A 132,500-nucleotide genomic window follows, 5' to 3' on the forward strand; every position below is an offset into this window, starting at 1 on the left:
CTAGCTATTTATCCTGCCTAGTAATGCATTACAGCATTAATCCTTGATCTGTCCACTGCTTAGTGAAGCTAATGTGGGCGGGGCTTGTTTGAGGTGACCGATAGGCATTTTAGAAGTAGGCCTAGAGAATAAAACAGAATTCCAGACTCAATTCCAAATGTTGTTTGATTTTTAAATGTCTACAGTGCATCAGAAATTAAAACCTTACCGTGAAACTGATTATGCACAACCTTATAGACGTTATAGATGCCTTTAATCTGATTGCGGTATGTCGGACAGTTGCCATCGTCAAAATCTACCTGCAAAAGAGAACAACGGATTGTGACGTTTCTGTTATGAAGAAGTCAGGATACAAATGTCACGTGTCTGGTGTCTGAGTTCTGCTAATGAACTAATAAGAAGACTGAAATAAACCTTAGCAGAACAATTTTTTTATTTTGTATTACTTGTATTCCTTGTGCTGTTGATTTGAGGGCCCGTATGAGTCGCTGCGTGTCACAGGGTGCGAGGTCACCGATGTCCACATGTCTGCACTGCAGTCGGACAGGGACGGGACTCACTCTCCAGGACGGATCGTTCCGGATGTGAGCCGTGTCATCCGTGAATCCCGGAAGCTCTTCGCTGAGATCCAGACGAACCTTTCGCAGGATTCTTAACTTCAGGACCTTATGCACAAAAAGAAATACAGAATTCTATACACTCCTAAAGTTTTCCCAAGCAACACACAACTGCACTTGGTATTAGGTGATTAGCTGAGATGTGAAAGACGAGAACACCTTGTCCACCTCTGGCTGGAACCTGGAGCACAGATCGGACAGAAACTGCAGAGCTTCAGTGCTAAAGAGGGTCTCAAACTCCATCTGCAGCCCTGGAGGTGGAGGCTCCACTTCTACGTTGTATGGTACCTGTGTGCCAGTTTAGTTAGAATACTGGAATATTCGCATACTGTTCATTTTCCACCACAAACATACAAAAATGTATTTGATGCTTTTTTTGTGTATCAAATGATGATTTCTAACCTAAGAATACACAAAACCTTTAACAAAGTTTAACATTTGTAAAAAATTAACTGAATTTAAATATAAAATGTTAAATATCAACAGATTGGGAAGATTTACCAGCATTCTCCTCAGACACCCGGTTGCTCTACAGCTGGACTTTGGTAAAGGTCATCGCACGGACGGCTGGCTAAAAAAAAAAAAAAAAAAAGACAAAACAAACATTACAGCTTACTCAGTTTTTTCTTTTTGTTTTTATGAATATAAATAATTTAATTGTTGAAAAATATTTATGTACAGTAGGTGTTCCAGGCTTCATGTTTTCACTCAAATTCACTCAATTTATCTTTAAGGAAAGAGGAAGCATAACAACAGCAGTGAAAAATGACAAGTTCTGCTTCAGATCACTGTGAGTGAATAACAGCAAAGTCCCAGATATTAAAATACCGTTGATGTTTTAAAAAATTATGTAAAAAAAATCTAATAAATAGTAGTAATAATAGTAATAATAATAGTAATAATAACAATAATAATATCAATAATAATGATAGTAATAATAATAACAATAATAGTAGCAATACTACTACTACTACTACTACTACTACTACTACTACTACTAATAATAATAATAATAATAATAATAATAATACTACCACTACTACTACTACTACTACTACTACTAATAATAATAATAATAATAATAATAATAATAATAATAATAATAATAATGAAACATGGAAAGATAAATAAAAAGATACCAAAAATGTAGTAAAAGTTCCAAAAGTTTTATAATAACAAAAACAACACGGTGCTATTTAAACCCTCGCGAGATTTCCGCGTGATTGTAAACTCTTTGTATAAACCCGGTGAAGTCTCGCGAGATTTCCGCGCTGGTTCAGGACGTGGCTAAAAACCAAAACAGTGCAGCAGCAGAAACAGGAGAAGCTCCAGAGATGTGGAGTCAGTGTGGTTCGGGCAGGAGAGCTCCGGAGATTACTCACACATCATCTGTTATGCTTTAGTGTTGCTGTGTGTTCCATGGTGCTATTATCGCACTGACACGGTTAATCTTCATCATCATCTTCATCATCATCTCTGACTAACACACAGACATGGAGTCTTCTCTGGAGTTCAGCAGCTCTCTGACCAGCTCCACACTGCCTCCTCCACGCACCAGGATCTTTAAGATCATAGTGATTGGAGACTCTGGGGTGGGAAAGACCTGCCTCACCTACCGCTTCTGTGCAGGAAGGTTCCCGGACAAAACAGAGGCCACCATCGGGGTGGACTTCCGGGAGAAGGTGATAGAGATTGATGGAGAAAAAATCAAGGTGAGAAGGAGGGAAGAGGAATGGGGAGGAGACAAGAGGAGGACAGAGGAGGAGGGGAGACAATAGGAGGGAAGGGGAGAAGGAGGCGGTGGGGGGGGAAGGGGAGAAGGAGGGGGTGGGGGGGAAGGGGAGGTGAGGATGGGAGAGGAGGAGAGAGGGGGAGGGAGAGGAGAGGGGGGGAGAGGAGAGGGGGTGAGAGGAGGGGAGCGAGAAGGAGAGCAGAGCTCAGCTCACATCTTTTTTATCCAGGAATTAGGAGCTTCATTGCATTCTCTCTCCTCTGACGTCACCCCTAGTCTCTGTACCAATGACGTAACCTTTACTAGTAGCTGTGATGTAATGTTTTGTTTTGCAGGTGACCTGATCCAGGTCAGTCTATTAAATATCATCATAACTGTTCAGCCGATAAAGGTCTAAAAATGAACATGAACATGAATTATGTTCAGCATATTATCTTAAATCCAACCCAGATGCAGTAGTACAGGGATCAGCGCTGAGGCAGGGGCTTGATGTAAACAAGTCACGTGTAGATGAGAGGCAGGTTGTGTTCAAGCCTCCCTCACACATGCCTTTCTAATGCAGAGATAGTGATGGAGAAAGAAACGATGGATCAGATATCAGAGAAAAAACAAGAACAAACGTAATCAGTTGCTTTGGAGCTGAAAATGTTTATATATAAGGAGACACGATTGTACTTATTGTATTTATTATTATTATTATTATTATTATTATTATTGTCATATTATATCAGTAATATTTCAGTAAAAGATTTTAGCTGAAAATAAAGTATCAGTTTCAGATTGGACTCAATATAGGTATTAGATTGGTACTTAGAGAGATCCAGCTTGGTTACAGTGAGGATGTCAATATGGGGTCAATATGATGTCAGTATGATGTCAGTATGGGGTCAGTATGCGGTCAGTATGGGGTCTGTTTGATGTCAGTATGATGTCAGTATGGGGTAAGTATGGGGTCAGTTTGATGTCAGTATGGGGTCAGTTTGATGTCAGTATGGGGTCAGTATGATGTCAGTATGGGGTCTGTTTGATGTCAGTATGATGTCAGTATGGGGTCAGTTTGATGTCAGTATGGGGTCAGTTTGATGTCAGTTTGATGTCAGTATGGGGTCAGTTTGATGTCAGTATGGGGTCAGTTTGATGTCAGTATGGGGTCAGTTTGATGTCAGTATGGGGTCAGTTTGATGTCAGTATGGGGTCAGTTTGATGTCAGTATGGGGTCAGTATGATGTCAGTATGGGGTCAGTTTGATGTCAGTTTGATGTCAGTATGGGGTCACTGAATCTCTCTTTTTAATTAAAAAGACTCTCTGCCGAGGCAGTTTGAGTGCCGGTTTGGAGCCTAATTTAGAACCAATTCTTTCTTTTTCGACACCCAAAGCACCGGCTCTGAACCAGGAAAAGTGGTTCTTATGTAGCACTGAAATGATGTTGGTCTAGAGTTAAGAACCGCTTGCGTCAGGGGCTGGGGGCTGGGCTGGGGGCGGGGTTAACATTTTAAAATCATTTTAAATCAAAATTCGACACGTTTGGATGTTAATGTAGGTTCACAAAGCCATGAGCATTAACAGTAAAGCAACATCTGCCATTGTTGATGTTGTGTTTGTCGCTGCTGCGCTAACGTTGCTGTATACAGTGACATCAGACTCGGCTCTGTGATGCTCTCAAACCGATGGAAAGGCAAACCGGTTCTTAGAAGGTTCGCCACTGGAACCAACTTTGAACCAGCACTGGCTCTGAACCAGCACCCGGTTCTTTCTGGTGGAAAAGGGGGCATCTGTCTCTCTGCATTCTGCATCACTGCAGTGTCACAATATTCACTCTGTTCCTTGTCCCACTTTGGTCCATCTATCTTTTCCTGAAGCCTCTTATTACTCTTATGTCTCTATTGTTATATAGCTCTTTCTCCTTTATAACACAGTATCACTCTCTTTGTTTACTCTCTCTCGCTCTCTCGCGCTCTCTCGCTCTCTGTCTGTCTGTCTCTGCCATTTCTGTCTCTAATTTCCACCCACTCACTCACCGACTCTATCTCTTTCTCTCATTCTATTCCATACAGTTCTGTTCTATTCTCTTTATGGTCTATGCTCTGCTCTGTATTGTTTTTTTTTCTAGTAATTTTCTTTGTATAATCATCTTTTGTTCTATTTTGTTCCACTGGGTTCTGTTCTGTTGTATCTGATCAAACTCTGTCTTTTCTTCTATAATATTATATAAAAGGAAAACAGTAAAGGAAAGAATAATGGATTTTTAGAGACCTATTTGCTTAAACAAGTTTTCATCTGAAACTTTGTGTGTGTAGGTGTGTGTGAGTGTGTGTGTGTGAGTGTGTGTGTGTGAGTGTGTGTGTGAGTGTGTGTGTGAGTGTGTGTGTGAGTGTGTGTGTGTGTGTGAGTGTGTGTGTGAGTGAGTGTGTGAGTGAGTGTGTGAGTGAGTGTGTGAGTGAGTGTGTGAGTGAGTGAGTGTGTGTGTGAGTGAGTGTGTGAGTGAGTGTGTGAGTGAGTGTGTGAGTGAGTGTGTGAGTGAGTGAGTGTGTGAGTGAGTGTGTGAGTGAGTGTGTGAGTGAGTGTGTGAGTGAGTGTGTGAGTGAGTGTGTGAGTGAGTGTGTGAGTGAGAGTGTGAGTGAGTGTGTGAGTGAATGTGTGAGTGAGTGAGTGAGTGAGTGAGTGAGTGTGTGTGTGTGTGTGTGTGTGTGAGTGTGTGTGTGAGAGAAAGAGAAACACTTCCATTCCCCTCAGATTGTGGCAGATTGATGCATACCTTTCTTCTGAAGCACTTGGTTTTATGTATAATGTATTTGTTTATTTTGTTCTCCTCTCCACTCTTTCAGGTCCAGTTGTGGGACACAGCTGGTCAGGAGCGTTTCCGTAAGAGCATGGTGCAGCACTACTACAGAAACGTGCATGCCGTGGTGTTTGTGTATGACGTGACGAGTGCGGCAAGTTTCCGCAGCCTCCCAGCATGGATCGAGGAGTGCCGGCAGTACGCGCTCGGCCATGAGGTGCCCCGGATCCTGGTGGGCAACAAATGCGACCTGCGCCACGCCATTCAGGTGAGCACCGAGGTGGCCCAGCAGTTCGCTGATGCCCACTCCATGCCTCTGTTCGAGACGTCTGCTAAGAGTCCACAGGGAGAGAGCAACGACAGCGACCACGTGGAGGCCATCTTCATGACGGTGGCACACAAGCTGAAGTCACAGAAGCCGCTGGTGCTTAGTCAGCCGGCCAACACGGTCACACTGAGTGGGCAGGGCCAGGAGGAGGAGTCACGCGGAAGCTGGGCGTGCACCTGCTGGAGGGGCTATTGAGGGACATAGGGGCTTGGCTAAATCACTCAATATACTAGACGACTTAAAGGGAAGTAGAGTCAAATGTTTAAAGGATACGAAATCTCCAAAGTATCCGTGAAGGTCAGAGGTTGCCAAACAAACGGCTTGGTTAAGACATGGGATTAGAGGCTGATTAACTGCATCCTAGGCGTGATTGCGATGCTAACTTCTGTGAACTGAACCCTACACGTCTTCTGTGCTCCATGGAAAATCCTTAACTCGAGGATGAATCTCAATTTCAGATCAACATCCAGACTTGAGTTCTACCTTTTAATGAAAGACGGCATAAAAAAAACTACTCGGCTTATTAGACTTTAACTGATTAACCGACACAAGCATGCAAACTCAATACCTTGAAAATTAGACTAAGCTAAACAGATAAACACTATCAGAAGAAGAAGTAGGTGTTTGCCAGTATTTATTATTTTTTTGGTCTTTGTACTGTAATCCTTGAGATCGCTGCACTAGGAAAATAATAAAATACGCTACTGCAATACGCAAACGTAAAAATCTGACCGTTCATCACAGGTCGCGTTCGAGTTTTTTTGTGGCTGGCACTCGTTATTAAGCTAAGAGCACTTTGTTCCGTGTTACTGTACCGTGTATGTAATGACCAGAAATGAGTTTGGCTTTCGCTGTTTTTTTTTTGCTTGGGGAAAGAAAAAAAAGAAAAAAAAAGAAAAACAACAGTTGCCTCCAATAGTCGTATCATCGTGACGCCTAAAACTGAAAGTATTGCCAAGTGTAGAAGCTGTGCAGTAGATCTCTAGATTAAATAATCGATCTCGTTAATTATGGACCATAATAATAGTTATGATAATAACAATAATTTGGGATTTTTATTAAGAATAAAAAACAGGATTTTTAGTGAGCCCTCGTGAGAAATAGCAGCTACATTGTTGGTGCCCTGTGAGAATAAACACATCGCCGTTTACGATATAATCACCATATTTAATAAAATCCCATCTCACTGGTCAGCATTTCGCTTGTAACAATCCTATGTGGCTTATTCATAGGGCTGAAAATGCAAACATAAATAAAAAAGCTATGCTGCTTTCGCATTGGGACGACAAAATAAAACGCCTCACTGCTAAGTCGCTTCTTCCGTTCGCAAAGTTTCGTTACTGTCACGTACAGAAATTCTGATTCCCAGTCGGCTGGCGTCTGAACGTTAATAACGATCCGTGTAATTAATGTAATCGATGCTCCCGATCCTAATGTTGTGTTAAAACAGGTTTTCATTGCTACACCTCACTCTTGTGGTATTCGCCATGATGGAATATTTTCTAGCTGTAACACGATGTTGACGTTCCTCAGCGTGGATGTTAGGTCAGGAGCTGATGCTAAGTTTAGTTAGACTGCCTTTTTTTTTTTAACGCCACGAGGTCCTTGAGACGCTCAGTTTGTCCGTACAGTCTGCCATGATTCTTTTTAGCGTGATGTATACAAAGAAATACTTAGACTTAGAGTTAGATTCAAGGTCAATGCAAGGTCAAGGACAAACATCGAAGACTTCTCGGAACCGAAGCGTCTCTACCGAGTTCTCCATGTTTCTGCATGTAGTTTACCGGCACATCTACCAGAAGCCGTTCTTGACCATGATTCGGCTTCCTATAAATACATTGAAATATATGATTCGTAGCTAGCTAATACTCGCTAGGTCACGTTTATCGTCCGTATTCCCATATTCTTTAGCCTTTAACCTGTTTGCTTTCCTAAAGTATGCATTCTTGAATAAGATTTAAGCCTAAACGCTATATAACATAAAAATACGGACGCCAACCGTAAACCTGCGAACGATCTCGCTCGCGTTAACGTCTTTAACGCAAAAGGCCACGAGAGACATCAACCTGTCATTGAAATTGCTGCTAAAATCACCAAGAAGAGACACGGACAACATTTTATGATGTAATTATAATTCGTATAAACTGCTATACTGCCGTATTTCTAACAAAAAACAAACAAACAAAACCACGACGTACCACGAGCCTTCGGAAAGACGTAGAGACGTCACAGGTACCACAAAAGTGAGCCGTTTGATATCAAATACAAAATAAAATAATAAAAAGGTTTATAATAATAATAATAATAATAATAATAATAATAATAATAATAATTGAAACACACGGTGACGCCTATCATAATTAACGATTAACACCGGGTCTGTATTTCACACATGGAAGAAACGACCCCTCAGATGTAACCATGGCAACAAACGTAAACATTAAGCGTCAGGACAAAAATGCTAGCGAGAGTAAATGAAATAAAATGACAGCTAGCCCTAGTTATTTTCATATCATTCAGTTACGAGTAAGTAAATACATATATACAAACGTGTGTGTGTGTGTGTGTGTTTTTTTAAAGAACTAATAAAAACAAAGCAAAGCTAAACAACGTGTAAAGACTCGACTTTTAGGCACGTGGCTGACCTGTAGCCTGTAAAGTGTGGCGTACTGTAGGACTCGAGTGTGTGTAACGCACAGGGTCTGTGTGCATGGCGTGATCATATTACTAGAGCTGCTGGATAAAGTATCAGCGTCTCACTCAGCCTGCAATCTTTCAGGATGACTAAGACAGCAAATGTGTGTGTGTACTGTATGTGTGAGTGTGTGCGCGTGTGTATGTGTGTGTGCAGAGTGTGTGCGTGCGTGCATGTGTGTGCGTGCATGTGTATGAGTGCGTGTATGAGTGCGTGTGTGTGTGCGTGTGTGTGTGCGTGTGTATGTGTTAACACGCAAACGTTTTCCAGATTTGAGTCGTTGCTGTTATTTGTTTCTTTATATTTTTGCTTTCGTACTCGCATTTTCCTCTCAGCGCATTTCTGAATAGCTGTCGGTGCCACAGCAGGTCCTGTGGTGCGCACTTCAGAAAATCCTCAGGCGTGGATTATTATTATTTTTTAAATAAACTTGGATAATTCTTTGGTCTCGAGTGCTGTCGTGCTCTGCTGCGAGTGAACAGCGACGTCTTTCTGACCGCCTCGAACGTCCACACGTTTGTTTTTGTGTCGCAATTAAATAAAGCGTGTGTTCGACGGAGGCGCATTAATGCGTTCACGGCGCGTACCGTCGAGAGCGCAAGCTTGCACACACTTTATGGGACTTTTGTTTTATTGTGTGTCTACAAACGATACAGAATTCCAGACTCGCCAAGCTATATGCGTCTGCATTTTAACACCAGAGTCATCTAATAAGAGATATCACTCGGAAATGCGTTAAAACGCCAATATTAATCAATCCGTATGTGGAAGGAATGATTGACGGCGGTGTTGGTGTTTTAACTCACCGATATTAACACCTACGGTCTTCAGTCAAACAAACAGTGCTTTTGTTTTTCAGGAAATGAGAGAAGAAAATCAGATGGTTTGGACACAAATTTGTCAGAATGGCTTACAGTAAAGTGTCAGGGCTGACACTGGTAATGATAATCAAGAAAGATCTTCAATCTTTTAAACATCAGATCAACAATAAAAACGGCAGCCGTATGAAATTGTGTTAGTTGAAAATGATAAAGAATGTCAAAGAAAACAGGTAAAGGCGAAGTGTAAGGAAGTCTCATGGGGGCCAAAATTTACACCCGAGAGCATCAAAAAGCTGAAATCTCGAGCCATAGGAGTTAAAAACTTAATCTTTAAGACACTTTTAGACTGATATTTAGATTTGTTTCACTATTATTATTATAAAATATATTAATATTCTACTCTAACTCTAACCTAATTCTCTTAAGTTTAATTTAATGGTGTGCAAACTTTTGGACTCTTTTGACTTTTGAAGACGATCTTTAAGCTACGGTGCTTCGGACAGACTGGGTTGTGTGTCTGCGATTCACGAGTTTGCTTTAAGTTTTGCCAAAAGTGGTTGATTTTGTTTATTGTTTTCCTTTAATATCAGTTTTTACTGTGGTAAAGGAAATCAGGCCTCTCGCATCCTCTGGGATGATTCTGTTTCTCAGGATGTTTAGAACAGATTTATGTTTCATCCTCAGTAATGTTTTCTGACTAGCTGAAAGCTTCGCCAACAATCGGGAAAATGGGTCCGTCGCATCCTCGGCTCGTGTCTGATTTCTGCCACAGGACAAACCGAGAGTGTGAAGTCTAAAGTCTGATTATTGTGTTGCAAACTTTGTGTTTCAAGGAACGATGCTTGAATTGTATTTTTTTTTTTTTAAAGATGGAATAAAATGCTACTAATTTCATGTGTGTTGTGATTGCTTTGTGAAGTGATTTTCAAACAACACTGGAAGATTTAATGTAAGAAAATAAGGAAGGAAGTAATAAAAGGAGGGAAGGAAACAGTATCAGAAAGAAAGAAAACGGTAATCGTCATTACGAAAGAAAGAAATTTACTTAACCCTTTGTGATTTGAGACTCTTGTATTAAAAAAAATCTCCATCGTTTCATTTTTTCACACTTTTTACTGAATAGATTTTAGATTTGGTTTAATCTCCTTATAGACATCGTCTCTTTAACACCAATAAATATCTCTGCATTGTATTTATCTGAATATATTAGATTATTATGTGAAGGTTTTTTTTTTAAACCTTATTACATACAATCAGTTTATTTATTTATTTACTAACATTACCTACCGTGTGGATATAATTGTACAAAATATGTAAAATGTCTAGCAAACTTCACTAAAAATCAAAGACAATTCATTCACATGTGCAGATTCTAGTTCATGACATCCGAGAGAGCACGGTTAGGATTAAATCAGTGCAAGTTTGCACATGCTTAGGCCAAAATATATAAGACCGATACAGGGATTTGCAAAAAAAAAAAAAAAAGGGGGTGCATTTAAAACTTCTGAATATATTAAAAAAAACATAGGGGATACAAACTTTTGCCCTTAGCTGAAAATGACAAGGTTACAGCTTTATTAATTACTGCATCTGTACAGATAATAAAGTCAGACGACGTGCAGTGGGCTTAAAGGGAAAAAATGGCTCAAAGCTGTGTATCCAGGTAAAAACTATTTATTAAAAAATTGTTGTTTAATTAACAATATATTTACAGGCTTTTAGTAATATAAATTAGATAAATTAAATAGGATAAGAAAAAACATTGCATACAATAAAATGGCACTTAAACTTCAGTCAGTGAAAAGAAGTGCAAGGAAACGTACAGAACTGGATTTAGGAAGTTCAGGTTCTTCTTTTCTGAGCATGAACTCGATGAAAACACCTGGAGTGTGTAATTCAGTGCCTACGTGAGACTGCTGTATGGAGGAAGTGCAGAGAGTTCCTGATCCTGTTCAGGGCAGCGCTCCATAAACGACACGGGAGAGTTCAACACTCGTTCATCTCCACCTGCAGCAAATACGCATGTATACGCATGTATACACACGTACACATACACACACACACACAGTAAATAAACAAAATAATTGATCATGAAAAATATCTATAAAGCACTTTTAGATTTCTGGATAATACTTTTAGATTCATAATAAGATTTATTTCTGTATGTATTTATTTACTTATATGTATTAATTTTTTCATTGATTTTTTAAAATATTTCTTTATTAAAATGTTTACTTATAGCTTTTTAATAAAAACAAACAAAAAAAATTAAAATGTAATTCTAGCTGTTTTATTTGACTGTTTTTAAGCTTGTCAAACTGCATTTTTAATCTCACACACACACACACACGCACACACTCCTCACCGTGCCATGAACAGACCGGATCACCTGAAGCACTTGGGTCATTCTGAGGAACAAGCATCTCCTAACACACACACACACACACACACACACACCCCAAGATTTAGGATACAGCATCTCAAATACTGTTTAGGATGCATTGTAGGTGAATTAGGACACAGCAAAAATATTCAGATATACTGTGTGTGTGCGTGCTCACCATGCCTGTGACTGAATCATAGCACCCACAGATCGGCAGACTGCGACACCCCACGTACATGATGAGGGAGGAGAAGACGAGCGAGCCGACTCCTGATAACACCATAGTGCTGTTTGCTGCTTTAACCATACGGCTCAGGACAAACTTCTGCTCAGGACGCACAGACAGACGCAGATGCACAGACGTGCACAGACGCAGACGTGCACAGACGCAGACGTGAACAGACGCAGACGCGCACAGACACGACAGACATGCACACGCAGACACACACAGTGTAAAATTACAGAAATCCAGGCCGTTGTTTCTATACAGAAAACCCAATGTGGAGTTTGTATGATGCAGGGAAGACCGTACCACTTCAGTGATGTGATTGGGGTGGAAAAGTTCATCATCTTCTTCTCCATAGCTGAGCGTCACGCCGGCGTAAACAAATACGATCACAGTGGCGACGTAAGAGACGACGGACGACAAAATCATGACGGTAACCTGAAGGAACAGATACGAAAAGAAGTGGGCCAAAGATGCATGTGACTGATGAGGTTATCGATCCTGAGGTCAGACATTCATTTAGTTGGAAAGTTTGTAGCTCATCCATAGATTCTAAATCCTCCCCACTAAAAGTTCAAACAGATTCAGAGACAGATTTACAAAGAACAAATCAGATCACGTAAGCATTTACTGAGTGACCCAACAACTGCCCTTAGACTTCCACTTGAACCGAGTTTGGATTTGAGTAAACAGGGTTTCTAAACTTTTCACAGACCTGGGATACATTTTTTTTTTTACTTTTAATGTTAAGATTTATGATGTTTTATTAAAATATTTATAATCACAATTTCCTTTAAAACCACACTAACAAATGTAGAAATATAATAATGCACATTATATTGCAAAGCATTACCGTTCTAAACCGCATTTAGGAAATTTGACATGCTCTTTCTGATTCCAATTAAAACTTTGAATATTCAAAGAGATCTTTTTAAAAAAATGGTTGATAATTGTTCTAAAAATTGTGGAATATTTACTAGAAAAAAAAAAGACATTTAAAAAAATGCTTTCCTCTGTGTTCCAAAATAAAAACAATAGTTAAGTATTTGCATATTTGGGGGGAAAAAAGCAAGAATAAGTATAAAATTCACAACCTTGTTGTGTCATAAAGGGGAAATTAAAGCGAATACGTGCTTGAAAAAGCCACCAAGTACGAAACTAACCAGCGTTGGGTTTTTCCTTTGCGAGGCAAAAAGTGCGAGCACTCCAGGGATGGCCATCATCTAAGAAAAAAGATAAAGAATCACAGGTACGAAGTCCAAACAAAATCGAAAGCTGGCACATGCTGTTAATGATTCATAAGGCAGGATGTGATGTAGAGTGATCGACCCATTAGCTTGAAGTGACCAGACACTTTCGCTCACCGTTCCTGCCCACAGAGGAGCTCTGGTTTCACTGAGAGTCGTGCTCATGCGGAATCCGGCGTCTATAAATCCACACACGACGCACAAGCTGGCACAGGCAACCTGTAGGATTCCCCACACCACCATCACCTTCTGGTTCAGGATGAAGTACCTGTAGTGCTCCATGCTCAAGCCTACACAAACACACCAGGAGGTCTAATGACACCAGATTTAACGACCCATAGATCCCTGTTTATCACATATCTTTAATATGCAGCCAGATTTAAGGAAAGCTTTTATTATGTAGAATCTGTGTACTAGTCCTCCCACGTGCCCTGGTGATTAGTGTTAGAACAACAACAACAACAACAATCAATACTCTATAACTCTGTAGTACATTAATGTGCTGCATTAGAAAAAAAAAAGAATAAATATAAAATAGATTAAAAAATGTAAAAACAAAACAGACTATTAAACTACAACCGCGTTTCTTTTATTTATTGTTTGTCCTTTTTAGGATGTAGAACAATAAATGAATAAGGAATTAAAGTCCCGCACATGATTTCTGCATCTTTTTAGTGCGTCACAGGCTAAAGTTAAGGACATAATGATTGGAAACTAAAACTACAAATAATAACAAAATAAACGCGTAGAGTGTTTTTACCTTCACTGTCTCACCACTTCCGGTCTTCTGGTCCAGCGCGTGCAACTTACCTGCAGGCCGCGCAGGTGCATCACACAAACCACGCCCCTTCCCTATTTATTAGCTGGTAGAGTGGGCGGGGCTTAAATGACAGATGTTTAATCCATTAAAATAAACTAGTGACCAAACTGTGACTTTAATAATCGCTTTGTTACCTGACAGACATGCAGACATTCGCACCTTGAGGTCATTAATGAATACACACAGGATAAAGACCTAGTGTTTGGGTGAATCTTCGCCTACTGTAGCCTTCAAGGCTGATAGGAGTGGAAACAAAAAGTTATTGTGTTGTTTTATTCACCAACATATACATTCTGAGACGCTTTAACATTTATGGCATTAGGCAGACGTCCGTATCCAGAGTGCTTTACAATCTTATCTTATTTTTAATTCCAACTTATGTAATTAAGTGTTAAGGGCCTTGCTCAGGGGCCCCAACAGTGCGAGCTTGGTGAAGCCGGGATTTAAACTTAGGACTTTCCAATCAGCAGTCAAACTCCTTACCCACATGCTCTTCTTCTCACTACGGATGTGACGCACTTATTGACGTAACAGACGTGTTGTGAAGTCTAACGAGACGTTTCAGCCCACAGACCTTTAATTCGCTGGATGTTTTGTGTAGCGTTCTGTGTAGAGACAGTTGTGTGTGGAAATCCCAAGGAAGCTTGATTGGATGACTGCATTAATAAGGAGGTGTACAGCTGAAATATTTACAGTACTATGAAATAAAAACTACCGTGATCGTGTTTTAATGTTTTATTGATAAATCCTGGATTAGAGATATCCTGCATATCAAAGACCTGAATTCATTTCTTATTGTGATCTGCTACTCATTCTGCTCTCTCTTTCTCTCTCTCTTTCTCTTTCACATGCAAACATAACGTGCTTTCACACTTGTCCGTTCTCTGATTAAAAGCAAAGGCAAAAATAAAACATTACATACAGTGCAGTTCTAATACTGTTTTTAGAAACATAAGTAGAATCTAGTGTTGCGGGTTAACTCTCAGACCTCGAGTGCGAGTAGACTGAAGCTAAAGAGACAATAACTGTAATAACTGCAGTGCAAATACAAGAGTATGACAACTGCGATAACTATGGGAGTTTTAACCACGTACTAACTGACTGCATTTCTCGTACTCGTCGAGGTTAGCGTGGCGGCAAAGAACGCCTTCCGGGTTCGCTAGTGCATAGTTCTCACTTCAGATGTTTCATGGAGCTGATTCACATCATGCTGTGCTTCATTCACTCTTCACATTACAGCGTTCATGATACAGTCGTTCAGATCTGTACACATCGTAGCACCTTCGTAACAAACTTTTCTGCAAAAGCCAACATTTCACCGCCGATCCAACGAAAAAAATAAGGAGAGCAGCTAAAGAGGATGTTAAAGAGAAAATGTTAAAGACACAGTTGTTTAGATAAGAGCAGGGCAGTAAAAGAGGCAGATTTAGGTGTCGCTTGGCATGATGCAAAAAGGGGTGTTTTTTTTTTGCTTTTTTTTTTTTTTGGAAAAGGGTTAACAATAGTCCTTGGCTCTTCTTTCAGCTTCTCGTTCCTGAAACTCGCGCAGTTCCTGTTTGTACCAGTCAGGAGCCTCCGGACCTGATTTCCCAGAAGGTTCGTGGTCGTAACCGTAAGCGACCGTGAGTTCCTCGTCTTTCTGTACCGCTCTGATTGTTCGGACGCACTTTATCGGCCCGAAACGAGGATGAACAAACCTGACCAACAACATCAGAAACAAGGTGAGTATATATTCAGGTACAATAATCAATATTGTATTGTATGTATATAATATAATCAATAATTTGACCATAAGTTGCTAAATCTAATGTTGAGTTAAGTAATAATTAAGTAATACAGTGACAATGAGTCTATGTGAATGCCAAAAAAACCCCACAAAAATTTGTTCTAAATTTTGTTAAAGTAATAGTTCTTGGTTCACTGCATGCACAAAGATTTAACATTATATTTTCAAAATAAAAGCCAGAAAACCGCACTGTAGTGAACAAGGACAAGACATATTTGCTAGTGAAAAGTAATTGAAAATTGTGTTTCTGCTAATTAATCGCTAACCGACAGCTTTGAGGTAAATCTCCAAGTTATTATCGAAAAAACCATTTAAGATTAATATTTCTCCCGGAAAAGCTCTTTAATTTTGACAATTTGTGCTATACCTGGTTGGAAATCCAAAATTAAATGAGTTTTAATTAGACTTGTGATCTTTATTTCTCTTTTCATAAATGCTTAAAATTTAAAGTCCAAAATTTAAACTGCTTTTGGATTTCACGATAACAGAAAAAAAACCCCAAAAAAAAAACACTTTCGGCTCATGCGATCGCACGACTCTATAATAGGCCTCTATAATCAGAGCTGCACGCTTTTTTTTTTGGATACTGCGACTGATTGGAAACCAGTATGTTTGTTTAACAGGACATTGGAGATCAGTGTGAATGGATTTGTTTAGATGGATACGGGATAAAGAGAGAACGTGTCCGTGTAGATGAAACGGACAGCTGACGAATGAGAGGAAGTGCTGCAGATCCAGCATGGTAACCAGAACACTTATTCGGTCTCAGGGACACATTGTTTTGCTTTACAACAGGCCATATGGCCAGTGACACCTTGAGCTGAGGAACAGAGTGGTATCTGATGGATCAGGAGTGCTTCTCAGGAGGAGAACATCAAAACAGAATATTACTGGTGTCAGATCATTTCCCTTTCTGCGGATAGACCTCGTATACTGACGTCTTCAAATCCTGCCTGTGATCCATAAAGCTTAAGGCGCTCGGTTGCATGTCGTCTTGTTACATCAACCACAGTCACGTTTGAGAATCCTGTGACTGAAATCATGTTACCACTTTATCAGCTGCTATTAACACGCTATTATGATCAAAGTACCGTGATATCTATACTACTTTTACTAAAGCCTGGCTGTAAACAGTGTGCAGACTGCACATTTTACATGAGCAGTGCGAATGTGATTGCAAATGTACATCGTACACCTTGCAAATCTGGTCCAAGTAGCTAAAGGGAAACTTTTCTCGATTGCTGCGGAATCCGGGTCACGGCACCGTTTGAACAAGATATTAGGATCGTTGTATGGTTGTGCTGGAGCTCCAAACAAACAATATTTTCTTAAGAGTCTTAAAAATATGCTACTTAAAATGCACTACGTTGTTTTCACACGACATTTTTATGCTCACGGGTCGTATTTGCAGTTGGGGGTAAATGAGTGATTGACTTTGTGCCCAAGCGATGCACAATAATTCTCTGTATGGTTGAAGGGCTCAGGAACATCAATCACTGTCTCCTCGTCTAATGAAATGGTGTTCCCATTCATGGACCAATCACGGGCGTCCACCTGGCAACACAAAACATACGATAAACAATTACTACTTTTCGTCAGTGGGTCAGAAGGTGTAGAGGAAAAATATTTAAAGGTGCAGTTTTTCATTTTTTAAGAAACGTCTGTGATGTGAACCACGATGACAATATAAACCATCGCCTGCACACACACACACACACACACACACACACACTCTCTTCTGAAAATTTGTTTGCCATGTGTACTGGACTTTAAAGAAAAGAGCTAAATGGAATGGAGATCAGATTTTCTGGGTCAGAAAAGTGGAAAATCGAAAATTTCTTGAATTACAGATTCCAGATCCAATCAAATACAACATTCCCAAGTTTCTTTTTTCTTTTTTTTTTTAAAGATCAGATTAAATTTTACCACAATAACATTTTCACATTTTTGACTTGAGATGTATAAAAATATTGTAAATTTAAGCTTTTAAAAATGACAATTTTTCAATTCATTTGGAAAAAAAAAACATCAAAAAAAATAATTTTAATTACAGACATAGGCACCAATACACACTCATGGATGGTTATATTTCTATATTATAATTATAATGTCAGGCTTACGAAGTGTGACATACAGTTCGGACACAAAATCTCACACGAACACACCTCCGAGTGTGTGATTCGCACTCCATTGTAAAAGGCCATGATTGTGTTGGCATCTGTGTCAATTTTGGCGAACAGGCCTTCTCCTGCTCCAGACATCAGTGACTGCCCCACATACACACTGTGGTAAACACACACACACACACACATCCATGGTGTACTTGTGTGAAGTACCATAATCAGCAAACGTTTCACAAGCCTGCCAGCTGTAAGAGTTAAAAACTGTATACACACAGTAATACCTAAAGATACTGAACATGTATTGCAATATTTATTTAATCTATTTCTAACTTAGGATAAATTGCCAATACGCTGGAACATATCCATGTGTTTAACATCTTTATGTGCATTTCAATCTAATGGCTAAGAAGAACAATGTGCACGTCGCTGACTGGATCGTTAATCACGTTAAAACCATGGACGATTGTTCTCCCGGAGCCATGCAGTTAAAGTCTGTACAGGGCGCAACTGATAACGAACCAAACCACAGCTTTGATTCATGACATAAAAAGAAATCATTTGCGATTTGCGAACTACAGCTACATGGAAAATCCTTTAAATCTGTCATTTATATTTGAAACAAACAAAACAAAAAAAACCTCACTTTCTTGGGCTACAGTATTTATATATGGTTTAATCTGAATTAGATGATTGTGGATTATACCAACCGCTGACTCTCATAGGGGTCGAGCAGTGTTTTGTGAGCAGCGATACAGGAGGAAGTGGATTTGTCATAGGAGTAAACAGGACCTGAGAGAAACAAAAGATCTTATCAGAGCTGTAAACTTCAGTCTTTGTTCAACATATTATAGTCATTACGTTGTGTTAACGGCAAAGCTTATGTGAAGGTAAGGACTGAAGACGACGCTTAAGGTCAGGAAACGGTAACAGTACGAGGACAAAAACTACATTTTTGCTGGAAAAACAGTTTCCGGGGGTTTGTAGCGGTCAGTTAAGGTTTCGTTAGTATCTGAGATCACAACGTAATGGAACTGGATGGGTGATATAATTTAAGAGGTGATATATGATTCCAAATATCTGTGACAGAATTCAAAGGAGTCCTATAAGAGTCTGATGGTGACCTCATGTGAGATTAATGGTCATTTAATGGATGTCTGGAAGTCTTTTTAAAAATGGCACACCGGGTAAATATTCTATTAGGATCCAATTCGATTTGTGGATTCAGTGTTTTCAAGCTGAAATATTAGAGCTGAAGGGAATGCGGTGTTACTGACTGTCAGGCTGAACGGTGAAGTGAGGTCTGCCGTTCTCCTGGTGGGTCAGCGTGGCCAGTCGAGCCTCGATGAGCTCCCCGTCCACAAAGCTCCCGTACAGAGCCGTGCGTCCATCGGGGTAAATGTAAGCTACTGATTTGCCCGTCATCTCCCCATCCTCGTTGACATCACCCACCACACAGCCTCGGTCCTACACACACACACGCGACAATCGTCTGATTATAGATCGGTCAGAAATGCGACTAACATCAACACCACCTTCTTCATAACTCAGAAGCAGAGAACAAGAGTTGCATGAAAACAAGCGAAAAGGTACCGGGTAGTAAATCCAGCAGACGCCACAGCGGATGTTGTCCCTGTACTGGCCCTTGAAGATCAGATGTTCGTCCGGGTCGAACTCCTGCGCGGGACCGTTGAGATCTCCGTCTATGTAGGTGCCGTGCAGCACTCCACCGTCCTCGTAGGTGTACACACCCTGCCCCTGAAGTGCGTCGTCCACGTAGAAGCCCTCGAGTGTGCTGCGCGTGAACACAAACAGGAAAAGAAATTATTTCTGTTTTTACACAGCCTACTTGGGCCAATAATTTTATAGAAAAGTTCCAGAAAAGCTCAAAATCAAATCCGTTTCTCTGAGCTCTCTGAGATTCCCCGAGTGCTTGTTCACAAGAATATAAGATCTAAGGGATAATAAAGGATTATACCTGATAATAAGTCGATATTGCCGTAACATGACGCTCAAATCATCTCAAAAACTCCTAGTGCGTCTCAGAACCGCTATAACGTTATACTGTATATATAACTATACTATACTGTATATATAACGACTGGTTTACGATGAATATACAATCTTATGTAATTATATATTTTACTAGCTCTAGTTTGAGAAATAGTTTCAGTTAAGGAGTTTCTTCTTAGTTTGTAGTTATTAAAGTTACTACATGCTCAAATCCTGCCAAAATTTGTCTAAATGCATATCGACGTTTTCCTATAGCTTCGGATTCGGCCGAGCTACCAGGAGTCGGTTAATTATCCAGCATCGGATGCGAGTTGAAATATACAGGAGGTGAAAAAATCAGCCATACAGCCATAGTTGTCTTCTGACTATAAGGTTTGATGAGAGCGTGATGTTTAGAGGTTAAAATTCCTTTACTTGAGCAAAATTAAAGCTTAGTAAGTTAATCATTATATGAGGATGTTACAAAAAGTAAAAGGATTTGCAAGGAAACTCTCGGATATAACAAAGGAGTATGAGACAGAGTAAAGTTTGTTGGCCTGCTCATGATGAATGATTGAGTTTTTGCCAGACTAGCAGTATATATTACATATGACTCATATTACATCTACGCTGTCTGTGAGAGTGTATGTGTGTCTATATAAGACTCTGACTCATCTGAAATATGAGTCATGATCATGTCTGAAAAGCTCTGGCTCGTGGAATTGTCAAAAATAACACGGAGCTGTAAATCATCGGTAAGCGATGTTTAACACCGAGTTGTGCGGCCTCGTACCTGCCGTCGAAAAAGAAGAATTTGCCCTTTCCGTTCTTTTCTCCGTGGACAAAATGGCCTTCGAAGCGATCGCTGGAGGAGTAGGTGACGGTACAGAAGCCATGGGGGAGCTCATCGTCGTCTAGTGGGCCTGTGGAATCACGACACGGTCAGTTAGCACACGAAATTCACACACACATTCCCACATGAAACAAACTCTAGATCTAAAAACTGCCCACGGACTGCACCGTTTGTCAGAGACGAGCGGGATAATTCGGCGTCTGATCGTTTACCGTTTCTTGATGTCTGATTCATACACATTAGTAACGGAAAGAGTAAAAAGTGTTAAAAATGACCAATGTTCTCTCCTGGTAACAGATTGTGCTTTCAGTCACATTCGGTTAATTAGCAAAGTTCAAAAATTTTAATGCTAACAAAAGTATCAGCAAAAATGTTCGCTCTCCCGTTATAAGGAAATAACCGCTCGTTCTTAACCGTTTTATTCCTCTTACACTACAACAATTATCCAATGCTTAGAATTTTACATTTATTATATATTGCATACTTCTTTTTTTTAACATATGGTCATATTACAAAGAAACGTCAAGGAACGTTGTTTCATCTATCCGGAAAATTACACTGACTGTTACAAAGCGTTGACACTGGAGACTTCTTCCAGATAAACAGTAAATGAATACAGAAAGCTTCACCGTATCGACTGGACCGTTCACACGGGTTCTCAGATTGTTATGTGATCATTATTGTCATTAGGTTTAGATTATTCAAAGGCCACAATCCGTGACCGTGCGAATGAGTCGTTACTATAGAAACAGTAACACATTGGAACATTACTTTCGGTACTTTAATAAAAAACTGAGATTTAAATGGATCAGATTTGAGATTTTTTTTTTAAACAGTTCTTTTTAAATAAAATAAACACAAGGCACTAGAGTATGTTTTTCTACGAGGCTTCAATATGAATGGAATTGTGAGTGAACACACACACACACACATACACACACTCACTCAGATAGATACATACACACTCACGTACATACTCTTATACACACACACATACATACTCACACACACACTCACACACACTCACTCAGATACATACATACATACACACTCACATACATAATCTCTCTCTCTCTCTCTCTCTCTCTCTCACACACACATACACACACAAACACACAGATAGATACATACACACTCACATACATACTCTTACACACACACACACACACACACACACACACACACTCAGATACATACATACTCACATGCACACACACACATGCACACACACAAACACACACTCACTCAGATACATACATACAAACTCACATACATACTCTTACACACACACAAACACACACTCACTCAGATACATACATACTCACACACACACTCACTCACTCAGATACATACATACTCACAAACACTCACATGCGCACACACACACACTCACATGCACACACACACACACTCACATGCACACACACACACACACTCACATGCACACACAAACACACTCACTCAGATACATACATACTCACACACACTCACATGCGCACACACTGACATGCACACACACAAACACACACTCACTCAGATACATACATACACATTCACATACATACTCTCTCTCACCCACACACACTCAGATAGATACATACACACTCACACACAAACACACACTCACTCAGATACATACATACTCACACACTCACACACACACTCACATGCACACACACACAAACACACACTCACTCAGATACATACATACATACACACTCAGATACATACTCTTACACACAAACACTCACTCAGATACATACATGCTAACACACACTCACATGCACACACACAAACACACACTCACATACATTCTCTCACACACACTAAGATAGATACATACACACTCACATACATACTCTTACACACACACACACACACACACACACACACACACACACACACACACACACACACACACAGACACACACACACAGACACACACACACACACACACACACACACACACACACACACTCAGATACATACATACATACATACATACTCTCACACTCACACACTCAGATACATACATACTCACACACACTCACACACTTACACACTTACACACACATACTCACACACTTACACACACATACTCACACACACACATACATACATACATACATACACATACTCTCACTCACACCCACACACACACACACACACTCTCTCTCTCTCTCTCTCACACACTCACACACACACACACACACACACACACACACACACACACACACACACACACACACACACACACACACACACACACTAAACAGGTGTAAACAAAACAAACAGCGTCGCATTTTGTGGATAAGGATGATTACATTACCTTCTACAACCTCCTCCACATTGTCGTCGTCGCTGTCCATGTTTTATTTGAGGTTTATTGAACACAAACAGCTGTAGTTTTGCTCTCAGTCCCGTCACTGAGCCACACAACACAGAGGAACCGTTTGTTACGGCGTGCGCGCGCACTCCATCTACTGCACAGCCGCCATGTCGAGTGTCACTCAGTACAGAAGTACAGAAGAAGTACACTAGAAAATCCCCGGATGTTAGTCAACGGAGTATAGGCAGAGCACGCTCGCGCTCTGAGGAGACTGCTTCCGTGTGGTGAGATCACTCGGCTCGCGCTGACAGGAAGCCGCGATTATCACGTCATATTCAGAGCCAAATTGGCTGAGTAATGATACTGAGAGCGGCGATTTGGATGAGGTCAACACCCCCTCCCATCAACACACACACACACACACACACACACACACACACACACACACACACACACACACACACACACACACACACACACACACACACACACACACACTCACATACATACACTCACACACAGACACACACACTCACATACACACACTCACACACACACATATACTCACATACATACACTCACACACAGACACACACACACTCACATACACACACATACACACTCACACACACACACACACACACACACTCACATATACTCACACACACATACACACACACACTCACATATACTCACACACACATACACACACTCACATACACACACATACACACAAACTCACATACACTCACATACATACACACACACACACACACAGATTAGTGGGTTACAGTTCACTGTAACTACATCACATCATTAAAATACATCAGAATCTTAGTGTGCTTATTACTTCTTACACATTTATGTAATATCAGACGGCTGGATATGAATTAGTTTATGAGAAATATACATTTTTGTGTTTCAGAACATTCACTCAAAATTGTTACCAGAACACATCCCCCTATCAAATATTTTCCACAAGCCATTTATTTGCTATACAGGTCAAAATTTCCTGAAGATCATAGGAAGAAGAAAACCAAATGTATTTTCTCAGTCTTTTGTCTTTGTTTTTGAATGATTTTGTGAACTGACAGACAAAAGTGCAACCACAGAAAATTAATTATTAACAATGAAAAACTATTAAATAATAAAATAAATATTACACAATAAATACATCTGTAATGCTGATATGCTACTTAAGCACATTTTTGTGTTGGTGTGCATGTTAGTGCTTTACTCAAAAACTTCAACCATGTTACTTTTGATACTGATATTCATTCAAGAGCAAGAATTTATTGCAGTAATGCTGGCCAGTTGCGTACATGGTAAATCCCTCCCAAACGCTACTGATAAACAGTACATAAGCAAACATTATTATTATTATTATTATTATTATTATTATTATTATTATTATTATTATTATTATTATTATTGAGATTTATATTAACATGCTTGTTCAAATACTTTTAATTTTTTACTTAATAAATCATTGTTTTTACAGTAAGACCGCTTTCAAAGTGACATATATGGTTCACACTCTACATACACTAAGTGAAGTGAAGTGAAATACAGCTAAGTACGGTGACCCATACTCAGAATTCGTTCTCTGCATTTAACCCAACCAAAGTGCGCGCGCACACACACACACACACACACACACACACACACACACACACACACACACACACACACACACACACACACACACACACACACACACACACACACACGGAGCAGTGGGAAGCCATTTATGCTTCGGTGCCCGAGGAGATGTTGGGGGTTCGGTGCCTTGCTCAAGGGCACCTCAGTCATGGTATTGCCGGCCCAAGACTCGAACCCACAACCTAAGGGTTAAACATTACTCTACGACTTCCCCTACTAATAACGGATATGTTTTATGTAGGTTTATTTGTCAATTATTACAAGTAATCGGTTCAGAAGGCTTTTTACTTTGTGTTTTTTCAATAAACATGACAAGCTGTGTGTTTTTCTCTCTCTTATTAACTTAAATAACAGAGAACCGGATGATGGAAAAGCTGTTTTAACATTAGTCAAGGACACAAGGCTGTTTCATAACATTAAAATCAACTATACATTATGTAAAATGATGTCAAGTTATTCCTACAACCTGTGTGGGAATGTTTTCAGGCTAGGATACAACTCTTTATCAATGTTATAATGTAAGGGATAACGGGGACTAACTTGTCTTGTGGACATTCAACAACATTAAACTGAAGTTTATGAATGAAACGTGTTCTTTAATGAAATAAAAATGGTAAACAATGACAAAATGCTGTTGCATAAGAGGAATAAAACACATTTCTTAATTTCTTACAGCAGAAGTGAAATATTAAACTAAGATTTGTGTCACTAACTTTGAAATAATAATAATAATAATAATAATAATAATAATAATAATAATAATGTTTGCTTATGTACTGTTTATCAGTAGCGTTTGGGAGGGATTTACCATGTACGCAACTGGCAACCCTGTTATACGCTTGTTCAGCATCCTCCTCTGATCAGAAAACCATCTGATCCATTTGAGTCTCTTGATTTGGTGAGTATGATCATTTTATGGTATTTATTTAAACCCTATTAGTTAATATTTAGTATCGTTTGCTATCTTTTTTTTTTATCGCACATCTTTAGTGATAAACCCCTCATCCGCTGTTTACGTCATTCTGCTCTGTGCTAGCTGGTTAGCTTGTGCTAGCGAATAGCTGGATGTTGTCAAACGACATCGTATGAACTACGTTTTCTCACAACTTTATTATCGTTATTTTGATTTAATCACAAACGCAGTCGCTTTCAGGGAAACATTTTCAACGCGTTTTGTTTTGGACAAAAACAAATATAAGCTATTTTTGGCGATAAATCCCGCCTCCTGCGCTACGATTGGTAAGCCTTTCACAAGCTGTCCTCTTATTGGACCCTGGGCTGAGTGATTGTTAGAGTGACTAATCCGAGCGCATGAAATAATGTAATGTTATGTTATGAGTAATGTTCTAATAAATCTTGATGGCTGATTTTCAGTGCACCTGAGAGCCGCAGCCCTGCATCCCAAACAGGAAGACGTTTATTTCACCATGAACTCTGATGTGGATGGTAAACAAGTCATCCCTCATGTTCTCCCTGACGATAATGAGACTGTGTATATGATATGATATATGGGACACAACACCTGTCTCAGAGATGCTCTGTGTTTCAGGTGATCTGGAAAACCAGGTGGAGTTGGAGGAGAAAACAAGGCTCATAAACCAGGTGCTGGAGCTACAGAACACTCTCGAGGGTAAAACATCATCAGTGCTTTCATACGATTTGTGGGAGTCTTAAATAGTTAAGTTCAAGGCCAATTAAAGCAGAAAACTAGGTTTAGAATGTGTTAAAAGAAGTTTGCTTGGATTGAATATTGTATTGGTGTATTGATTTTATATCGATCAGTGTTTAGTCAGATTATACACTACATGGTCAGGAAATGTCTGTGGACCCTGACGTTCCCCCTGACGTTCTCCCTGACATTCTCTCTGACTGACCCCTGACGTTCCCCCTGACGTTCCCTCTGATGTTCTCTCTGACGTTCTCTCTGACTGACCCCTGACGTCCTCCCTGACGTCCTCCCTGACGTCCTGCCTGACGTCCTGCCTGACGTCCTCCCTGACATTCTCCTTGACATTCTCTCTGACGTTCCCACTCACGTTTGGGTTGAATTGGGATGCCTCTCACTTGACCTCTAGTGCCTTACCTCACTTATGTTGTCATGGCTAAATGAACCCAAACCCCTGTGCTTCAAAATCTAGCAGAAATCCTTCCAAAGAAGTGTGGAGCTTATTTATAATAGCAAAATGGAATGAACTCTGATTGGCATGTTTAAAAAAACATACTTCTATAATAGTTATGAACAAACGTTTGGCCATATATAATGCACACACAAATGCAGATAGTCGTGAAACAGTGATCTGTTTCTAAGCATGTCTCATTGTCTGTTTATCAGATCTGTCGTCTCGAGTGGACGCCGTGAAGGAGGAAAACCTGAAGCTCAAATCTGAGAACCAAGTTCTGGGTCAGTACATCGAGAACCTCATGTCTGCCTCCAGCGTTTTTCAGACCACTGACTCCAAAAGCAAACGGAAATAAGGGAAGATTCCTGATTCACCCTGCAGGCATATAGAGTCCATTAACTGTACGCCATGACAACCCGGTTTACTTTATTCACTTGTTAAATTTAACCACATATAAACTACTGTTACATGTTATATTTACAACGCTGCTTTTTATCAGCTCTTAATGTCACATGACTAAATATCCTAATAATACATTCTGTGACAATAAGTGTTATTAATGATGTTGGATATATTTTATTTTCATTTGTTTTCTATTGTAATTTTTGCCTTATGTTAGGGCAGAGTATTAAAACGTTCATTGCTAAATAGTTTCATTTATTTATTGATGCCATTAATTTGTTTATTTTGTTACTATTTTATGTTGTTTTTTTTTTTTTTTGTTTTGTTTTTTTTTATAGCTTTTTTAGTTTCTCCTCAACACAGCAGTGATGAAAGCGTCTGTGAAACTGCCGTGTGCCAAAACGTGTTTTTAGGTAACCTGATAAATTAGGTGAGTTATTCAGGTGATTCTGTTCAGGGAAAATAACCTTTCTGATCCCCTGGTGCTTTTCACTAAGGAGTTTTAACAGGCCTCCATTACAGCTGTGTACACACAACATGTGTTTAACGATTGGGTAATGACATTTAACCACTGTTTGGACTTGTTAGTGCCTGTTTTAATAAATATGTTTTCATTTGATGCTGCGTCTGGTGCTCCTTAATTAATTAACTATACAGTATTTACGTATTATATTTCTCAATCACATACACATACAGAATCACAGATGTGCATATGTTTTTTTCCCACATGATATGCGATCAACCATAATGACGTCATCTACAAATGTAAGCAGCTTAACTTCATAATATACTGTATATTGTATAATATAACAATATACTGATTCACTACCCTATTGCACCAGAGAGCAGATCGAGATGCACTTATCTAAGTAATAATATGTTAATGATCTTTTTTCAGTGCACGAGAAATAGAAAAAAAGATCTATTAACGAAAAAAAATCAATCTTTAAACATTTTCTGGAATGTGGAAATGTGGGCACATTTTAAATCTTCCCAAAGAAGCAGACTGAAAACTTTGATTTTGTATATGAAACCTTGCTTATGCACAGGCCTCATGGTTCAAGGCATTATCTTAAGACAACAGTTCGTGTCATGCAAACAACTGCAAATGAGCTTTTAAATGAGCTTTCAAATGTAAAATTTATTCTAATTTACTGCAGCCATGATTTGAATTCCAAAGCAAACAGAATCGAGTGTGAAGAGAGAAAGAATCGATTATATAATGATTTTGAACTACACAGAATAATTAATAATTTATGATTTATTATGGATTTATAATTCAGTGTTCACCTGGAAGTCTGACTTCTCGTAAGGTTTCTTTCTCATGGCTTCTCATGTCATGTCTCTTCGTTTATTAGGGATCAAAATTTACATCCTGCTGGGTAACAATGTCACTTTTCAAATATCGCATTAGAGGAGAAAGTGAGCCAGAAAGGTCATAAGCACTCTCTCTCACTCATTTTCTACCGCTTATACGAACTTCTCGGGTCACCGGGAGCCTGTGTCGAACTCAGGCGTCATCAAGCATCGAGGCAGGATACACCCTGGACGGAGTGCCAACCCATCACAGGGCACACACACACTCTCATTCACGCACACACTACGGACAATTTTCCAGAGATGCCAATCAACCTACCATGCATGTCTTTGGACCGGGGGAGGAAACCGGAGTACCCGGAGGAAACCCCCGAGGCACGGGGAGAACATGCAAACTCCACACACACAAGGTGGAGGCGGGAATTGAACCCCCAACCCTGGAGGTGTGAGGCAAACGTGCTAACCACTAAGCCACCGTGCGCCCCTAGGTCATAAGCAGATTGTTAAATTAAATCCGGAATGAAATAATAATCACGAAACAAATTTGTGCCTGAAATCTACTAAAGTAAACACTTATCCTTAGTCTTACATGGCTCATAACTGTTCTCTAAAATTCTGAGGTAAAAACTTAAAAAATGAGATAAAATTTTGAAAAAAATACACTTTAGTACAAACATGATGGTTTTTGTATACAAAATGAAATCAACTTTAGAAATTTGTTTTTCTTAATAAAAAAGATTTTAATAAAAATATAATACACAATTCAAAAATAGTTATTTCACTAAATGAAACAAAGATGTGCGTAAGACTAAAAGACCCTGATGTCCATAGCAAGTAAAGAAAGTGGACTAGAACAATAAAAACAGTAAAGTTTGACAATCAGAAAAGTGTCAGAAAAAAAATATCAGATATTATTTAAAAATGATCGTTAGTTCTTCTTAATTAGTGAGTCAAAAAATCATATCATTCTAATCAAAACAAAACAAAACAAAACAGTTTATTCTAATTGGCAGTTTCCTCCTCAGTTTCATCTCTTCTAGTGTTTTTGTTTATATGAAATGAAAAATTAGAACTTTAACCAACAACAAAATCTACACACACTCCTGAAACTTGGATTCTGAAAGTATTCCAGTATAAATTTGGGATATAATTTACATATTACGTTTTTTTTCGTTTTTGCCTGGTTCTTGTTGTCTGTGGTGAATTTTGTCTAGGGGTCAGATTTGCTGTTAATAAAAACATAAATTACGCTTACGGTTTTGAGATTTGAAGAAAAACCCCCTGAAAAACCCGAAATTCAAATATAAATTTAATTGAAATCTAACACTTTTCAAGTACTTCACATTAGCCTTTAGCTAATCTGTCACCTTCTTCTTGCTCAAGTGAAGTAAAGAGATGTTTAAAGTCAACCTAAACTGGAACGATCCTGTTTACCTTTTGTATGTTGGCTGCTAGCAGTTGCGATTAAGCTAATGTTAGCATAACCTAACTACTGTAGCTAGACCACCTGTGACATCACTGTAAAACTAGCTATTTAACTACTTTCATCTCCTTTTCTTTGGGAATCCGGAACGCATTGAATTCATCTCTGGAATTCATCTCTGGACAAATTTTCAAACCTCTAACCTGTAATTTACATGAATTTTTTTTTATTTTTTTTGCTATTTAAAAACAAATACTTATCTTAAAATGTTCAAAACTAAGAAAAAGCATAAAAAATCTAGATATTTAACTACATCACAGGAAGGAAAAAAGAAATAATTTAATGTGACGTATACAGTACAAACGACTGCAATTTATATATTCGTATGTATAAATAAATTCATTTAAAGTACCTCAAACTTATTTTCACTGATACATATTGAACTATTTCCTTCTTCTCCTTTCTGTTAACTTCTTTCACGGGATCTCGGATGAGTGGTTTCCTCTTGGCGGGCTTGCTGTTGCGACACTTTCGTACTTTAGGGTGTGTTTTATGGAAAGGAGATGTACTATAAGGTTAAAGTGGAGCGCTGTATGCATATGACATGTAAACAAGGAGATTTGTTCATACATGAAAAGTTAATTTTTGCACAAATCTGATGCCAAGGACCAAGAGAGAGAACAAGAATTGAGGGATGTGATGTAATGTAACATAATGACTTGGGTTTTGGAACGATATTCCGATCAATATCCTTGTAAAACATCTCCAAAAATATATATGTATGTATATATATACTACGGCTCTTATTGTGCAAATGTAGGTGTGTTTGAGCAAAGACTCAAACAACTGCGTATAACAAATGACAAGGTTCAAGGTTTATGCCTCTGTTCCTCAATTTGTTTTTTTGACCACCGGGGCGCTGTTGCTCAGAGAAAGGCAGATGAGTTGCCTTGGGTCTGGGTTCCTCTCGTCTGGGTTCATTAAACTTGTATGAATATCTATTAAAGGAGAGAGAGAGAGAGAGAGAGAGAGAGAGAGAGAGAGAGAGAGAGAGAGAGAGAGAGAGAGAGAGAGAGAGAAGCAAAAGAAAGAGAGAAAGAGACATACACACACAGTAATAGAGTAAGAGAAAGAAAGAGAGAGGTTGCGGAGAGAAAGAGGGAGACGGACAGACAGGCAGAGAGAGAGAAAGAGACACAGAGAGAGAGAGAGAGAGAGAGAGAAGCAAAAGAAAGAGAGAAAGAGACATACACACACAGTAAGAGAGTAAGAGAAAGAAAGAGAGAGGTTGCGGAGAGAAAGGGAGACAGAGAGACAGGCAGAGAGAGAGAGAGAAAGAGACACAGAGAGAGAGAGAGAGAGAGAGAGAGAGAGAGAGAGAGAGAGAGAGATACATGCACGGTAAGAGAGTAAGAGAAAGAAAGAGAGAGGTTGAGGAGAGAAAGAGGGAGACGGACAGACATGCAGAGAGAGAGAAAGACACACATACACACACACACAGAGAGAGAGAGAGAGAGAGAGAGAGAGAGAGAGAGAGAGAGAGAGAGAGAGAGAGAGAGAGAGAGAGAGAGAAAGAAAAGATGGCTTATTGCTTTTCCTAACATTTAGCTGTGCTGTCTCTCTTTTCTGTTTTACATAAAATTTGTTGGATCTACTGTAAGGTAAAGGACACAAACATGTCACTCACTTCACTCAGGACAGCCCAGGCTTCTGAACTGCTCTGAACATAGAGACGCATGGCTTGTAAGCCACCTAGCGCTCCGTCGACTGGTCCCTCTGCTATTCCGTTGATAAAAGAGCCTGCAAACAGACAAAAACACAAAAAGTAATAATTATAAAATACGAACAGACCACAGATGAAGCATTACATACTAATGACCCACAATTTATATGATAGAGTTGTTGAATTGTATTGAGTTGAATTAAATATTCGTTATCTGTCAGCAAAATGAAGCATCAGTTAACTGGACAAAGAATTTTTCCACATAGGATGAAAAATATTTATAGGCAAAATTAGTATCACAGTCGTTAACCACTTCCTTAACTTCCTTAACATTCTTTGTTTTATTGATGGTTTATTACAGTTTAATGATGACAAAAGATTACAAAATTTGCAAAGAAATAAAAAAAAAAAAAAAAAGAAAAAATATTACACAACAATATTATTTTTTTAACCTGCTGCTATCAAATTATAATAATAATAAAAAAAAAACAAAATGAATGAAATAATTCTGCAAGTAACCAGAATTTTATTTATTTATTTTATTTTATTTTAGAACTAATTATCTAGAATGCAGGATGTTTTTACGGCTCTACACGAAACACACTACTGCATGCTCGATTGACTTTCTGCAGCTGAGTCAATTCAGAGAAATTCACGTTTAAGGTTTAACACTTCCGGTTTTGTTATTGCTTTCTAAACAACAAGCCCATGTGGTCAAAATCAGTGACAAAATTAGGATTAGAATATTCTAGTTTCTAGATTTACACTTTCGTTACAGCACTTTTCAGGCTTAAAATATCAAATAGAAGCAAACACACACACACACACACACACACACACACACACACACACACACACACACACAAACACACGTGCGCACATACACAAGCGCACACATTAATGTAACATTTAATTAAAACAGCTATATATTAATTACGTTCTACACTTTTTACACAAGCGATTACAGCAGCGATTACGGGGCCAAGCACTTTCTGGCCCGGCACTTCAGGTCGACCAGAAGCCATAAGGACATAACACTCTACATGCCCGTGGAGGTTTGACTTGATGTCAATAGGTTCTCTTTCCGCACAGCTAGCATTGCTAGCAGTTTTGCTAAATAACACATGACTAATATTAGCTGTGCCATCTTCTTGCTTGTACACATCCTGTACCACAATAAACGTATCTGCATTATGTTCTCAACATCTGTGTATTAGAAAACCATGTTATTCCATCCATCCATCCATCCATCCATCCATCCATCCATCCATCTTCTACCGCATATCCAGGCCGGGTCGCGGGGGCAACAGTCTAATAATAATAATAATAATAATAATAATAATAATAATAATAATAATAATGATAATAATAATAAGATAAAGCAGAAGCGACCTTAGAAGCTCATGACTTCCAAAACTGATGACGGACTTTTGTAACTCGTGTAACACTTTAAATGCCCGAAAGAGAAACCAGGTGTATGGATTGAAATAACATGCTTCAGTAATAATCTTACTTGTAAACAAACCCAGCTGTTATTATTGTGACATGGAAATTGTAGCCAAAGCTGTAGTATTTTTATCACAGCGGAGAAACATATAATATAGTTGTTTACAATATATACAATATAGTTATTACTGAATGTCCATAAAAACGAGTCTAGAAAATAGTCTAAGAGCTTGGAAAATATTTATTATTTCTTTCTTTTTTTTGTAGATTATACATGTAGATTATATATAACTATTATATGTTAGAATTATTTCACTTACATATGCCTGATTAATATTAATATTAATACGAATTATATTTTAAATAATAAATAAATAAATAAATAAATATTATATATATATATATATATATATATATATATATATATATATATATATATATATATATATATATATAAATAAATTTTTAGTAACTTAGTTATTAGTCACATTTATCACACAGTGAATATGTCAAGGTCAACTTTAAGATGTTGATAAAAAAAACAATCTGTAATACTTTATAATGTATGTAATACATTACTTTATTAATAAACATTAATAAAGCGTTAAGACAATTCGGGGACTTCTTTTTCTTAGTGGGAGGAGCTAAATCTCATGCTCTCGTTTAACTTCGGCCCTGCCGAAAAAGAAGCAGCCATTCAAATCCTTGTGTCATGTAAATATCACCTGGAAGTAAAAAGGGAACACGAACGACCTGAAACAAATTTAAAACAAATGACGCTACCTATTATAGCGAAGCCGTCAGAGGAAGGTTTGCAACACGAGAGCAGACCTTGTTCCACACGCTTCCTCACAGAGACCTGTAATAACACACACACACACAAACACACACACACACACACACACACACACACACACACACACACACACACACACACACACACACACACACACACACACACACATCTCGTTAAAGCTACAGAGTCTGGGCAGGACTTGAAAGTATAGACAAACGATCACAGTATTTGTTCTACAGTGTAGCTTCAGTACAGGAAACGTCCCAAAACCACAGATATGTAGGTTTGTGTCTCTCTCTGTGTAGGAGGAAATTGCACTCAAGTGTAATAACTCAACACACACACACCCACACACGTACACACACACAATTACTACCCTTGTGAGGAACTACTATTGACTTGCAGCTAATTAATACTATGTTACACTCAATCAAAGAGATGTTTGGTCCCGACTGAGATCTAAAAGCACACACACACACACACACACACACACACGAGTAAGCTTAGATCATGGATAGAGTGTGTGAATGGAGTTCTACCTACGTCACTAGGCAGCACCTGTACGGTGGTGTTGTAAAACTTATCTCCATTCGCTTCAATATTTCCACTTCTGAAGCGATACCTGGAAACACAAGCACACACACACACACACACACACACACACACACACACACACACACACACACACACACACACACACACACACACACAATAAACTATTAAACATGACAAGACAACCTCACTGGGTTTCTGCAGTAATGACGTGTTCATGGCAGTTCTGAGCAAGCAAACAAACTGATAATAGATCATAGATAAGACCAATTATTAAAAAAGTTGCACCAAGCAAATAACTCTTAGGGGCAAGAAAGCCATGGCATGACCGTGTGAAAGCCTATGAAACACGAACAGCTGTAAAATAACCTATTTTGTTATATAAACACTGTGTTAACTTTATCATCATTAAAGCTCTTATATGTAAGATATTTCTGTCTTCCTATTTGTTATAATACGTATTAATTATACTTTTTTCTCTGTTAACCAAATGTTTATGAAGCATCATTTATTTTATTTTATTTATTTATTTTATAATTTTCACGCTTTATTTCTCATTAATAAATAATTATTTTAAAAATAGCTAAATTCTAAAAAAAAAAAAAAAAATTAAATATAAAATAACACCAAAAATGAACAAGAAAAAAGGAAACTCTTTCTCAGTCAGGGTTAAAAACAAAACAAAACAAAAAAAAGACACCATTACAGCTTCTTCGATAAAGGTATAATTTATAAGATCATATAAATATAAGAGTTTAAATATCTCTAATATCGAAAAATCTATAACACATACACAAGTGTGGTGAGTTTTTATGAATTATAGACAGCTGTAAAAAGGAGTAAAAAAGTTTCTATTTGTCTGTCTGTCTATCTATCTATCTATCTATCTATCTATCTATCTATCTATCTATCTATCTATCTATCTATCTGTCTGTCTGTCTGTCTATCCATCTATCTATCCCTCTCTCTCTCTCTCTCTCTCTAGATCTATCTATCTATCTATCTATCTATCTATCTATCTATCTATCTATCTATCTATCTATCTATCTATCTATCTATCTGTCTGTCTGTCTGTCTATCCGTCTATCTATCCTTCTCTCTCTCTCTCTCTCTCTCTCTCTCTCTCTCTCTCTCTCTCTATATATATATATATATATATATATATATATATATATATATATATATATATATATATACAGTATATTAATATCATATTAAATCTTTAACTGTTCCTGATGTAATGTTTTTTTAAATTTTGAGACAAGTTTAATTTGTTTTTATTTTCTTGAACAGAATATAGATAAAATTTTAGTACCAGAATAACAGAATTTTTTTTTTTAAATAAGAGACTTTTTATTTGTTTGTAATCTATTCGCATCAACAACACTCTGTATATATTGCATTTTTAAATTGATATTGATGAATATATTCATTCATTACTGCCGTTATATCGAGGTTTAAATAAATACTGATGTATATGTAAGTGATTACACAAACACTTCTTAAAGTCAGAAACATTCTCTGAGAAACCCAGAGATTTATTTCTGCTGTTGCAAGCAGCACACATCCTGTACCCACGGATGTCATTGTTTTACACTTTCACTGCTCTTTGTGATCTGCTAAGAGAAACACTACCCATGCAATGCCCCTTTTGGGTTTCCTCTTGCTTTCAGCTGAAAAGTCATACGAAATGTCTGATCTCAGGTTAAGGTTTACTGTAAGTCACACACTCGTTTCAGTAAACGTCTCCTGAGTCTGCTAGGCAAATTTACACAGTTGCTAGGCTTTACTGTGTGTTCACTCTGTCGTCCGGAGAGTGAATTGTTAAACTAATGAATTAAAACAAAAAAGTCTGCTTCTAAAGCAACTGACTTTAGTGCTGACGTGTAAGTAATGCTGTAATGCTGAAGCATTTCCTGTATGATTTTCCAAGAATGTGAGAAAGAGAGAGAAAGAGAGAGAGAGACAGAGAGAGAGAGAGAGAGAGAGAGAGAGAGAGAGAGAGAGAGAGAGAGAGAGAGAGAGAGACAGAGACAGAGGGAGAGAAAGGTCATGGTGCTGATCTCAAAAGCGCTTAATGTGCAATCTGTAAAAGAAACATGTTTTGCCTAGACGGTGATTTATGAATTCATCAGCAAATTTATCAGCATGACAAAATATTAATATTTTGTGCAAAAAGCATTTTTTTTATTAATCAGCCCTCGTGTCTTTTTAAGTCTATTTAAGACATTGGAAGATTTTTTTTTTTTACATCGTGCACGTTTGCAAAAATGCAAATGAATGTAAGATGATGACGATGATGCAACGTAAGTTAAAATTGCAAAAAAAAAAAAAAAAAAATGTTCATCGGTGACTTTGAGAGCTAGTGTTTTTATTCCACACTGAGAGAATGGCGTCATACGTTTTGAGATGTTTATATCTGAACATTAAGTAGTCCTTGCTGTTCAGCATTATACTGAAATGTAATCTGTGCTCTTATCTATACACCAAGGAAACGTCTTACTGGAGCGCTTAAGTCAGATCAGCTAAATGAAACCATATTACTTTTATTGGACCAATTCAAACTGATAAACTGCAACTTAGTGTAGATATTTTATGTGTTTGTGACATGGAAAAAAAAGCCACACCTTCTTTGTAATAATCAGCACACCAAGGGCAAACCTGCTACTGGCAATGACACAGACAAAGGCCACGCATATACTGACACAGACAAAGGCCACGCATATACTGACACAGACAAAGGCCACACCTATACTAACACAGACAAAGGCCACACATATACTGACACAGACAAAGGCCACACCTATACTAACACAGACAAAGGTCACACTTATACTAATACAGACAAAGGCCACGCATATACTGACACAGACAAAGGCCACGCATATACTGACACAGACAAAGGCCACGCCTATACTAACACAGACAAAGGCCACACCTATACTAACACAGACAAAGGTCACACCTATACTAACACAGACAAATGCCACACCTATACTAACACAGACAAAGGTCACACTTATACTAATACAGACAAATGCCACACCTATACTAACACAGACAAAGGTCACACCTATACTAACACAGACAAAGGTCACACATATACTAACACAGACAAAGGCCACACATATACTGACACAGACAAAGGCCACACCTATACTAACACAGACAAAGGTCACACCTATACTAACACAGACAAAGGCCACACATATACTAACACAGACAAAGGCCACACATATACTGACACAGACAAAGGCCACACCTATACTGACACAGACAAAGGCCACACCTATACTGACACAGATAAAGGCCACACATATACTAACACAGACAAATGCCACACCTATACTGACACAGACAAAGGCCACACCTCCTTTACTATACTGACACAGACAAAGGCCACACCTATACTGACACAGACAAAGGCCACACCTATACTGACACAGACAAAGGCCACACCTCCTTTACTATACTGACACAGACAAAGGCCACACCGATACTGACACAGACAAAGGCCACACCTATACTGACACAGACAAAGGCCACACCTATTGTAACAGGTCTAGCCTGTTACTAGTTGTTCTATTCCTTACCTATAGGGGGCAACCTTGATGTTGAATGTTTATAAGGGGATAGACTAGTAAAGGAAAAGAAAATGGCTTCCACCCGAGTCTAGGTTTATCAGGGTTTGTGTTGGCTTCAGTGAAAGGCCTCTTAATGGGAAACAGTTGTTTCTATTGCCATTAAGGGCCTCTTGTGTCACCCCCATTGCATACTTAAAAGTATAACATGGACAATGGATTAAAATGGTGACTGGAGAATGCAGCTACCTTATTTGAGGAGGTGGTGATGGATACGCCATAAAGCACTCAGAAGACAACACAATACGGATAAGCTTAACAATTCCTTGCAAGAACCCTTTTGCTTTCGTCTTCAGTGTTGTGAGCCTCTTTAAAACTGGACATCTATCCTAGATAAGACTGCTTTTGTTTTACAGTTGGAATTTCTAAGATATGTTGTTCAATGACTTGTGTCACATTGTAATGTGTACTGTGGTATCATATGCAATGAGGGTAAAGTAAATGAGAGTTCATATAAATAACTCTAAGCAAAGAGATCGTTTTCTGGCTGCCTTATTTTAATGAGTGGTCTGGATCATCACTTATGTGAAACCCCCCCCCAATTCAGATATATAGCTAGCTTTGAGTTAAGTTTGATCAGAGAGGTTATACTATACTGACACAGACAAATGCCACACCTATACTGACACAGACAAAGGCCACACCTCCTTCACTATACCGACACAGACAAAGACCACACCTATATTGACACAGACAAAGGCCACACCTCCTTCACTATACCAACACAGACAAAGGCCACACCTATACTGACACAGACAAAGGCCACACCTATACTGACACAGACAAAGGCCACACCTACACTGACACAGACAAAGGCCACACCTCCTAAACTATACTGACATAAACAAAGGCCACACCTATACAGACACAGACAAAGTCCACACCTCCTTCACTATACCGACACAGACAAAGTCCACACCTCCTTCACTATACCGACACAGACAAAGTCCACACCTCCTTCACTATACTGACTCAGACAAAGTCCACACCTCCTTTACTGAATCTGACAGAAATGTCACTTCTACATTAGCATGCTAACATGTACAGAGGCAACACTTAATTGTCTGTACTAACAGACACAAAACCCACACTTCCTTTACTGCGGCTAACAGGAAACAGAGGGCAAATGTGACTTAAATGTGCATGCGTGCTCATCTTACCTTTTAACCGTTTGTGGTGTATTAAACTCAATAAGAATGTAATCTCCTTGGTTAGGTGTGAAAACCCAGAGGAAGTCTACACCTTGATAAGCCCTGTCCAGAGAATGACTCTCAAAGTGCTTCAAACTGCTGCTCAGCTTGGCAGGAGGGTTCTGGTGGGATTTAAAGAGGACCTGCTTCCCAAAGTCTTTATCCTGTAATATAACACACACACCACACACACACACACACACACACACACACACACACACACACACACACACACACACACACACACAGACATACAGAGGTCAGATCAGCTTTCAGGCAGAATCTGGTTCATAATTCATAACCAACCAACACATTTTTTCCGGGTAATATGACAATGATTCATCGAGAGATGACCAAACCCGACGTGATGAGAAATGAGTCAAAAGAGGAAGACTCACTTTCAGATTCTGTATTTTGCCAGGCAGGGAGGAGTGCACACCCACATGCTGAAACAGGGATGGCTTGAAAGTTCGCTTCAGCTTTGACTTCTCATTATTGCAGTGTTTCTGAAACACAGATACAATTTACATTTACGTTTACATTTATTTTTACGGCATTAAAAGTACTTATCCGGAGCGACGTACAAAAGTGCTTTGAAATCTTTATCAATGAATACATCAGCAATGGTTCACTACGTTACAGACTTAGGATACAATCAACCTAAAACCCTGTTGGGAGAAATTATAGCACAAATATTAAATAAATACATAAAACAAACAGGAAATATAAGAGCTAGTTTAAGTGTGAGGTAGAGGCGGGTCTTCTCTCGTCGTTTAAAGACAAGAAAAGAGTCTTGATGTATATCTAACACTTAACCTCAGAGATGGTGGGACAGTTAAGCAGTGCTAGCAGACCAGACAAATTATATTTATAATATATTTATAAATGCCCTGTGATGGGTTGGCACTCCTTCTAGGGTGTATCCTGCCTCGATGCCCGATGTCGCCTTTTATATCATTTTAATCTTTGTCTACTATTAAACATTTTGTAGTTATATTTATTATGTTCTATAAAGCTGAGACTTTATTTTATAGAGACTTTATTTCGAGACTGTCCGTTGTTAAAAGCGTTATACACACACACAAAAAAAAAAAAAATGAATTGAATCGAATTGAATTGGAAACTCGGTATTTAATATAAAGATATAGTCAACTCCAGATTGATGGGAACCCCGCATGAAAATGTGTAACGTACACATTAAATTATGAAAGACCGAGATAAACTTTAGCTTCTTATCGTACACCTACATGGTGGTGAACATGGCCAGCATGTCTAATAATCTGGTCAATGTGTGAAAACAGAGATTAGCACAGAACAGCTAAGAGCTTGAAACATGAACAGGGCGGTGTTTAGCTCTCAGCATTCCGTGTGTTCGTTAACAAACGTGTAACCAAATATGAATGCTTTATTCAAAACCAACAGATAATGTGTCTTAAACAGAGAAGAGAAACAGATAGGGATCTAGAAATGTCCACATGGCATTTGGTTAAGACTAGAGCAAGCTTATTATGGAGACAAACAAATGTTTCTTCTTCCATGTGAACGATACGTAGGTTAGATTTACTGCATTTGGCAGGCACGCTTATCTGGAACTACTTTTCTCATTTATATTACTGCGCCATTGGCCTCGGGCAAGGGCTCAGAAGTGGGATCGTGATGGTCTTCCAGTCAATAGTCCAACATCTTAACCAGTGAGCTTAGCACTTTCTTTACACTGCTACACATCGCATTTTCACCCTGGATACACCCTGGACGGAGTGCCAACCCATCGCAGGGCACACACACACACACACACACACACACACACACACACACACACACACACACACACACACACACACACACACACTCTCTCATTCAAATGTAAAGATCAAAGATCAAAAAATTCTCTGCGCATCTTTAGATCAGACCAATTACAAACAGAAGCGATGTAGCTGAGGTGGAGGAAGTGTCTATAATTACAGAATTACAGAAGTCTACACCCGCTTTGGTTTTGAATCCAAATATAGATACGGTATCTGACAGAAATGAATGCACCTCTCACACTCCGCTGACACTGTGCTACAGTATAAAGTAGTGAGTGTACGGCTTGTATAACAGTGTAAATTAATGTCTAAACCACTGGCCACTAAAGTGAGTACACCCCCAATTAGCCATTTTCTCTCCCCGGTGTCATGTGACTCGTTAGTCTTACAAGGTCTCAGGTGTGAACGCCGAGCAGGTGTGTTAAATTTGGTGTTATCGCTCTCACTCTCTCATACTGGTCACTGGAAGTTCAACATGGCACCTCTTAGCAAAGAACTCTCTGTGGATCTGAAAAAAAGTATTGTTACTCCACATAAAGGTGGCGTGGGCTTTAAGAAGTTTGCCAAGACCTTGAAACTGAGCTGCAGGACGGTGGCCAAGACCATACAGCGGTTTAACAGGACAGGTTCCACTCAGAACAGGCCTCATTGAGGGAACCATGAATGCCAACATGTGCTGTGACATACTGAAGCAGAGCGTGATCTTCTCCCTTTGGAGACTGGACCACAGGGCAGTAATCCAACATAGTAACGACCCGAACACACCTCCAAGACGAACACTGCCTTGCTAAAGAAGCTGTGAGTAAAGGTGATGGACTGGCCAAGCATGTCTCCAGCCCTAAACCCTATTGAGCATCTGAGGGTCATCCTCAAACGGAAGGTGGAGGAGCTCAAGGTCTCTAACATCCACCAGCTCCGTCATGTCATCATCTAGGAGTGCAAGAGGACTCCAGTGGCAACATGTGACGCTCTGGTGACCTCCATGCCCAAGAGGGTTAAAGCGGTGCTGTAAAATAATATGCCACACAAAATATTGACACTTTAGGCCCAGTTTGGACATTTTCACTCAGGGGTGTACTCACTTTTGTGGCCTGCAGGTTTACACACTAACGGCTGTGTGTTGAGTTATTTCGAGGGGACAGTAAATTTACACTGTTATACAAGCTGTACACACTACTTTATACTGTAGCACAGTGTCATTTCTTCAGTGTTGTCACATGAAAAGATATAATAAAATCAGATACTGTATATCGGTTTTGTCACCTAGTTACTTTAGAAATGATCCAAATGTACCAAAAATGTCATATTGTTTATCTGATCTGTCGGACATGTTCATTTCTGGAGCCTAAACCAGCCACTGACTTATGGAGACTAATAAAAGACCTATAAAATCTCAGCAATGTTGTGTCTGTTGCTCAAAAATCGGAATCTGTCATCAGATTTCTAAAAAAGTATCGGGAAGACATCCCGAGAGCACATTAGTATGGTGCATTTTTCAATTCCAAAATATCCTGCGATTGTTTTATGATTTGTGGAAACTGTCATCTCCTTTAACCTCAGGTCCTGCGATTGTATTCTGCTTCGCTTGGACCCGAGCGAATTGAAGTCAAAAATATCTTACGCTGTCCTTCTCTGGGTTACACACTTTCACCCAGAGGATGTGATCCAGCAGCCAGTCGATGGGTTTATCCTTGTGAAACATCAAAAAAAACTCCACAATAACGGGCAGGTCCGAAGTTCGGAAAAGTTTCCCTGTAAAAGAAGGGAAAGTGTATTGTGTGTCAGGGTGCGTCAGATCCATTCATATCAGACAGCTCCATTTCACAATTGTACTTAACAAGGTGTGACCAGGCATGAGTTTCTTAATATGAATGAAACACAGACGCCATGCTTGTGACTCCATCTGTGACTCTATTACTGCCTCTATGTGTGTGTGTGTGTGTGTGCGTGTGTGTTCATGTTCTCAGGTTCTGTGTCTTAAACAAAACTGGTTCTCCCATAGTATCAGATAGATTTTCTTCTTTCTTAAAAGTAGGATGGAATCTAGCGCACTGATGGTGGAATTATGGATGACATTTAGGTTGTAATTTAAACCTGAAAACAACAGATACAATAGAAGAAAATGTGGGACGAGAAGAGAAGGGAAGAGAAGAGAAGAGAAGAGAAGAGAAGAGAAGAGAAGAGAAGAGAAGAGAAGAGGAACAAAACTATACCTATGAAGCCCAGTTGTGAGAACTCCAGGAAAAGCCACTGCTCCGTGTTTACATTACTGACATGATTCTTTATAGACTCTGTGTATCCTGATTTTGCTACAATGTCATCCTCCAGCTGCAATGATCACACACACACACACACACACACACACACACACACACACACACACACACACACACACACACACACACACACACACACAAATATAAGAAAAAAGGAAATAAAGAAAAAGAGCAAGAAATGGTGTTGCAGTCTGCAAGTTTGCAAGTGTGATGCCATGTTGGTAAAAAACCCTCACTTCAAAAAAAAAACAACAAAAAAACATTTGAAACATTTTGATCATTTAACGGCAGACATTCCATAAAATATCCAACCTATTTTCATTTCTTTTGGTGCTTCTAATGACACAGCACACACACAGATGATTAACTATACATTTTCCACCCTTTGGCCCGTACACCGATAAGACATAAATGACCCATGATTGCTGTGTGTCGTAAGCTGTGTATCCTGCAGGACATCACCTGAACGTAGTATGTTCCCTTGTCTTGAGCGTACAGCATGAGGTAACTGTAGTCCAGGTTTTGTTTAGTCCTCCACCTAAAAATACACGCTTAGTATAAAAATATTTCTCATATATTGACGTGGGGAATGTTTGCAGAACAAAAGAAACAGGAAAAAAAAGGATGCATTGGTTCCATACTTCACTCTCTCTTTAGAGTCTCCGAATGTTTCCTTCAGGTTAGACAAGTTTGGATAGTAGAAAGGAGAAGGTGCGATTACTTCGACCAGTCCGGATTTCACGTCATCTGGAAAACTACACACACACACACACACACACACATTAAAAAATAAACCATATAATTCAGAGATATACTTAACAGCTATAGCTAATTACTATTGTAGATATCTTATTCTCAGAACTGACTTTGTAGTGTTTTGTGTGTGTGTGTGTGTGTGTGTGTGTGTGTGTGTGTGTGTGTGTGTGTGTGTGTGTGTGTGTGTGTGTGTGTGTGTGTGTGTGTGTGTGTGTGTGTGTATCAGGTACAGGGGTGTTGCTGTGGTGAGAAACCATCCACCAGCCACAGTAAAGCTGTGGTCAGAAAGTGACACTAGAGAACACCAGAGGACCAAAAACACACCTCACACACGAAACACAAGACGACATAGTGTCTAATTCAACACCTATGAAGTGGACACACAGAAAGTTTGGAAATTGGGCCTTTATTATTGCCACATATACATTACAGCACAGTAAAAAATTTTCTTCACATATCTCAACTACGGAGGTTGGGGTCAGAGCACAGGGGCAGCTATGATACTGTACACTACCCCTGGGTTAAGGGCCTTGCTTAACTGCTCAACAGTGACAATTTGGCAGTGCTGAGGCTTAAACTGTGACATTCCAATTGAACAACCCAGTGTCTTAAGCAATGTCAGTGTTCCTGGTAAAATCACAGCTGGACATCATATCGGGGTTCCCATTGTGAAGCTTTTTTCTTTTGTTCTCTCTATCTTTCTTTCATTTTCTTCTCGACTAAGATACATCAGCTGCCGCCCAGACAGCGCGAAGATAACACCTTTGAGTAACTTCCTGATATGTGTGAAACCAACCAACCTACCAACCACATTTTTTTCAGACCTCTGCACACACTGCACCACAGGGTCGTGTAACACGTAATACACGCTTGTACGAAGCTATCTGCTATCTGCCCTCTGCCACCTCTACAAGCTCTCAGATAGCCATCATGTGATGAATGTAAAACTGAAATGTTTTTATCTTTAAAAAAAAAAAACAAAAAACAGGGCAGTGCAGATTTAAGGTTCTGGGTGGATGATCGGAAAATTGGTGTTCAGAGTTCAGGCCATGTCTGTCGGGCCCCTGTCAAGGACCTCGGACCAAAACAAAGACATGTAATCCAGACATGTTGAACCAGAAACGTAGCAATCATCGATTCACAGTAAAGCAAATAGAGAAACAGAAAAGGTTTAGTACGCAGGTGTAAATCACTGACGGTACTTCGCTTCATGCTCCAGTGTTCAGTACTCTGGCTATGGCCTCGTCTGGTGGCTCGGAAACAGGGCGGGTGTGTGTGTGTGTGTGTGTGTGTGTGTGTGTGTGTGTGAGACGTGATTCTGGTACAACTGCATTCCTAAAAAGCCATTTAGTGATATTTTTTCTTAGCTCATTACACTGGGATTTTTTTTTTATTTTTGATATTCGATCGTAGCGTTCTTCACGTTTCAACAAAACACATTTCAAGATCAAATTTCACCATTTAGAAACACGTGAGATGTTCAGGAGCTAAAAATAAAACGTGTCTGTGGTACGACGACGGCTAATTTTGCTGCCTCAAGAGCGAATCCTTTCACCAGTTTGTCCCAACACTTGTTTTCTGCAAACTCTACAAGTCTGAGAAAGTGTGTCTGTAAAATAAGATCGATTTCATTCATTCGTTCATTTTCTACCGCTTTATCCAAACTACCTCGGGTCACGGGGAGCCTGTGCCTATCACAGGCGTCATCGGGCATCGAGGCAGGATATACAAAATATAGATATACAAGATATACAAGATATAGAAAATACAAATAAAAGACTTACTCCTTCTGAATGCTGTCTGCGATGGTCTTCACAAACGCACCGTCTGTCTGTGAAGCGTAAAAAAAAATCAGCAGAAAACACTAGTGAGAAATCAAACAAAGGTTCGAACAAATTCGAACGTCTAGAGACTCGCGAACTTTTGATCGATTTAGCGATCTCAAATGGCAACGTACAAAAATCTATACACACAGCTCCGAGGGACGTGTGAAGACTTTTGATACATACAGTACTGTGCAAACGTTTCAGGCAGCTGTGGAAAAAAAATGCTGTAAACGAAGAATCTTCTGTGGATGTCGGCTTTCTCACGTCCTTCTGTCTCTTCATGTAATCCCAGACACACTCGATGATGTTGAGATCATGGCTCTGAGGGGGCCGTGCCATCGCTTCATCACATACTTCCTGTTCTTCTTTACGCTGAAGTTACGAACGACGCTGAAGATAAGAACGACGCTTTACGTCGTTGTACTGCTGCAGAATAAATTTGGGGCCAGTCATATGCCTCCCTGATGGTATTGCATGATGGATAAGTATCTACCTGTATTTCTCAGCATTGAGAACACCATTACTCCTGACCAAATGTTCAAGGAACCTCCACCATGCTTCACTGTTGTCTGCAGACACTCATTATTCGCTCTCCCTTTGACGAACAAACTGCCTTCTGTTACAGCCAAATATTTCAAAATTTGACTCATACTTTGCATACTTGAGTCACTCGGCCTTGTTCCCACGTCGGAGGTATGAAAAAGCCTGCAACTCTTCCATGAAGACCACTTCTGGCCAGACATTTCCGGACAGTATAGCGATCATGTGATGAATGTAAAACTGAAATGTGCAGTTGCAGTGCAGATTTAAGGTTCTGGGTTGATGATCGAAAGATTGGGGTTCAGAGTTCAGGCCATGTCTGTCGGGCCCCTGAGCAAGGACCTCAGACCAAAACAAAGACATGTAATCCAGACATGTTGAACCAAAAACGTAGCAATCATCGATTCACAGTAAAGCAAATAGAGAAACAGAAAAGGTTTAGTACGCAGGTGTAAATCACTGACGGTACTTCGCTTCATGCTCTTGTGACCTGAAATGTTTATGACCTGATAAAAGTGTTCAGTACTCTGGCTATGGCCTCCTCTGGTGGCTCGGAAACAGGGCGGGGTGTGTGTGTGTGTGTGTGTGTGTGTGTGTGTATGTGTGTGTGTGACGTGATTCTGGTACAACTGCATTCCTAAAAAGCCATTTAGTGATATTTTTTCTTAGCTCATTACACTGGCATTTTTTTTTTTTTTTTTTGATATTCGTACCTGGGTCCCACTGGTTTCTGCCAGTTCTGAGCTGATGGCACTGCTGGACATCTGATTTCGAATGGTAATAAGCTCGATGTGTCATTTCATCTGCTGCACTAAGTTTCCTTGTCCGTCCGCCGCGTCTACGATCCTCGACGTCGCCCGTTTCTTTGTGCTTCTTCAATAGAGCTTGAACGGCACATCTTGAAACCCCGGTCTGCTTTGAAATCTTTGTCTGGGAGAGACCTTGTTGATGCAGTATAACTACCTTGTGTCTTGTTCCTGAGCTCAATCTTGCCATGACATGAAACTTGTCTTTCACAACCTCACCTTGGTAGCAGGGTTTGGCTGTTCCTCACCCTCCTATACAGCCGTTTCTGTTACAGTTCATGACTGGGGTTTAACCTACGTGTGACCTTGATGATCCTTAGCACCTGTTTGGTATAACCGGTTGATCATACAAATGACCATAAATCTACGAAATCCCTGACTTTGTACAAGTGTACCTATAAGAATCGATGCAGGTTTGAGGCAAAAAGGTAGTAACACCAAATATCGATTTGATTTAGATTTCTCTTTTTGTTGGCTCACTTTGCATTTTGTAAATTGACAGAAATAAACACTCGTTATTTATATTACTGAAAGCATTCTTTGTTTACAGCATTTTTTCACACCTGCTTGAAACTTTTGCACAGTACTGTGTATATATATATGTACAGTAGTCGTCGAGGTGAACAGAAAGCCGTCCTTTTCACTGAGTGACTAATACTGACATACACGTTACTAAAAATAGCAAAAAGGTTCTGCAAGTTCTGCAAGTTCGCTATACAAACTACTGCATTCCTAAAAAGGCAATTTGTGATATTATTTTTCTTGGCTCATCACACTGGGATTTATTTATTTATTTATTTATTGATATTTGATCGCAGCGTCCTTCATGTTTCAACGAAACATCGTTCAAGATCAAATTTCACCATTTGAAAACACGTGAGATGTTCAGGAGTTAAAAATAAAAGGTGTCTGTGGTACGACGACGGCTAAGTTCGCTGCCTCGAGAGCGAAACCAGTCTGTTCGACCTTTGACGCTCATTTGTTCAAAATAATATGTAGAATATAATATGTAGATATTCTTTACACTTTCTACAGCAGCAGCGCTGACAGTATTCCCAAACTGCACGGTAGATATGTAATATATTTCTGGAGCAAAATACATATTGTAAAAAATAAATAATCATGAGAGGAAAGACATGTTGAGGGAAGTGGAGGGAAAACAGGAAGCTGTAACTGTAACGTTTCAGACAGAGAAGAAGAGCAATTCGGGCTTTCTGGTTCTTTGGAAACATGACGGTTTTTTTTTTTATTTTGTGGTTTTGTCTGCAAGACAGAGAAAAGCAGAAAGAAGGACGAGGAAAGAAAAAAAAACTCTTCAGAGCTGTGACATGAATAAGATAATACAAGGAACAGGAAGAGATTAGCCAGAACTATATACTGTACATAAACAACATTAACTGTATTAAAGGACATTATCATTTTTATCAATTCTTTTTTTTTATATTATTTCAACAATAATTTTTTTATAATATATATATATTTGTTTTAATAGAAAAGGACTTTTGTTTTCAATTAATACAAAATATGTGGTACACATATTTCCGGGCTGGTGTTTGTAAATTGTAAATAAATCGGAGTCGTTATCGATTATTTCTCTACAGCTTATGTTTTATTCATGAACGTATTAACACACTGTATACGGGATGTCCAAAAAGTCATGAACCGAAGACGTCAATCCTGATCTGTTGCGCAAAAATCTGTGATACGGTGGCTGAGAAAATGTACGAAGCGTAAAGGTGAACACAGAGAGCGCATCTTGACTAATAAATAATAAATAAACGATTAAGTATACACGGTTTTGATGATTTGCTGAAAGCTGAAAATAGAAGAAGATGAAGAAGAAGAAGAAGATGAAGAAGAGGTACAGTATACACAGCTTTACTCTTAATGTATATCGGGTTAAGTTTAAGAAGTTTTTCAGATTTTCTCATGAAGCAAACCACAGAGAACCACCGAGCATCAGTTACCTCTGCGACGAAGATGATGATGACGATGTCCGACTTCTCCTCGGGCGTGAGGTCGAAAAGGAGAGAGGTCACCGTGCTCACAAGATAACTCTGTTTCTGTCTGCGTACTGTGGGGATCCCTAACACTAGGGACACTACACACACACACACACACACACACACACACACACACACACACAGGACGAGGACACATTAAATCCTGTTCTACGCAGCTTGACAGCTCATACTGAAGCTCTGCAGCTACGATCTAATTACAAAATATCAGCATGGGTTTAAACTCTGCTTGGCTCTTTTACCTAAAATCTGAGTAGATTTTGATGGTGTTATGAGATTATGAACCACGTGAGGTGTAGTAAACTATGGGATAAAGTCAGATTAATGTGGGTGTGCAGTCAAATACTGTAGGTGTGGTCAGTCTCCCGCTCCATTTTATGTTATACTGACTGACTGCTGTTGTTTATGTTTTGGAGTGTGACATTTAATTCCATATTTTATCCCAGTTGATATGAAACGAACACTTCAGCTTCACTGTAGCTTTTCCTTGGTAAACATTAGGTACAATACAGTGTAATAAAGAACCTTCATGGTTTACCATAAGCCAATATTTGCATGCCGACGATTACCCAAAACCACCCTAGACAAACTTTATATAACGGCTAATTTATTTTGCTCTTGCGCCAATACCCCAGTGTTAAATCAATAAATACGTTTTCCAGGCAAAACCATCATTAAATATTTATACCGTGGCCATATTAGCAACAACTTAAAAATGTTCTTAACCTTACTAATTTTTTAGGAAGCCCTGAGATCAGTACAAGATGGAATTTACATGAATGCTACAAATGTGCAAACAATAATGATAAATATTTATTTATTTATTTATTTATTTATTTATTTTAAAAAAAATGATTCTTTCTCTAAATCGAAGACTTAAGGAAGAAAAACGATCCGTGTCATTGAAGAGAGGAAGGGTGCCATTACTTTTGTAAACAGTGAAAACTTGACACTGTGTGTATCGTGAGGTCGGGACGAACCCGGTACACTGATTCCTCACTGCACGAACAATTTGTCTTTTCACCTACATTAATGTTCCACATGCAGGTCTAATTTTAATATGTAAATAACCTGACTGGTGACATGTTGCCATGGCAACAAATCACGCTTTTTTTACCGAGCCCATGGAAAAAACAGTAGCATCTTGGTGCGGGAATCGACTTTTTTAACATCTGTGACTGACGCAAGCTGGCTCCGTGACGCGTGACTAAAGTCTGAATGATTTCCGCTGACTTTTAAGATTACTTTATTTATAATAAAAATACTTTATTGTTTACTCATAACTCTTCTGTGAGTTTGTAGTCATCCTATGCCGTGCTTCGCTCGGTAGAGTATAGAGGAGCATCATCTAATGAGATCTCTTATTGTTAATCTCTTATCTCTTATCTCTATTGTTTTTTGTCGCAGACAAAACAATCTGAAGCAGCTCGACTTGAGTCAGAAACTGACCTCCACTGCGTCCCTGGCCAAGGTAAACTCTCGGCTGAAGGCTGTCGTCGTTCTTAGAGAGGTGGGGCAGGTACAGGAGCGTGTAGGGTTGTGGAAACAAGAACCGTCTAGCTGGAAGGGAAAGAGACAGAGAGTGAGTGAATAAGTGAGTGAGTGAGTGAGTGAGTGAGTGAGTGAGTGAGTGAGTGAGTGAAGAAGTGAGTGAATGAGAGTGTGAGTGTTTGGGTGTGTAAATGATTGAGTAGGTAAGTGTGTGAGTGAGTGAGTGAGTGAGTGGGTGAGTGGGTGAATGAGTGAGTGAGTAAGTGAGTGAGTGAGTGTTTGGGTGTGTAAATGAGTGAGTAGGAAAGTGTGTGAGTGAGTGAGTAAGTGAGTGAGTGGGTGAGTGGGTGAATGAGTGAGTGAGTAAGTGATTGAGAGAGTGTGTGAAATAGCGAGTGGGTGGGTAATTGAGTGAGTGATTGAGTGAGTAGGTTGGGTGGGAGAATGGGTGAGAGTGTGGGTAAGTGAATCAGTGCATGGGTGAGTGAGTGAGTGAGTGAGTGAGTGGGTAAATAAGTGAGTAGTTATTGAGTAAATGAGTTAATGAGTAGGTGAATGAGTGAGTGCACGAGTGAATGAATGAGTTAGTCAGTGAACAGGTGATTGAATGAGGAAATGAATGAATGAATGAATGAATGAATGAATGAGTTAATGAGTAAGTAAATGAGTGAGTTAATGATAAGAGAGTGCATGAATGAGTGAGTGAGTGAGTGAGTGAGAGTGAATAAATTAGTGACTTAAGTTAATGAGCATGTGGGTGAGTGTGTAAACAAACGAATGAATGAATGAATGAATGAATGAATGAATGAATGAATGAATGAATGAATGTGTGAATGTGTAAGTGAACACGTGAATAAGTGAATAAGTGAAGCTGTCAGTGAGTAAGTAAATAAGTGAAGGTGTCAGTGAGTAAGTGATTGAAAGAGTGAATAGGTGAGTGGATGACTGAGTGAATAAGGGCCACCCTGTCCTCCTGAGAAAGCTCTTACTTACATGAGGAGTTACTCACGGAGTGACCCAAGAACTCCTTTGTGGAGTTGGAGATAGTCAGATTAGCTCCAGTGTTGTTTAGGTTCTTTAGTTTCTCCACCATTTGAAGCAGTTTGTATGATAATTCCTCTCCACGTTGCTCAGCTCTTAACAGCCTCCAGTAAACATTGTGTAGATGGTGGGATGTGTTATCTGGAACAGAAACCAGACCGTATTTAGCTTTATCATGTCCTACATCACGACAACAGTTCATCCTCTTTAAAAGTGTGGCTTACTGTATATAGTGAAATAACAGAACTATGACATTCTATACGGAAGTAATACTATTAGATTTTTTTTAATAGAAACAAGAATAGACACAAACTGTTTTGAACACTCAAGTGTTAAGAGTAATTTTTACTTTGATACACAGTAATTGATTCACTTGATTCACTTGATTCACTTTGTTGATTCCCTCATTGTTTTGTATAAAGTGTCTTGTCTTGTCTTGACTTTGTTGTCATGGACAGACATTGGTTTCTTTCAGAGAGAGTGTTACTGTCTTCCATATACTTTTAGATGAATTTTCAATCTTCACATCATCTGACGAAACAAAAAAAAACAACACAAAAGAACACAAAACAAAAAAAAAAAAAAAAAAAAAAAAAAAAAAAAAAAAAAAAAAAAAAAAAAAAAAAAAAAAAAAAAAAAAAACAAAAAAAAAAAAAAAAAACAAAAAAAAAAAAAAAACAAAAAAAAAAAAAAAAAAAAAAAAAAAAAAAAACAAAAAAAAAAAAAAAAAAAAAAAAAAAAAAACAAAAAAAAAAAAAAAAAAAAAAAAAAAAAAAAAAAAAAAAAAAAAAAAAAAAAAAAAAAAAAAAACAAAAAAAAAAAAAAAACAAAAAAAAAAAAAAAAAAAAAAAAAAAAAAAAAAAAAAAAAAAAAAAAAAAAAAAAAAAAAAAAAAAAAAAAAAAAAAAAAAAAAAAAAAAAAAAAAAAAAAAACAAAAAAAAAAAAAAAAAAAAAAAAAAAAAAAAAAAAAAAAAAAAAAAAAAAAAAAAAAAAAAAAAAAAAAAAAAAAAAAAAAAAAAAAAAAAAAAAAAAAAAAAAAAAAAAAAAAAAAAAAAAAAAAAAAAAAAAAAAAAAAAAAAAAAAAAAAAAAAAAAAAAACAAAAAAAAAAAAAAAAAAAAAAACAAAAAAAAAAAAAAAAAAAAAAAAAAAAAAAAACAAAAAAAAAAAAAAAAAAAAAACAAAAAAAAAAAAAAAAAAAAAAAAAAAAAAAAAAAAAAAAAAAAAAAAAAAAAAAAAAAAAAAAAAAACAAAAAAAAAAAAAAAAAAAAAAAAAAAAAAAAAAAAAAAAAAAAAAACAAAAAAAAAAAAAAAAAACAAAAAAAAAAACAAAAAAAAAAAAAAAAAAAAAAAAAAAACAAAAAAAAAACAAAAAAAAAAAAAAAAAAAAAAAAAAAACAAAAAAAAAAAAAAAAAAACAAAAAAAAAAAAAAAAAAAAAAAAAAAAAAAAAAACAAAAAACAACACACAACACACAAAAAAAACACAAAACAAAACAACACAACACAAAACAAAACAACACAAAACAACACAACACAAAACAACACAACACAAAACAACACAACACAACACAAAACAACACAAAACAACACAACACAAAACAACACAACACAAAACAACACAACACAAAACAACACAAAACAACACAACACAAAACAACACAACACAAAACAACACAACACAACACAACACAAAACAACACAACACAAAACAACACAACACAACACAAAACAAAACAACACAACACAACACAACACAACACAAAACAACACAACACAAAACAACACAACACAAAACAACACAACACAAAACAAAATATTATCAGCTGGAAATATCTGGCATTTTATTCACATACTGCCATTTCAGATCAGCTTTAAGGATGTAAAACCCTAAATAAAGACCACAGGAAGCTTTATTTTATTCGAATCATCCCCCGACAGACAAACAGGAAAGCTGGACCGGTCGAGGGCACAGTGATAAGTCTAATATTCTGTTACACCGTAGCTACTAAACGTGAGGCATGAACACATTTGAACACACGCTTAACAAACCCGTCTTTCAAAAAACATCTTCCTCAACCGTTCACCTGCTTTGTCTCAGGACACTAAAACACTAGTGACCCGCTTTTGCATACATAAGCGCTAGTACACCAGAGAGTAAAACAACCCTCCAAACTAGACAGCATCCTATTGTGTCCCAGCCATCGATGACTGTGGCATCATCAGGAATATCTCGAGACAATTAATCCATGTACCGGAAATAAAACGTTGGGTTTTATATCAGGCCTGGGTACAGTGATGTGTCCAGATACATGTGGATAGACTAGCTGACAATATGGATAGACTAGCTGACAGATCTCAGTATATTGTGGGGGTGGACGTGGCAATGCAAGTGTGCAATGTGCTTATGCAAATTCAACACAAATATTTTCACTGCCTGCTTCGGTCTTCAATATGAATAGCATTGTCTTTATATAGTAAATATTCCACACAATATTCAACACAATCATTCAAATTTTCACACTTTCGCCTTCCCTTTAATTACTTATTCGCAAAAATAACTGTGCAATGATGAAATATATATATATACTCTCTGGTGTAATTTTTTTTTGTGAATTTAGTAGCTGTAGCAATCACGTTTTTACAATCCATGTTATTTTGGTGACATATTTTATGGTTTTCTAGCGATCTTCCTTTTTTTTTGCCTCTAGAAAATTCAATTCTTGTCCAGAATTCAGGCACAGTGACATCGACAGAGTCCGATGTTTATTTTCATAACAGATCAAGATCGGAGAGCTGAAATTCGCTGTATCAGTGACCGCTTCCGTGTACCGATCGGTGATGCACGGACAGAGCGGATCATGGAATCGGTTATAACCCGAAGCGAGACGTATACAGTGTAAACATACATTAAAAGCAAAAGTACACCCCACACCCACCACACCCAAACACAAACACACAAAAAACAATAACTAATGTTTACTCCCAGTTTGGTTTGGAGTGTAGAAAATAGGTACATGAGAACGTAAAAGATCTCATTTAGAGCCAGATCAATAACGGAAACAGAAAACAGAAAGCAGTTTGCAGCCAAAACACTCAAGGAGCTCTTCGTTCCATAAAACACCTGTGCCCCTATTTAGTGATGCCGGTTTAACCAGTCATGTGGCATTAGTGCAGTGCATGAAACCAGGAGTGGAGAGAATATTACAGTAGGTGTTGTTATTAATCATGTGATTCAAGCTACATTTGCATTTCATTTACATTCATAACTTTTCTTGCTCACCTCATAATTCCATGTTATTTTTATAGCGTGTATATTGTCATGATTATTTGAATATAACAGAAAATACCTCGGATATGCGGGTGTGTCCGATTTGTCCGGTAACGTATAAGGTCACATACTTTTATTTGCAAGTGTTAGAGCCGAAAAAAGGAGAAGAATTCGTCTGGCAAAGGAAGCAAGAGATCTGCCAAACTGAAGCGTAGGAACTTTCTAGAAAGCTGAAATCCTTTAGCCAAGGAAGTTTTTCTCAAGGGCACCTCAGTTTTGGCTGGCCCGAGACTCGAACCCACGAACTTAGGGTTAAACTCTCTAACCGTTAGGCCACAACTTCCCCATTATCTTCTTAAGATTATGACAAGGGCAGTAGGGACCGGAGACGAGCTGTAGGGAATTAGGCATAAACAACATCTAGTAAATCTTCTAGTAGACCTTCTAGCAGACCTTGGCCCGGTCCAGATTAGCTTGGTCAGGAGATGAGCATGCGGTGATTTTGAGCCAATGGTTGATGATGTTTTGCTTTTACATATCTTCTTTACTTGAGTTCTGTCTATAAAACCTTGATGTAATCATTGATGGTGGCCCTTCATCTCTCATGCTATATGCAGAGTGTTGGGTCCTGCTGTGCAGCTGAACGCAATAAATTGTGAAACCTTTTTTACTCTTGCCTTACTGTGTCTACCAGTGTTATACTTTATACTTGAAATCTCTCAAATCCCAGAACTTCCCCAACAGTAAATAAGCAGACGGTGTCACACTTGACATCTACCGATTACGTCATTTTTCACTGGCTGCCTTGGATCACGCTGCGTCTAGTTTAGGTTAACGATTAAACATCATTTTTTAATCTTACAGGATCTCCACACGAAGAGTCACAATAATTCACAATAATTCCCCTTAAGAACTGACTAAGCCGTTTACGTGTCAGTGTTTCAAACCTGACTTTGCAATCCAGACATTGCTCAATAATAAATGAGTAGTTCAGATTTGTTGCTGCTGTATGAAAGCTTCTAAATATTATGAAGTGAAAACCTACAACCTTTTTTTTTATCAGCTATAAAAAGCCAAGAGTTTAACTTATAGCTCTGTGTATATTTCATAGCAGAGCATGTTTATTAGTTGCATGGTGAGACAATATTTGTATGATGCTGTTTACAGTAAAATCTGTAACGTATGCAAACGATGACATTAAATGCTTGCAAATGTCTTTTTTTTGTGCTCAGCAGGGCGTACTATAGTAGCAGCTGCACCGTCAGACATATCGTGTTCTACATACAGTAAGTTACTGCACTAATGGATATCATGTCTAGTAGAATGCGCAGAAGGCCGTCTATTGAACTGAACAAGCCGGACTATTATTAGTACACTTATTACACCTGCACACTCTTGCAATCAGCCAATCAGGTGGCAGCAGAAACGCTTGGAATTTTCTTCTGGGAAAACTGTCAAAATCGTGCAGGTTTAAATTCTTGATGAGAGACATCTGGAACACGTGTGAGAACTCACAACATACTGCACCTTTAGCAGAAGACCTCACTAGTTGTGTGCCAGCCTAATTAGGCTACAGTTGACCCAACATATCCTGGTCAATGTTTCCTACTGTATACTCAATATTAAAGTGAAGTGATATACGGCTAAGTACGGTGACCCATACTCAGAATTCGTTCTCTGCATTTAACCCATCCAAAGTGCACACACACAGCAGTGAACACACACACACACTGTGAACACACACACCCGGAGCAGTGGGCAGCCATTTTTACGCTGCGGCGCTCGGGGAGCAGTTGGGGGGGTTCGGTGCCTTGCTCAAGGGCACCTCAGTCGTGGTATTGCCGGCCCGAGAATCGAACCCACAACCTTAGGGTTAGGAGTCAAACTCTCTAACCATTACGACACGACTTCCATCCAATGGGTTAAAGAAGTTTGGTTACTATATAGTACACTACATATGGTGCACTATTTTGACATAGTAAAATCGGATGATAATGTATATAGCATATTGCGCTCTGAAAATCAACCTTAATGAGTAAAACAGAGGTGAGAGTAAGAGGGGAACCATTTGTCTTGTCGTGATGATGTGATGTTAGTTTAAAGAAGTGTGTTGAGGCTGACGTGAGAGCAGATTGTGAATAGAAGTCCTAGGATGAACACAAGACGCTATTCACGATTACAGCAGCAGTTCATCAGGACAAACCTTCCAACCCACGTGAGTCGTGGTTATAAAGTGTATCTGGGTGGTGTAAATCTATAGGGAATGAATCTGGTATGTAACACATCAAAAAAAGGGGATCGCAGCAATCGAGCAATCGCAGCAATCGAGCGCAAGCAGAAGCAGATATACAGTATAGAAAGGTGTTGAATTGGCTGAGCTATGCAATAATACCTAAGGTGATATAAATGTAATGAACACTACACCCTTGTTGAGGAATTCAGTTGTCTGACAGGTTACAAGCTACAAACTGGAATAGACTGGTCAAACTGGTACATTTTAACAGCTACACCACAATTTTAAAATACGCCGCCTTGTGCCTCGCCTGAAACCATTAACTAACGTTTTTGAATTTCCTGTTGTGTTTACTTGTCTATGATGTAATGGTAAGGCAAATTCAGCATCTTGCCCTAACAGTTGGACCTGATTAGGTTATTCACCTGAAATGACATTTAGCTGATTTTTAGTACAGAAACACAATTTTGTGTGATACTGTATAGTGTTTTGTTGCTATTTCCCCAAAGAATCCAGAGCTGGATAGACACACTGTACTGTATAGTCACTGTATATGTTTAGAGAGTTTGAATCCTAACCCTAAGATTGAGGGTTCGAGTCTCAGGCTGGCCACGACTGAGGTGCCCTTGAGCAAGGCACCGAACCCCCCAACTGCTCCACGGGCGCCGTAGCGTAAATGGCTGCCCACTGCTCCGTGTGTGTGTGTGTGTTCACGGTGTGTGTGTGTGTTCACTGCTGTGTGTGTGTGTGCACTTTGGATGGGTTAAATGCAGTCACCATACTTAGCCGTATGTCATGTCACTTTCACAATCTAACATTCAGGACAGTGATAGATGGAGTGCTGGTTTATCAAACATGTAAAGCGTTATAAATGGTATTATAAAGGGTATTAGAACTCTTATGATGTATCAGCTGTCAAAAAGAGCTTCAAAAGTTGTAGTGTTGCTGATTTTTAAATTCATATCACATACTGTATTTTCTATACTCTTCATTCTCTACACATATTGTATCTATCTATCTATCTATCTATCTATCTATCTATCTATCTATCTATCTATCTATCTATCTATCTATCCCTTACTGTACATTCTGCCTAATATTTCACATTCATGCATATATATATATTTAGTGGACTTGTTTATTCAGCTTGCACATTAAGTTTAATGCCATAACCTTGTTACCTTCTACTTGTTGTTTCTTTACAACATTGTCTGTACATCTATCTATTTTCCCATGAGTCCATTAATCATCTATTTAGTGCTTTTAATCATGTCTATCTATGTATTTGAAGCTTCAGGGATTGACCTAGACAGTGTAAAGTGAAACTTTCACGTGTATGTATACAGTATATTGTCATGTCAGTTGGTACTTCCTCTTATTGTGTTTTCACGCTAAATGCTGTCACACGTGTTACCAGACTAACGAAAAGCTACGCCTAAGTCGTTGACCTTTATAAAACTCATGTCATGTCCCGTCTTCTACTGAATACTACACAACATTAAAGATCCAATACGGTGCCGGGCGCAAAAAGGAGCACTGTCGGGCATTATTTAAGATTTAGTATGAATCTTCTCTAACTAAAATTTGCAGTGAATAGAATTCTACATTCTACAGTATAAATCTCACACCTTTATCCAGTAGTTAGAACGGAACGACATAAGAGTGAATAAACGCGAGGTCGCGCGCGTTATTACGCGTTAATGTCTGTTCCTGCAGAAACGTAACCAAGTGCGCTTACCGTCCGTTGTGGACTGTCTAACGGTGAACATTAGCAGGAAGCCTCCACACAGCAGAACTGTGAGAATGATAATTCTCTCATAGCATCTCATCCCAGCCCGAACAGGTGCTCTGATCAGATCTCTGGACCTTCGCGTAAAAATTCGCTCCCACAAGCGAAACTTCACCCTTGCTCAGGATCCACATGGAATAGTAGTCTTCAATGACAACGCGTTACATGCTGTCATGTCTTGTCAAGAGTGTCAAAAGTCTGGTTTGACAAGTGTGACAATAACGCAGCACCTGATGATGATGAGGAAGACGGTGACGTGGTTGTGTAAAGTTTTGTGAAACCGCACCATCCTTCCTTCTCTCCTTCTCTGAGCACTCGGTACAGAAGCTCCTCCCTTTCCACCTGTATTCTGACGTCAGCTTAGTGTTCAGCCTGTACACCAAAACGTAAAGGACAGTGGATGTGTGTAAGGAATATAACACCTGTGGGTTTGTAGCTACAGGAGAACAATCATTCAGTCTGTGGTGTGATGTCCTGATACACAGCACATTAAACATTATACACACTCCTCTTAAACCACTGGGACTTCCTAATTATAACACTCTGGAAGGTATGTGCAAAAATCAAAAGGTCCATAATTTATTTGAGCTGCTCAGCAACAGGACCCAACGCTCCTCGTATAGCTTTAGAAAGGGTGTCATTCATTACATTGATATTTTATAAGCATGTTTCAAACACAGGAACTGAAGAAAGCTAAACATTCTCAATTATTGTCTAGATGCACAACGACTGATCGTCTGCTGTTCAGTATAATCTTAACCTTACCAAGGTCTTCTCCTGACCTTCAAGTATTATCTCTAGTAATAATAATTTCAAGTCACAAGCAACTTCTATTCATAATGACATTCCTTTTGTACAGCTATATCTGTCATACCACTTCATACTGTATCATACTTATATAAAAACCACACTATATATACCCTTATTCAGTTATATGTACAGTACATATTACTACACTTTCTGTATGACCCCATACCATTAATTATTAATTAATTAATTACTCGATTAATTAGTTAATTAATATTTAATTAATTAATCTATTAATTAATTGGTTAGTTAGTTAGTTAGTTAGTTAGTTAGTTAGTTAGTTAGTTAATTGTGGCAAGTCTAGCCTAATGGATAGAGAGTCTGACTCGTAATCCTAAGGTTGTGGGTTTGAGTCTCGGGCCGGCCACGACTGAGGTGCCCTTGAACAAGGCACCGAACCCCCAACTGCTCCCCGGGCGCCGCAGTGGCTGCCCACTGCTCCGGGTGTGTGTTCATGGTGTGTGTGTGTGTGTGTTCACTGCTGTGTGTGCACTCTGGATGGGTCAAATGCAGAGAACGAATTCTGAGTATGGGTCACCGTACTTAGCCGTATGTCACGTCACTTTCATTATTACACTGTCACTTGTAAATAAGCTATCTATGCACTTCTGGTTAGATGCTAACTGCATTTCATTGGCTCTGTACATGTACCTTGCACAATGTCAATAAAGTTGAATCTAATCTAATCTAGCTTCTTAGTAAAAATTCTCCATCACAATAGACACACTGTATAGTGCACTATCTAGGCTAACATTCAGGACAGTGATATATGGAGTGCTGGATTATCAAACATGTAAAGCATTATAAAGGGCATTATAAAGGGTTTAGGATGTATCAGCTGTCAAAAAATATTACAATGAGCTTCAAAAGTTGTAGTTTTGCTGATTTTTAAATTCATATTACATACTGTATTTACTATACTCCTCATTCTCTACACATATTGTGTCTTACATACATCTGCACTATTTTATTCATGTCTATATATATATATATATATATATATATATATATATATATATATATATATATATATATATATATATATACACCTTACTGTACATTCGGCCTAATATTTCACATTCGTCTATGCATGTGTGTGTGTGTGTATATATATATATACATATATATTTTACATGCTGCACACATTTCCATATATACCTATATATTACATGCTGTACATATGTTTAAAGGACAGAAGCTCCTCCCTTTCCACCTGTATTCTGACGTCAGCTTAGTGTTCAGCCTGTACACCAAAACGTAAAGGACAGTGGATGTGTGTAAGGAATATAACACCTGTGGGTTTGTAGCTACAGGAGAACAATCATTCAGACTGTGGTGTGATGTCCTGATACACAGCACATTAAACATTATACACACTCCTCTTAAACCACTGTGACTTCCTTATTATAACCTTTTTACAAAACATTTATTAATGGGCAAAACAAGGAAAGGTTTATTGTTGTAATCCTCAGTGCTTTATAAATAAGACAAAAAAATTACAAAGACAGTTAATCAAACAGGATTTGTGGAAATGTATGAAAAAAAGAAAAAGAATACATAAATAAAATTTATAAAAAAAAAGTTTCTGGACTAATTTAGAAATAAAAAAAACCTTATTAATAAGAAATACAATCAACGATAAAGTGCTGAGAATATAGTGATATCCTTAAGTCCTACCAACTTAATGATGGGCAAATGTACACGGTGGCTTAGGGGCACACCTCCAGGGTTGGGTGTTTGTGGAGTTTGCATGTTCTCAATGTGCCTCGGGGGGTTTCCCCCGGTCCAAAGACATGCATGGTAGGTTGATTGGCATCTCTGGAAAATTGTCTGTAGTGTGTGACTGCGTGAGTGAATGAGAGTGTGTGTGTGTGCCCTGCGATGGGTTAGCACTCAGTCCAGGGTGTATCCTGCCTTGATGCTCGATGATGCCTGAGATAGGCACAGGCTCCCCGTGACCCGAGAAGTTCGGGTAAGCGGTAGAAATGAATGAATGTGTATATATATAGGCCTGAAAATGTAGTTACTCAATATCTAATAAACTTGTATGAACCTTTAGTAGCAGCTGATCAGCCACATCCCAGATGCTCACCTTGTTTTTTGTGTACAAATCCCTCGCTGATTTTGAAGCTTTGTGTTCCCTGGTAACAAACACACAAGCACACAAACACGCTTTACACAACTCATAAGGTGCAGAGGTGTTAGTCCTTAGGTTTAAATCTGTTGCAATGTACACCTTAATTAACTTTGAATATGTTTATTCATAATGTGTTTGCTTTCCAAAAAAATAATCACCTTAATGCTCTGACATCATCCTGGGATTGACACTGGCACTTATAAACTCCTGACATAATGGTGCACTTTCAGATTGAAGTAACTGAAGTAATTTAATTCCAATTACAAATCTGTAACTCTCAACACAATGCCTCGGGATATCTTCCATGAGCGTCACCTTGCGGACATTTCACGTATTACATCTCCAGGACAATTTCTATGATTTATTATCAGCACAGACTTTTCTTCTAGATTTATTATTCCATATACATTTCAGTTAACAGCAAAGAAAGAGCCAAATGTAGTTAAGTTCTGGCACAGATAAAGTTGGGAAAAGAAAGTTATTGAAATTGCATCATGGGTGGAAGAAATATGTACAAAGATATTAAAATAGTGACATTTACTTGTCACGGCTTCACTTTCAGAATATGATTTAAAAATAAAAAATGATTTAAAAAAATAAAGAAAAAAGAAAAGAAAAGAAGACAAATCTTAGGGTCATGTTTTATTATTATTATTATTATTATTATTATTATTATTATTATTATTATTATTATATATATATATATAAACAGTTAGAGGGAGACAGATCATTGCATCAAAAATACAATTGTCAGGTTGTTTTTGTCATGTAAAGGGTCAAGCTGTAACATCTTGGGTTAAATAAATGCTCTAGCATTGATTTCTATCGCTGATGGATTTATTTAGCATAATTTATTAATCTTAAATCAATAATGTTAATGTGGCAGTGAGGGAGGTTTAGAAGAGATAACAAGTCAAATGTCTAATGTCATCCGCGGAGGAAATTATTCTTATTTCCTCTCTTCTGTGTCCCCCGTGGAATATAGTGATAAATGTAGGATCAGTATAATGATACAGGTCAAGAACTTGAGTGAAAGTTCACATAAAACATCAGAACAAAGGGATAAATTGTGGTCTGACTGACTTTGACAGTGGCTTGGTTGTTTCAAGAAAGTTATTTACAGACGTTTTATACAGTACATTCTCTAGAGTTTATACAAATACAAAGAAATATACAGAAACATCCTGTTCTTGAAGAAAGTGGTCAATGGAAAACCTCCAGACTAGTTTGAGCTGCCAGAATGGCTCCAGTAGCTCAAATAACCACACCGTGGTGAGCAGAAAAGCATCTCACACATACTGAAACCTGACAGTTGAAGAAATGACGTATAAAGACATCTAAAGATGAAAAGGATGTGAAGTGACACAGATGGCTGTGTGTAAGAGCAGGCTAATTGTCAGGAAATGCAGACTGGTGCTAGGTAGAGCCGCGCTGTCGGTGCAAGGACATTCCGCGGGATTTTCTGTATGTCTCACTGTGGTTTTGTGCCTACGCCTGATCTGCTCCAATGCTTGTTCCTTTTTTCTCTCTTGAAGCTCCTGCTGACCAACAGTGGATGTCAGGGAGATGTCACCAGGGTGATAGAGAGAGGGGTCTGGGCAGTTCAACCAATCTGAGCCCACAGGTCGGGGAAAGCCAGGCTCAGGGGCAGAGCATTGGTGAGCAAATTGCCAATACTGAGAGCCTTTGAAGAGGAGGAGAGAACCTGATGGTCAAAGAAGACAGAGAAAAGGGCTCATAAACACACGAGAGGATCGACTTGTTGATTGTGTGTATGTGTGAGAGAGTTTTGATGGCATGTGAGAGAGAGATTTTAAATGTGTGAGGGAGTTTTGATTGTGTGTGTGAAAGAGGTTTGAAAATGTGTGTGAGAGAATTTTGACTGTGTGTGAGAGATTTAATTGTGTTTGAGAAATATGATTCTGTGAGAGTTTTGATTGTGTGTGAGAGAGTGTTTTGACTGTGTGTGTATTTTGATTGTGTGTGTGAGAGTGTTTTGACTGTGTGTGTGTTTTGATTGTGTGTGTGAGAGTGTTTTGACTGTGTGTGTATTTTGATTGTGTGTGTGAGAGTGTTTTGACTGTGTGTGTGTTTTGATTGTGTGTGTGAGAGTGTTTTGACTGTGTGTGTGTTTTGATTGTGTGTGTGAGAGTGTTTTGACTGTGTGTGAGAGTTTTGATTGTGTGTGAGAGAGATTTGACTGTGTGTGAGAGATTTGATTGTGTGTGAGAGATTTGATTGTGTGTGAGAGATTTGATTGTGTGTGAGAGATTTGATTGTATGTGAGATTTGATTGTGTGTGAGAGATTTTATTGTGTGTGTGTGTGTGAGTTCTGACTGTGTGTGAGAGAGATTTGACTGTGTGTGAGAGATTTGATTGTGTGTGAGAGATTTGATTGTGTATGAGTGATTTGATTGTGTGAGAGATTTGATTGTGTGTGTGAGAGAGTTTTGACTGTATGAGAGTTTTGATTGTGTATGAGAGAGTTTTGACTGTGTGTGAGAGTTTTGACTGTGTGTGAGAGATTTGATTGTGTGTGAGAGAGATTTGATTGTGTGAGAGAGTTTTGACTGTATGAGAGTTTTGATTGTGTGTGAGAGTTTTGACTGTGTGTGTGAGAGAGTTTTGACTGTGTGTGTGAGAGAGTTTTGACTGTGTGTGTGAGAGAGTTTTGACTGTGTGAGAGAGTTTTGACTGTGTGTGTGAGAGAGTTTTGACTGTGTGTGTGAGAGAGTTTTGACTGTGTGTGTGAGAGAGTTTTGACTGTGTGAGAGAGTTTTGACTGTGTGTGAGAGAGAGTTTTGACTGTGTGAGAGAGTTTTGACTGTGTATGAGAGATTTGATTGTGTGTGAGAGAGATTTGATTGTGTGAGAGAGTTTTGACTGTATGAGAGTTTTGATTGTGTGTGAGAGTTTTGATTGTGTGTGTGTGAGAGTTTTGACTGTGTGTGTGAGAGAGTTTTGACTGTGTGTGAGAGAGAGTTTTGACTGTGTGTGTGAGAGAGTTTTGACTGTATGTGAGAGAGTTTTGACTGTGTGTGAGAGAGAGTTTTGACTGTGTGTGTGAGAGAGTTTTGACTGTATGTGAGAGAGTTTTGACTGTGTGTGTGAGAGAGTTTTGACTGTGTGTGTGAGAGAGTTTTGACTGTGTGAGAGAGTTTTGACTGTGTGTGTGAGAGAGTTTTGACTGTGTGTGTGAGAGAGTTTTGACTGTGTGTGTGAGAGAGTTTTGACTGTGTGAGAGAGTTTTGACTGTGTGTGAGAGAGAGTTTTGACTGTGTGAGAGAGTTTTGACTGTGTGTGTGAGAGAGTTTTGACTGTGTGTGTGAGAGAGTTTTGACTGTGTGTGTGAGAGAGTTTTGACTGTGTGTGTGAGAGAGTTTTGACTGTGTGAGAGAGTTTTGACTGTGTGTGAGAGAGAGTTTTGACTGTGTGAGAGAGTTTTGACTGTGTATGAGAGATTTGATTGTGTGTGAGAGATTATGATTGTGAGATTTAATAATTACAGCTACATTAGTTATTTTTTATAAACCATAACATCATTCTCTCATCCTCACCATCATTGTCTGTAATAATTCCATTCACTCCTCCTTCAGTAAGCTCTGTCCACACCTCACCACACTCTCCACCATCTTTTGCCAACCCCCACACGACTCCTTTCTCAGGGTCCCAGTGCACACCGCGCATCTCTCCGTCCGAGTCTGTGAGATTCAGTGCAGAGAGCGGCTGCGGAAAACCGTTCTGTAGAGACAGATCCTTAAACAGCCAGAACCGAGAACCTGAGAACACACCATGGGTCTGGATTATTGTAGATGACACACTGTACATACAACTACATGTTAAAGAAGCCAGGGAAAGCAACATGAGGACGCTTGGAGAATCTGACCACTGATGAAGATGATGGCGTGATCCTCATGCCTCTCCAGTACGGCCCTCAGTGGGGGCATTGATGTGGGCAGGGCGGCCCAGAGTTTCTGTACGGATACGGCTCTCTGAGACACCAGACCTCCACGGTTCACTCTCCACATACTCAGACCTGAGATTCCAATTGTACTGTATTTATATTTATAGTTCATTTAAAATATTAAATCTACTTTTGAAGAGAAGAAGTGAATTTCTTTAATATTCATTAGTATCAGTATCCTGGAATTTTACCTTTGAAGAAAAACGTTTCCCCTCGAATTTTAGCAACCGCGTCGAAACTGGTGTTGCAGCGATCCAAAGAAGGACTGGATTTAAAGAAAAGAGGGACAAAGTTGAACAGCTATCAACAGCAACAAACGATCGAATACTGTATATATCGAGGGCTTCCACTGCTCCAGCATGGATGTTTATCATACCTGTCCTGGTGACTGTGTGTGTGCCGGTGTATGTGTGTGAGTCTGTGTGTATCTCTGTGTGGATGTTTTCGTTCAGCTTCTGCCTCTGGAGGAGAACTGACTGTCTGTAGATTATCACCCCTCTTTCCTAAACAAAGTACATTGTATTAAATGTTTAATATTAAACTATTGATGAATATATCAGCATTAGTTCTGGTATTATATATCAAGAGAAGCACGTATGGATGGATAGATGGATGGATGAATGGATGGATGGGTGGAGGGCTGGATGTTTGGATGGATTGAATGATTGATGGACAGATGACTTTATGACTGGGTGGACTGACATGGATATATATATATATGGATGATGTATTGGAAGGTGGACAGACAAAAGAAAAAAATAAAACAGTCGGATAGACAGATAGGCAGAGGAATAAATGGCTGGACTGATGGATGGATAGTTTTAAGTGGCAAATGGATGGATGGATTAATAGATAGATGGATACTTAGATGACTGAATAGACTGAGATATATTAATGGATGAATGAATGCTTGTATAGATGCATTTACAAATAGGTGGATGGATAGATGGAGGGATGAACATGTGGGTGGGTAAATTTACTGATTGCTAAATTAATGGATAAATGGATAGATTGGTTGTCTGCTTAATTGATGGAAATATAGATGGGTGGATTGGTTGATAAATGGATTCAATTACAATGGATGGATATATAGATAGATTGATGGACAGATGGAAGGATGGATAAATGGATTAATTGATTGGTTGCAGTTATGTACAGTATTTCTCCCTACACATCCTTCCATTTCTCTTCACTCAAAATACAGAATATTTTCGGTTGTAATCTGATGGTTGTTACCATAGAGAGCGGTGATGTGCTCTCGGTCTGGAGGTCCCAGGCTAAAGTGGAGCGGGTCTTCCAGGGGCCCTTGGTAATACGGCCTCATAACGGACCCCCGCGCCGAAGAGTGGGAGAGTCCGAGAGCATGGCCGAGCTCGTGCACCAGCACCGTGAACACATCTGTACCTTCAGAAGCTGCAGGAACCCAAAGCGCAGTTTTAAGTGAAGAAATTTAAGTAAGCATGTGTTTCAGAGTCTGAAGTTTGTTTGTTTGTGTGTTACCTGGCTGTCTGAATGCCCACTCCTCCTCTGCATCCAGATGGACTTCACCTGCTCTGTCTGGGTCTGAAGGAAAGAAGGCGTGGCCAACAGCTCCACCCACTCCATCAAACGGATATCCATCACCATGTGAACCATGTAAAAAATCAATCAGGAGATCCGCCCCATCCGGGCCTCCAACCTGTCAGGTTTCAGGCACAGGGTTACGAGGAGGCAATTGCTCATGCTGTTTCTGAATGAACAGATTTACAAAAAATTATTTAACATCAATCTGAAAATTGTGTACGGTAAAATATCTGACCTCGTAAAATTCAAGAGCTGTTGGTTCTGCCCACACCTTCAGAGCGTAGAAGACCAGAGCACGGAACGTCTCATGGGACAGAGCAGAGGAAGTGGGGTATGTACGCAATCTGAGAGCAAGAGAGAGAGAGAAAGAGAAAGAGAGTGTGAATGTGAAAGTTGTTTTAAACCACGGTGCACTCCAGGAAACTGATCTTCAGACCACCTTAACTTTAATGTTCGTTTATAGAAGTGAAACCTTCTCAAGTCCTGACACAAACCTCCAGTTGATGTTTCTCTGAGCCCAACTTGATACGTCTCTCTTTACCCTCTGGTCGTGATGTTCACTCTCTAAGTCTGACTCAGAGATCTGGCTTCTCTCTTCATCATCAGGAAGCGAACAGCGAGGAGTCTGCATCAGTCTTAGAGTCTCCTCATCTGAACAAGAGAAAGAGAGATGGAGAGAGAGAGAAGGAAGACAGAGAAGATTGGTCACTGCTAAGAGGTTAAAAAGTGACATGGAACAGAAAGGTATGTGTTTCCTACTCAGTTCTCCAGTATCTTGTAATCCAGCAAATCTCTGCATGGCCTTCAAAGCATGTGTGACTGCAGTCCAGGCCTGGAGCTGACCCGTGGAGGGGTCAGGAGGGGGCAGGTAGCCGTACTTCATAAGCCAATCCTGTTCAAGCACCAGTGGAGGCATCATTAATCTTTTTATAATCATTTGGACATTTAATTGGATGTTATTTGTTTTTTTTTTCATAAGGGATGGATGGATAGATGGATGTTCATTCATTCATTCATTCATTCATTAATTTTCTACCGCTTATCTGAACTTCTCGGGTCACGGGGAGCCTGTGCCTATCTCAGGCGTCATCGGGCATCGAGGCAGGATACACCCTGGACGGAGTGCCAACCCATCGCAGGGCACACACACACTCTCATTCACTCACACACTCACACACTCTCATTCACTCACACACTCACACACTCACACACTACGGACAATTTTCCAAAGATGCCAATCAACCTACCATGCATGTCTTTGGACCAGGGGAGGAAACCGGAGTACCCGGAGGAAACCCCCGAGGCACGGGGAGAACATGCAAACTCCACACACACAAGGCAGAGGAGGGAATCGAACCCCCGACCCTGGAGGTGTGAGGAGAACGTGCTAACCACTAAGCCACCGTGTCCCCCCATAGATGGATGCATTTTTATTAAACATTCGTGATTTATTATCAACAATTGAGTTAATTTATTTACTTATTTTTACCATGCATTTAGTAATTAATTGTAATTAGTCTAATTTCCTCAAATGTTGCACATAATATGAAATATTTATTAAGTCTCACCACCAGCCTTGCGCTCTCGTCCATTGTGGGTGTAACTGAGGGCGTGGTTTCAGGTGTTAATAATGCAATGTGTGGGGCCAGTGGAACAGACACCGCCCACTTACATCCACACAGGCTGAGTGTAAGCACCGTCCACTGTAACACCTTCATACTGACGACATGCAAAACATTTAAGACGAAGGAAAAGCGGCGTCTTCATCCAGAAGGAAATGTTACGGTTTCCATCTTCAGTGGTTCAACGGACGAGGAACAACCATGAACATCTTCAGACTAGAGAATGGGTGAAAATATCGAGAAATATCACATCACTTATATACTTTTACACACTTTATACATATTAGCTGATGCTTTACTAATAAAGTAACACAACACAGAGGACAATATATGGTACGTTACTATGATTTAACTTAACGGTTCCTACACAGACCACTAAGAATGTCGTTTGTTTTATTTCCTCCGTTGATTATTGCGCAAAAGTTTTTGTATTTTTTTTTATTTGTCACCTTATTTAAGTCATATACTGTCTTCGTTTCTGTAGCATTGAGTTTCTGTATTTGTTAGCTCATACATTCATTCGTACATTCATTCATTCAACTCCACACACACAAGGCGGAGGTGGGAATCGAACCCCCAACCCTGGAGGTGTGAGGCGAACGTGCTAACCACTAAGCCACCGTGTCCCCTGTATTTGTTATTGATGTTCATAATTTGTTTCCTAGCTTATGTTTCCCTAGACATAACCCTGTTGTCTTAGTAAGTCTTAGTTTTTTTTTTTATTTCTAATATGTGTCTGTGTTACTAAGGTTATAAACTAGCATCCATCTACATTACATTTACATTTACGGCAGACGCTCTTATCCAGAGCGACTTACAGTTATCTTATTTATACAGCTGAGCAATTGAGGGTTAAAGTCCTTGCTCAGGGGCCCAAGAGTGACAGCTTGGTGGCCCTGGGATTTGAACTCACGACCTTCCTATCAGTAGTCCAACACCTTAAACACTAAGCTACCACTTCCCCATCTCCATGAAGTCATTACATGACATAACACCATGACATAACATCCTAATAGCAGATGATGATGTAACATTTACGGAAGGAGTCTCCGGTGTCAGTGTTACGTAACAGAGTTGTCTGATACTGGAAAATCTACACGACATGGAAATGTGCAGATTAACATGAAGTGTTATGGACATGATGGGTGTTTAGATTTTATTAAATTCAATATACAGAAAATGTTTTATTTCTTTGTATATCATTCACTTGTGTTCACCTTTAACACACACAAGACATATTATATTCTTTATATTGCATAAATATAACACTGATCGATGAAGTGATTGGCACATGGGCTACCCTACATGGGTTCATACCAACTGACTGTCACACACACACACACACACACACACACACACACACACACACACACACACACACACACACACACACACACACACACTCATACATCACAAATCAGTCGCACTACAAATAAAACAGCTTCACCGGAAAAAGATGTTTAAAATTTAACAATAGTATCTTGTTCTTTTCACCCTGCCCTCTTTCGACCCTCAGAGGGGGGCTTTACTACTTCATCTCCCTCATTCCATAACTGTCTCTTTTCACCCAGCCCCTCTCGGGGCTCTTTTCATCCGGCCGCTCTCTCCCTTAATGAAATGACACCAAGTAATTTAATTAAATCCTCACATCCTACAAGCCGCTCTCTCACTGCCCCTTACACCGTGTTGTCTGCTCTAAATTAAATCCACCTTCTACGCCTTCTTCTCCCGTCCTCCGGTTTTCAATCATTCAAATCTTGCCATCTTCAATCCGCTTTACAAGCAAATCTTCCCAGCAGCATTAAAAAGATGTCTTTAAAGGACATTTTTACGATATTGGTCATGTATCCATTACATACGAGTTGTTTGTTGTGACGTAAACCTGAACTTTTTATTATTCATGTGTAAGGGATTCGATCTGCTAAACATTTTCAGGGTTAATTCCTGTTTACATAAAACAAATATATGAACTTTTTTACAAAGTCTCGCCGTTCCGTGTGTCTAAGACCTGTGCCTTGATGTGCCTCAATGTGTCTGGGACCCTTATTGCTTATTTGTTTGCTCTTTGGATCAACGATCGACCTTGTTGCTTATATTCAGCAGTGTTTTTTTGACCGTTGTCTGAATCCTGGCTCATGTTTTCATGCTGTTTGCTGCTTTTTGCAGTAAAAATTCAAGATTTTACATCTTGATCGTCCTTAAAACATCATTAGAACTTCTAAAGTGAAATTCACACATTTTTACCCAATTTTAGCACATTTGATCACAAAGCTTAAATCTGAACAGAGGAAATTGAGGAATTGACAAAAGCTTCTTTTGTTATAGATGTATGTCATTTGCTTATTTCTCAACCCACACTTCGTTATTGCACTCATTCATTCATTTACTACCGCTTATTCAAACTACTCGGGTCACGGGGAGCCTGTGCCTGAGGCGTCATCTGAGGCGTCATCGGGCATCGAGGCAGGATACACCCTGGACGGAGTGCCAACCCATCACAGAGCACACACACACACTCATTCACTCACACACTCACACACTACGGACAATTTTCCAGAGATGCCAATCAACCTACCATGCATGTCTTTGGACCGGGGGAGGAAACCGGAGTACCCGGAGGAAACCCCCGAGGCACGGGGAGAACATGCAAACTCCACACACACAAGGCGGAGGCGGGAATCGAACCTCCAACCCTGGAGGTGTGAGGAGAACGTGCCACCGGTTATTGCACTGTTCAATTCAATTCAATACAAGTTTATTTGTATAGCGCTTTTTACAATTGACATTGTCTCAAACACTAATGGACTGTTACACAAAAACTATGCTCATTTGCACACTTGCTCTTTTTTTTTGCATTGCTGCTCACCATTGTCTAACTTACCATAGTATACATCCATCTGATTTCTGTTTAGAGTAACAGCAATATATTATGTTCATAGTACATATCCTTCTATATATTTCTGTTTATAGTTATAGCCATCTGTATATTACGTCCATAGTACAAATATATTCATCAGTATATTATGTCCATAGTACAAATATATTCATCTGTATATTATTTCCATAGTACAAATATATTCATCAGTATATTATGTCCATAGTACATACACATCTGTTTAAAATAATATATAAATAATATATTTTGTTACATCTTTCTGTAAATTTCAGTTTATAGTAATAGCCATCTGTATATTATGTTCACAGTACACACACATCTGTAAATTATTATCCAATATTACCATTTTATTTAATGTATTTATCTCATGTAAACACTGTATATCCTGCACTTACTGCTATTGCACTCTGGTTAGACCTCAACTGCATTTCGTTGCCTTGTACTTGTACATGAGTAATGACAATAAAGTTGAATCTAATCTAATCTAATCTAATACGGAGCAGTGTAACTTCCAGGAGCAGCATTGCATTGGATTTTTTTGTTTGTTTGTTTGCTTGTTTTTTTGTTCCTGAATGAACGCAATGAAATTGTGTAATGAAACGATAGTTATATCGTGTGCTAGTCGCCCTAGCATGTCAGATTTTGTTCTTGTGTAACTTAATAAAATGTTTTGACCACTACAACCTCAAATCAAATAAAGTACAACAGGCTTCATGTGTCGAAAACAGTTAGCGAGCAAGTAAAAATCGAAGGCTTGCTACTGAACCTTCTACCTTCCGGCATTTAAACAGACGCCGTAGTTATTTATACAACTGTTTGTATACATTTCTTGAATCTGATTGGTCAGATTATTGACCTATAACAGTGGTTCTTTTTCTAATATAATACTGAATTATTGTTCTGTAGTAAATATTCTTGTATGGATTATAAGGAGAACAATTCACACGATCTAAGGTTGAACGATATCGTCGGTGTCATCGCTTACGGTATAACTGTCAGAGAGAAAGATGTTTTCCAACCCGGGAAAGTCATCAGGACGAAAGATGATGCGCTTTCCAGTTACTCAGTGACATGAAAAGCAGCGTTTTTTTTTGTTGTTGTTTTTTTTTAGAGAGAGAGCAAAAAAAGAGGTTGTCGAGAAAACGTCTGAAAGGCAGCGATCCCTGAAGTATGGTTAAAAAGAGCAACACTGAAATCTATTATTTAATAAAGGAAATCTTTAATCGCTGGTGAATTGCTGCCAATTTCAGAAGAATCAAACGTGTCTGATGTGATGTTTCAGAAAAATAATCACCGTGTCGTGATGCGTGAAGTGAGATGATACGAATAACGTCGTACATCCTGAAGGGTTTATTGGTATGTTTAGATTTCCACATATATGGCACATAGCAGAGACATACAGTTAGACACATGAGGAAAACTTAACTAGATGCAGAATAATAATTTAACAACTTAAGTAATCCAGCACACACTTACACTGTGTAACATATTTATAACAGCTGAAAGTTGAACAAGATTTTTTTTTTTTAAAAAAAAGGAAAATAATGATGATAAAACCCAAAAAGCACACAGAAGCGAGCTCTTACCTTCCCTCTGTCCTAAGAACTCTGAGTCTTTTCTTTTTAATTCGCCCACTCTGTCCTTCACTCCCTCCTTCTCCGACTCTCTGAACAGATGTGTCGCTCTCATCTCCTGAGCTTTCCCCCTACTCTCTCACCACCGCACGACTAACACAATAGTCCCTTAAACACCCCCTGAAAACAGGCTGCCCCGCCCCAGCAGGACACACTGGGCAGCTGTGTGTGTGTGTGTGTGTGTGTGTGTGTGTGTGTGTGTGTGTGTGTGTGTGTGTGTGTGTGTGTGTGTGTGTGTGTGTGTGTGTGTGCGTGTGTGTGTTTGCATATGTGTGTGTATGCATGTGTGTGCATGTGCATATGTGTGTGTATGTGTGTGTGTTTGCATGTGAGTGTGTATGTGTGTGTGTGTGAATGTGTGTTCGCATGTGCATATGTGTGAGAGTGTGTGTGTGTGTGTGTGTGTTTGCATGTGAGTGTGTGTGCATGTGTGTTCGCATGTGCATATGTGTGAGAGTGTGTGTGTGTGTGTGCATGTGTGTGTTTGCATGTGAGTGTGTGTGTGCGTGTGTGTTCGCATGTGCATATGTGTGAGTGTGTGTGCATGTGTCTGTTCACACGTGCATATACATGTGTGAGTGTGTGCTTGAGCGCTTGTGTGTGTGCATGTGTGTATTTGCATATGTGTGTGTGTGTGTGTGTGTGCATGTGTGTTCTGTGCATACACAAACACACACATGCACACAAGTGACACACAAACATGCACATACACAAGCATGCACATGCACAAGCGCTCAAGCACACACACTCACACACTTATATGAAAATGTGAACACACACACATGCACACACACATATGCAAATACACACACACATGCACACACACACTCACACATGCCTATACGTCTCTGTGTGTGCATGAGCGCATTTGTGTGTGTTCATGTTTGTGTGTGTGTTTGTGTATGCACATGTGCATATGTGTGTGCACGTGCTTGTGTATGTGTTTGTGGTTTGTGTGTACGCATATTTGTGTGTCCACGTGCACACGAGTGTGTGTGCTTACATGTTTGGGTGTGTGTGTAAATATATCATGATGTGAAAAGCTTACAGTGTGATTATTGTGTTTCTTTTCAGTTACTTTTTCACCAAAAGCCTCTTAACAAAAGGATTAATAACATCACGGATTTAAGCAGATTTGCTGCATTACACTTTAAAATCCTCATCTCGCTGAAATGCACACTGTGACGAGTCGAACAATCGTTGTCTGCTTCGTTATTTGAACTGTAAATTAAAGGGCACTTGACAGAAATGATCGAACGCTGGAGTCGGATCGCAGAGGGAATTAGAGATAAGTACATTTAAGCATGTCAGAGTCTTTCATGCTCTCTTACATGCCATTGGAATTCCAGATGTGCTGTCAATGTCTCTGACAGAGCAGGAGCATGTGATTCTAAAGGGAATGACTTGATCAGAAAAGAACAAGAAAGACAGGATGGTTACAAGGATGTTTGTTTGCCTAATGTCTTCATGTTGTGCCTCTTAAAAAAACTGTATCATAATGTTACAGGAGGCAGATTTTTCTTTTACAGACAGATCTATACTCATAATTGCTGTTTTAGGGAATTAATCGATTAATCGATTAATCAACATCTTCTAACCAATCAGATTCAAGACTAGAGCAGAGTAGTCATAAAACAAACAACAATGATGGCGATGACAGCCGTGATCAACTGATGTGTGTTTTTATTTATTTATTTAACAATGAATTTTTTAGTAGAATCACCAGTGACTTTAACATAACACACATGATAATGTGAAAAAACAAAGTCAGTTTATATGTCAGAAGTCATTTAAACACTAAGAAATTTATATATATAAATTCATTCATTCATTCATTTTCTACCGCTTATCCGAACTTCTCGGGTCACAGGGAGCCTGTGCCTATCTCAGGCGTCATGGGGCATCGAGGCAGGATACACCTTGGACGGAGTGCCAACCCATCACAGGGCACACACACACACACTCTCATTCACTCACACACTCACACACTACGGACAATTTTCCAGAGATGCCAATCAACCTACCATGCATGTCTTTGGACCGGGGAAGGAAACCGGAGTACCCGGAGGAAACCCCCGAGGCACGGGGATAACATGCAAACTCCACACACACAAGGCGGAGGTGGGAATCGAACCCCCAACCCTGGAGGTGTGAAGGGAACATACTAACCACTAAGCCACCGTGCCTCCCTAATTTGAAATCAATAACATCAAAAAAAAATTTATTATATAAATGAAGAAAAAGCCTCTGAGAAACATTTTTAAATTTAACAGTGCAATGTGACTAAAAAATGTTGACCGTTTAAAAACCTGCTTCCTATCTAGAAAATGTCACTGACACTTTTTAAATTCTCACTCACTCATTCATTCACTCATTTTCTACCACTTATCCAAACTACCTCGGGTCACGGGGAGCCTGTGCCTATCTCAGGCGTCTTTGGGCATCAAGGCAGGATACACCCTGGACGGAGTGCCAATCCATCGCAGGGTGCACACACACACTCTCATTCACTCACACACTACGGACAATTTTCCAGAGATGCCAATCAACCTACCATGCATGTCTTTGGACTGGGAGAGGAAACCAGAGTACCCGGAGGAAACCCTCGAGACACGGGGGAGAACATGCAAACTCCACACACACAAGGCGAAGGCGGGAATCGAACCCCGACCCTGGAGGTGTGAGGCGAACGTGCTACCCACTAAGCCACCATGCCCCCCCCCCACTTTTTTAAATTAAAAAATAAATAAATAAATTATTTACTTTTGTATTGTAATTATTGAAACAAGGTTGAAATCAAAGACATGTTTAATGTTTTTTTTTTTTTTAGATTTTGCCCATTCATATAAAAACGTATAGTATATATAATCAGTGTAATTATTTTAAAGGAATATATTTTATGTCATTTATTTACGTTCAAGGTTACAAAGTATGACAGCGTTTAACCACCACAATTGTAAATCCTTCCGTCTGGAAAAAGAGGCAAGAGGCCGCGTTATTGTCCTCGTTGTCCTGGTGACAAGGCTGACTCGGGTCAAAGGTCAGCGCCAACTCGAGGGCCAAAAGGGTCGTGTGCGCTGTATTTTAAGCCTCTTCGAAACAGCAGGAAGAGTGTGTGTGTGTGTGTGTGTGTGTGTGTGTGTGTGTGTGTGAATAGGGTTGTGTGTTAGAGTCCGAATGATCGAAAAGCCACAAAGAGTCATGTGAACTCGAGTCTCCCTAACAACTCTGTCGACTGTTGGAGGAACTCCGCGGTCATATAGACGGTCATTGTGAACGTCACACGAACATGTGTACGAGATCCGACCAGAGCGAGTGAATGCGTAATCGTTCCTGATGTGTAATGATGACTCCAAAACCAAGCATTATGCACTGATTTGATTGAAGATGGAGATGGATGATGTGTTCACGAGTCAGGGAAGGTTCTGGAGTCTCTGTATGAATAGCTCTCTTCTGTAGACTTGGGAAGCTAAAATTTTAGTTCATCTTCTAGCTCATGGCTTCAAACACAACACTGACAATGATTCTATGTTTTGTGGTCAACACTAATTATAACCATAATGGCTTTGATACTCTAGTTGTAGTTTTTCTTAAAAAATAACCAACATTTCTTATTGAAATGTTGATCTTCCCGGTGTTTTGGTCTTTTTTCCATGTAAGACGTAACCTCTTGAGCAGAATGAACTCAATTTATAACTAATTCACAGAAACTTGATGGATTTCCCGCATTATCAAGAAGAACATTACGGGTTCCCAGCACAGGAAAGTCTTTAGGACAGAGCACAACTTTGCACTTTCCTGTTTCTCAACAACATTAGCAGCTGTTTATTTTTTATTTTTTATCTTATTAACTTGAATAAAGAAAGAAAATAAGAGGCTGGTGAGTTTTCCATGGATTGTCCACAACTTTACTAGATACTAAACGGTTAAAGATATGACTTTCTACCTGAAACAAAAAAAACAGAAACAGTCCCAAAGTTTAATAAAAAAGGGCGTTTTTTTTCCAAAGGAAAGATTGCAAGATTATTAAAGTTAATCAAGTAGCAGCATGACCTAAAATCACAGAGACATCACGTATGTTATTTTAATACACGAGAGAACATAGCGAGAAGGAAAATCTCCATCTTATCTGTAACTCACATTGCAGGAGCAATAAAGACATGAGACATGAGCAAAGTTACATGAGATAACTGTGCTGCAGGTGCAACCTAAACTGACTTAAACTCACTTTTACGTTGGAGATCTGATAAAAAGGAAACCATCACATCGCATATGAGGTTGCTGCAACACCCCAGAAAGATTGTGAGCATTGCAAAACGCATTGCAATCAACCATAACGATTAATAAGAAAGTGGGTGAACAATACGTAAAAATTTCCACTGCACCACACATGTCTCTAAAAAAAGTAAACATAGTATTCACAGAACATTTACTATCATAGAGGAGGGGAAAAATGCTTCACAAATAAAATACTGCTGTTATCAATTTTGTCTCGCTCCTATAAAAGCATATCATGAAGTGTTTAAAACCTGACAGCCTGTAACAAGAGAAGTAACCGGGCCATTCTTGAATTGATGCTCAGTATCAGCAGATATCTTCCAGTCCTGACCGAAACTGTACCTTGTGTCATTTTTATTACTGTAATAATTTGTTAGCATTTAAAATAATTTGCTGCTGTTCCTTAGCAAACAAGCAGAATAATGCAGATTTATTGGAAGAAAACAATTTCGGCCAATCAGATTTCACGATTAGAACTATTTTATAGGTAGGTGTTTTGGGACAACCAATGGCCACAGGTGTATAAAGTCAAGCATCTAGGCATGCAGACAGCTTCTACAAACATTTGTGAAAGAACGGGTTGCTCTCGGGAGCTCAGTAAATTCAAGCGTGGTTTTTCCACCTGTGTAAACTTCCTCACTACTAAATATTCCACAGTGTTAATGTTATTATAACAAGTGGAAGTAATTGGGAACAACAGCAACTCAGCGGTAATCCACGTAAAAACACAGACGGGTCAGCGCGTGCTGAGCAGTGCGCAGAAGTCCCAAAACTTCTGGGGAGTCAATAGGTACAGTCGTCCAAACAGTTGTACCAAACAGCTTCTTGTCCAACACCAGTGCCTGACCGCACAAATGAGGAATGGTCAAAAATTCCTATAAACACACTCCATAACCTAGTCGAAAGCCTTCGCAGACAAGCTGCAAAGGGTGGACCAACTCCATATTAAACACTACAGATTAATAACGGGATGGCGTTAAAATCCATGTGCATGTAAACAGAGTCAAAGTCAGACGTCCGTAAACTTTTGCCAATAAAGTGCATTTTCAAGTTTCTAAATTAGAATTACAAGGCCAGTCGTGAGTGAATTCACAATCGGTGTAATGTAATTCTAACATGATGTAATCACAATATTTAAGGAGGTAAGATTTGTTTTATTGAATGCGTATGAATGTGTAGAAAATATAGCTTAGTTTTATTTATTGAAAGCATTTACTATGAAACCAAGAAAAAAATGTAGTTGGAGATGCCGGGGATTGAACCCGGGGCCTCATACATGCAAAGCATGCGCTCTACCACTGAGCTACATCCCCTACGTGTAAGGAGAACTGAACATACACGTATACATACATGTACAACTCAGGTCAAATCTGAGGAATACGATTATATACTGCAAGTTAATTATAATCTCACGTAACAACCTTGCTTGAAGCTAATGTAGGCTAACGTAGGCTAACAGTATAGCGGTTGTAAATGATTTTTCATGTTAGCTCGTAGTATTAATATATGGCGCTAGTTAGCTTGTTAGCTAACGCTTTCAATTTCGCTTCTCTTCAGCGCTTCAGCTCGCGCCTCACACTAGCTAGCCGGCTTCCTTTCGCCATTATATAACGAAATGTCTTTTTTTTATATACACATATATTTTTAAGACGTGTAAGCAGACAGTTTTGTATAAAAATGCATCAACAATCGGAGTTTTTACAGAAGTTCGGTTTTATGAAGCTGAATTGAAGTGACAGCAGCTAGCTCCCTTAGCCAATGCGTACTGCTAACTCATAGATATCTATGCTGCTAACTGAAGAGATAGCAGCTAGCTCCGTTAGCTAATGTGTACTGCTAACTGAAGAGATAGCAGCTAGCTCCGTTAGCTAATGTGTACTGCTAACTGAAGAGATAGCAGCTAGCTCCGTTAGCTAATTTGTACTGCTAACTGAAGAGATAACAGCTAGCTCCGTTAGCTAATGTGTACTGCTAACTGAAGAGATAGCAGCTAGCTCGGTTAGCTAATGTGTACTGCTAACTGAAGAGATAGCAGCTAGCTCGGTTAGCTAATGTGTACTGCTAACTGAAGAGATAGCAGTTAGCTAATGTGTACTGCTAACTGAAGAGATAGCAGCTAGCTCGGTTAGCTAATTTGTACTGCTAACTGAAGAGATAACAGCTAGCTCCGTTAGCTAATGTGTACTGCTAACTGAAGAGATAGCAGCTAGCTCCGTTAGCTAATGTGTACTGCTAACTGAAGAGATAGCAGCTAGCTCCGTTAGCTAATTTGTACTGCTAACTGAAGAGATAGCAGCTAGCTCCGTTAGCTAATCTGTACTGCTAACTGAAGAGATAGCAGCTAGCTCGGTTAGCTAATGAGATAGCAGCTAGCTCCGTTAGGTAATGTGTACAGCTAAGTTTTTTTATACTTCCGTTTGTTTTTAGCTCTCAGACGAACCAGGACTGTCAGACTGGCTTAGGTTTTATTTTTATTTTTGTCTCAATGGTTGAACTGGATATCGCAGCCCTGAGTGTACACAATGGATGATGTTATCTCCGTCAGTTCTGGAAGTGAAGAAGACTCTGATGTTGAGTTTGTCAGTAGAGATGATGACAGCTCCTGTCCGTTTATTACAGCTGAACTGCTGCCTGTTACACCGGTAAGAGTGTCGACACGTTAGTACAGCTTTAATACACATTTTTTACTCTTTACTTTACTTTAGGGCTTTGTTTGTGTTTAATACTAAACAAAAGCAGCGTTTACTATAATATTAGTCACCTGCTTACACACGTGCTATGATCTTTTCCTCTGTTTTAACATACTTTATTTTAAACAACTTCTGTTTGTTCATCATCATCATCATCATCATCATATCTGTATCTAAATCATTTTTTCAAGAGGTTCCTTCCACTGAATAATTAAGCTCATAACATGTTTAAATGTTTAAACTTACACCTCATGCTACTGTTTTAATACTTTTAGTAACAACCACAATATTATTATTATTATTATTATTATTATTATTATTATTATTATTATTATTATTATTAATGTGACCTACAGCCCCCTTCATTTACTGTTTTTTTTCTCTAATCGCCTCAGTTACAAATTTACCCTCTTCCCCCTTTATTTACTTCCCTTTTACGTACAGTACTTGTACCCTTCACATACTCCCCCCTTACTACCTTCCCCTTTTACACACTTGTACCCTTCACATGCCCCCCCCCGCTTACTATCTGCCTCTTTTACATACTTTTACCCTCACATACCCCCCTTACTACCTGCCCCTTTTACACACTTGTACCCTTCACATACTCCCCCCCCTTACTATCTGCCCCATTTACATACTTGTACCCTTCACATACCCCCCCTTACTACCTGCCCCTTCACATACCCCCCCTTACTACCTGCCCCTTTTACATACTTGTACCCTCACATACTCCCCCTTACTACCTGCCACTTTTACACACTTGTAGTATGTAAAGTATGTAATAAAATGGAATTCTACAGCACATGTTGTCAGACGTTTCTTTTGTTCCCCAATCAATGATTGCTTAAAATTTTTGGTTCCTACCTGCAGTTCGTTCACAATGTACAGTTTGACGTGCAAAAGTGGAAGAAAAACTGGTTTAATCTTATATTGTTATATACGATTTTCATTAAATGTAAACAGTGACATTCTGGTGTAAAATAAAGCTTTGAGAGAAGTAATGTTTGATCAGCTCACAGATTATATATCATGTATAATATATTTTTGTGTTCCTGTTTTTCTCAGGTTCTTATCGATATCACAGAGAACCCGTTTTCACCAAACGGACCGAGACCTTCACACACACTAAAGAAACTGCAGTGTTCCACTATAGAAATCATCGATCTGAATAATTTGTCCGAATCACGTGTCAGCTTTCCATCCAAATCGCGTGGGAAACTTCACCAGGCGGAGTACACCGTGGATCTCGAGAAAGACGTGATTTGTTTAAGCTCTGGTGATGGGAATGATGGTCAGTCTCCTGTTCCTGTGTCACACGATCAACAAAACTCTTATACAAATCAATACAACAGTGTTCGCTCGTGTTTACAAGGTAGCAACGCGCAAAGGACAGTAAATGTTTCTCCATCATCAAGTCTGAAAGACATTTCACTCTGTTTGGAGGCTTCAAATGGACTCCTGGAATTTTTTAAAGTACAGGACACTAACCGCACGCAGCAAACGTCGGCGTCACCACCCCCTGAAAACAACCTCGACCATGACGCAAGCTTCGACTCTTCACACAGCTGGCTGGACAAAACCCTCTCGCCCTTTAGCCTCGACAGTGCGTACTACTGCCCGAGCGAAATCGACGCAGCCGTGTTTTCAGACGAATCCCTTATCCTCATCGACAATGACCAGGACCGGGACCAGAACTACACATCGTGCAGCTTCGATAAATCTGAATTGCCATTTGAGGTCGGCAAAAGTATGGCACCGCAGGAAAAAACCCCCACACACACCTCATCACCTCATCCTCAGACTCAAATGAACTCCCATCTCGAGCCTCAGACGCTTCCTACCCCAGACAGAGCTTCCCTTCCCACCAGTCCTACATCTACAGAACTCCTTGCTGGCGATTCTCCAGAAACAGGATCTGATCTGGACATGGAGAGTCCAGTAAATTCCCCTTACACTCTAAGTCCACCGTCACATGCGGTGTTGGGTATCGAAGATGCCGCTTCAGTGTTACAGGAGAGCGGTGGCGATGCCGACGCCGACACGGCGGATCTCTCGGAACACCGTACGGACGTCGGGCAGCAAATTTCTCTGGTGCAGTTCAAAAAGCTGAAATATATATTAGGGGCACGAGATCAGGATACGGTAAACATCTGCTTTGTTTATTTCTTCACATAAAGGTCTTATTCTAACTATCCGGCCACACAGGCAGTAGACCCTCTTCCCTGTAGCGTAGCGAACCATGAGGTGGCGTTATACCTGATCTGGCTCCTCCTACATAGACAAACATTCAGGGGGTGGAGACAACTGACGGTTTTGTGGGTTAGAATTATTCTAAAGTTAGACCTTGGTAGGTTAAGGTATCTTCAGTAGCAGAGCTGTTCTTCATACAGTCAAAAGTGTGTTTTTCTTTCCTTGTCAACAGATATTAATCCAGTGTTACATGAACAGATTGATCAAGTTTAACATATTATCTGACTTTTCCAAGACTCAAGTAATACTGATATGCTTTAGGTTGTCAAAAGTTTAACAATTATATGTGGTTCCTTCTGCATACGGTTTCTGCAGACAATTGTCTAGAATGGATTTGCATGCTGTGGCATTACAGTTTCTCTTCAATGGAACTAACAGATTTGTGGACACCTAACCATCACACCCATACTATATGTGGTTCTTCCCCAGAGTCTTGCGAGAGCCACATGCGAGTTTGGAGCACACAATTCTATCGAATGTCTGTTCATGCTGCAGGGATACAATTTTTCTACACTGGAACTAAAAGCCCCAAACAATGTTCCAGCATGACAATTCCCTCTGTACAAAGCACAGAGCTCCAGGAAGACACGGTGTGGAGGTTACGTTTGGAGTGGAAGAAATTACGAGCCCTGATTCTGACTCATCCCCACTGAACAGCTTTGGGACGGAACCCTCAACATCCCATCGGTGTCTGATCTCACCGATGCTCCTGCAGCTGGATGAACACAAATCCCCACAGCCACACTGGAAACATCTGAAACCTTCCCAGACGAGCGTAGATTATTATAACAACTAAATCTATCATTAAAACGTTCAGCGAGTCTCGTGATCATATATTCACATACGTTCCCCTGGTCACTTTCGTCTCGGTATTCAGTCCTACACACAACTGACTTCAAATCGAGATGCAAAATACAACCTGATGCAAAACACACGTTGTTGTTGTTCAGGATATTTCAGTTTTTCAGTTAAGTGGGAAAGTATTAAAGCAGTTGTATAAATGTGCCAGATATACAGATGAAAATGCAAAAATTACAGAATCCCTGAAAGCTGTGAATAATTTTTTTTATTACTACTCATGATAACACAGTGAAGCATGCAGACTTTCTGCCTATTCTACACTGAGCCAGTCTCACACTAAATCCATTTCAAAGCTTATTCCTGTTTTACCTTAAAAATAGACCTCTGATCCACGTCTTTCTAACAGTGCACCGCTGATGAGGACAACAAAGACTTCGGTATGGCCGAACCTCTGTGCAGGCAGAGCCTGAGTCTGGTCTACAGCACCATCGAAGAGAACTACACCGAAGGAACGCTGCAGCTCCTCTCCGACTTAATCCAACCTTGCTATTACCCTCCTGCCGATGTCACGGCTCACCTCCTGAAAGGAATCCTGCTGGAGCCGTGGTGCACTCCGGTGCTGGCACTGGAAGCCTACAACCTGCTGATGAGGACACAGAAGTGAGTCGCAACCTCATGGTGATCCTCATAGAACATAGAACATAGAATAGAACGGGGGGCATAGAACGGGGACACAGTGGAATTATTTTTTCTTCAACTGAGGAGGTTGGGGTTAGAGTGCAGGGGCAGCTATGATACAGTGCCCCTGGAGCAAGGAGGGTCAAGGGCCTTGCTCAAGGGCCCAGCAGTGGCAGCAGTGCATTAAAGTGTTATAGATGCTAATATGTCAGGTTAAAAGTTATCTGTCAGTATAACGGTAATACAGCCATGTGAGTATATATGATGATCGTGGTGCTCCAAAAGGAGCAAACACACTGCACATTGATTTGTTTTATTTATTTGAAATGTATTTGTAGCGAGCACTTACCAAAGTCGTCAAGCACGGTTGAATTCTCGCTTCTGATTGGTCAGATTAATCCATTCCTTTTCTATAACAGCAGCTCAGACGGTAGTTTCAAATACTTGTACAAATATGTTCTTGATGCTGTAGTAGAAACTCCTAATAACAGGAATAAAATCACGTAGTTGTTGATTATGATGAGGTTTTCTTTAGATTTTGAAGGTTTTCTATTTGATGATGAAACATGCAACAGGTCGTTAGGTAATTATTGCTTGAAAGTAGTCATGGGCCACTAAATCAAGAAAACTTCTCATCCAGATACCATCCTGCAGACAAATTAACCATCCCATGGGACTGGGAGTTGTTATCATCCGTCATGGCTGAACAGGTAGGCAAGACATAAACGCTACCACGTAACAGCTTTGTCGTCACTTTACTGATGTGCTTCTCACGCTCTGGACGTTGTCGTGTGTCTGTAAGGACGAGGCAAAGAGGCTGCGCGGAGAAGTGCGCTGCCTGCTGCTTCAGTACGTGCTCCAGGTTTTGGAAGACGACTTCCAGTTCAAGCTCCCGAAGCTGCTGCTTCACCTCACGATCGCTAACGAAATGCTTTCGTGTGATCATAGGTTCAGACAGGTCAGGTGAGTGATATGAACACGGTCCCAAATCTGCTTTAGATCATTACATTTCGGGTACGTTCATTATTTTAGATGATTTTTTTTAATTAACATTCCTGTAACGCTCTTCTTCTTAGGGAACTCATGACCTGGCTATTAGATGTAGCTAAACAGTCCTTCTGTACTTCTGAGGATGAAGAAATGCAAAGAAGCGAGCGGAATTGCTGTCTCAAGTAAGTTTAAGCTTACTTACTTAAGCTAGAAGTGCCATAAATGTATTATGCATATGATAATTTAAAAAAAGCAGGCAATACATTGTCATGAAGCATAAGGTCATTACAATGAAGATCTGATTTATCACTTGTCACTCGGGAACCCAAACGTTCCCGGAATCAATCATCTGCCCCCTTAAGGAAGCAGAAAATGTATATGGTGCTTATGTTCTTTCTGTCTGTGTGGATTTCCTCAGGGTTCCCAAAAACATTGCCCCTTGCTGTAAATGTCTAAAACGTGTGTGTGGAGGCCTGTGTGTGTGGAGGCCTGTGTGTGTGGAGGCCTGTGTGTGTGGAGGCCTGTGTGTGTGGAGGCCTGTGTGTGTGGAGGCCTGTGTGTGTGGAGGCCTGTGTGTGTGGAGGCCTGTGTGTGTGGAGGCCTGTGTGTGTGGAGGCCTGTGTGTGTGTGTGGAGGCCTGTGTGTGTGTGTGGAGGCCTGTGTGTGTGTGTGGAGGCCTGTGTGTGTGTGGAGGCCTGTGTGTGTGTGTGGAGGCGTGTGTGTGTGTGTGTGTGTGTGTGTGTGTGGAGGCGTGTGTGTGCGTGTGTGTGTGTGTGGAGGCGTGTGTGTGTGGAGGCGCCTCATGTACAGTGTTTGTGGATAACTTCAGTCTTCACAACCCTGACTACATTCTAAAATATAGAACTAATAAAAAAAACATCATGCAACAATTCTGTGTCATGTTTTATTTCCTATCTGGGGAAAAGAATGATCATATTGCAATGGCACAAATGCTGCCTTAAAAGCACCACAGGTTTAAGTGAAGATATTTTAAACTGCATATGATAATGACAGAGATGATGATTAAATATTATCAGCACAGCTAACTCTCATTACACGTATTTATGATGTCTGCAGGATGCTGCTAATTCTGCAGAGGATGCTGTTATTGGCCATGGAGGTGGACCTCAGACCGACCTGCAGCTCCAGTAAGCTCTCTCAGGAGCTGTGTATCAGCCTCAGCAGCATGGCACCGTGCAGAAGGCTCAGGTAAAAAGAGGAGAAACTGGGCCTTATTTACTGATCTTTAGGTACAGTAATCCAAACCAAACGGAAACTTTCTACCAGAGGTACAGTAGGTTTTAGAACATGTTGATGTTCGTGTGTTAACAAATGCCAGGCAGGTGATTTGCTTTTGTTGACAATAAAAACTCCATAAAAGCAAAGCTGAAAGAGTCAAAGTCATGCATAAAGAGCAGAAATAAAAAAAAGACGGCGAAAGTAGAAGCGAAAGTTATTTTAAAATCAGTTCAGCATTTTTTATCACTTGATCACTGAGTTTCTGAGCCCAAGCTGGTTTGTGATGACGCATGTATTACGGAAGCTTCAGTTCACTCGTTGTTGTATTTCTAATACTGATTAATTACAAATGATTTGTGTAATAAATCTGTATTTTAAGCTTATCGATGTCATCCTGCCCACCTTTCTCCTTTTCCCGCACGTTTGCTAGATTTTTGTTGCTAAGCACCCTGCAGAGCAACCTGCTGAGGTGTAAGATGGTGGAGATGCTGCTAGATCAGTCCTGCTCTCAGAAGCGAGTGTTGCCCATGTCCTTCAAACTGCTGCTGCACTTCCTGCACACGTCCACGCTGGCACCAGATCCGTCGGTGAGAGCGCAGCACTTCACACTCACTCGATTAATCCTCATCTTATTCAGGCACGGGATTTAGTTCATCAGCTTTCATTTTAAAATTGATTGGAAAAAAAAAAAGGAACATGACATTTGCCATGGAACACACAACACCTGATGAACATCGTGTCCTAGATTTTGTCCTTGATTCCTTCTGAGGAAGTCTTCTTTCACACCTGCCGATTTTTTTTTTCTGTCACCAAAACAAAACTTCTGCAAAAAAATTTCAACGTCTCATTTGTGGGCATGAAGCATTTCCTGTATTTTTTTCCCTTCCTCTCAGGATGGCACGGAGAGATGGAGAAGGTGGGATGAGCTCCTGCAGCTCGTGTGGATGCTCATGCTCAGCTATCAAGAAGTGATAACGGGTACTAAACTAAACCCTTCCCTCTCCTTGTACATTCAGTAGCTCTTCCTGGACAACAAAATGAACGAGAACGGAACTCGGAAGCTTATTTAACGGTAATCTTAACTTTCTGTCCATCAGGTCATCTTCGCTTCTCCATTACAGAGCGGTTCAAGCTGACCCGTACTCCCATGTGGACCCAGAACGACCGGGTGACTCGAGCCGCGGTCCAAGAAGCTGCCGAGGCGTTTCTGTCCCGCGCCGTCGAGGACCTCGGCCACGATCTTCCCTCCCAAATCCAAGAGTCATTATCCCAGCTTCAAGAACACTTACTAAGTATCTCTCTGCAATAATAAAACAGAATACAATACAGTTGTAAATACAATAAAGATTATTTTTGTATAAAATGTATCAGCATAATTTTTAAAGGTTTTATATTAAGTATTCCTTCGTGGATTCTCGCTGACTATTTAAATCACTCAATCGACTTAAATGAGGTTGTTTTGTACAGAGACCAAGTGAGTAAAATTTTGTTCTAAAAACATTGTCCAGAAATTCTTTTTTGTAAAACCCTTTACATAACAAGCACAAATATTACCAACACCTTCCAGATTCTTTATTGCAGGTAAAGTAATTTAACGTGTTAATATGTAATATTAAATATGAAGAGTAAGCCTATTGTATTCCTGTCTGATGCCCAGGATTCCCGGAATAGACTCTGGTGGATCGCCCGAACTGGATAAAGTGCTTACTAAAGTTGGCTCTTATGTGAAAATAAAAAAGCATCGATGCCTCTGAGCTCTGGGCTCAGGTTACTGCCTATACCATGTTTCTATGCATCTTCTCTCCAGATCCATGCACTTTTTTCATCAGGGTTCTTCACATGCCTTCTGACCTCCACAAATGTATGCCAGTGAGTGGGTAGTTTTGATAAAATACCCCTGGGTGTCAACGATTATGTGCGTGGTGTCTTGGCATCCCACCCAGGATGTATTCCCACCTCACACCCAGTGATTCTGGGACATGAAAATGTGCTTTTTCATATTAAAAAAAATGCTTTAGAGCTGCAGTTTGTAACTGCTTTTTGGTCTTTGGGTAGATTTAAAAAAAAAAACCTAATGAATGAATATAACAATGTGCTTAATATATGAATATTTTGATTAGAATTATGTCATGTTCATGCGCCTTAACTCCAGGGTCACTGGATTGAGTGTCTGGAGTTTCACTTTTTCTCCCTGTAACCTTGTGAGTCTTCCGGTTTCCTTTAACAACACAGAAAAACAACCCAGAATGGCTGTGCACCGTGTCCTGTGATCATCTGGCATCCTGATCTTGGTGTGTTCCAGCCTCAGGTTGGATAAGCTCCAGCGCCTCCAAATAGCATTCCGGTGATAGACTCCAGATCTGAAACAATGTTATGAAGTTAATTCATATGCTAAATAAAAAATATGCTCTAATATCCAGTTCTCTGATTGATTAATAAATGTAATACTGTTTTCCTCATGAGTTTCCTTACAGTACACAGTACTCTGATTCCATAATTCTCAAAATTCCACAAAAAACTGGTGGTAGGTGGAATATCGACTCTGATTTGCCCCTTGGCCTAATGGTTAGAGAGTTTGACTCCTAACCCTAAGGTTGTGGCTTTGAGTCTTGTGCCGGCCACGACTGAGGTGCCCTTGAGCAAGGCAACCCCCCCCCCCCCACTGCTCCCCAGGCGCCACAGCATAAATGGCTGCCCACTGCTCCAGGTTTGTATTCATTGCTGTGTACATGCACTTTGTATGGGTTAAATGCAGAGAACGAATTCTGAGTATTGGTCACCATACTTAGCCGTATATCATGTCATTTTGTGTGCATTGTGTCCTGTGATACACTTCTTCTTCCCTGGATAGACTCAGGATCTGCCCAGAATCCTAAACCAGATAAATGAACCTGTAGATCTACTTGTTCATATTCAAAACATTTCGGAACTAGACTTTGCAACTGCTTTTGGTTTTGTATCAGAATCAGGTTTATTGGCCAAGTGTGATGACACACACAAGGAATTTGGTTCCAGATGTTTGTGACTCTTAAAAAAAGTACAGACAACTATACAAGATACAGATAAGACAAGACAATACAGATGATGGGGTACAATATAGACATTATGAATACAGATTATATGACAGATTATTAATGTACATAAAGTGTGAGAAGTGCATGGTAGTGCAAATAACAATATTGTGCAATATTATGCTTTTCATTTCCTCAGAGGTAACTGTCCTCAGAGCTCCTTCAACCCCCCAAAAACAATCTAGTAGGTGGAATGGAGATCCTAAATTGCCCCTTAGTTGCTCCTTGAGGTTTCCTGTGAGTAACCGGTGTCCCTTTCAGGGTGTATCCTCCACCTTTCCCAAGATATCCTCCACATGAAGCTCTGATCAGCAAATATAACTGCTGTGCTGAGATCCTAAAGAGGACCAATAAAGTTGAGGAACCCTTGTTCTTGATCTCCAGGCTTGACCTCCCAGTCTATGTGCTCGAACAGAGAGGATTTATGAGTTTAAATAGAATGAGTTCAAACAGTTATGAATGTGCAGCAGTTCCAGAGGAATGATGATGCTGATGATGATGATGATGATGATGAGAAGGAGGAGTAGAATGATGATGATGATGATGACGATGATGAAGAAGCACCTGGGTGAATTGGGCTCGATTAAAGCAAGCTTCCTTTCCTTCAGTGCCATGTAGGCAGAAATAACAGCACCCACACGCCATCATGCTGCTTTGCTTACTGTATCCTTAATCCAGCAGTGGACAAGTCGAGTTCATCCCGAACCCGGACACAGAGCTCACTCACTGCAGGAGCTTGGTATGCTTTTAAAGGTAAATACAAAACACGGTCAACATTTATCATGTAATAACACGGCTTAGATGGGATTATTCTTTAGCTACCTAACTATCTCTCTAACTAGCTAGCTCTTTGTGTCCATTACTAAAGAAAACCGTTTAAAATAACACACACACACTCACACAAGGCAGAGTTTTTATTACAATAAAAACAACAAGCTAGCGAAGAAATCCAGTGTAATGTGTTTATGATTTTGTGACTGAAATAGCTCGCTATGCTAACTGGCTAATCTACGCGTCGATATCATTAAATCGCAGCTAACTAGCGAACACGATAAAACATTCGGTATAATTTCGGCTCTGGACGTTTTAGACACGATAAAATTCAGTGCAAAAAAAACATTAGCAACCTGAAGCTGAAATGTGTTTCTTTCGGATTTCTCCGAATTGTTTTTGTAGCATTAGCGTTAGCATTAGCTTTAGCATTAGCTTTAGCATTAGCGTTAGCTCCACAAGATGCTAGGATCTTCCTCGTTTGAGCGCTAGCTAAAGATTAGCTAAATTACGTAACAAATTTTGGTGAGAGAAAATTTGGTGTAAATAATTTTTCGTTCACGGTTCACTTTGTCACTCGTAGAAGCTATTTTATGATAAAAAAAATAGGTAAAAGTTTAGCTAAATAAATAAACAACTAGCTTCACGAATGTTTTTGTTCAGTCACCAGAGATTCTGACTTTCTTATGATTTATTGGGTTAAATATATTAACCGTTCCTATATTTTAGAATAATAATATGATATGTAATAGACCGGTTAATCTAATAAAATAATAGTTTACGATGTAAAAGTAAAAAAAACAACAACAACATTTGTACATTTTAAAGATGTTTTTTTGTGTTAGAATTATTCAATATTTTCAAAACTTTTCGACTTAAAACAAGCTTTTAGATTTTAAGACAAGCTCGTTTATTTATTGTCCTCCCAAGTCATACAAACATAACTGACGAAACCAGTGATAATTCTCACTAATTTACAAAAAAACAATGGCACTAAAATAAATAAAATGCATAACAAACTGTGCCGAAAACTTCACTATAAACTCAGACACAATAAAGTTTATTTCTGTAAATAAAATGTTGAGTAAGAAATAAAAACCCTCTCATGATAGGATATTAATCGAGGACAGGGAACTGTTGACATCCCAGAGTTGATTATTATTTTCTAAGAACGATATTTTGTTTTATTTCTTTTATACCCCAGCGATTTGTAAATAATTCGTATATGTGACTCGGAGTCAAAGAAATTGTACACAGGGCTTTCGAGATTTAGTGTGGACAATAATTCGACGATACAACGAACATCTCTTCCTCTTTATTTCGTGATCAGTGCATGTAGTGACTCTGTGTTCTGTAGCGTAAATACATGCTTTTGTGCTGCAGTGGTCCAGGAATGCCCAAGGAGAAATATGAGCCGCCGGATCCCCGGCGGATGTACACGATAATGACCAGCGAAGAGGCAGCAAGTGGGAAAAAATCTCACTGGGCTGAGCTTGAGATAAGTGGTGAGTATTAATCCATCTTGTAGTTTGCACTGGGCATGTTAATGTGGACTGGGAAGAACGACGATATCACGATATACACTAAAGGAGTGTCATCAGCATCACCAGACATCAATCCTTTTTTTTTTTTTTTTTAAAGAAATAAAAATTCTTTGGTTATACACCCTTAAACTGGAAATGATTCTTATACCAGTTGTTGAATTATAAACTAGCTGAACAGGCATTAAAAAAACAGTTTAGTCGATGTTAAAGGAAAGTTTTGATTTTCTATTTTTGCTTCGTGTCTCAGGTAAAGTGCGGAGTCTAAGCACGGCCCTGTGGTCGCTCACTCACCTCACCGCTTTGCACCTCAGTGACAACTCGCTGTCACGGATCCCCCCCGACATTGCCAAGCTACACAACCTTGTGTACCTGGACTTGTCATCCAATAAGATCAGGAGCCTGCCAGCTGAGCTCGGCAACATGGTGTCTCTCAGGTGAGCGAGCCCTGTAGGCGGTGTTGTTATTCAGGTTCAGAGAGTGTGCACGAACATCCGAAAGCCGACGTTATTAATCTTGTGTATGTTGTGTATAATTTGGCAGGTTTGTGCCATTTTTTTTTAACCTTAGGAAGAAGAGATATTATTTGTCATCTGTTCTAAATAACCAAATGTCCCCTGAAGAGAGGGAACGTGTCACAGTAAAGTATAAACCGGGAGAGTGGGATTTTAGGAAAATAATCAACAATAGTGTGGTCTGAAGCCACACTCACCAAACCAAAGTTTGAAGAGTTTTATTTCTCTCATACCAAAGCAGTTTGGACTAAATATTCACATTTAATAAAAGAACAAAAAAAAAGCCTGACTTTTTGTCCGTTTATAGTTGCATGGATCATGAAACATCGGCTTACCATTTTACCAAGAACCTGATAAGCACAAAACCCCAGTCTGTGCTTTACCTCTGACTTGTACGAAGCAATTGCGCCGGAGACTCCTTCCACGAGTTGAACAAATGTCCTCTTACAGAACATCTATTGCGTGCTGTACAAATCCCTGTGCAAGTCGTTACTATAGAAACGATAACGTAGTCGCAGCTGGAACTACCGACGGAGGCGCTGTTCTTAATTAAAAAGCACTCGGTATCTTTTGACCAATCAGACTCGAGATTTCTACAGCGCTCTGTTATAGGTTTGATAAGTGCATTTATTATTGTGTCCGAAAAGGTTTCGGTTTTGCTTAAAGTTCTCTCAAGTGGACGGTTTTGTTTTAAAATGTCCATGTCCCTGTGTCCTCCACAGGGAACTGCTTTTAAATAACAACCAGTTGCGGGTTCTACCTTTCGAATTGGGGAAACTGTTTCACTTACAAACACTGGGGTTAAAAGGTGAGTGGGTTTGTGGTCCATCCTGAAGCCCCCACTATGATACCGATGATGATGATGATGATGATACTGAGATTGATGATGATGCAACATGTTCTGTTTCCTCTCCTTCTTTTCCACAGGAAATCCACTTGCACAGGACCTCATGAGCCTCTACCAGGAACCGGACGGCACCCGCCGACTGCTGAACTACCTTTTGGACAATCTTGCTGGTGCTATTAAACGCAGTAGGTTTTCTACTTTGTCTCGAGTTTGTTTTGAGTTTTTGCGTCCGTGACGAATCAAATCGCCGTGCTCTCCAACAAAGATCCGCTGGGGTCCGAAAGGGAATCGATAGTTAGTGCTGCTCGTTCTTTCTTTCTGTGAACAGTTATCAGGAACCTGCTGACATCACAGAAGGAAACTGCTAGTTTAATAGGCAGAAAGGTTAGCTGTATAACCTGTTGGTTAACTATGAGACTATCGCAGTAGCAGCAGGACCGTTTAAGCTTTGGTAGCTGACCTATTTGAGGAGGTGACTGGCTTGAACATATTATAGTTAGAAGTGAAGTGGGAGCTAAATCCCATTGCACAAATATTTCAGCAGGTCGTCTTGTGGCATCGTGGGAAACATCTGGAACTGCGACTTGACCAGAGACAAATTCATTGCAAAATAAATCTTGGACACCGTTAAAAAGCAAATGTTAACGTAACCAAGTTGTTCAGGGTAGACGCTAGAAAATACGTCTAAATGTACCGGCGTTAGTACGTCTGCTAATGTAATTGTGTTTCTTGCTTCTTTTTAAAAAAAATTGTATTTCTTTCTCACCCCCCACCCCCCTCAGTCCCAACCGAGCAACCGCCGCCCAGGTCATGGATCGTGCTGCAGGAGTCGGAGAGGGGTAGGCCCGCAGGTACTCGTTTCTCCTACATGTTTAGTTTATGCCACTGGCTGATTTGCATGCTTAGTGCCAGCGGTTAAGCATTAACTGCACAGTTGGTTGGCAGACAGGAAAAAAAGAAAAGGCTTGTTGTTTACGCCGTCCGTCTCTTTGCACGCAGCTGTGTTCTCTGTAATGTGCTACAACGTACTGTGCGACAAGTACGCAACACGCCAGCTGTACGGCTACTGCCCTCCCTGGGCTCTCACCTGGGAGTACAGGAAGAAGGTCATCATGCAGGAAATACTCAGCTGCAATGCCGACATCATCAGCCTACAGGTAACGTCTGGTTTATAAAAAAAGACAACAAGAGAAAGAACTTGTTAATGTGGATGAATAACTTGTATTAACAGACTACGTGCTTTTTCCGTTTTTTTATACACCCTGTGGCAGGGCGAGTTAGGTGACGTGGCACGTGTGTTGTACGTGTCATTCTGCTTCGACCGCAGTTGTTACAAGTTTCATTTACTAATAATCACACATCACGCATTTGAACGGTTTAAAGTTAGACCGTCCGAGAGACAAGCAAGTTCGTCTTCACACCCACGTCATAGCCGTGATCGCACATAAGCACACACTTTGCAACCTCTCTCGCCTTAGTCACACGAAAGAGAGCGTAGCTAAGAGCAGTTAAAACCAAGTCTCCCTTCTTAATTGTTAAATAAATGTCATCTAACACAATAATCTCATGAAGCGTTAAACACGACAGTTTTAACCTGTTTATTATAAGTCTTAGCTAATGCAGAAGGTCCACCGTACAAGCCTGTGTGTGTATGTGAGAGAGAGACTTGTTGCTATAGAAACAGTGCCGTTAGACGAAACGAATGCGCGTGCTTGGTCAGAAGGTGTTGATTCGTTTTGTACCACAGCTGTGTTAGATGCTTGACTCTGATTGGTCAGGACGCGTCCTGACCAATCAGAGTCAAGCATCTAACACAGCTGTGGCACAAAACGAATCAACACCTTCTGACCAATCAATGGGGCATTTAGTTTAGTGATTAAAATGTTCTAGTTGCACTTCTAGTGTGTAAGTTAAGGTGCATATGTTGAGTGATGCTGCTACTCTCTCAAATCCATCGATTTATACACTTCAGGAAGTGGAGACGGAACAGTATTATAACTACTTCCTGGTGGAGCTGAAAGTGCAGGGGTACGACGGATTCTTCAGTCCGAAGTCCCGAGCCAGGACCATGTCCGAGTCAGACAGGAAACACGTGGACGGATGTGCAATATTCTACAAGACCGAGAAGTGAGTGCAACCGATTACACACATACAAAACCAGCATGTTTATATGAGCTCAGGGATGCCTAATTTTTCTAAGTTATTCTATTTATTCTTGTGTTTTTGTAGTTTACAGTTTAACCCTAACACTAACACTAGGTTTGACTGGTCAGTGAAATCCACTGGGGTTTAATTCAGACCTCAATAACCCCAAAAAAACAACATTCAGGATTAAAAAAAAAGAGAGACTCCGAGCTAAAGAGCTGGAATATTGTTGCACCTCATCATTAATGTGCGGTTCAGAGCGGACGACCGTTTACTTCCTTCTTCCATGTCCGTGTGGGATTTTGCATTCTAATCATGTGTTAAAGACCTTGTATTGTTTTGAAGGTTTAATTCTATGCTGCTTGTGTGTGTGTGTGTGTGTGTGTGTGTGTGTGTTGTACAGGTTCAGCATGGTGCAGAAGCACACGGTGGAGTTTAACCAGCTGGCCATGGCTAACTCGGAGGGCTCGGAGGCCATGTTGAATCGCGTCATGACGAAAGACAACATCGGTGTGGCAGTGCTGCTGGAGCTACGCAGGGAAATGATGGAGTTGACACGTGAGTCTCTGTAAAATGAAACATTCTACCGTTCTTATTCTGTTTGTTCATTTTATTTGCCTTTTTCCTCCCCATGTGAGCAGCGGGCAAATCTCTCCTTGGCCTGGAGAAACAGCTCCTCCTAGTGGCCAACGCCCACATGCACTGGGACCCGGAGTATTCCGACGTGAAGCTGGTACAGACCATGATGTTTCTGTCGGAGGTGAAGAACATCGTGGACAAAGCCTCACGCAGCCTCAAGCTCTCCTCCATATCTGGAGAAACCAACGCCATCCCTCTGGTGCTGTGTGCTGATCTCAACTCGCTGCCTGACTCCGGTTTGTCGGATTTTTTTCTGATCGACACGTTAGAATTTGTTGAAATAGTCCTGTGAGGGGAAAAGTATTCAGTTTTTTACTTACCCTGACATCGAACACTCCTCCTTTACTGCAGCAATGAAAAGGTATTAAAAGAATAGCATTATAACAAGCCCGCGGTTCGAGTTACGGCCGGCACCGTTGCCGTAGCTGCTGTTATAGAGCGCTGGTTATGCAGCACTTGTAATTAGCAGTACAGATTAAAGATACAGTACCAGATACAGTCACTTTAACAAGCTGAATCTGTCTGTTTATTTTAAATCGGGTGAAAACAAGGTGTTAGGATAATGGTGATTGATTTGTTTTTTAATTTCCTGTATGCTCTACTAGAGGAACTCTTTCCTCATCGGATGAGGCAAAGAACGCCGTCTGTGCTTTCGCGACCGTGGGCGTCTTTCAGTTTTAAAGACGTGTGCGATGTGTATTTTCCAGGTGTGGTGGAATTCCTGAGCACAGGCGGGGTAGATTGCACACACAAAGACTTCAAGGAGCTGCGCTACAGTGACAGTCTGACCAACTTCAACTGCAACGGCAAGAACAGCTCGTCGAACGGCAGGATCACGCACGGCTTCAAGCTCAAGAGTGCCTACGAGAACGGGCTCATGCCTTACACCAACTACACCAAGGACTTCAAGGTAAGTGTGCTCGGGTCTCGCGCGTTGGAGTCTTTATAAACAGAGCGATGTGGGACAGAAGCACGTCGTGTGGTTAAGCAGGAAAGCCTTCACATCCCACTGCTCAGTTAAAGGTGCGGTCTCCGTTGTTTGAAAGCCAATGTTGACATTTGAAATCACCAAAACAAACACGCACCTAACCCAAATGGGTCCAACCCCTGTTTTGATAGCTCCGCCTCCAACACGTACACTAGGAAAGTATAACCCAAGTATAACCCAGACAAGTATTATGGCAGAACCTGTTGGGGGTATTTTTAGGGGGTATTTTTATCAATAAATAAACTCACTGAGTAACACTATGGTAATACAGATGTGTTTTTGTAGTACTGTGTGTTGTACCGTGAAAGGTTTAGCTCCGTTTCATGCGGAAGACGTTCAGTTCTCTCCAGCGCTGGGAAGCTGATCCTATATTAACACGTCCTACTTCTTGCCTTATCGTAAACCTTTCTTCGCTTCCTTTCTTTGTTTTTATCCTCTGTGTCGATGTTAAAACCGCTTTCTGCTAATGTCACACATGCGCACCGAACACTCTCTCCGCCCATATTGACAAGACACGCCCTTTTCTGCTCATTGGCTACACGTTTGTTTTGTTTGGTGGCTCGACTCAGTTTTCTGAAGCATTTCACAAACGACGGAGACCCCACCTTTAATGTGATAAACACTTCACTTGTTTATATGCAGATTGTTTTTGTGTGCGCTGTTTCTTTAAACACTACAGGTCCTGAACATGCTGCTCTCCGATCAGCCGATCATTTCGTAGCAGCACAACGTTGTGCTTTGTGCAGGAATCCACATCCTTATTAATCATGTTCTTTTTTTCATTTTTCTAGGGTGTAATCGATTACATCTTCTGCTCTGAGCCTCAGCTGAATGTTTTGGGTGTCTTGGGACCACTGGACCACGACTGGCTTCTGGAGAACAATGTCATAGGCTGCCCGCACCCTCAAATCCCATCAGATCACTTCTCCCTGTTTGCACAGCTGGAGCTGCTCCTGCCCCAGCATCCCCCCATCAACGGGGTGCACCTGCCCGCGCGCAGGTAGTCAGATCCCGCCCCGAGACGCCACCGTGGGGGGGCGGCACCGCACACTCCCACCTCTGACACGTTCTTCTGGCAACTTACTGAAAACGACCGAACCTCGAAACTATGCCATTCTTTTTGTGCTTCTTCTTCTTCTTTTCTTTTTTTTTCTATGTTAATTTAATTTTAAAAAAAAAAATTCTCGAATGTCTTTTATTTCCCTTCCTTGTTTACTCGACGGAGCCAAATTCGCTTCTAAACTCTAAAAGACGCTCGGTTTCCTCTTTCTCGTTTCTCTCTCGTTAAGCTCCGTTTTATCGTCGTTTTCTAGTCGTACGTACGCATGGGTTTCTGTTCAATCACTACATACCCACAGCGCCTCAGTATCGTCGTTCTCATCCTCCACCCAGCCAGTAAAAATAAATAAATAAGGCGTAAGTAGTTTGTAGGTTGTATGTGGTCTCGTATCAGGATGCGGTATCTCTAGTTTAGCTCGCACACGTCAGGGTTGTGATCAGAAGAAAGTCTGGGCTGAAGGAAATGGAGGTCATAATGCCAACGGCAGTCAGATGTTTAATAATCTAAAGCCAGCAATGATTCCTGAATCCTCACCCAAGTGCATTAAACCTCCTCGTTCCTTTCTAAGCCCTGAACGGATTTAAAAAAAAAACAAAACAAAAAAAAAAATACTCGAAATATCTGACAAGCAATAGCTCACATCCGGTTCCGCTTTTTTTTTTTTTGTATGTACACTTGTGCTCAGATTTTAGCTTTGGTTCTTATGCGTGTCTATTACGAGCAGCTTTGGAAAGCGTACGTGTTGCTTATATGGGTGCCAGTCTTTTTTTTAACGTCCCGCGGGACGCCAGGAGCGACTCGAGCGTCTCACGCGTTCGCTCCTTAAAACGGTGCAATATTCTCAACAGCGTAATCCTTGTAAAGCTTAAAGCCGTGGCAGACGTTTTTATACGAGCTTAAATACGACAAATCCTCCAGTGCACTTATTCCGAAGGGGTTACGGACACACGGCGAGCGATCGATTGGCTTCGTTAAATTCCGTTCGCACGCATTGGCTCGATCACTGGTTGCCCGTTAACTTTATTTGTTAATCATATCGTCTTTTGATTATTATTATCATTTTTTTTTGTTTTGTTTTGTTTGTTTTTGCGACTGAGCTATGCACCTGGAAATGTTTAGCTTCGTTGGATGTGAGGTCGCTGCGGACGCTCCCACGTGGCGTGGCGCAGCGCAGGAGGAAGGTTTCAGCGGGTCTGTATTCAACCAGCATCCGTTCACTGTGTTTTGTGGAAAAGTGGAGAACATTCCGTTTTTTCCCCCCACAAACTGCTCATAACTTCTCGAGGTGTGTAGCACTGTCTTTTGCGGCCAGTAGTTTTTAACGCCCCGTTGTTAATAATCCTCGTGGGCTTCCCTAAACCCCCCTCCCCTCCCCTCCCTCAACCCTCTTTCCCAAAACACTTTAAACTCACACACATGTATCTATACCCATTTAATCTTTTATCTCTACTTGATTCTATATTGAGCCACACAGATTTTTTTTTTTTTAAAGATTCTTTTTTTGTACTACAGATAAATTATGATTCAGATTCGTTTTTTTTTTTTTGGTTTTTTTTGTATCGTCTAAGTGTGACTGCATTTTTAAAGACAGTAAATCCAATTTACCAGCTTGTTTTTAAAAAAATAAATAAATAAATGAAATAAAAAAAAAATAAAAGGTTGTAGAGGTTGTTCCCAGGCGTCGCTGCCACACACTCTTGCACTCAGTGACGTTTCGCTTCGTTAGGTTTCTCGCTTCCTTCCTGTTCAATTCAACTCTAGTCAGACGACAACCGCCCCGCAACCCTCCCCTTCACCGAGTCATTTCCGTGTCGTCGAGGTCCGCGTCGTGCCTCGGCGTGTCCTTATCTTGCACTACCAGTGAACACCTGTACAACCTCTCATCCTTAACACCATCATTTTATGGCTTTAATCCCCCCCCCCTCCTCTTCTCCTTTATAACACCCTTTTACCCCCCTGAACTACTGTACTACGCAAAGGAATCAGGTCTGTAATATTATTAAAAAAAACAAAACGTTATTTTTGTAGCTAAAGCATCTGTGGTAGGGCTCTCGATTTCTTTCCTAGTTTTGAAAAACGCCACTCGTCGGCGGACGTTTCGTTCCTCGCATGTCCCGTAAGGTCTCTCTCTCTCTCCCTCCTTTTTTTCCGTATAACCCGAGCTGACTTTATATAATCCCTTTCTCGAATTCAGTTGGTGTCTTGTGTAGTGCCACGTGGTGCGTTCTTCTTCTATGAAGCCATTTAGCTTAGATTCCCCTCTTTGACTTCCTTTTGTTGAAGTGGACAGGGACAGGGGCCTCGTTCTCGTTTCGTATTTTCCGTTTTTTCCAGCATCTCTGTCGAACACGTTCACAGCTTCAGGACCAAACGACTCCAGACTCCTGTCCGTAAATCTTCTGCGGTCGGTTTATCGACATCACGTTTTCTTACGCTTTTAGAAAGTAGACGGATGGGATCGGTCGGCACTCGACACGAGACCGACTGACGAATCCGGTCCCGTTTTTAGCTCCGAGCCATCTGTTTCCTCCATGAAATTGTAAACCATTTTTAGCAGTTAAGATACAACTTTGCACCACATTGTTTTTATGTATTGTAAATGACACATTTATCCCTGTTAATGACTCTGACTTGCTGAAGGTATTGTAGATTTCAGTAGCTTTTTGTAAAGTGTGAATAAAATGTGTATTGCCTATTTTCTTTCTACAAACGACCGCATGTGTCCGCGTGCGTCATTTTGTCTCATAATTAGATCGACTAATCAAGCTAAACACTTTCTCAGGTCGAGAGAGTCATATTATTTGATTCGGATCACGGAGAAGAGTCGACACTTTCGACTCTTGAACGGGATCGAGAACTAATTCATTAGAAATCTGCTTTAGATTAACAAAAGAACGTTACATTTAAGTTCATAAAATCTGTTGACCCGCCTCAATGTTCACAGAAATGAAAAATATCAAATTTAATAATATAAATTTCGTAGTCAAAATGAATAAGAACACCGATCCGGTTAAAGAAAGATGATCTGCAGTGTGGGTTATTTTTTTAAGCCGGTTCGCCAACGTTAGCTACCTAGAAGGTCGACACGATGGAAGCGTCTTCAGTTTTACAGTTTTAGTGTTAATTTTTCGTTGTAACTATTCAGTAGTTTTTGTCTTAGGGATTTCAGAATATGATACAAAGGATATAAGAAAAATGATGCAAAATAAAAAACCTTTTCATGGAACTTTGCACTAGGGTGCGATTAGAAGTTCACAGACGTTCACGGAGCACTCGAAGGCAGCACTTTACGGTGCGTCTCTACAATAATCGTAATGATATTTATCGTATACAGTTTGATGCGTTATCACGGTATCCGATGTTCTGTGAACATTTCCGCACATTTTTTTAAAAAACATTTGTTTCCTGATCAGATCACTTAAGTTCTGCAGTGATATTAGTGTGCGGTTCAGTTTTGTTTTAGTTCATCGTACGTTTTCCAAATAGAAGAAAGTTTCAATGTACAGAACATCTTGTAAAAGCAGTTTCTAAAAAAAAAACCCACACAACTTGGGCTTTATCCCAAACTAGATAAATACACGCGTACATGTTGCGCTCCACATCTCCACCAGATGGCGCTCTGTGTCCAGGAAAAAAAGAACTCTGACTCAGAGAACAAACCTCTCTCTCTCTCTCTCTCTCTCTCTGTGTCCCCCCCTCTCTCTCTGTGTCTCTCGCGCTCTCGCACTCTCTCTGTGTCCCCCCCCTCTCTCTCTGTGTCTCTCTCTCTCTCTCTCTCTCTCTCTCTCTCTCTCTCTCTCTCTCTCTCTCTCTCTCTCTCTCCATCTCTTTCTGTCTCTTGTGCGTGCTCTCTCTCTCTCTCTCTCTCTCTCTCTCCATCTCTTTCTGTCTCTTGTGCGCTCTCTCTCTCTCTTTCTCTCTCTCTCTCCATCTCTTTCTGTCTCTTGTGCGCTCTCTCTCTCTTTCTCTCTCTCTCTCTCTCTCTCTCTCTCTTAAGTTGAGCTTACACCAAAGCACTTTTGTATTCATGTAAAGAATAGCGCATCATGTATATATACTTACAAGCTCATCACTTCTATCATAAAATAAGCATCACAGATAACATATTAGTACACGCGCATTAATATAAACCTGCGATCTGTGATCTTCTTTCAGAGCTGCTGAATCAACAATGCTGTAATTTGGTTTGTTAATATGGTTCCAGGTGCATTCAAAGTTTACTACAGTATATTGTGAGTAAAACGTTTTCACAAGGTTGTGAGTTTCAATCCTAGGTCCACAAAGCTGACACTGCTGGGCCCCTGAGCAAGGCCCTTAACCCTTACTTGTATTAAAAAAAGATAAAGTGTCTTGCCGATGGTGTAAATGTGATTAGATTTTAGTAAAGTACTGAAACCGGTGCCATGAACTTGACGTGAAAATGAAGAAACTAAATTGCCATTTCATCCTTTAACAAAGCTTTTTTTCGAAAGAAAGGTTTTCCGATCTTTAACAATGGAAAACTTTTCCAACGCAGGTGTGAAGCAGCCGAGAACCATAAAAACATCCGTGCAGAAATCCGTCAGTGTGGATTTATTGGGAAATTCTTTGAAGTGCAAGCGGTTCTGTGAAGTCTGAACTTTTCTCTGAAGATGTAACCTGGTCAAAACTATTCAAGTGTGCGCTCTGTCTCGGTCTCTCTGTCTCTCTCTGTATCTCTTGGTGTCTCTCTCTGTCTCTCTCTGTATCTCTTGGTGTCTCTCTCTGTCTCTGTCTCTCTCTGTATCTCTTGGTGTCTCTCTCTGTCTCTGTCTCTCTGTCTCTCTCTGTATCTCTTGGTGTCTCTCTCTGTCTCTCTCTGTCTCTCTGTCTGTCTCTCTCTCTCTCTCTCTGTCTGTCTGTCTGTCTCTCTGTCTGTCTGTCTGTCTCTCTGTCTGTCTATCTCTCTCTGTCTGTCTGTTTCTCTCTCTCTCTCTCTCTCTCTCTCTCTCTCTCTCTCTATATATATATATATATATATATATATATATATATATATATATATATAGAGATATATATATATATATATATATATATATATATATATATATAGTATGTATGTATGTATGTATGTATGTATGTATGTATACTGTGTATATATGACGTTTTACCAATTGAGTTTTATTTAAGGATGTGTTGTAGCTTTCACCACATTTTATCACCTCCCAGCCTTTATTTTTTTCAAAGTTTTTTGAATGGCTTTGGATTGTTTGGATCTCGAGGCACTGACGTGGCAGCGAGACGTCTGAGTAAGTGTTAGCAGATGTATTTCCCCCCTTTGCCTCTCTCCCTCTTCGCAAGCTCTCTCTCTCTCCCCAATTACGACTGCTTTTATTGTTGCATCTGACCGCAGTTCATGCCGGCACCGATGGAAAACATGACCTAGTCTCCTCACACATGATTTACAGCAGCTTTGGCCCACTGATGGGAATCAGGCCAAAGCGGAGGGAAGCCACAGCTCCCGCTTCTTTAGTAGAAACAAACACAGGAGCCGGCAGCGAGAGATTCGCTTCATTCATCATCGTGATTGTTTCTTTGCTCATAACAAAAAGTTTACATGACCTCCATTTACATCCTCAAACAAAATAAAGTCTGTGGCTGTGGATTGCTAGTGACAGCTTACACACAACAGCCCTCACACAAACTCTTTTGTTAGATATTTTATAAAATCATGACCCAATGTGCAAATAATAAACCAAATTTAAAGCGATTCAATGCAATTAAATATAGAGCTTAATATGTACAAGAAGAGGGGGGGCACGGTGGCTTAGTGTTTAGCACGTTCGCCTCACACCTCCAGGGTCGGGGGTTCGATTCCCGCCTCCGCCTTGTGTGTGTGGAGTTTGCATGTTCTCCCCGTGCCTCGGGGGTTTCCTCCGGGTACTCCGGTTTCCTCCCCCGGTCCAAAGACATGCATGGTAGGTTGATTGGCATCTCTGGAAAATTGTCCGTAGTATGAGAGTGTGTGTGTGTGTGTGTGTGTGCCCTGTGATGGGTTGGCACTCCGTCCAGGGTGTATCCTGCCTCGATGCCCGATGACGCCTGAGATAGGCACAGGCTCCCCGTGACCCGAGGTAGTTCGGATAAGCGGTAGAAAATGAATGAATGAATGTACAATTAGTCCACAAAAATGCATCCATTACACAATATATATATTTAAAAAAAAATCGATTTCAAAAAGCACTTTGTTTTCATTTTCAAAAAGTTCTGCCTTGGGCTTTGATTAGACCAATCTAACACACACCCTGCCCTGGTCTCAAGCATGTTATAGACAGAAATCGGCTTCTATTTGCTTCATCTATCTTTACTTCATCCCAAGCATATGCTGTTGAAAAGCATTCAAAGGACATGAAGCTTCCACCACCATGCTTCACCATGCTTCAGGGAAGAAATGATCTTCTTAGGATATTGTGGAGTTTTGGGCTTTTAACCAAAAGTAGGACTTTTCCAGTTCCCAGCTCTCACGAGCTCATTGGACCAGAGAGCCTTTTTTTCATCAGAACCTTTTCCCACATCTTCCACTGCTGAATGTCCGACATTTAGAAAACTCGTAAGGCTCCAGCTGTGGTTGTCTATTATAAACACATCACCTCCTTCCTTCAGTTGTCATCACTTTACTTTTTTTTTTTTTTTAATTGTCCAAATCCATGTACTCTGTACATAGAAATGATGAGTTAATATCTCATTACTGGAGATAAACTACACCTGAAACATTGTACAAAACCTCTCTGGGGCAAAATTAATTATAAATTATTATTAATTATCAGCATCCAGAATGCCGGTGTTAGCATGCCAGCGCCTTGGTACCCGGTCCCAGCGCCAACTGTACTTTCAGGGATTAACCGCTACAAAAGGGTGAACAAGGAGCACTCGTTCTCCACGGTAACCATGAGATTCACGAACGCCAAGGCCGCCTTAGCGACCATAAACAACAGTTGGGGCTTAAGGGGCTTCCAGTGGTGAGACACAAGCGCTTAAGTGTCTCGTCTCCATGGTGAGGATCCTCCGATAGCTCCTAATGACAGACGAGCACACGGGTCGCCTTCTCTCTACAGCTTCCTCACCGTCGCTCGACATTCATCTCTCTTTTTTCCCCTTGCCAATCAACTTGTAAGCTTAGTATCTGTTTATCTGCGTCTGTAAATAGATCTGCTCGCTAGCTTTTGTCACTTGTTTCTGACTGGATTTTTCACAAACATGTTCTTATGTTTTCTGACGAGCACAAAAAACTTCACCTCGCATTTTATTGATCATCACTAACACAAAGCACATGAAGTATAAACAGTTTAGCACCTGCATGAGTGTCATTAATAGATAATCGATCGATCGATCTAGTCCAGGTCTACGATTAGGCCTTAGGGTGCTTTCACACCTATAGCTCGGTTCATTTGGTCCGGACCAAAAGCAAATAAATGACCCATTGTAGCTTTTTAGCAGTTTTTGGTTCCTTTTCACACCACACTGATCGTTCTGTTCCGCACCAGTTGAAACGAACCAAAATGCAGTCATGTGATAACATCCACATCACTCATTGGCCACATGTATTTCCTAAACTGCTTCTCGATTGGTCAGAATAAACGTGCGGGAAATTTCAACGAAACTCCGGAAGTAAACAAAAAGAGGACAATACAGCATACAGTACACCATGGAGAGACGACCGCGCGCTGCGATTATGTTCGTGGTTGTAATCTACTACTTCGCTCGTATACAGCATTCTATGTAAAGTCTTCATTTTCAGAATGAAGCACGGATGCGGCTTGAAAATATCATTTTGATGCACCGCAAACGACGAAGACGCATCGCAAGACACTTCAGGAGGCGGCGAGCATTACTTTTGCGAAACTGTGACATGCTCATCTTCAGAAAATATTGCCAACGAAACACTACGGCAGCTGGTTTAGTCCAAAATGCGCACTACTTTTCGCAGTCAGGTCTAATCGATCTCGGACCATGTTCTCACCACAAACGAACCGTATCAGAGTTCGTTTGAAAGCGTAACGAGACCAGCTCTTCAAGGAGGTCTCGGTACGCTTGTTTGGTCCGCTTTTGGTGCGCACCAGAGTTCGATTGCTGCATTCTCACCTGCCCAAATGAACTCTGGTACGATTCAACCGAACTAAACAAGGCAGGTGTGAAAGCACCCTTAGTGTGTCTGAATTCACACTCTCTAAAGACGAACTATATTTAACCCGTGTTTGGGAAAACGGAAGTAAGGATATAAAATCACGCATGTAGTGTAGTCAGGTCCAGTTTATGAATGAATGTATATAATACAGTACACATTTAATATTATAAATAACCCATTACTCCAGCCTAGAGTTAATTCTGCTGCATTTACCTTTCGTTCTAAAATTACATCCTTGCCAGTTTCATGAGCAGGTTTCCACGGTAACAGACAGAAACATCTATGAAGCTAACCTGAGGCGGCCAACGGAGACTTTTTACGCTTTCACTGACATGCAATATCAATAAAGCTTTAATAAAGGCAAAATATCATTCTATCTCATTACATTGCACATGAGCTCGGTCTTCAGTATTTGGTCTTCGGTTCAGTTATGCCGTGGCTCTGGAGGATGGATGTGAAATTGTAAGATTTGGTTTTCATCTCGTATCCATTCTTCATTTGATAAAAGTGACATATAAAAGTCTAATAATAAGCCTCGCACGAATTCTGGCGTGTCCTCGTCAGCTTTGTGTGTCTGGATATTTGCCCATTCTTCTTGGAAATATTGATCAATCTCTGCCAGACTGGTTGAAGATGCTACAGATGCTCAGTCGCTTTGAGATATAAGCTTTGATTAGGTTGCTCTAGCACACGCTCTAGCACACGCTTGCTTTGTGAATTGTTCCCAGTGAAGGTTTGGATATAGGAAGATCAACCTGTGGTCTCAAGGCGTAGTGGTAGCTCAGGCGGTGTTGGATTCAGGAAATTAGTCAACTTCAGGGTAGGAAGTAGAGGTCTTCACGGGTCCACTTAGACCCGAAAACCCGAGGTCCGACCCGAGACCCGAGCGGGTTCGGGTCTAAAAGTTTCACGTGTACCTCGGACACGGGTCGGGTATAATAATAGCGGCATCGGGTCTCGGGTAATTTAAAATGATTGTGTTTTTACCGAACGGACCCGAGAAGACCCGAACTACCGTATCTCGTGTGTGTGCCTCGACTCAAGTCCTTTTCCGACCTCTCCTCTGTTTGCCAAAGACGATGTGAAGATGTGGCTGGCGACGTGTGGCTGGCGGTAAGCTAATTCTCGTTGAAACAGACCTGTCAATCAATTTGGAATCCACGCTGTAGCGGTTACTAGTGTAGAGTTACGCAACATTCGGGTCCGGTCGGGTTAAAAAAAAAATCTGCCAACGGGTCGGGTCGGACTCGGGTCTAATTTTTTCGGGTTTGTCTCGAGTCGGGTCTTTCTTAAAAAAAAAAAAAATTATGCACGTCAGGTTGGGGTAAAAAGTGATACGGGTCACTTCGGGTCGGGTACATTTCTTTAGACCCGAGAAGACCTCTAGTAGGAATAAGTCACTCCATCACTGATCACTTTACTATAACTGAAGTGTTTGATTACGTTAGAATTTAGATTAAAAATATTATACAATCGATAGATGTTTAAAATATATAACCTGGTTTGATGTTAAGTAAATCAACAGAACATAAATGAACTGAAGCATGACACTTTTGTCCACAGACAGACCGGTCTTGTTACAATTAAATTCATCGTCAGTGTTGTTTAGCGTTCAGCTCTGCACAGGACCTGTTGATGTTTTGCAGGGCCTTATGGGCGACAGATGTCATTGTTTTGGTCGCGCGACGCTCATATGACTGCGATCCAGCATGTCTACGATCCGCCTTTACATACTAACTAAGACCAGCTTGTGGGAATCAGCTCCCAGACTATTCTAACCACAGTCTTATAGCAACAGTAAACACTACAAAAACAACTCAATCTGCTCAAATAATTCAGTACATGAACATTATTATGATACCAGCACAGCTACTGCTTCTAAATAACCGATTAGGATGCAATGCAGACCAGTTAGGACGGATGTAGAAGCCGTAGATTTTTAAGCACGAAGGTCGCACGTTAGTCGGAGAACTTCTTAATTTACATCTAGAACATAGGCAGGTGACAGAGAGAGATTGGCTTTAAACAGTCAACTTTATGTAGCTTTACGTAAAAGAGATTCAGATTAAAATAAAAATATTTATGTTAAATTAAAAACAGAGACATGTTTCAGTACATAGAGTGTACTGAAAAGAGTCAAAATAAAAAGCGTCAACTTTATATCGGGGGGCATGGTGGCTTAGTGGTTAGCACGTTCGCCTCACACCTTCAGGGTCGGGGGTTCGATTCCCACCTCCGCCTTGTGTGTGTGGAGTTTGCATGTTCTCCCCGTGCCTCGGGGGTTTCCTCCGGGTACTCCGGTTTCCTCCCCCGGTCCAAAGACGTGCATGGTAGGTTGATTGGCATCTCTGGAAAATTGTCCATAGTGTGTGAGTGTGTGTGTGAATGAGAGAGTGTGTGCGCTGCAATGAGTTGGCACTCCGTCCAGGGTGTATCCTGCCTCGATGCCCGCTGACGCCTGAGATAGGCACAGGCTCCCCGTGACCCGAGAAGTTCAGATAAGTGGTAGAAAATGAACGAATGAATGAATGAATGGATGAACGAACTTTAAATCAGGTGTCGGCTTTAAATAAAAAGAGTCAAAATCAAAGAGTCAACTTTAAATCAAAGAGTCATAATCAAGAGTCAAATTTTAAAATTTAAGTGTCAACCTTAAATAAAAAGAGTCAAAATCAAAGAGTCAACTTTAAACGAATCAGGTTTAAATAAAGAGTCGAATGTAAATAAAAAGGCTTTTAATTAAGAGTTAACTTTAAATAAAAAAGTCAACTTTATATTAGAAGAGTCAGCTTCAGATATAAAGATTCAGCTTTAAAACTAAAGTATATTTCAACTAAAAAGGCATCAAAAAGAGTCGATTTTAAATAAAAGACTTTGAAAAGTCAGCTTAAAAAGGGAATACAAACACCATTAATCATCCGTGTGATTTACTGACCGTACGTCGGCTCAGATGGACAGAATTCAGCATGCTGTTAGCAGTCAGAGCTTTGATATCAACCCTTTATTCATATGAAATCCTGTGCTTTATGACTGTTCCTAGAACCGCTGTTTGGCTTCTGAAGCTCAACGTAAACTCTGCACTTTTTCTATGATAAAAAACAAACTCGGAAAGGTCTATTGCATAACGTCTGAAATCTTTGAACCACATCCTCGTGTTTGTCCTAGCGCTCCTCTCAGAAGAACGGCCAAGCTCCAGCCTGAGGTCATGCAGATCTGAACGAGTCTGCATGCAGACAAAAAAAAAAAGTGTTTTTTAAGCATTTTCTGTGTGATCAGATCTGGAAGACAAAATGTCAGCACTGTTTTCCAGGTCAGGGAAACGTCTTCACCTGTCATCATGACCTGAGAAAATCTTGCAGTGTGTAACACCGAGAGAATTCATCCCTCGAGCTGAGGTTTCATTTGCTGAAATGTTCTTCAGATAGACTTTAATCTCAACAGTGCTTAGGAAAGTTTAGAGCAACAGTCTTACAAAAAAAAAAATCTTTGAGGTTCTGTATAGAACCCTGGGGTTCTGGACATGGCCAGTAGAACCATTTATGCAAAAAGTATATTTTTCTATGTAGAAACATCCAGAGAGCAACGAAAATTAAATCCGTGCCAATACTTTTGGAGTTTAAACTCTATGTAGATGACGTTTATGAAGTGATGGTTTAAATTTGGAGAATATTCCATTTTTCTGGCCCATAAATAAGCTCCTCCCATCACCGTAGGCAGAGATGATCAGCACCGCCCCTAATAAAAGGCAACTCAGTCGAAGATGGTTTAAACGATTGCAGTGTTTTAATTAAAATCCACTACATGGAGTACTTTAAATATTTCCAACCACTTCTTTAATATTTATATTTATTGATTTTCACAAACAAATGCCACAATTTTTTAGTATTTGTTGGAGGAATTTCAAAGATGTTTGTGAAGACTTTCAACAGATAAAGATTCTGGCTATTTTTTTTTTTTTTTTCATTTTAATCTACGGTTTGCATTTTTCTGGCCCGGAAATTTTCTGGCCCAAAGCAGTAAGGCTTAGCTCCACCCCTTTCTCCTTATAAGGCAGCTCATTCAGTGGGTTTGTCATGTGGAAAAGAGAAGGCGTGTCACTTGAAAACAGTCACATGGAAGGAATTAAAATTTATCAATCAATTCATTCATTCATTCATTCATTCATCCACTCATTATCTACCGCTTATCCGAACTTCTCGGGTCACGGGGAGCCTGTGCCTATCTCAGGCGTCATCGGGCATCGAGGCAGGATACACCCTGGACGGAGTGCCAACCCATCACAGGGCACACACACTCTCATTCACTCACACACTCACACACTACGGACAATTTTCCAGAGATGCCAATCAACCTACCATGCATGTCTTTGGACCGGGGGAGGAAACCGGAGTACCCGGAGGAAACCCCCGAGGCACGGGGAGAACATGCAAACTCCACACACACAAGGCGGAGGCAGGAATCGAACCCCCAACCCTGGAGGTGTGAGGCGAACGTCCTAACCACTAAGCCACCGTGCCTCCCTAAATTTATCAATTGTTACTTTAATATATTTTTTTAAATATATTTATATATATTTTATTAATATTAAAGTATAAATACTATAATTACTACATAGAAATGTAAATATGTGATGCAACATATCAGTTACTTGACCGTTATCGTTGTAATGCTTTCGGTATGAGAATATAAATATACAGCTCACGGCTGGCACTCGAACACTAATGTATTATTATTATTATTATTTTTACTCGTCTCACTCCATTATCAGCAGTGTATCTGCCTTTGTTTATATTGCTGGGTGTCATGAAAACCTTTACATCTCTACAACAGGTTTAAACTTTACATCTGATCACTGACAAAAATGAAGATCTTTAGTTAGGTGACAAGGATTTCTTACCTGCAGGATTCACAGACACACACACACACACACACACACACACACACACACACACACACACACACACACACACACACACACACACACACGAGCTTCCTCTACTGGTTTCTATGGAAACCCCTGAGGGAAAGGAGGAAGATTCAAGGACAGGCGTGTTTGTAAACTGGAACATTGGGTCACTTTTGTGTACACGCATGGACACACAGTCAGAACAGAAAACTCTCCATTTTAAATCAAGGTCAAATTAAAAGTCGTGCGATGTTTTATAAAGTATAAAGTTTTTTTTCCTTCCACGGTTTGAATGCTCACCGTACCGCGAAGACGACTGAAAATCTTCTTATTCAAATCAAGCCAATAGCCAAAGATGACAGCTTTTTAAGGAAAAAAATAAATAAATCTTTGTAAACTTTTTATAAAGCCACTTTATTAGGAACACCTGCACAACTCCACTTTGCACCTTTTATCCTGACAGCGGCTCAATACACGAACCTCTGCAGCTAGCTGTCAGAATCCAAGAGTTTTACAACGGTATGTTCACATCTACCACCAGAATGAGTGGTACGATTTCTCTTCGATGTTCCACACAAAACAGTATTACGTGAATGATTCGGAAAAGAAAATACAAGAAGAACGGACAGACAGGACAGAAAGGATATAGTCTAAAACCACCGCTCTAAACGACCGTGACGAGCAGAAAAACATCTCAGAAAGCGCAACGCGATCCGAACCGTGAGGTGGACGAACTACGACAGGACGAGACCGCACGAGATCGTTCTCATTCTTCTACAATATTCGTTTTAGTAGTTATCTGCAAATTTGAATCACTTATCCGTATTTTGGATTCTGAGCAGATTTCATCTCCTGTATTATTCTGATCGTGTTTAAACCTGAAGGACAGATGACTCGCATAAAGTCTGTTGACATCTGTACACCACGTGCACTGTGTTTGCACCGTGACCATGTGTTTGGCTGAATCATTCACACGTCAATTCAATAACAGCCTTAATCCAACAGAATGGCCCCAAAACACTTCATACGTCCAACTTTTCCAAACAGGCTGCAGACTGTCGCGTGCTTAAAGACCTCTGATCGAGTGAAACTGACAGACACGTGAAGTAAAAAATCATCACATGCTCATGTTTTTGTTCTGCAGTGAAAAGGTTTCAAAGTCGTCGATTGATATGTCGAATTATTTTCCTGTTTTCGTGTTTTTTTTTCCTGTCGATATATAAAACGCTCGTATATAAAAAACTCATTTTGTCTGCCGGATTTGTTTCTCTCGTACGGGAGGCTCTTTCTTTGCTAAATAATGTTGAGAAGACAATGCTTAATAAATGTGTGTGTGTGTGTGTGTGTGTGTGTGTGTGTGTGTGTGTGTGTGTGTGTGTGTGTGTGTGTGTGTGTTCTCGTCTCTCAGACGAGACGAGTTCATTATCAAAATGTCAGCTAGGTTCTGGCCGAATCCTGCAGTCCAGACTCTTCTCCTGTCCTCGTCTGTCTGTCTCCTGCTCTCCGTCTCTTCTGTTCTCCTTCTCATAAACCACACGCTGAGAGTTTATTGAGCTTCAGCTGACAGCCAGGGGAGCTGGTAGGTATCCAGAATCCAGGACAAAAACCCAATATCCCGATATTGCATGTGTCCGTGTTCTAGAGGATTTGAAAATAAATAAATAAATAAATAAATAAATAAATAAATAAATAAATAAATCGGAATCAGGACAAAACGTTCAAGTATTAAATAGAACTTTAAACAAGAGCATACATGTGGTTTTAACATCGTGTCAATCAACAACACAGTAATAATTCTTCCACTAAATGGTTTTCATAGGCATTTTTTTTTTTAATTTACGAAATGAATCGACAATATAAGCACCCAAATAAGCAAATATACATGAACAAATGAAAAGAAAAAAAAAATCTAAAACAAAATAAATAAGAATAAAATTAATACAAAAATAGTGAAATCCTACTATTAATATTATACTACTATCAGTAATATGAATAAATATTACATAATAAAATAAAATTAAACTTAACTGAACAAATGGAAAGTGTCTGTTTTTTTTATTATTTCAAAACGGACAATTTTTTTTTTTTGGCCAAGTCAAACTTAAACATATTTTATTAACAGCATAAACCGAAGTTTAGAAACACCATATAATTTTAGATGTTTGAGTTTTGTAATTGTATGCATTAATTTATTTATTTTTACCCTTCTTCTTCTTCTTCTTCTTCTTCTTCTTCTTCTTCTTCTTCTTCTTCTTCTTCTTGTTTGTGTATTGCAACTAAAATAATTAAAAATCTGTTCATTGATACGGATAAGTGAGGAACCACAGAGTGGGGCATCCAGGGCAACTTACATTTTACACAACCGAGCAATTGAGGGTTAAGGGCCTTGCTTAGGGGCCCAGCAGTGCTGGCTTTGTGACTCAAACTCACAACCACAGATTTATAGTCCAATAACTTAACCACTACTCAACCGCATCCCCATCATCATGTTTAACCATACATAATAATTCTAAATCCACTAAAGATGCAGATGCTTCAGAAAATAAATAGGAATAGAAAGCAACCTAAATTCTATGACACTATGTTAACGAACCCTCCATGACTGATGACATCGGTTCACGTCACCACGACTCCATCAGGGGTTAAGCTTCTGTGCTCTTGTCTGGAAAGCCATTAAAGCCTAGTTTGGGTTTATGGGAAATGCTCTCGGCTCAGATCCCGCTTCACTTGCACGTTTTTGCTGAATGAACAATAAAATTTTAAATATCTAAAGCTGCGAAAGGCTGAAAGGACCGTGTGAGAAAGCTAAGGCCAAGATCTCAATGCTCAGAACGAGGAACAAACCTTTCCAGCTTTAACACATATTCAGTTGGAACCAAAATAATAATAAAATTAAAAAACAACAAAACTAGTTGCATCTTTTGGGAAAAGAACATTTTAAATCTTTGGCGTTTCACAGCGGTTTCGCAGCTGCTGTGTCTTACTTCAGCAATAGAATCAGCCAGCCAGACAGAGATCTTGTGCTCTTTCCTTTCTCCACCTCCTCCACCTCCTCCTCCTCCTGCTTGTTATGTTCTTGTGGAGTGTTTGCCTTGCCAGTCTTCTCTGCATATGGAACTACTCAGGAGATTTATACATCCACACCATGAGCAACCTACACTGTCACTAACAACCTCAACAACAGGAGGATGCTGGGAAGGATGAGATCCTTATAAAAAAAAGAAAGATTAATAAGGATGAGTGAGAGGGTGAGATAAGCAGGGTGGAAGTTTCAGGCTTTTATTTCCTCTGAACAATCTGGAAGCAGAGCTGAAATTAAAAAAAAAAACACCTTCTTTTGGGGAGTACAGGATGGACCCGAGCGCCGATACGGGCAAAATAGGCAAATAAAATAACTCAAAGTTAACGATGTTGATATGAAGTGTAATATATCATATTTTACATTTAATGAAAGGAGAATTGATGGGAAATGATTCCGTCGGAAGCAGTTCATGAACTTCATCACCAGGACACGTCTCGTTAAATGTGCTGTTTTGGTTTTGTTTGTCCTCGATGCTATTTCTGTCCAGCCGTGGCCTGGGTGTCTGGTTTGACAAAGTGATCCGAGTAAAATACTCAGTGCTGACTTAATTATGGTCTGGTTGGTCTGCGAAAGCGTTCTGCATGTTTGCAATAAACAAAAGCGACCGTAGTGACCGAGAGAAGAGGATAGCTGAAGAGAATCCCAGTAGTGGACTGGGAGCACACAGGCATCTCCATGTTTACTACAGGAATACAATCACAAGCACATTTTAACTCTGAATTTTATTTCTGAGTTTGAAAGAAATGCTAGTCTGGAATTTTTTTCCACCAAATTATTATTATTATTATTTTATTTTAGACAACCTGATGGATTTATCCATCCATCCATCCATCTATCCATCAGGTTGTAAGGAATCATCCATCCATTCACTACAATGTTGTGGGAAACCCTCTATCCACCTATCCATCCATCCATCCATCCATCCATCCATCCATCCATCTATCCATGCACCCACTAGGTTGTGGGGAACCATCCATCCAACCATCAGGTTGTAAGGAATCATCCATCCATTCACTACAATGTTGTGGGAAACCCTCTATCCACCTATCTATCCATCTATCCATCCATCCATCCGTCCATCCATCCATCCATGCACCCACAAGGTTGTGGGGAACCATCTATCCATCCATAAGGTTGTTCAAAACCATCCATCCATCCATCCATCCATCCATCCATCCATCCATCCATCCATCCATCCATCCAACGACAAGGTTGTGGGGAACCTTCTATCCATCCATCAGGTAGACTTTTAAATTTAAAAATGAATTTATTTAACAAACAATCATATATTATAAATTAAATATAAATGAAATTTATGAATTCATTTTTCCAATGAAATGGACAAAAAAATACTGTACACATGTTTTATATAAACATACATATAATCTATTTAAATGCAAAAAACAAACAAACAAATATATAAATTAAAAATTAAATTCAAATGTAACATACAAATATTAAAAAAAACAAACAAACAAATCAAGCAAAACCAATATATACTTCAGCATTCCCTTTTTATCCGTGTCTGATTTACCTATCATTTTAAACTTAGATAACATTAATGCATCTAATCTTACTCATTCTGTCAAAGCTCAGACATTTCAATCATTAGTGTTACAGGTGTAGACGATGACAGACATTAATTCCAATACTAAAGTAGATGTAAAAATGAAACATCTCTAAAACCAGGAGTCAACTCAACTTGAATAGAATTTGTTTCAACTTGCAAGTAGTCGAGTTTTTAATAAAAAAAACAAAAACAAAACATATTAATTTGAGTTTGAAGATCCAGAACCTGTCATGTTAAGTAATAAGAGTAAAAATATAGAGTAAGAGTAAGAGCATGAAGCTTGGCAGGATCTCAGATGCCTTGTTGTGATTGCATTAGATATACTGATCTAATAATCAATAAACTCTAGAGTGTATTTGACGACTATTATAAATATAATAGGATCATTTGAAAATATGCACACAGTAAATTACTTATTAATCACCACCGCTGTCGCTGTCAAGGCCTAGACTCGAGCTGGCAGACAATGACTGACTCTCTTGCTGATGGTTTAGTTTTATTGTCACTTGCCCAGTTACAACAAACACAATTAGCGATTACATTGATCATATCTCTACTGTGTGTAACCGATTGGCTCGGTATAAAGACGAGCGCAGATCCAAAGATAAAACAAACATAACATCATTTAAAAAGGGTAAGCAGTCACAAAAGTGACGTGATGTGAAAAGCAGACGAGTGCGACTTCCAGCGATGGAGAGATCTCTCTGTAATAATGACGTGTTGTCTTTCATGGCAGGGAAAGAGAGTGCTTGGACGTCGCTCCAATCAAACCTCTTGATGTTGATGTTTGATGTAAATTGTGTGGTTGTAGCGGAAGTAGGAAAACATGAAGGACACACTATAGAAGGAATAAAACACGATGTAGTAGGGAAAATAATCATAAAACGGAAAATAGTCTGGTGTGGTGAAATGAGCAGAAGATCTGAAGTTGATTGTTTTCAGCAAATCTTGATAAAATAAAATCCAGTTATACATCAAGAGATCATCAACCCTGATTCAGTAATATCACAGGACAAATATGTTCTAGACATTAAATCAACAGTTATTACCTCACCATCCCATCCATCCATCCATCCATCCATCCACCCACAAGGTTGTGTGGAACCATTCATAGAATCAGTTCATCCATCAGTCCATCCATCCATCCATCCATCCATCCATCCACCCACAAGGTTGTGTGGAACCATTTATCCATCCATCAGGTTGTTCGAAACCATCCATCCATCCATCCATCCATCCATCCATCCATCCATCCATCCCTCCATCCACCGACAATGTTGTGGGGAACCATCCATCCACCCACAAGGTTGTGTGGAACCATCCATCCAACCATCAGGTTGTAAAGAATCATCCATCCATCCATCCATCCATCCATCCATCCACTAACAAGGTTATGAGAAACAATCCATCCATCCACCATCCATTCATCCACTACAATGTTGTGGGAAACCCTCTATCCATCTATCCATCCATTCATCCATCAGGTTCTGGGATCCATCCACTCATCCCTCCATCCATCCACCCATCCATCCACAACATTGTGGGGAACCATCCATAGAATCAGTTCATCCATCCATCCATCCATCCATCCATCCATCCACCCATCCATCCACTAACAAGGTTGTGGGAAACAATCCATCCATCCATCCATCCATCCATCCATCCATCCATCCATCCATCCATCCATCAGGTTCTGGGATCTATCCACTCATCCATCCACCCATCCATCCAGTCATCCATCCATCCACTAACAGGGTTGTGCGAAACCCTCTATCCAGCCATCCAGCCATCCATCCATCCATCCATCCATCCAGTCATCCATCCATCCACTAACAGGGTTGTGCGAAATCATCTATCCATCCATCCATCCATCCATCCATCCATCCATCCATCCATCCATCCATCCATCCATCCATCCATCCAAACATCCATCCAACCATCAGCTTATTGTACACAAGTTTGTAGGGAACTGGATTCTAACCCAAGGGCGATGATGTGTAAACCCATCACAGGACATCACCACACACACAACATTCACACACTGTGGACAATTTAGATTTGCCAATCAGTCCACAATGAATGTCTTTGGACAGGAGGAGAAAACTGGAGAACCCAGAGAAAACCCCCAAAGCACAGGGTGAACATGCAACCTGTCAGTGCCACAGTTCCAGAAAATTAATCAACATGTTCTGACCAAATTTGAGAAATGCTGTGGTCAAATATTTTGTTGCCATGGAGAAAATTTTGCAGGATTGTGCAATTGCAGTAACTGGGAAATGAGTGTGAACATGTTGACAGATGAAGTGATAGCCTGCTTTATTTGTGTGTCTATTCTAGGAACAAATCATCTCATCAACACCCTCCTGAACCACAACTGCCAGTACTAGACAAGCAAAAATGATAAAGTGTCCCAAAAGCACATAAAAACGACTCGGTGCTTAGTTCATGGCTTTTAAACTGCATAGTACAATTATTTTACACCACAATGCAGTGAAAATGTCGAGTAGGCAAATATGTACCGAGACAGGAGCTCAACAACAGACAACCGACAGTGTAGACAACACTTTGGGCAAAAATCGAAGCTGAAAAGAGAAAGTAAATAAAAGTAATGCTCCAAGATACACAATGTGGACTTGGCAAAAGCTCCCAAAGACAGAGTGTAAGCAATGCGGATTTTATACACATAGACTTAGTCAATGTAATGCAGAACAGGTGTGAGTCAGAAGGAAAGACATTTCTGAGCTGGATTAGAAACGATGACTCCTGAAGTGGAGGTGGATTGAAATGTGACAGGTGGAAACATACAGGGACCTTTACAAATGATGCCTGGAATAACAAGGGTAGAAACATTTATAAATGAACATCTGTGTGCTAGTTATTCAAACAGTTATTGACTAGCTAGATAATGTCATACTTGGGTTGGTGTTCGGTTAAGTTTGCATACGTGTTAATCTAAGACAAGATTAATCAAATAATCAATTGAGAAGCCATTATAAAGCATATACATAAATAAATATATATATATATATATATATATATATATATATATATATATATATATATATATATATATATATATATATATATATATACACACACACACACACACATATATTTCAAATGGTGGTGGTGGGTGTGAAAACTTATGCCAACAATTTTAGATAGCTAGCTGCAGCTGATTGGTTGGATCAAATATCTGTCTAAAGCAGTTTAAGCTGAAGCCAATTAAACACCACTCACACACACACACACACACACACACACACACACACACACATGCTCACACGCGCGCACACGCGCGCACACACACACACACACACACGCTCACACGCGCGCACACGCGCGCACACGCGCACACACACGCACACGCGCACACACACACACACACACACACACACACACACACACACGCGCGCACACACGCACACGCGCACACACACACACACACACACACACACACACACACGCGCGCGCACACACGCACACGCGCGCACACACACACACACACACACACACACACACACACACACACACACACACACACACACACACACACACACACACACACAGAGAGAGAGCAAAGCATCAAAGTATTGGTATTTATCTTGCAAACTAGGTCATGTGTGTTACAAAGTCGATAAGACGGTGGATCGGCTCTGGTGCTGGATCGTCCCTCAGATGAGGTGTCTGAGTAGAAAATAATGCATGGAGATGTTGTCTTGAGGTCAATTATTAAATCATCCTTCAAAATAAAATTGCTAGCGGTGAGTTGCAAGCACACAGTAAAGGTGGGACACGAAGTGCCAGTGTGGTAGAGAAATAGAGGAAGCAAGAACGCCAGAGCTTGTTTGTTCAGACATTGATCCAAAGCCCCCTGGGTATATGGGTCTCCGCTTCTTCTCAGCAGCGCTTGAAGGGAACAAACAGGCGCAGGCTCCAACACCAGACCGCACGTTGCTCAGCAACAGCACTTTAGACTGAGCAAAGGTGCATTGGGAAGACATGCGATTGGTCCGTGAAGAGAGAATCAAGGCCGTTATTAGTCCTTGGGAAAAAAAAAAAAGCAAAACAAAAGAGCTGCATACATACAGCTCTATATATCATTATAACAAGCAAGTAATGTATTAGCTATTATTGCTAGCATTAAAAACTCTATTCCCATCATAATGTATAGTGCTTCACTGTTACTACTCTTCTGAAAGACGTTTAATTTCTACACTGTAATAACTTTAGCTTTAGCATCGCTACATAACCCGTACCAATCATGATGCTTCTTTCTGGAGCAATGAAGGTGTTGGAGCATCCGAATGACACAAAACAACATTTAGAGCTTATTATAAAACTTCAAATTTAATTCATTCGGTTTTCTTTTCTTTTCTTTTTTTAATGTTTGACATACCAAGGACAGCATCAGTTCAAATTTGTGTAATCTTGAAATGAGGTGCAATTGCTAGCTTTAGCGGGTTTGGATTCACTTAGGAACAAACGTTTATGTACCTTGTTTTGTTTTAATTCTGTTGGATCGCTTGTTGCTAATAAACTATAGCTTGGCTGCCAATCAAGACGATATACTGAGTAAGAATGTATTGGGTTTTTCACCCACCTAACATTGTCTGGAACATATCCTTGCCTAGCATGTTTGCTGCTGTTCACTCCATGTTCTGAGTTCCTCCTTCTTTCCCCAGCATTTGCATTGTTTGCCTGATTCTTACCTCATATAAATACCTGATAAAATGTATCATAAAATATGTCTGTGTTGTCTATTTGTCAGCGGGAATATGTACACTATGCTAACATCTCATGGCGTCATCTGACATCGAATGTAAGTATTGAGCGTTTTTGCTAACACAAGAAAATTAGCATGATATACAGTAGATACGCTGCTAATCGTATAAGTTTTAAGTTCAATTAACCCAACTGTATAAATGAGATAAATGCAAAATGCCACAAATGTAATGTATTACATATAATGTAATGTAATCTTCATACAAACAGCGTATATCATATTATCTCCTGCCAAAAGTTTCCATATAAGTCAGACATACTGTATATTTTGTCACCTGAGTGTCACTATATACATCTGTGTATATCACTCCATGGAATTAAAATAGTATTAAACTGGTAGATATCAGCCAAAACAAAAGTTTCCCCTGCCAATTAAAGTCATGTAATCCCGATGAACAAATTTGAAGAAAATCTGTCACTAGTTGTAGTGTCAAAAGTCTGGAATCTGTGCGCTCATTTCCTTCTCGGTTTATGGGCTATCAGCGGCATATGCTAAAGGTTCCTGTGTGGGCTTGCCTGAGCCGCAGGTCAAATAAAAAGGAAGGATTATTGGATTACAAGAGAGAGCTTGAGATGAGATTGCCTTCCCTTTTACCTTGGCTGTACAGTCTCCTGTTTTATTTTGAATCCCAGTCATGTTTTTCCTTTAATAGCAAAATACTGTCTAAATTCTATTCACTTTCTATTCATTAGAAATACTTCATCAGATTATAGTTATTACACCAACTACATAAGTTTACTCTGATCGTTCTCTTCTAACATAATAATAATAATAACAATAATAATAATAATAACAATAATAATAATAATAATAATAATAATAATAATAATAATAACATAACACAATCTCATTGTACATGCCTCAGTAAATATATCTTATTTTTATGAATTTACGCTAACTAAATATTTTTCACGTGTTCCTTTACGTTCACAATTTATGCTTCTTTACCTTTCGATACGTTCTTGGTTTTCTGTACTCTGATCAGTAATCAGAGAAAGAAACATTCAGCATATATGTCTAATCTCAAGGTAATTGAGGCTTATTTATTACTTAGATATTTCGTTAACACGTTAATTACGGTTAGAGCACGACAACTGCCTTAACCATAAAAGCTAATTCAAATACGCGAATATGCGAATGGCTGAGCGAAGTAGCAGACTTTTGCTTTTTCTAGCTGACTTAATAAAATGTCATAACTACTGACTGTGTAACTTTATAGCTGTTGTGTAAGAGTCAGATGTTCCTATATAAAAAAAATACTAGAACTTTGCACGACTGCTACATTTTGCACTTCTGGTAGATGCCAAACTGCATTTCGTTGCTGTGTACCTGTACCTACCTACCTACCTACCTACCTACCTACCTACCTACCTATCTATCTATCTATCTATCTATCTATCTATCTATCTATCTATCTATCTATCTATCTATCTATCTATCTATCTATCTATAATATTAGCTACAAATTTAACTTTTTTCCCCCCTCAAAATGTTCGTTGACGCTTATTATAGAGCCTTTATAGATGATGATGAAGGTTCGGGTCATGAAGGGTTTATGTAGGGGACTTAAAGTCACTTGTAGTCAGTTTATAGCCTTTATGACTTGTGTTTATGTTGATTGTTCTGAATGCTGTATGCAGGTTCCACAAAGCTCTGTGACCATTTCCCTTATTTAATGCACTATTAAAAGATCTGAAACTTTTCTGCAGTATTTAGTTTTAATGATCAATTCTACTTAAGAAAGCACTAATGTGTTGGCACAGCGGGTAGCTGTTTTTATGGCTTGTATCTCTGGCTGTTCCTGGTTTGATGGTTCTCCCATTCCACAGTCCTTCTGGGTTCTCTGGTTTCTATCCCAAGGTTGTGAATTGGCTGTTAAATATTTCCTGGGTGTGAACAACTGTATTTTACGTGTGCATATGTGTGACTGTATGATGTATGTTGCACCATGGACACCAAGGACAGGTTTCCAGATCTACTGTGACCCTGACCAGGATAAAGCACTTACTGAAGATGAAGAAAATATAAATCTCCTTTGTTCAGGATTACACTCTCGAGGTGCAAGTGGAAATAAACTGTAATAGAGTAACTGCAGCATCAATTCATCTCTCCTTGGTCTAAACTCCATTGATATTGTCCAGTATTTCTCACAAGTTGTCCAAACCCACTAACATTCTTCAGTCCTTTGTTTTTTCCATTGTGCTGCCTTCCATTTGCTCACACACCTAAATCTGGGATCACAGTTTGGCAGTGTTTAATAATGGACACATGCTCTGGACTTGACTTTAAAAAATACGCCTTCCTAAAGACCTTGGAGCTTGTGGCATAAAATCCTGCCCTCCAGCCATGAGATCACAAGCCCTCAGTGAAGCAGGAAACATAAACCTGTGCTTCTTACTGTGTCTACAATAACCACAGGCTCTATTTACGCGATGCCAGCAAAAGTAAAATCAGATGTAGGTCAGATGTAGCTGAGTTTCACCCAGCTGCGCTCCAGCGTCGGAAGCTGAACTCCGTGACACCGTTGTCACTCTATACGTCTTCAACCATAATTTAGGCCACACACAAAATATGCTGTACAGAAGAGATATTTTTGGATTTCATACACATTATGTTAGAGACTAATCTACAACCACTAACCATGGCATTTAGTCTAGCTTTAACTGTTCAGGACCGCGCGTACAGGTCCGACGTTGAGATGGTAAAACTTCCCAGGAGTCGTTCTATATCAATTCTTTGATCTTGTTACGTTAAGTAAGACTATCCGATAGGGGACGAAGCGGGTAAAGCTTTTTCTAACTTTAAAGACAGTTGCTTCCAGAGACTCATAATAACGACCATGTGCTCGGTTATAGAGCAAGCAGGAGGTCGATGGACACCTGGGGGTCGATTTGCCTCCTTTAAGGTGGAATTTGGTTATTTGTGCAGCATAAGCAGTCCATAAATACGCACCACTTTTGTTTGAAATCTTTGTATGCAATTAACATACTTATGTCGCTTCAAAATGCTAGTGTGGCATCGCCATGGACTCTGGAAATAATGAAGTCTGGAAATAATACTCACGCTTGCCAAGACCTTAAAGAGTGAGAAAAGAAAAGCTATAATTAAGCAGGGATTTAAGACTTTACCGGTCGAGTGTAGTCATTTTTATGCTATTTGTACTGTATTTTCTGCTATTGTACTCTATATACAGTAATACCTCGTGATACGAGTTTAATTCGTCCCGTGATCTCGCTCGTATCTCGATTTGTTCGTATATCTCAAAGCGATTTTCCCCATTTAAATGAATTGAAATCCCATTAATCCGGATCCAGTTCGCAAAATTCCACTCCAGTTGTTTGTTTATGTGTTTTGAATATGAAAAATGTTCAGTACCTGTATATATAAATGACAAATATTGTATAAAAACATACAGTAATAAAAGAGAATGTTAAAAAAATAAACTGGTTTTACTATAAAGTGTATTATTTACCTCGGAGATCAGATGACTCGAGCTAACGGAAGGTTGAGGGAGGAGTAAACAGGCGGAGGAGTTAGGAGGAATTACACACTTAATGCTACTTTAAACAGTAAATGGAACTTAACTAAACTTCACTAACTGAAATTCTCTTAACTTAACTGAACTTAATTGCTACAATTTCTGTTTTCTTTACATTAATTTCGCTTCATTTTCTTCATCGCTTTTCTCTTCACTTGTTTTTGCCTTTTTGTCACTCTTTCCTCACTAACATCTGTCAGTCGTTTTCATAAAAACCGGCTCGGATGATCGTATCTGTCACGGTTAGGCACGGTGAGACAAAGGCGAGTGAGGATCCAAATGCAGTTTAAAGTTTGAATAAACAAAACATAAATGAACAGGCAGGCAACACAAGGCAGAAAACGGAACAAAACAGGAAACGGGAACATGGACATGAACACACCACATACCAACAACGACTAACACCAGGGAATGGAACAAACAGAGTAGATGTAGTAAACAGGAACCAATCACAAAGCGGAGACAATCAGAGACAAAGACAAAACACCTGGGGAAGAGATTGGTTGCAAATAGTGTCCATGGTAACAAATGAGTGGGCGGGGCCAACAATTAACAGCAGGGCAAGACAGCAGACAGAAACAGGGCAAAAACATTGACTTATTACAGTATCTCACACGTGGTTGTTGGGGATCTTTGTTTCTGCAGCTCCAGTTGGATTCTGCTTCCTGAGGATGTTAGACATTCAAAAAGAAGATGCCATGTCCATGTGGTCTTTGAGGACAACAACCTTCTCATCAATACACAATTATCAGACTGTTTCTGACTGTAGAAAGGACATTATTCATAATAACACTCTCTGGTGTTTATAACAGAGAGTCAGGCGTCATCAGGCATCGAGGCAGGATACACCCTGGACGGAGTGCCAACCCATCACGGGGCACACACACTCTCATTCACTCACACACTCACACACTACGGACAATTTTCCAGGGATGCCGATCAACCTACCATGCATGTCTTTGGACCGGGGGAGGAAACCGGAGGAGGCACGGGGAGAACATGCAAACTCCACACACACAAGGCGGAGGTGGGAATCGAACCCCCAACCCTGGAGGTGTGAGGTGAACGTGCTAACCACTAAGCCACCGTGCCCCCTCAATAATGTGCAATTCTGCATATTTTGCATTAGTCCTGATGGAATAAGGACTATGGGCTCTGGGTTGCTGATCAGAAGGTATATCGTTGACACACTTTGCCATCTTTTCAAATACTCCCAGAACTCGATGTTTTTTGTATTTTACACCATTTTGTGTAATCTCTAGTGACAGATTAGTGTTAAAACTGTATCAGATCAGCAGTTTTTTAACTAATCGCTGTCTGTGCTGTGGGAGACAAGGTACATTTTGAAGATACAGCGTTCAACACAGCTGCTAATGCAGATGATGTCAAGGCTGCAAGCGTGTTAGTCGTGGTTTTATTAAATCCTCTTCAGACACTTCAGCTGCCTCCTCATCAGCGTGGACACCTCGTACCCGCGCAACAGCGGAAATACACAGCAGGGGATTTAATACGGATCCAAACAGAGATTATGTAATTGACCGAATTATTATGCTTACACATGAAGTTTTTAGCTCTGGGCTCATTGTGTTTGTCTTTTTTAGATAATAATGCAGAGTCGAGTGTGAGAGAGAGAGAGAGAGAGAGAGAGAGAGAGAGAGAGAGAGAGAGAGAGAGAGAGAGAGAGAGAGAAAATATGTGAATCTGGCAAACTGGGTCAAAATCTTCCAATATCCATTGACCAGATAGACAAACAGTGACATATATCAGCAAGATGTGGTAGACAGACAGACAGACAGACAGACAGACAGACAGACAGAACATAAAAAGAAAGAAAGAAACAAACAAACAAACAAAGAAACAAACAGACAAAGAAACAAACAGGCAAAGAAAGAAAGGTAGACAGATAGGAAGACAAAAAGAAAACAAGGTGGAGATGTATAGATAGATAGATAGATAGATAGATAGATAGATAGATAGATAGATAGATAGATAGATAGATAGATAGATAGATAGAGCAGTTAGCACTGGATTCTTCCACATATGGTCGGTGAAGTGTTCAATCAGAATAAGACAGGGATTCAGGATCTATAGCACAGAGGGGAAGGAACGTTATCTGGCCACCAGCCAATGGCAGAAAAGCTCAAACTGCTCTCTGGCCAATCGGGTGAGAGAGGCACAGAAAGAGGACCACCTAGAAAATGCCGACAGTCGAGTGTGCTTTTACGAATGCCTCTGTGGATCGAAAGATGAATAGCTCACATGTACATCTGCATGCATACTTCAGAGAGTTTTACACACACACACACACACACACACACACACACACACACACACACACACACACACACACACACACACACACACACACACCAAATGTAAGTCAGTAAATCTTAACCATCTGTCACTGATTTCACAGAAAATGACTTTCTAGCTGTAATGTTGGCAGGTGCACGAGGATATATAATGCACAGAATACTGGCCTGAATTTTCTGTTGATTACAGAAGGTGTAAACTCTCCTCGAGTTCATAAGAGAACATGTTGTTCCAGAGCCTGGCAGACATGTCTGTGCCACGTCTGTGCCATGTTCTCTTAGCACCTCTTTGCCCCAACTTGCTGATCAACAGAACAAATCCAAAAAGAAAAGACAAGCCCATCATAAAACCATTTCTCCTGCACCTGAAATTGTGCAAGTATGAACAAGACCCGAGGGTTACGTCATTCCGGCTCACGTCCTCGAGGAACATTTCAGAAGCATTGTGCGTTTCTCAGTGGTGTTTACACGCTGGTAACATCATGACATCAGCCCAAGGTCATATACAGTACGTGGCTCATGTTCAGGACTCAAGCAATGAGCTGCATGTTGGAGACTTAAGACAGAGAATTGAGTTAAAGAGGCATAATTCACAAATTCATCACAATTTACTGCACAAGAAAAACTGCTGCAGACTAACATGCTTTTAGTCCCTTTATTTTAAATATATGGGGCAAAAAACTCATTCTGAATACATGAGGCGAGAAATGCAGTAGATAGATAGATAGATAGATAGATAGATAGATAGATAGATAGATAGATAGATAGATAGATAGATAGATAGATTAGTGGGTGGATTGATAGATAGATAGATAGATAGATAGATAGATAGATAGATAGATAGATAGATAGATAGATAGATAGATAGATAGATCAATGGGTGGATAGATAGATAGATAGATAGATAGATAGATAGATAGATAGATAGATAGATAGATAGATAGATAGATCAGTGGGTGGATAGATAGATAGATAGATAGATAGATAGATAGATAGATAGATAGATAGATAGATAGATAGATAGATAGATAGATAGATCAATGGGTGGATAGATAGATAGATAGATAGATAGATAGATAGATAGATAGATAGATAGATAGATAGATAGATAGATAGATCAATGGGTGGATAGATAGATAGATAGATAGATAGATAGATAGATAGATAGATAGATAGATAGATCAATGGGTGGATAGATAGATAGATAGATAGATAGAGAGATGATAGATAGATAGATAGATAGATAGATAGATAGATAGATAGATAGATCAATGGGTAAATAGATAGATAGATAGATAGATAGATAGATAGATAGATAGATAGATAGATAGATAGATAGATAGATGGGTAAATAGATAGATAGATAGATAGATAGATAGATAGATAGATAGATAGATAGATAGATAGATAGATAGATAGATAGATAGATAGATAGATAGATAGATAGATAGATCAATGGGTGGATAGATAGATAGATAGATAGATAGATAGATAGATAGATAGATAGATAGATAGATAGATAGATAGATAGATAGATCAATGGGTGGATAGATAGATAGATAGATAGATAGATAGATAGATAGATAGATAGATAGATAGATAGATAGATAGATAGATAGATAGATAGATAGATAGATAGATAGATAGATAGATAGATAGATAGATAGATAGATAGATAGATAGATAGATAGATAGATAGATAGATAGATAGATCAATGGGTAAATAGATAGATAGATAGATAGATAGATAGATAGATAGATAGATAGATAGATAGATAGATAGATAGATAGATAGATAGATAGATAGATAGATAGATAGATAGATAGATAGATAGATAGATAGATAGATAGATAGATAGATAGATAGATAGACAAAAGCAGATAACAAACCGATAAAGACAATCAGCTAACCCAGATCTAGGGGGTGAGTCAGTCTGTAATATGATTGGCTCTGATCTGTTGGGTGAATCTGCAGTCTGGGTAAGAAAGAAATTAGCCCCACGATATTCTTCATAACATTCAGTATATTTCTTACAACTCACAGTTGGTGGTGCTATTGCTCGTTGTTCCACAAAAATCCATAATAATGCACTTTTAGACATTTGGAAATTGTTATCTCCAAATGTGGAAGGAAAAACAAAACAAAGCGAAACAAAACCAAGCGAAACATTACAAAACAAAACAAAACAAAACAATACAAACAAAACAAAACAAAACAAAACAATACAAACAAAACAAAACAAAACAAAACAAAACAAACCAATACAAACAAAACAAAACAAAACAAAACAAAACAAAACAAAACAAAACAAACAAAACAAAACAAACCAATACAAACAAAACAAAACAAAACAAAACAAAACAAACCAATACAAACAAAACAAAACAAAACAAAACAAAACAAAACAAAACAAAACAAACCAATACAAACAAAACAAAACAAAACAAAACAAAACAAAAAAAAACCAAAACAATACAAACAAAACAAAAAACTTTACCTGACTTGATCTTATCACTGACCTTGAGTCGAAGTCTGATCTCTCCACAACGTGCTGAACCGTTCAGTCTCATGCCACTCTGTTTGCCTCTTACATCCTTACTTGTTGAAGGCACAAAGACAAAAGTGAGGAGCATCATAATTATGTGGTGATGGAGTGCGTCTGGAGTCTCCTAATTAAGTTGCCTAAGTCTGAAAGGGGCAATGTTTTTCTGTGTGACTCGGCTAGGCATGCACAAACCGTCGGAGTCCTTGGCAACTGCTGTTCTCATGTGTGTGCGCATGTTTTTCTTTGCCTCCATCTCTACTTCTTTTAATTAGAGCAAGAGATCAGTGAAATGCCAAGTGTCAGTACCAGAGAGGGCTGCAAGACAGCATAAACGACCTTTTAAACTCTGACGATCTTTAATAAGGCCGCAGCCGTAGCTCCTTGCTTTGGTGGAAGAGCCAAACATTGTGGCCAGGGGCCTTGAGGACTGGAAGCTAAGAAGAAAATACACGGTTATGAGCCCTAAACCTGTTATATCCACAGTATATGAATGAACACATGCTGATGTCTGATACTTGTGTGTCTTTTACTTTCTGAACAGCTGTGTTGTTTTTTTTTCTTCACCATATTGTCATAGTAAAAGTAAAACCCACTTTTCCTCCATCCTCCTGTTGGCCTGTGATGTGTTTTTCTTCCTTCAGCCACGTCTCTGTAGCATAGCTGTTCTTTCTTCCTGTCTCTTCTTTTAAGACTCCCGTTTCTCTACTCCATGACACTCCATAATTTATACCGTTTCATAAAAAAACACCACTGACGCTACGGGCTTCGCTACACTCTATAAACACTTTTTTATTTTGAAGATTCGCATTCCTTTGGGATTAGAAGTGAATACCAACAGATTTCTCTCTGACAGACACAAGGGTTTACGACAAGACTTTTAATCTACTCTTGCTTTCGTTATTCAGAAATTGCTCAAATCATAATTTGGTGCTAAACAAAGTATAGATTTGATGTTTGCTAACTGCCTAACTAGCTGGAGATTGCAATCCTTTCTCCTCTACACGTTCCTCTTAGTTAGACTGTTTTTAGTTATCCTAGAGTCATTCAACAAAGCACAAAAACAAAAAGAGTTTCTGTGGATTCTGGCATTTCTGCAAAACAAAGGCATTGTTGTGTTGTTGTGGGGTTTTTTGTTGTTGTTGACATTTTCAGTTTCCAGGAGAAGCTCAGTGAATAGACTGAAAGGAGGGAAAGGAGACTCATATTCTGATTGTATACCTAAAATCACTTATTCGAAAACACCAAGAAAAAACAAACCAATTTCACAGAAACAAAGGTCAACTTTGTGAACATTCATTCATTCATTCATTTTCTACATGTACCGCTTAATCCGAACTTCTCGGGTCACGGGGAGCCTGTGCCTATCTCAGGCGTCATCGGGCATCGAGGCAGGATACACCCTGGATGGAGTGCCAACCCATCACAGGACACACACACTCTCATTCACTCACACACTCACACACTACGGACAATTTTCCAGGGATGCCGATCAACCTACCATGCATGTCTTTGGACCGGGGGAGGAAACCGGAGGAGGCACGGGGAGAACATGCAAACTCCACACACACAAGGCGGAGGCGGGAATCGAACCCCCAACACTGGAGGTGTGAGGCGAACGTGGAAATGAGGTTTCTCCACAGGGTTGGTTTCTGGGTTTACCCTCTGTGATAGGTTGATAATTCAGGAGAACCTTAGAGGAGGTCCAATGCTCCTCTGAAACAAGAAGGGCTACTTGGTGCATCTTAACAGGACACCCGAATACCCTGGTCAGCTAATGCCAGAGGTATGTCCCACTGAATGGAGACTATGGACCATCCCAGGACCTGCTAGAGAGATTGCACCTCACAGCTAGCTTGGGAACATTTCAGGATCTTGCAGGAGGAGACTGATCTATGGTTAGGGATAGACAAGTCTGAGTTGACCTTCTCTGCCACCATAATAAAAACCAGGAAAGTGAGTCACTGAGTGGCAACCCCCAAAACCATGAAGAACTTGCACAAGGTCTTAAATTTCACCAATATCTAGAGGTGCACCAATGACCTTATCAGCACCGGGGCAACATTTACAGTATGTCACTTCTTCATGGTGGTAATTCAAATCAATCCAGAGATCGCAAGAGAATCTTCTAAAAGGAGTCTTTCACCAGAGCTCTTCTGCTGAACCGTCACTCCTTTTTTATGGTGGAAACTATATCCAACAGGCTTTTCTTGTAAACTTTTACTATCTGAAATAAATTATGATATAAAACAAGATTTAAACTAGTGTTTGGAAAATTGGCTCAAGGAAGCATCCTGGAGTACCTGGAATGAGGACTGAGAGATACCTGAAGCTATAGAATACCACAGACTTCTCAGCAACGTCCACCAGAACATATAAACTGTACAAATGTCAGTAACAATCTTGATAAATGACCATACATCAGCAAAACCACGTGAGCACCAAGTACTGCTTGCTGAAAATCCATAAGTAAAGACTACCTTAGTCTTAATGACAGATACGCCCACACCACATTCTGAAAGTATAAACATTTCCGTATAAAAAGTTCTACCATAGAGACAGCAAGCACGAAAATGCTATTTAAAGTCAGCTATGATTGATAACCTTATGAACTAATCGGAACGCACAGAGCCGGCCTCGGGGTTTGAAAGATATCACAGTAATTGATAATCCTGTGAGGTTGCAATGTTCTTTTTTTTTTTTTTTTTTCAAAAGATTGATGGTAAGTGAAAATTTCTGCTTTGAAAATTGGCTAGAAATCAGTGAAAGGAGAGTCAGAACTGAATCATGGCTTTGATGATAGCATTAACATGCAGCGCTCTCTGCATAATGAAGAATTTGTCTAATATAATTTGCTTTCCGAAACCGACTACTGAATACAAAGTCAGGTCCTGGGATAGAAGTGTAAAGAACCGGTTCTTAAAAAAAAAAAAAAAAAAAAAAAAAGAATTTAAAGGTCAAGGGCGTCTTTTCTATTCTTGATGGCAACCCAAACAGAGGTCCCTCATAACCAAGACAAGAAAATGGATATTGGATATATGGATATTATCCAATGCTGCTAAGAAACTGTTACTGCATGAAATATTGTTTGAACATACAGTATTCACATACAGTATATACACCGGTCGGTCGGCGCTGTTTCTGTTACTGTTTATTGTCCTTCGTGTATTGTATTTTTTGTACTTTTTGTATCGTCTTGTAACTTTTTGTCTACACTGTCTTGTCTCTCTCTTGTTTGTCTTGTCCTACACTGTTTGCACCAGGTTGCACAGTCGCACTTTATGTGGCTAAAGCACAAATCGGCCTGAATTAGTTCTAAGTGGGGACGTGGATTAATGCAATTTTACCTCAGGACGTCTGTAATATTAATTGGCCGATTCGCACGGGACAAGACATCTCAGTAATACTAGCAGAAGTGTGAGGGGTAACTCGCTTTACGCACCACAGTAACCTCCTTGTCGTCATGTGCGTATGATGTTGCTTCCTGTTATCACGTGCAAAAAAGACAACTTGGCGCCTCCATGCTTGTAAAACGCGCCAAAAACTACTTTTAAACAGGAAATGACGGAATTTTACCGTACATATTTACAGCCGGTCTATTCGGACGGGACTAGTATTACCTGAGGTCATTTTGAGG

General features: G+C 39.7%; 9 protein-coding genes, 1 long non-coding RNA gene and 1 other non-coding gene across 15 annotated transcripts in view; 4 read left to right on the forward strand and 7 right to left on the reverse strand.

Annotated features, from left to right (window-relative positions):
* The window catches only part of mlsl (malate synthase-like), an 8,186-nt gene extending 5,873 nt beyond the window's left edge, over nt 1–2,313 (reverse strand). The window contains exons 1-5 of one of the 2 annotated variants that reach the window (XM_027151994.2): nt 2,234–2,313; nt 1,119–1,188; nt 777–905; nt 447–665; nt 209–299 (exon numbers count right to left, since the gene is read on the reverse strand). In XM_027151994.2, coding sequence (XP_027007795.2) covers nt 209–299; nt 447–665; nt 777–905; nt 1,119–1,124 — 445 coding nt within the window. In that variant the 5' untranslated portion in view covers nt 1,125–1,188; nt 2,234–2,313. Of the gene's footprint in view, nt 1–208; nt 300–446; nt 666–776; nt 906–1,118; nt 1,189–1,756; nt 1,829–2,233 lie in introns of those variants that run through there. The other variant, XM_027151992.2, reaches the window with a different exon arrangement.
* Nucleotides 1,897–9,867, forward strand: rab33ba (RAB33B, member RAS oncogene family a). The gene is made up of 2 exons (XM_027151995.2): nt 1,897–2,329; nt 5,176–9,867. The coding sequence occupies exons 1-2, from the start codon at nt 2,111–2,113 to the stop codon at nt 5,650–5,652; spliced, it is 696 nt and encodes a 231-aa protein (XP_027007796.1). The 5' UTR covers nt 1,897–2,110; the 3' UTR covers nt 5,653–9,867.
* A 764-nt stretch (nt 9,868–10,631) lies between these two features.
* Nucleotides 10,632–13,738, reverse strand: zgc:113425 (uncharacterized protein LOC541425 homolog). The gene is made up of 7 exons (XM_027151996.2): nt 13,590–13,738; nt 12,947–13,119; nt 12,746–12,805; nt 11,889–12,020; nt 11,535–11,681; nt 11,339–11,399; nt 10,632–10,980 (listed from the first exon to the last, which is right to left on the reverse strand). Exons 2-7 carry the CDS (start codon nt 13,109–13,111, stop codon nt 10,877–10,879), a joined length of 669 nt encoding a protein of 222 aa, XP_027007797.1. The 5' UTR covers nt 13,112–13,119; nt 13,590–13,738; the 3' UTR covers nt 10,632–10,876.
* A 631-nt stretch (nt 13,739–14,369) lies between these two features.
* Nucleotides 14,370–23,048, reverse strand: setd7 (SET domain containing 7, histone lysine methyltransferase). 4 transcript variants are annotated; one of them, XM_027152029.2, is made up of 8 exons: nt 22,730–23,038; nt 20,341–20,470; nt 19,149–19,350; nt 18,833–19,022; nt 18,266–18,347; nt 17,601–17,718; nt 16,832–16,989; nt 14,370–15,346 (listed from the first exon to the last, which is right to left on the reverse strand). In XM_027152029.2, the coding sequence occupies exons 1-8, from the start codon at nt 22,767–22,769 to the stop codon at nt 15,145–15,147; spliced, it is 1,122 nt and encodes a 373-aa protein (XP_027007830.2). In that variant the 5' UTR covers nt 22,770–23,038; the 3' UTR covers nt 14,370–15,144. The 4 variants fall into 4 exon arrangements, 3 of the variants coding, with proteins under 3 accessions (XP_027007830.2, XP_047658038.1, XP_027007831.1); XM_047802082.1 differs by lacking the exon at nt 14,370–15,346 and having other exon boundaries at nt 16,840–16,989; nt 17,570–17,718; nt 22,730–23,048; XR_003441345.2 differs by lacking the exons at nt 14,370–15,346; nt 18,266–18,347 and having other exon boundaries at nt 16,851–16,989; nt 22,730–23,044.
* Nucleotides 23,049–25,178: 2,130 nt separating this feature from the next.
* scocb (short coiled-coil protein b) lies at nt 25,179–27,532 on the forward strand. Its single transcript, XM_027151953.2, has 4 exons — nt 25,179–25,289; nt 25,766–25,837; nt 25,941–26,021; nt 26,724–27,532. Exons 2-4 carry the CDS (start codon nt 25,819–25,821, stop codon nt 26,864–26,866), a joined length of 243 nt encoding a protein of 80 aa, XP_027007754.1. The 5' UTR covers nt 25,179–25,289; nt 25,766–25,818; the 3' UTR covers nt 26,867–27,532.
* Nucleotides 27,533–29,076: 1,544 nt separating this feature from the next.
* zgc:154054 (Alpha-1,3-mannosyl-glycoprotein 4-beta-N-acetylglucosaminyltransferase B-like) lies at nt 29,077–59,170 on the reverse strand. Its single transcript, XM_027152025.2, has 15 exons — nt 58,803–59,170; nt 51,516–51,704; nt 50,481–50,591; nt 48,978–49,111; nt 45,623–45,669; nt 43,724–43,837; nt 43,545–43,620; nt 43,020–43,134; nt 42,428–42,558; nt 39,400–39,507; nt 38,972–39,165; nt 34,162–34,240; nt 33,606–33,681; nt 31,341–31,453; nt 29,077–30,651 (listed from the first exon to the last, which is right to left on the reverse strand). The coding sequence occupies exons 1-15, from the start codon at nt 58,891–58,893 to the stop codon at nt 30,634–30,636; spliced, it is 1,596 nt and encodes a 531-aa protein (XP_027007826.1). The 5' UTR covers nt 58,894–59,170; the 3' UTR covers nt 29,077–30,633.
* Nucleotides 59,171–62,479: 3,309 nt separating this feature from the next.
* Nucleotides 62,480–73,717, reverse strand: mmp17b (matrix metallopeptidase 17b). Its single transcript, XM_027151970.2, has 12 exons — nt 73,430–73,717; nt 68,894–69,163; nt 68,085–68,217; nt 67,820–67,976; nt 67,561–67,669; nt 67,263–67,440; nt 66,999–67,175; nt 66,139–66,265; nt 65,954–66,027; nt 65,685–65,834; nt 65,356–65,577; nt 62,480–63,502 (listed from the first exon to the last, which is right to left on the reverse strand). Exons 2-12 carry the CDS (start codon nt 69,041–69,043, stop codon nt 63,135–63,137), a joined length of 1,845 nt encoding a protein of 614 aa, XP_027007771.2. The 5' UTR covers nt 69,044–69,163; nt 73,430–73,717; the 3' UTR covers nt 62,480–63,134.
* A 5,279-nt stretch (nt 73,718–78,996) lies between these two features.
* trnaa-ugc lies at nt 78,997–79,068 on the reverse strand. Its single transcript has one exon. It is a non-coding gene; the product is annotated as a tRNA-Ala (tRNA).
* An 80-nt stretch (nt 79,069–79,148) lies between these two features.
* Nucleotides 79,149–88,275, forward strand: simc1 (SUMO interacting motifs containing 1). Its single transcript, XM_027152039.2, has 10 exons — nt 79,149–80,397; nt 81,514–82,590; nt 83,906–84,159; nt 84,818–84,887; nt 84,980–85,140; nt 85,254–85,349; nt 86,245–86,376; nt 86,837–86,993; nt 87,300–87,384; nt 87,504–88,275. The coding sequence occupies exons 1-10, from the start codon at nt 80,278–80,280 to the stop codon at nt 87,713–87,715; spliced, it is 2,364 nt and encodes a 787-aa protein (XP_027007840.2). The 5' UTR covers nt 79,149–80,277; the 3' UTR covers nt 87,716–88,275.
* A 1,668-nt stretch (nt 88,276–89,943) lies between these two features.
* Nucleotides 89,944–100,696, forward strand: cnot6b (CCR4-NOT transcription complex, subunit 6b). Its single transcript, XM_027151997.2, has 12 exons — nt 89,944–90,230; nt 91,632–91,753; nt 92,040–92,226; nt 93,027–93,112; nt 93,232–93,336; nt 93,934–94,002; nt 94,151–94,308; nt 95,124–95,278; nt 95,700–95,854; nt 95,938–96,171; nt 96,643–96,845; nt 97,715–100,696. The coding sequence occupies exons 2-12, from the start codon at nt 91,642–91,644 to the stop codon at nt 97,925–97,927; spliced, it is 1,677 nt and encodes a 558-aa protein (XP_027007798.1). The 5' UTR covers nt 89,944–90,230; nt 91,632–91,641; the 3' UTR covers nt 97,928–100,696.
* Nucleotides 100,697–111,425: 10,729 nt separating this feature from the next.
* LOC125139256 lies at nt 111,426–113,878 on the reverse strand. Its single transcript, XR_007138333.1, has 2 exons — nt 113,626–113,878; nt 111,426–112,670 (listed from the first exon to the last, which is right to left on the reverse strand). It is a non-coding gene; the product is annotated as an uncharacterized LOC125139256 (long non-coding RNA).
* Nucleotides 113,879–132,500: the final 18,622 nt, after the last annotated feature.

The sequence above is a fragment of the Tachysurus fulvidraco genome, chromosome 17 (genome assembly GCF_022655615.1).
Source record: "Tachysurus fulvidraco isolate hzauxx_2018 chromosome 17, HZAU_PFXX_2.0, whole genome shotgun sequence".
NCBI lineage: Eukaryota > Metazoa > Chordata > Actinopteri > Siluriformes > Bagridae > Tachysurus > Tachysurus fulvidraco.

What these genes read in the sequence shown, in the direction of transcription:
- setd7 (XM_027152029.2), bottom strand. Translation starts at nt 22,769, where the DNA reads ATGGACAGCGACGACGACAATGTGGAGGAGGTTGTAGAAG. An exon ending in TCTGCTGGATTTACTACCCG is followed by an intron (nt 19,023 to 19,148) that starts GTACCTTTTCGC and finishes GTGTGTGTGTAG; the next exon opens with GACCGAGGCTGTGTGGTGGG. An exon ending in CCCAACTGCAAATACGACCC is followed by an intron (nt 15,347 to 16,831) that starts GTGAGCATAAAA and finishes GTTGTTGGTCAG; the next exon opens with GTTTGTTCATCCTCGTTTCG.
- cnot6b (XM_027151997.2), top strand. Translation starts at nt 91,642, where the DNA reads ATGCCCAAGGAGAAATATGAGCCGCCGGATCCCCGGCGGATGTACACG. An exon ending in ACAAACACTGGGGTTAAAAG is followed by an intron (nt 93,113 to 93,231) that starts GTGAGTGGGTTT and finishes TCTTTTCCACAG; the next exon opens with GAAATCCACTTGCACAGGAC. An exon ending in GGAGAGGGGTAGGCCCGCAG is followed by an intron (nt 94,003 to 94,150) that starts GTACTCGTTTCT and finishes CTTTGCACGCAG; the next exon opens with CTGTGTTCTCTGTAATGTGC.
- simc1 (XM_027152039.2), top strand. Translation starts at nt 80,278, where the DNA reads ATGGATGATGTTATCTCCGTCAGTTCTGGAAGTGAAGAAGACTCTGAT. An exon ending in AACTGCTGCCTGTTACACCG is followed by an intron (nt 80,398 to 81,513) that starts GTAAGAGTGTCG and finishes TGTTTTTCTCAG; the next exon opens with GTTCTTATCGATATCACAGA. An exon ending in CGCTGGCACCAGATCCGTCG is followed by an intron (nt 86,994 to 87,299) that starts GTGAGAGCGCAG and finishes CCTTCCTCTCAG; the next exon opens with GATGGCACGGAGAGATGGAG.
- zgc:113425 (XM_027151996.2), bottom strand. Translation starts at nt 13,111, where the DNA reads ATGGAGCACTACAGGTACTTCATCCTGAACCAGAAGGTGATGGTGGTG. An exon ending in AAAGGAAAAACCCAACGCTG is followed by an intron (nt 12,021 to 12,745) that starts GTTAGTTTCGTA and finishes CTGTTCCTTCAG; the next exon opens with GTTACCGTCATGATTTTGTC. An exon ending in CCAATCACATCACTGAAGTG is followed by an intron (nt 11,682 to 11,888) that starts GTACGGTCTTCC and finishes CGTCCTGAGCAG; the next exon opens with AAGTTTGTCCTGAGCCGTAT.
- zgc:154054 (XM_027152025.2), bottom strand. Translation starts at nt 58,893, where the DNA reads ATGAGATGCTATGAGAGAATTATCATTCTCACAGTTCTGCTGTGTGGA. An exon ending in TGGCCAGGGACGCAGTGGAG is followed by an intron (nt 49,112 to 50,480) that starts GTCAGTTTCTGA and finishes GTGTGTGTGTAG; the next exon opens with TGTCCCTAGTGTTAGGGATC. An exon ending in CTCACAACTGGGCTTCATAG is followed by an intron (nt 42,559 to 43,019) that starts GTATAGTTTTGT and finishes CTTCTTTTACAG; the next exon opens with GGAAACTTTTCCGAACTTCG.
- rab33ba (XM_027151995.2), top strand. Translation starts at nt 2,111, where the DNA reads ATGGAGTCTTCTCTGGAGTTCAGCAGCTCTCTGACCAGCTCCACACTG. An exon ending in TTGATGGAGAAAAAATCAAG is followed by an intron (nt 2,330 to 5,175) that starts GTGAGAAGGAGG and finishes CCACTCTTTCAG; the next exon opens with GTCCAGTTGTGGGACACAGC.
- mmp17b (XM_027151970.2), bottom strand. Translation starts at nt 69,043, where the DNA reads ATGAAGGTGTTACAGTGGACGGTGCTTACACTCAGCCTGTGTGGATGT. An exon ending in ACGAGAGCGCAAGGCTGGTG is followed by an intron (nt 68,218 to 68,893) that starts GTGAGACTTAAT and finishes GTGCTTGAACAG; the next exon opens with GATTGGCTTATGAAGTACGG. An exon ending in GTGGGCATTCAGACAGCCAG is followed by an intron (nt 67,176 to 67,262) that starts GTAACACACAAA and finishes GGGTTCCTGCAG; the next exon opens with CTTCTGAAGGTACAGATGTG.
- scocb (XM_027151953.2), top strand. An exon ending in GCTACAGAACACTCTCGAGG is followed by an intron (nt 26,022 to 26,723) that starts GTAAAACATCAT and finishes TCTGTTTATCAG; the next exon opens with ATCTGTCGTCTCGAGTGGAC.